Source organism: Dicentrarchus labrax, unplaced genomic scaffold (assembly GCF_905237075.1).
Source record: "Dicentrarchus labrax unplaced genomic scaffold, dlabrax2021, whole genome shotgun sequence".
Lineage (NCBI taxonomy): Eukaryota > Metazoa > Chordata > Actinopteri > Moronidae > Dicentrarchus > Dicentrarchus labrax.
Window position 1 is genome coordinate 15,841,723 of NW_026136706.1, and position 128,084 is coordinate 15,969,806.

Genomic DNA, 128,084 nt, shown 5'->3' on the forward strand with positions numbered 1-128,084 from the left:
CTCACAACAATTTGATTGTGATTTGACCCAGAAACACAACTTTCTCATTCTTTGTTTAAACTTTATTTCCTCCCTCCCTCCCACTCTCTTGTAAGCCATTAAGCTGTTGAAGATATGCTGACGATTTCTGCGGGGTAGGAAGGTTGTTACATAAGGAAATGTTCCTCTAATGCACTGCTGACCCAGCACCGACATAAAGACCCATTAAGAGAACAGCAATGTTTTGCTCTCATGATCTGATTGTGAACTCTCATGGCTATGATTTCCATCTCAGTCTCTCATATGACACCCTTTGCTTGAGATGAATAAATAGCAGTTATCCAGATCTACACTTCATATTTCTTAGCCAAAGCAAATGCCATAATAAAGAGATGCACTTTAAGTGACGCACAGCACTAAAAGGCTTCGAATTAATGTAAAAGTCTGCTGATCCACCAACTACATCCTTAAGTAAAGCTGAAAATCATAAAGTTACATAATGTTATATAACCGGAAACTACAGCACGATGACGATAGTGAGAGCCAGGATGTTATTATGGTCCAAGAATAGAGAGGACTGATCTCAGAACTAGCTTTCAGTAGAACTACATGCCATTAAACTTGTGAAGTGACCACAATCAATTTGAATCTTGTCATGCATTGTAGGTCTTCACACTGTGACAAGAGTGCCTTATTTTCTATCCATTTAAATTAAGCAAATAACACCTAAAGTAAAAACTGGATATAAGAGGACAATGTGAATCACAGACACAGAAAGGGTGCATGCTTTCAGGCACCACTACCCGGGAAATACCACATATGCATAAGATGCAGCTCAAATCGTTGCCTTTTCTGCTGGGCTTGCAAGAAACCTGGGACAAATTACACCATATTTTACCGGGACAAATAGATTACCTGCATGTGGCTGGAACAGTCTGTGCTCTGACAGTGATGTATGGTAGGCTGCTATCACGGTTCGCTATTCACACAGCAAGGTCAGAAAATACACAAGACGCTCTCTTTACAATGCATAGGCACAATATAGTGAGAGGTTATAATCACAGCTGCATAAACTAGGGATTTATCCTAGTCTGTGATATATGTAAATATATTGCAATGGTTAAATCTGTCTCTAAAAAAAATCAGTCTGCTCTCTAAACCAGTCCTGATAGATGCATGCATTGTACAGTCGCCCTTAACAGTAACAGCATAGTCTGGAAATGTCATAAACACAGAGCTGAACATAACAGTGATTCAGTGCTTCAGTGACGTTGAAGCAAATCAGTGCTGTCACGCTTCACGCTCACCATGAGCAACACAACCTTTACAGAGAACCTTTAAAATGTGTATTATTTTACAAGTGGAAGAAAGAAATGAAATAAAGCAGTGTCTGAACTGGACCAGAAAAGGTGCCAGTGCTATATTTTAGCTCAACCCTAAACACAACATGACCTTTTCCTTTTTAAAAAGTACATTTTCTGGGCTGTTTTCTTTTAGGCATGCTCACCAGAGGTGGCGTTAAACGTGTGGATAAAAATCAGAAGTGCCGGTAATGTTAAATTCATCCCCCACTGCTCCCCAAAAACACAACAGTCCTGAAGATAATCGTCTAAAATATAGGGATCACTTCACATAGTTTTATTGTGAAATAATGGATGTATCACACCCAAAACTAACCTCACATCTACAGGCAGTCAAGTACAAATGCTCCCATTAATTTGGCCTTGGGAAACTATTTGGTTACCACAAAGGCATCTGCTTTGGAATCACCTATTTGATAAAGAACGACTGTATTATATGGAATGACAAATGGTTGTGAAGAATAATTAAAAGGCTTGAGTGGCTCTTTATCTCTGTGTGGTTCTGCAAAGAGCAGTTTCCCCCAACAACAGTCTGAATACCAGTGTTTAGAGCATGATGAATGACTCATTGTGCCTGAGCTATTTTGGCAACAGGGTGATGATAACAGGGTAGGATGATTTAGTTAATGCCTGAAATATTCAGTCAGTCTTTAGGTGTTTTAACAGAATAGCAAAGGAATGCTATAGAAGTCTAAAGAGATTGGGGTCATTTGCTTTTACAGCTGCAAAGCATTTCACATGTATTCTTAAAGAAATAGTTCAACATTTTGAATCAGAGTCTGAATCTCATAACTGTGTGTAATGCTGTGTTTATGTCATATTGGACGGATGGTAATATCCCCATCTTTACAGCTTCCAAGCATTCATTGTTGAGCAACTCAAGATGGTTGTATGATGTATGAGTTTTAGTGGTGTAAGGGTTAAAAATTGGCTACTATGCATTGACAATATAGCACTATATCCATTAAATTTAGGTATAATAACCTTCAAACTGTGAGGCATCGACGTTTGTTTCATTTTTCAGGCACTTGTGCAGAGTCAGATATATATCCAAACGTTCAGAGTTTCCCAGTCTTATGATTTAGATACTATTTACAAATTGAGATTGGAATCAATATTCTCATCTCACTATCAGAAGTAGTCCTAAAATGTAGAACTGTTCCTTAAACATAAAGATCTGAGGGAGTCATAAAAAAAATGTACTTGATAAAATCTCCCACTAGGTGCCTGAGACTTTCTGTGCTCAGATACAGCTCATGTCACCACCCCCGACATCTTCTTAATATTACCAATAAATACAAATATCAATAAAACAACTACTGAAGTTGAACTAACTTCAGAAACACATTCTTCAGAAAACTGAAGAAAATAAAAGATTTTCATGTTATTGACTGCTTCATGTTATCCAGATACCAGCAAATAAGCATGTGAAGGTACTAATGCTTTATAAAAGCTCCCTGTGTGAGCATCTAGCATGGAGAGTGCAGAACATCAAACGCTGGTCTCATAACCATCGATGGATAGAGCAGCTATATCTGCTATGTATTTTTTTCACTCTTATATAACTGTACCTTACTCCTCCGCATCCCCCAGAGAGAATAAGTCCCTGCAGCTCCCTGAAGGACAGCGAGGTTTCATGATCAGTTCTTACGCAATCAATTTCCCTCTCAATAACAGGAACCAGGTCAGAGGTCCTTAATGCACAAAGGAACATTTACACTTTCTAAAAACATCAAGATTATTAGCTATGTGTGCAGCAGGGACCTCGTCCACATACATTTTGTGTAATTTTGTTTTGATAAAGCTTTATTTTACAGGTCTGTAAAATCATTTCTTATGATGTTTTATGGAAATGTTCATGTCATTTGGCACTATATATTTTATAGATAAAATAGAGACCAATTAATTAATTCAAATGAATTACAAAGCTAGAGAGACCAAAAGGCCAGCATTAATTTCAACATGTATGCAGAATGAAGCTTCCAATAATAAATCAAAGATGAATAATTATTTACTTGAGTTTAAATGTAGCAGTTCTTGGAAGGACTGAACTGTTTTTAAACTCAACACAACTAAAATAACATCCTCGGACCCCTTTGTCTTTATCTGCCCTACAATTAGAGAACCAGATTACATCGATCTTTCCAGGAAACCACCAAGAATTCATTAGGACATTATAAAGAAATAACCGACTCATATTTTCATTGTTCAGGCTTAGTCCCAATTAATAGAAATGCTAGAGAATAAAATAAAATTTTAAACAACAGTGTTCTTCTGACATTGCATCAGTTTGGGAAAGACTCTTTCCTGTATTAACATAACAATGCCTCTATACCAAATACAAATGAAGCCAACATGGAAGTAACACAAGTTCCTCGTATGGGGTTTGTATACCGGTTTAAATTATATCGAGGCTTAAAGTTAATCCTAATTAAGGGCATGACCACATGAGGCTGTTTTCACTAACCAGGATTCATTCAGTCCACCTGAGCTCAACCAACACATCGCGTCTTTGTCTGGTTTTGGATTAGCCGGTGTGGAGCCAAGACTGCCAAGATGGCAACAGCCAAAGCCGACCGCACTGAGCTTCACAACAGCTCTTCAGAAACCTACGGTTGACGCCACCGCAACCATGAACATTCTAAATTATACAGTCTATTCTCTGTACACAAAGCAAGACAAATAGAAAAAAATGCATAGAGAAATTATTCTGTGGGTGGCGTGGTGTGGAAGAACTTGACTGGCCTCTCAGAGAGCCTTGACGTCAACCTTGTCAGACACCTTTGGGCTGAATCCGATGACGGTGACTGTGAGGCCAGACCTTATCACCCAACAGAACTAGACCTGTTCCAAGTGAAGGCTGTTGTATCACCACATTAAAACCCGGTTTTACAACAACATGCATGCTTTGTTTGAGTGTCCACATCATTTTAGCCTTATAGTGTATTAATAAACACTGGGAGTGGAGGATGTGAAGTACAAGGTTGTGTCTTTAAACAGCGATATAATCATTAGGAAACAATTTTTCCCAGTTCTGAACGGCTGCTCCCTCACCAGCTTCCCGTGAACAGTCAGATGTGTTCAAAGAATCAAACAGCATGCATGCAAGCCCAATTATGCGCTTGCTACGGTACATAAAAGACATGTAAAAACGTATCTTTCAGCACAGAAATGTACTGCTCTGTAGCTTTATTTTCCAGGGTTTGTGGACAGGTGGCCCAGCGTCACATTTTTGGCAGCAGGGCTCGACTTTAATCTGCCCTGTGTCTGCTCTGGCTGAAGAGGACACAAACCTGTGGAGCGCTGACCATATTGTATGTTATTATGTTTCACTTGCTATAGAAGAACAACATCTGTTTTGAGTCCCAGGTTCCCATGAGAACAATGTTTCTGAGCCGGTGGACTTCTTTTATACACTGCTGGTTGTCTTACCAGCTGAAATTAGCTGACTGGTCCCATGAGGAGGCAACGTTAATAGATATTTTAGGGGTGCTGATGTATGAATAATTTGATTAGCTGAGCAACAGAGTGAATGCTTTATGTAAAAAATAAAATGCATCTCACGTGTAAATAACACTAGGAGTAAGCACTGAGAGAAAGAAATGAGACGTAATATATAATGTTATGAGAGTTATACTCTGTACTCTGCAGCCCAAATCATCCCTAGAAATATTCTGGGCTCATCTCATGAAAATGCCTGACAGTTTTAGAAACAGCAGCGTGAACATTTCTGCAGTGAAAGATGAGTAAGTTAAGGACAGAGGTAGACAGCTAAGTAAAAATAACTTCTATTCTTATACACCAGACTCCCCAAACAATCTTTGAGTACTAATGACTCAGGTAATTGGTTGAGACCAAATACTTCTTTGTGTAACAGGTTGGGTTTGAGCTCCAAATTTATTTATTTATTCAGTTTCACTATGTTGTCAAAAAAAAAAAAGACTGAGAATCCATAGCCAGGCAGTGGTGGGTAAACTACTGAGATCCTATACACAAGTAAAAGTACAACAACTCCCATAAAAAATGACAATTTGTTAAAAAATACCTGGTTAATAAATTACTTTATTAAAGTACAAGTACAGCAGAAAATAATAAAATCCCAACAGACTACTAATTACAAGATGAGTTCATGTCATTATCGTAACAAATTATTTGATTATTTTGAAAGATTAACATTACACATGAAAAATGAACACAGCTAACATTATCTAGCTCGCTACATTTGTACCTACAGTATGTGCAACTTACTTTCATGTGAAGGTAAGAAGAAGAGTTTTTAAAAGCAGAGATCTCAATGTTTAGCGTGAGGCACAGCAACAGTCCATCATGTTGTCTTTTTTAGATTTGGCTATAAAAAGTGTTCAGGTGTGGTCAGAGGTTGTCGCCTGTTTTTCTTCAAGGCAGCTGAAACTTGGCCTCTCCAGTAGAGGTGGTCCTCGTTTGCTCCCCCCTACACTCAATCCCTGCAGTAAGAGCAGACTATTTGAAACGCAAGTATAAATGCAAATGTGGTGATGTAGATTACTCAAAAATATACATAAATGCATATATATAAAAAGAAAGAAAAGAAAGAAAGTACAGTTTAAAAAAGCATATCTTGCAATCTGTTACTACCCCCCCCTAAACTAGAGTATTGGATATATTGAAATGTTGATGTGATAATGGTGCTGGATGAAAGTCATTGGATTATTCAATTAAATATTAATTCTGAAGGGAACATGCATTGTGTGTACAAAAATTTCCTTTCACCTTTCACCAAAATAGTGAATCTGCTTCTGGCAGCAGAAGAAAAGACTTCAAAGTCAGACATTGAGATACATCATTGAGGAAAAACAAATGTCTGTCCAAATGTTAGTAAAACACTGTACCGCACTGCACTGTACCAATGACAGCTGAAATCAGAACAGTTTCATACTTCATCCTGAAATGCAGACAGCTTTGTGTTAGGTTCACACCCCAGATCGAGCTCACAACAGTCACCTTTCTTCCAGCTGTAAGCCTGTATGTGTGACTCTTATTATCGTTTGTCACTTTCTGGTTTTTTACACCTTTCAAAGAAATGCAGATTGGAAAAGTTGTGAAAATGATTTAATTAAATGTTATTTATAGCAAATCCCTCTCAACCCAGCATGTGTCTTTTCACATATAGAGAACTGTGACTCAAAAAACAATGAAAATCAGACTGTGTCTCAGTTTGAGCTCAGCTTTTTAATTTCTATCTGTAATAATAGCGCTGCACACACTCATTTATTTGAGCCCTGAGATCACTTAAAAATATGTCAGATGTGGCAACGCACACAAGCAGTTAGACAGTCAACCCCAAGGTCAAACTCATTTCTGACTCCATCAGTGTTCACGGAGCGCCTTCCTGCACCTTTGACCCATCATACTTGCCGTAGTTTGTGTACAGTTTTCTGTGCAATGAAGGATTATTACTGACAATATGGGCACGCTCAAGTCTTGTTTTACCTCCAAATAAGGGTGTTTTTGTCTATTTGTGTATTTAATAAGTGGTTTAAATCAGTAGTTGCTCAAGTCGCTAAAGAAAGAAAGAAATAATAATAGGAAGCATGTTAAAATGTGTGCATTATACTAAAGTATATAACAACAATATATAAAAATAGAAAATAAGACATGTAAAAATATACATACTACAATATATACGATATATTATAACTAATAATGATGATAACTGACCCATGAATAAGTATGCTAATGAAAAGAATATAAATAATCATAATGTAATGTAAATTTATTTTAAAAAATAGATCATATATCTAAACTGTTGTCTTGTTTAAAACCAAATTGTCTGACCGCCCATGTTTCTGTTTTATTGTTGTTTTACTGTCGGACATTTTAACAGTGTTGCTGTGTTCACAGATCTCAACATTTAACTTTCAGAGTAAAAATATGAAAGTAAGACCCAATTTGTAATTACCTGGAATTATCCTTTTTTAAAAAAAGCCTATTCATTAGCAGAGGCACCAAAGTCATCTGTATTTCTGCAGAATTGTGGTATCATGGCAGCTGGCAAAGGCAAAATGATTGGCATTGGTTGTTGCATAATCAACAAACCAGCAGTTAGGAATAAATGTATATGTTTTTTTTATCTGTCCAATCTGGTCCAATCCAACGTGTTTGGCTCCAGGCAGTTTTCAAATCAGCTGGCCATGAATATCAAATCATTCAAAATTATCCAGAAGAGAGCGACTGGTGGACATCTGGTAAACCGGTGTGTGTGGTTGATACTCTCCCCGTGCAGCCTGCTTGTTAGCATATCAAAGACAAGACAGAAAGACACAGAAAACCAGAAATAATCATTTGAACTCTAAAAATAAACACTTTCACTTTAAATAATATCCTGAACAAGACATTACACAAGCGGTGGGCTAATGAACGTAATCTGCCAAGATTTTCAAACAAAGTTGCTCTTTGTTTTTAACCTCCAAGGTTGAACTCCCCGCAGCCGCCACGATTATCCAACCTCATTTATGAGTCTCCTGAACTCTGAGAATACATAACACACACAGTGCAAAAGAAAGGGAAAAGTTTGCTGCAGAGGTAATTCAGCTGCAAAGAACACCCTGAACCATTCTCCATGCTCTGAATTTATTTCAAAGCGATGTGAGATTGTAAGTTTCTACGTAACCGCTTCCTGCGCCGTTAAGCAAGGACAATCTCGCTCATTGACGACATGCTGCCTCGCTTGCCTCTGGCTGGTTGTCTGTTTTCAGAGAGCTGCATTTTCCTCCAGAGGCCTGTCCCTGCAAGAATCAGAGATCATTTACCATCCTTTGTGTCCATCATATGAGTAAACAACTTGCGCAGTAACTCATGATGGATCAGCGTTAACGTTCAGTAAAGGTCTTACTATTAAATAATCAAGTTTGACCCCAACTATCTGTAACATCAAAGCTCTGTACAATACCTCTTTTAGTTTAATAAATGGATACTCTGTTGCCATTGTTACATAATTTCCCAAAATAACTTTACTTATGCTTCAAGAGCTAGTCTGTACTCCTAACCTGATCGCAGCGTCTTCTCCCCATTGAGGTGAAGGCAAAAAAACATGAATTAATGTTCCTCTGTGTCAATACAATGCGTGTTCTGTTGTACAAAAAACAACCACAAATAAAAAGCACTTTTCTTTTTTACTTCTGTATCATGTGAACTGACATATAAATGGCTCTCCAGACTTCCAGAGCAGTGATGTGGAAACCATTTTTCATTTTGATTATAGGGGCCTCCCCTCTGATTGTCCTCATGATGAACAGAACAGACCGACGCTGATCGCTATCTGATTTTTTACCAGCCAGTCAGAAAGCTCAGGAGATAAACTGATTATTAATGGATGGAATGAATAATAATAACAACAACTGTCTTGCATGCAAAATAAAGATCCAACATTTGCCTTTTCCCAGAAACATTTTCCTGCTGTGTGTTGTGTTCAGGCCATACCATGTACCGGAGAGCTGTGGCATACAAAGCACGGCTCACTGAACAGGAAGTCTTTACGAGGCCTGGCTCATGAGGTGGATAGAGTGATTGTGGATAAAGTCGCCCTAATTCCCTATTATTGCTTCCCTGACTGGGAAATAGTGGAGAACTGCAATTTTAGATTTGACCCACTATAGAAGGACTTTAGGTTTGTTTGCACAGAGACATAAATGTAATAAAAGGGGTGAAAATATCACCACATGGAGCGATCAATATTTGTCATGGCTTACATGTACCAGAGCTGCATGTTTACCCAAGGACAGCCCAGAAAGTGTGAGGATAACTGGACCAGTTGTAAACAGGAAGTTGGACATACTATGAATGGTAAAATATGACAATATTAAAAGGTTTTTTTTGTTAGATTTAGGAGATATCTGTCTGTTTCTGTCTCAACGCCAAATACAATGGAGGTGAAAGGGATTTCATTTCTGGTGCTCATAGTTGAAAATTACATTAAAAACATTGAAAGTGGTGTTTCATTCCTGGTTTCTTTGTCTGGATAACTGAAAAATCGACAAAATACACCATTCATAGTTTTATTATTTCTTTCTTAGAAAGCAATTTAGATGAAAACTGCATGAAATTACAGGCCTGTAGCAATGAATGTTTAAACTAAACCCCTTTCCTATGTTACTTACTATATCAAAGATAATCTTGCCTCAAGGTAAGGTGCCACCCTATGCCATCCTACAATGATCTGTTATGGACACATTTTAGACTGATAAGCCTAAGTTAAATGAAAATGTGAAAGCATGTGTTTGGATAAATGTCTGAAGATTTCAAAATAATACAATGTATTGCTTTACTGACCACAGTAATGTTCAATCTTGCCTATCTAAACTGTGGCTTACAAAACACAGTCTCACTAAATGCTTTAGTATCTTTTCTTGAGCTTTTTAATTGCAGACAATGTTCCTCAGCAGATGGAATTGCCCAATTGTTACAGATTTGTAGATGCTCCAAATATCCTGTTACTCAAGAGAGTTTTCTGAATAGTCTTACTCTGAAAACTGTTTTTGTGGATTATAGAGAATAACTGGGTCATGTTATCTAGAAAGAGAGACTGTAGTTATGTTTTTTAAACATAATTATTCAATGCTGTGAATGCCACACAGTCATTTAAATTCCTTCCATTGTATTACTGTGGAGGTATACATCTCAGACAGAAACAAATGTGAGATGTGTGGTTGTGGATTCTGGATAAAGATGATAACAGCAGTGTGAGGTTAGACAAGAGATCTTTTAGAAATCAATCAGAGACGATATCTGACTTCAAAGCAATTAAAAAATTCCTGAAAGCCTGTCTCAGAGCAGAAACAGTAATTAGCCATCACTTCATTTAATGGGCGAATGTTAAAACAGTGATTAGCTTGTCTTTGTTGTCTTGATTAATTCATTCACTGGAGTAAAAGCAAGCAGCTGCAAGTCTGCTAATCAGTGGCAACAATCATCACAAAACGGCAACCTTCACGACTGTCTGGTGTGAAAGAAAGATATTATAGTGCAGATATTAAATCCAAACTATCGATCATGATTTCAGGACAACAACATGCCCAAAAATCTGACAGATCTGAGAATTCTTAAATGGTTTATTAGGAAAACTGTGATTCAATATAATTTTCCACAAGCCAGTAATGGTGTCTTTGTTGCTTTCAAATTTGAATCTTCTGCTTAGTGCCAAGAATTGGATTGTACTTTACATACGCTGCATGTCCCACACAGATGGACAATGCAATAAAATATTCAAAATTCACCAAGTCAATCAAATTCTATTCAACACTAAACCCTGACACTGAAAGAAGGGAATGAAAATGGAAGATGTGAAAGAAGTTAAAGAAGATGACTCATGCTACATCTAATAAACTGATTGGTTTTGCTGGACATTTTTCTGAGAATCAATCCTCGTACGCAAACTCCTCTAAATCACTTGAAACACTTTAAAGGGTTTAGAGAGATTTCTTTGTTGTAGTTTAAAGAGATGTCATCTTATGATGTCATTTAAAACAAAGGACCCGTTTGTGTCACATGTTTGCAGACAATCGGAGGATCCCACACACACAACTGTTGGGTTTCTGTGACTGCCAGCATCTAAACAATCATGTTCAATTATCATTTATAAAAGGTGGCATCTTGAAGGTTATTTTGCATGTAAAATGTTATCAATAAACAGATGCAAATGGCCCATGATCACCAATTTGTGTTTGTAAATAACAAGGTCTTTTTCCTCTTTATACTTGGTGATCTAATTAACAAAGACAATAGACACAGTTGCTCTCATCAGCATGACAATATTATGACAGTGGATCAATGAAGGCACTCTACATCCCCCGTGTCCAAAATATCATCAAGCTGATTCCCAACAAGATTCATGTGAGACCATAAATATCAATAAAAGAAATTAATCAGAAACATATCATATGATGTTTTCTGCCAGGTTCTTTTATACCACCAGAGTTTTCCTGTGAGAGAAAACATTTTGACACGTCAACAACCAGTGTAATTCATTAAACACTGATAATGGCTTCATTCTATTTAGGTCACCACTTTCATGGTCCCTGCTAATGTGCATGCGAACACAGAAGCATTTAAATAAAACGGAGCCATCGTTAATGCTATTAGTAACACCTTCGTATAATGACAAGTCAAAATGTCTTCAGTGTCGAATATAATGTAAGGGTCCAAAATCTCAGTTTACAGCTCACTAGAGAGTAAACTATTAGTATCTCTTGAATGAGAAGTGAGTGTTTTTGGAAATGGTTAAAGATAATGTGATGATAAGTATTGTATGTTAACAGAATATGTAATTGATTTTCTTAAAGGACGGGTGGGTAGGAATGGTAACATCCAAGTATAAAGGAGGAACTATGGTGGCTGTGAAACTCACAAAACACGCAGGGCCTATCTAGAACCAGTGTTTGGTTTGTCCCTCTGGGCTACTGTAGAAACATGGCAGTTCAACATGGCGGACTCTGGAAGAGAACCCGCTCCCTCTTATATGATACAAACGGCTCATTCTAAGGTAACGAAAACACAATGATTCTTATTTTCAAGTGATTTAATGAAAAAATACGTATGAATATTATATTATATTTCTGCCTCCTAAATGTTACACACTGGACCTTTAAAGAATGATTTTCATCATTGTCACCAAATATCATGAAAAGACCAACACCAACAATGTCTGTGAATATTGAGAGAGACTTCAGATAAATAGTCCAAAAACTTTATTGAATGACTAACATTTTGAGTTTGACTTCCTGTCAGTGGCCCTTGCATAAAATGCAGATTTCTCACACATATACAGTAAAGTTTCATTTAAAACAGGCATTTTAAACAGTCAGCCAGTGAAGGTGCTGCTATTGTGCATATTGTCTGTGAAAAGCCTATTGGTATAACCGGTGACACCTGTGTTTAACCTACTATTTCATGTCAAAATGCCTGCTGTGCCCTCAGTGGAGCTCTATGGCACAGATGAAAATGAGCTATAATAGATTTTAAATGCACAATGAATACTTAGTATAGGTACAAATAATTGTTGATTTTATCTTCTTGTGGGATTTGTTAAAAATAATAAAAAATATAAAACATCACCAGACTTTAAAGTGACTGATTATGTCAACAGTGGATGCTAATTGAATGACAACTGAAGACAACTGAATATAACGCTCCTGAAATCACGACTGTCCCTGTTTGGATTCACAGCTCTGTAAACAGCTGGCGCAGCAGAGCCGAGCAGTTTATGTCGTCTCTGTAGGCCTGTCAGACAGACGCGATTCTCGTTTCACCTCCGTAATACAGTTTATGAGCATGAGAATCATAAGACAGACTTCAATACGGCCAATAAAAGCTGTGACCTCACAGTCCCTAGTGTCATCTGATAAACCGCAGTAATCCTGCTCTCCTTCATGTGTGATGAGAAGTGCCCTCATTAGCTCGGCGCTGCTCTTAAACATTTGATAGTTAAATCATGGGTTAGCAGCCTCTTCTGTAATCCCATTAACTTCATCAAGCTCAGCCCAGACTTAACCGTTAGGGCTGAGTCTCGCTGAGACAGAACTAATTCTGTCAAATTGTGCGCATCTTGAACATATTTTCAAAGTCCACATAAGGATTTTTCAAATCCACATCAGGGCAAGGCTGCTTTTAAACCCATTTAGTAGATTTATGGAAATCCCATTAAAGGGTGACTGAATTGAGTTAGTGCTGTAGAAATTGGAAGATACAGCTGTTGTGACAAAAATGGACTTGGCTCATTTTTTATGGCTTATGATGAATATAAAAAAGCAGTAGCACAATTATAGACTGTAGAGATAGACGCCCGTTCATCTGACTCATTATGGCTATTGATGGAAAGAGAAAGATTTATTGACATCATAAAATACAATTCAGTGGAAAATAAAACAGCAGAGTGTGTTGATTTAATTCAGAGTGACAGTAGAAAATGGCCACTTTGCATACTGTCTCTCTTTGACTCACGTGTGAAACTCTCACCTACAGTACATCCTACAAGGTCATTTCAGTGGAGCTCGCTCCTGAAGCATAACGGAGAGTCAAACAACTGCCTCATACTTCCACACAGAAAATGGGGACAAGCATCATTTAGAAGTAAATGGGTTTCCTTTAGTTGTGTCTTCAATAAATCTGTATTTTTATTGAAATGTGCAAAGCAGGGCGGAAAATGGGTGTTCAACCTTGAGTTTGGCGTCCAGCAGTAACAGTACATAGCGTGTTGTTGCTTTGATAATGAATGAACAAAAGGATGGAGCAGCAGCAGCAGCAGGGTTGTTTGCAGATGTTTTTTAAAGCTGCTTACTTTGTACATCACATTAAATCAGAAACCAAAACCTTCCCCCACTCCATACGATGTCCGAAAACAATTAGTTGCATGAATATAGAGCAGGATTTATGAAACACTTCCTGGTAATGGATTTGTTACATTCTGAATTCAACACAAAGACCTAATGTCATTGGGTTTACATGAGAATAAACCCAACGATATTTCTGACACCTTTACAACATAATGGACAAATAATAGGAGACTCATCAGACAAGTTTAAGCTTGGCTGCTTTCAACAACATAAACATAATAAAACATATATAAACATATACATAAAAAAAACACGTTAATCAGAGAGGCTTATGTAAGAGGAATCTATCTAACTGGTCACATATCAATTAATTTATTAAGTAGCTGTGAATTAACATTCATTAACTGATCGATTAAGTGTGAACCAATCACAAATAGTTGGAGTGACTTGATCATTTGTTAGCGGTGAGCAACATGAATTCATGATACATCCTGCATTCATTTATACATTAAATCATCTTGAGTCATACACTATTTAAGCATTACTTGTACCCTTATTATAAAATGTTACCAAATGAACTTTATTGATCACACACAGGGAAATTGAAGCATCCTAGTAGCACAGTACAAGAACAGATGCACAATATAGATTAGTAACAAAAAAAACTGAATTGCTATATTCATCATAAACAACTACTATATAAAGTATTCAAATGACTAAATACATCAAACATAAATAGCAACTATGAAGTATATTGAGACAAATATAGTGAGGAGACAAGGAAGTTGTAACAGAAAATATATATCGAAATTGCACTTGAGGGAATGAACAGTGGGTCGAATGTCATCATTAAATAGAGTTATTGCACCGTTCATCAAGGGTGTGTCACATAATGCAGGAGGCCAACAGTTGAATAGTATCATTAACTTACAGTCATGTAGTTATTTTGGTCCAATTTAGCCAAACATATGCTCTTTTACATCAAACTCGGAGAAATATAAGCATCCTATAATGTAAAATCAGGAAAATCTTCTCCTGCTTCAGCTCTTTATACTTAATTCGGACAACAAACTCAAATGGGTGAAAATAAATAATCTATCATAATAACCACCGACCATAAGAGTGTTCTCAGAGCCAGCTCAATAAAGCTCAGAGTACAATATGGCCCACCATGAAATGATCGACGGTGTAATGAAGGAGCTAATGAGGGGGATCAAGATCGCTGCAGAGCCAATAAATCAACACAACTGTGCCTACAGTGATACAGGAGCAATAAGTAACACTGGTCAGTGTGCAGGGAGCCGATGGGGGAGGGGTGGTGGTGGTGTTGCTGGGGAGGAAGTGAAGGGGGGGCAGACATGGGGGTCGACACCGCAAGTCAATGTCAAGAGCACATTGATGATGTTTTATGGCTTCTGAAAGAGCACAGCTTCATTTTACGTGCAGAATACGAGGCGAGGACTCATTCTTAAACGTGATGGTAAACTAATTCTGTAAAAACTTTAGATTGAATGTACATAATTATGGTAATTATTGCAATTAATAAGAATTCCTGTTGACACCTCTCTAGATGAAATCAATCCTCAGATCCCTGCTGAAGTGTCTGACAATCAATAAGGCTTTGCGCTGATCAGCACTTGAAGATTCCCTTGTGTAAGCATGTTGAAGCGAAAAGGTCAATCAACACTTCACTTAGGAGGCACCTTCGACAGCACATTTTAAAATCATTTAGAAATAAATTGTCCTCAAGCTGAGATCAGAAGACAGTTCCAGTGCTGTTGTCATCTGTGAATCGATGTTTATGAATTATGAAACAGAAACAAACATCAAGACAGTTTTGCCTTCAAATAATGAACAAAGAAAGTGAAATGACAGTGGAGAAGACAGCCGCTTTGGTGATTTTACTTGAGCACAAAAAAAAGATGCTAACGTGGATAGTTTAAGATAAGGCTGTAGATATTCTAGTTTTCTTACTGACATCAAATCAACAATGACTCTCGGTACTTTCTGAATGACCTGTTTGTGTCCCGCAGCCCATTTCTTCCTCCTGAAAATGTAAATGTTTAAAATTACAACCATAAAGTATGATTTCAATAATTTCCTAAAACAGCAGGGCATTGTAGATTTTAGCAAATGTTACTCAAACAGGAGTAAACTGTATATTTTTACCTGTGGATTAATACTGAAATGCAGTGGACTTCCATAAGGGATACAAGATGAATCGAAGGGTTCACAGGATGATTTTGTGGTCAGAAATATGGAAAAACATTTAATTCTGCTAGTTTTAAAATAATATATTTTTAAAAAATTTCTTGCCAAATACTGTTTCACATCTTCAAGCACCTAAAATGTATTCAAATAAAACATTTTGAGAATGTTAATTAATTATCCTCAATTCAAATTCATGTTCATAAAAAACAGTTTTTCATGAAGTGGTGAGGATAAATGCAGCAGCCTCACAGCCTCAGGAAAGAGGATGTTCTTAAGTTTCGTGCTACGGCTGTGGAAGCTTGTGTACCTCTTCCCAGATGGCAGCAGGGTGAACAGGCTGTGGCTGGGGCTGTCTTTTAGTCTCCTTTGGGCTCTGTGCAGGAACCTAAGTAATATCACTGACGCTGGGTAGTACCAATGATCTTCTGGGTGGTTTAATCATCACTTTTGATTCTGAATGCAGACTGGTGAGGGTCCAGGCTTGCAAGGATGTTTATGTGCTGGAGAACCAGTTTCTCAAAGCCGTAGCTATAACTGTATTCACTCACCAAAATAACGTCCCTCAATCTTCTATTCTTGATAAAAAAAGAGATAGGTTCCCACCAAATACCTCATTAAGAGATATAACCAAGCAGCAGACAGACATGTATCCCTCTTCCAGGATCAGATATAAGACATACAGCCCATAAAGGAAGAACATAACATCTCTGAAATGTCAGCTGGAGTCAGTACATGTCGTGTTCAGGAAGTTGTCAATCATTTTTAAAGTCACTTACCCAGAGGCCACTGTACGGATGAGAGGGAAGGGATGATCCTTTATTTTAGTTGTGGTGAAAAACGAGGCAGTGTTTTGCAGACAACATACAGTAGGCTTAATGTGACAGCTGAGGCAAGAAGAATGACTTTCTTTGGGTCAGGGGTCGAAAAACAGGATCTATAAACAGTTATTAAGTGGTGGAAAGTGAGGAAGTATATGACCTCAAGTGATGTACATGCATCGTTTTAATTTATGTTACTTTATTCTACACATCAGACGAAAGAATTATACTTTTTATTCTGCTGCATCTAACTAACAACTGTGAAAATACAGAATGAAATTATGTGACGAGCTTGTTCAGTGATCCATTGCTTCAGATTAGATGTAGGTTAATACATAATAATTGCTACTTGCTAGTATTTAGATCCTTTACTTCTATCAAGGATCTTGATAATTCTTCCACTACCACAGCAAACAACAAAAGCTACCAGAAAAGACTATCCCTAATTCTTCTTCCTGGTTTGACCATAAAGTGAAGTCTTGTATCATCAGCATACATGTAACACCTCCTTCACCTGCAAATATATCTGAAAGAGACACAAGAAGGACCAGAACGATGCTAAATGACCATAAAAATGCGCAAAATGGCCACAAAGAGATGTAAAACAACTATAACGATGCAAACTGACTGCAAATAATGAAAAAAATTCCAAACAACTACAATTTCTAGTGTCTTTAGTGGCTACTATGTAAGAGGGGTATGGTTCCTTTTAGATGTCTGTGTCCAGGGGCACATTGTTTCATAATCCGTCCACAGAGAGTGGAGTGGACCACCATTAAATATTGATAACAAAATAAGCACATTCACATGGGAGACAGACTTTGGTGATGGAGTAAGATCTGCTCATACAGTAACAGACCCACTGCCATGAATAGACCTTCATGCATGCTAATGTCTGCAGAGACTAATGGAGGAGACATCTTGGTGCCTTCAGACGCACAGGAGAGTGCCGGTGCCCAGGGGAGGGATTGGCAGAGTCGAGCTCACTCGATGCTCGTGCACATGCCCACTGGGGATTTGCCTCCACCAATGTAGTGCACCCTGCAATAGCTGAGCTGATACACCCCTATAATACTATTAAAAAGATGCACATCGCTGGTGGCAGAGCCAGTTGCCCTCTAATCAAGAGTAAAAGCAAACAGACTCAGTATGATAGTATGTGGAGGTTGCCAAATGAACATAATGAGTGGTTATCAGTATTTGTAGAAAGAACATGTTATATCTCATCAAGAGTTCAATTAAATGCCCAGACCATGTATGAAAGAAATATTTTATTCCTCACATTTGAATAACAATAGAGGCCATCTTTGCTGGGTGCTGCAGGCAGCTTGTATTGTGTCCCATGTTTGGTTTGGGACACAACCAGTATATTTACATAATCTGAATTAAATGTAAATCAAGCTGTTTCATCTGTGTCTCCATGGATTCGAGGGGTTAAAGCGTGTGCTCGAAAACAGCACCCCTCAGCAGGGGGAAAGACCTTTCATTGTTGAGAAATCTGGAGTTTAAGGCCTGGAGCATCTTCTTTTCAGCAAACCTCTGCGTTTTTTTAAAAATTTACCCCTGATGGCCCCTGAAGGAAAGAGGATAGCCAGTTTGTATTTATGATACAATTCACGTAAATGAGGCTGTTTGGCCTTAATCCTTGCCTAATTAAGTGCCAGTCTGCTGAGGCAGACTGCTAAGGGCCAAAGCGTAATACCTGTCGAATTATGGGAACAGCTGGAGCAGCCTGCCTGTCAGCAGATCAGCTCCACATTATTATCCTGCTCATTTATCAGGAGGGTAAAACAGAGAGACTCCCAACTAGTACGTTGGCCGTCTTTATTTCTGTTGCCATTCTTTCCCAATTAGGCTCTGCCGTATGTGATGGCTACACATCCATGTGTGGCTCATAATTTTGTGAAATATGGAGACTGTTGCTGGGTGTTTGAAGTGGAAAAAGCAACTTAATTGATGATGCTGTTTTATTTCACAATGTGTGGACCACAGAGGACACTGCTGTCTGTCTGAAAGCTTCAGCTGCAGTAGCCAGAAAACGGTGATACCTCTAAATGCCATGCATTCATTAATGAAAACCTCATCAAATTAACATTGAAATCATCATGGAGTGAATAATGAATAACGCAGAGCTGTTTGCCAAGGGGGAATTTAATTAATCAAACAATCAAAATTAATAGTCTGCATGTGGAGGTGAAAAAGAATAGAAAAATATCTGTGATGCTCCCCTTTTTCTCTCCCCCTTTGATTTAACTTCAAAGATGAGGAGCCCTTCTGTAGCATCGGTGGCTTTGTAAATATGCAGCATAAAGCCAAATGTGTTGTTATTCACGAATGCTGTGACCTACATAGTAACATTTACAATTCGCCCCTCTGTGATCAGCAGCTAATCAAGGCTGCCCTAGTTAAACACTGCTAGGGAGCGTCGGTGTGTTGGCAGGCAAAATTCGGTCTCTGCAAAACATAAAGAAAAACACTGAACAACTGAATGACAGCAAAGAGATTATTTTCGAATCATGATTGATGATGACACCTTATAGAAAACAGTCTCCAATTGAAATTATACAAGTTGAATAATTAAAACTCTGAATTTGTGTTTTTTTTTTTTTTGTTTGTTTGTTGAATACGTCTTCAGTTTGAGCATCTTGTTTGTTTTCAATAACAAAGAAGTACCCTCAACTATAATCTGAATATTGTTACCATTAAAAGTAGACACATCTATTAAGTCTTGTATTTGACGCATTGGTTTGGATGTATCGCCACCTGCTGGACACTCAGAGCTGGTGCTGGTGGATTAATCAGAGAAACATTTGGGTTGTGAGTTATAGGGATCATCCTGTGCTCATTTTAACATTTGTTATCATACAGTATTCATATTATCTCTTTCAGTCTATTACTGCAAAAGGGAAAACGTGCAATAAATGCAGGTTTCATGCAAGTTCAGTCAATAAATTGATGAACATTTCAATAGTTACCTCTTAGTGACAATATTGTTGTTTCATCTAACCCTAAATAATCCCATGTTGCAATCTTTTGAGTCTTTTTATGTGTTGTATACCCGTTTCCAGCTGTATGTGAGGAGTTCATATTCTGTCCACGTCAGCATCACCTAGGTTACTCCATTTCAGCTGTGTTTTGTGTACAGTACGCTGAAAGGCAAATGGCAGCTCAGTGTTGGCTCAGTAAAGCAAGTTTATTTGTATAGTGGCTTTCAACAGCAAGACATTTTCATAAGAGCTTTACATTACAAGAATAAAACCACCTGGAGTCAAAATCTTAAAGATATACAAGGCAATATGAAAAGAAACACACATATATGACTTTAAAATAATATAAATAAGTAAAAAAAAAAAAAACATACCGTACATTGCTATTATAGAGCAGTGCAAGATAACAATAGATTATCTTAAACTTAATATAGTAAAGGCAGCAGAAAACAAAAAACTAGTCAGGATGGAGCTCATATTCACTGCACATTGCATATAGAGTATATATTTTTCATTTGTAGTTTTCTATTTTCTATTATATTTTATAATATTCTTATTTGTGATACTATTGTATGTACACTGTACTTTTTTTATTGTGGTATTTTCCTAAATGCTGCTGTGTGTAATTTGAATTTCTCCTACTGGGGATTAATAAAGGTATATCTTATCTTATCTTATCTTATCTTATTTTAATTACTTTATGTACAATAACAAAGCATCATATTTAATCAGTTGATTATCTATTTTCAATTGGAAATCTTAATATGCAAATATAGTGGATATGAAATCTGAATATATAATATATATATAAAATATGAACTAAGGTTACATACTAGTACCTCATAATTGTACTCATAGCAAATACATAAATTAAAAGTAAATTTAACTACATTTATAATATTTCTGTACTTTTGGGTAAACCTTTTAAAGCAGGACTTTGTCTTTAAATAGGTAGATTTTTATATTGTGGTTGTTTTACTTAAGTAAAGATCTGAGAAGACAAACACTAAAATCACTAAATCTGTCTCAGAAGACTTTCCCTAGCATCTTCCATGAGTTCCCTTTAGTTGTGGTAAAGTATTTTATAAAGTTATGGAGAAACTAATATTTCATCACAAACATGGCCAACTCTAGAGCTTCCACAAGGTGGCAGAATACACCACAAGAAATATTTTTGTGCAGCAGCTGTAGTCTTCAGCACCTCAGATCAATTCAATATAATACACAATATACAGGTTTATGTGAAAGCTACAGTGAGACACTGACCTCTTGTAATAGCTGGTTAAGCATTGAGGACTAGGCTCGTCCACTACAGACATCATCTTATTGTTAGACATAAAGTACGGCCATTTATTTGTCTGAACGATTTAAATATTTAGTTTCTTTCCATCAAGGGCTGCAACTAACTTTAATTTCCTAAATTAATTGTTTGGTCCATAAAATGTAAAAAAAAATGTGAAAAATGTCAATTTCAACAATCTCTGTTCCCCAAAGCCCAAGGTAACGTCCTCAAATGTTCTGTATTTGTCCACAACCCAAATATATTCAGTTTACTGTCACAGAGGACTGAAGAAACCAGAAAACATTCACATTTGAGAAGCTGAAATCAGAGAATTTGGACAATCTTCTTAAAAAATTACTCAAAACGATTAATTAATTATCAAAATAATTAATTTAATAGTTGACAACTAATCAATTAATAGTTGCAGCTCTTTTTCCATTTATAGCTCATTCTTTTGAAATCAGACTGAAGAATTAAATAGAAGCAAAACCAGATTTTAAAGAGATATTAAAAGGTTTATTACAACAACTTATCAATTCAAACTTTATACAGAACTTTCACAAGTTACAAGTACACTTTCAACACAGTATCACACCCCCCCTTTTTTTTAGCAGTTAAGCCGAGGTCAAAGAAATAACCAAAGCTTCCATAAACTCAGAGCCACAACTCAAGTTGAAACAACTTGTTTAATGATATTTATCTGACTGAGACATTATCGAATAAACAGTTAAATTCTCGCGGAGAATTATTATCTCATGCAGATAATACATAACAGTAAAATTTAAAAAAAAATCATACTTTAATAAAACAATGTGTTAGCTTCTCGTAAAACTACACAGTAGTAAGCCAGTACAGACTAAGAGAAAAAGGCAAATTGACTTAATGGTGTGATTTGCTTCCTACTATTATTTCAATGATGAAATGCTCACAATTCTTACAAGCAGTAGTAGTGTTACTCTAATATATATGATGCGATTCCAGTTCACATCTGAATGCTTTAATCTTACATGACAATGTATCGAGTCCGGGAGAGGCCTATCCTAATGATTGAAACATTGTTCAGATCAGTTTACAACATTAATGTGATCAACAGGGCTCAGCTACTGAATCCAGACTATTCTATAAAAAAAAAACAAAGTACATAACACCTAGAAAGATCACATACAATGTATCATCGATGTTATTTACAATGTTTTCTAAAAACGTCCTCTAGAATTGCAATCATGAAAACAGCATAATGTCCTTAAGTGTTCTGCGTTAGACACTGAAGCCATAAACAGTCACTTATAAAGCAAAGACAGTATACAAAGCAAGGTTTTTCAAAACTGAGAAACTATGTTCATGAGACCCTTAATCTGAGAGAACAGCGATCAACTAAAGCTAATCTGCATTAAAAATGTACAGATGTAATTTATACAAAAACATTAATGGCACTGAGTCAACATCACCATGACTGAGTAATGGAAAAAGGTACTGCAATCCTACAATCACTGCTTCAGGAACAATCAGACTACAGGTGGAATGTTAATGAAATAACAAACATTTCTAACCAGCTCACCTCCTTAAGACTATTTCTTTACTTTTGTTTTTCATTTTTTATTTTGTACAAACATTCAAACTGCACGATGCAACTACAGCTGATCTCACAGAAAAGTTGTCAAATTTAAAAATCTGATTCAGCCATTTACATTTGTGTAATGTGTTATTCAAATCTACTTCTAAAAAGCTGCCAGTACTTAACATGTGGACTGTTTAAAATCCCCCCCCCCAAAAAAAAAAACGTGCAGTCATGTGAAAAACTACAGACACCCCCATGAAACGTTTTTTGACATATGGACCCATTAATATTTGGTCCTCGCTGAAACTTTATAGATAAGAGGAGACTTAATTGAACAAAAGAAAATAATTTATTCCACAATAAAGATATTATTTTCATCTTGGTTTGGTTTCAGTAACTCGTATTGCCTCATTTGGCAGAAACAACTTCATGTCAACGTTTCCAATAATTGTCTACCAGCCTTTGATGGTGACTGGGAGTAATATTTGCCCACTCTTCCATGCAGAACTTTCAACTGAGGTCTTTCTTGTATGTACAGCTCGTTTCAAATCACCGACAGCATTTCAATCTGATTCAGGTCTGGACTTCGCCTAGGCCATTCCATCTTTTGTGGATTTACTGGTGTGCTTTGGATCATTATCCCGTTGGAAGGTCCACTTCTTCACTTTTAACTTCCTAACAGATGGCCTCACATTCTCCTCAAGCACTCTCTGGTATGACGGTGATGATCATAAGTCGATCAGGTCCCGAGGCAGCAAAAGCAGCCCCAAAACTATCACATTGCCACAACCATGCTTTACAGTAGCTATGAGGTTCCTCTGGTCAAATGCGGTCTTTGATTTTTTGCCAAACAACTGTATCTTTGACATTGTTCCAGAAATCCTGGTGCTTGCTTAGATAATCATTGGCAAACTTTAGCCTTGCCTTGATGTGCTTTGCAGACAGCAAAGGGTTTTCTCCTGGCACACCATCCCATCCCAATCCATGCACTGTTCAAATTAAGCTCAAATATCTCCATGTCTAAACACATTTATTTGGGGCGCACTTACTTTTTCACGTGACTGTAAACCCGTCATCTCTCAAAATGTGCAAAATGGAAAAAGCAAATTATTAAAAAAAAGTCACTGCTCTCTATGTAACATCATCATAAAGATAGTGCTTATAAAAACACATGAAAACAAACCAGCAAGCTAATTAGAAATGAGCCACAACACACTTTGGTATGGTCTCTAACAATTCACTGATCAACCTTCAGGCTGCCTTCAAATAAAAAAATATATAAGATTAATAAATAAAGTCACACAAATACAAAAACATCTCAGAACCACGTGTTTTACATCTTACACCTAAAGTGCCTGTTCTTTTGTCTTCATCAATTCCAGAGAAAACGTTGCATTTTCAAAAGCATTGCCTACGCAGGACAAAATGGACCAATCATAAACAAACAAAATCAAGAATAAATTAAAAACAGTGCGGTCCAAACTGAAGCTGAGATAGAATCCCTTTCCTCTGTTTGTCAGAGGGATTGAGGAGGCGACAGCACTCCAGTGTTGACGCTTAAACGCACAGTTTGAGACGATCAACTCCCTGAAGGCTGAGACTGGGTGGCGCCCCTCCGCGGCTGGCTCTCCTCTGTGCTCTGGTTTGAAGTGGTGGTGGTGGCGGAAGCGCTGGACGGGGCGGAGGCGGCCGGGGTCGCGGAGGAGGAGCTGACCCCGTTGGAGGTGCTGATGGAGCTGTGCTGGATGGCCTCGTTCTGGGGGCTGCCGGGGACTGACATCTCCTCGCAGCTCTCGTCTTTATCAGAGACTGTCGGGAAAAGAAGAGAGAATAAGAAGCTCCTCTCATTACAGTGTTTTGGATTTTCCTACGCCGCCGTTTCCCGCCGTCTTAATTATTAGCATTTACCTGATGTGATCCAGAAAGGCTCGGGAAAGCTTTGTCATGTAGGCCTAATCAGATGTAAAACAGCTATTTGCATGTGGTGTATGCAAACTGTTTCATTAATCCCCATAATGCTACTTCTGCACCCCTTCCTTTAATTAAAGCTCCAATGTCAATTTAAACCCACATCATAAGGGTACATTACATTCTGGGGCATGTGGCAGTGTTTCCCACCCCTAACTGCATTCTCATTTGTTTTTTGTTACCTTGCCAACTACTGCAGCGACAGATGATTACAGCACCTGATTTTAATGATGCTCACACTGGAGAGTAGGGAAGACTTGGAGTCGAAATGCCACCAGCTGTTAGGCAGTTGCATTGAATTAATTGGATCCTGATGGAAAAAAAAAAGACTCTACTCTCATGCTCTGTTTCGTAAAGGAATAAGGAGCACAGTGATAATTAATATTGTTAATGATTTGAAGTCACTTGTTATGGCACTTTCTAATTAATGACTGGGTTTCGTATTTGAGAATGTAAAATACAGATTCCACAGCAAGAAGAAGCAATTAATGCGCAATACAAATGTCTTCACATTAGAGGCCTCGTCTGCCTTTCTGACTGGACTTTGACCGCGTGATTTAGTGCAAGTGAATGTCAAAGTGCTATAAACTGCCTTGCTGTTTTACTATGCAGAAGGTCAACCTCCGAATAAATCAGCTTGGTGGTTTTGTTCCATGTTCAAGTGAACATTATTACTCCTAACGACATTAAGGGGTGGCTTGCTGATATATCATAATACTCAGAAATTCTGGTTCCCTGGGTGGCCAGAGCTTCTTTCTGCTCTCTTGATTTCTGAAGTGGGGTTCGCTGTAAGCAGATGGACAGCTTGGTGTGCCAAGTGAAAGCATGTCCTGGCTTGTTTGTGGGGCAGTCTGGGTAATTTCCTCCCACCTGCCATGGCTACGCCTGGGCAGGACGATGAAGGGTATTACCAGGTCTGGAGGGCAGCGTAGCCTTACGGGATGTGTAACACTCACAAACTGGAGGGCTTGATGAGGCCTTTACATGAGCCACAGATCAGTCAGAATTAAATAATGTGCTTTACTAATTAGGCAAGATAGATTATTTGATGGTGATTCCCAACCAGGGGTACTCGTGCTCCAGGGTGTGCTTATGCAGTTGCCAGAGGGTACGTGGAAAGATTGTGGTGTGGCTTAACTAATTTTAAGAAATTACAATTTAATTAAAAAATATTGAGTTAGCCTCAAATTACGTGTTGAGATTGAAAGTGCGTGAAAAAACTGTTTGCAAGCAAGCAGAGATGTCTAATCGGGTTAGCTAAAAATAATGAACAGTTCAAATAGATTAACGGCTGAAATAGCTACAACGTTTTGGATCGTTTTAGCTATTTCACTTCTTAAGTAGTTGACTAGTGGATACAATTTGATATGAAATGTTAGAAGTAATGTTAGGCTGAATGGTTGAACTATCTAGTTTCTACCACCCTAAATGTCAGTAGCATGAACGCAAACTTGTCCAAACGGATCCAAACACTGACAGTTCAATTGTCTTAGATATTGTAACAATATCCACTTTTCTATAATCCATAGTGTTGGGCAACATCTAGTTTAAAATCAATTGTAATAAACACATTTAGAACATGATGGGTGACGTTGATTAAGGGGCACTTGAGCTCATCTGACAGGGCTGTGGGCGGAAATCAGACAAAGAGGGTTGGGAACCACGGGATCATTTAATCCTGCTCAATAGAGTGAAAACATCAAATTGTGATTATTTTGATAGATATAGTGATTGTGATATGATTCACAATTAGTGTCAAAATGATCATTTTTGCATCACAACTTTAATTTTCACTGAAAAAAAACCCCAACAATTAAAATTATGATGATATTACGTTCATAAAGAATGGCAGCTTCTGCGATTTTCAATTAATTGTGCAGCCCTATACCAGACATTTATTGTCTCTCTCACATTAGTTGGCTTTCCTTCTTGGCTTGTCTAAACTCTACCCCACCTGTCATCATGAGCCAAACTGACGAACTAGGGTATTTGGATGAGGTTATATTTTCCCAAACAGGGTAAAAAGTGCTCCAAATGTCATCCTTCAGAAAGGTCTGGAAACACAGGACAGACGTCCTCAGCAAACACATGAGAAAGATGACCCAATTCATCTGTGGATTTTGCTACAATAAAAAAACCAAAACAATCCAGACGATACCAAATGAGACCTGGCTCTGACAGCCCACTCTAGCCTGGAAACCATCAGTCCCATAATACGCATGACGTGTGTCAGTGGGATGGTTAGCAATAAGGGATGCATAATGAACAGCCTAGCTTGCTGGACACCCCACAACGAGAATGCTCTGCAGTCTTGTCAAGCTTGCTGCTTTAATGGACTCATTTCAGAGGCAATCATTGTCAATACAAGTCAGTGGAGGCGTTTAAAGCACAGTGGAAAAGTGGCTTGGAGCACACTTGTTCTCGTTGCATACTGGCTAGTCTGCGAGGAAAGGTGAGTTATGACCAGAGAGTCAGAATGACAGAGCCCCAGTCTCAGGAAATGAAGAAATATTGGTGATATAATTCTAAACGAGACCATGTGATTGAACAAGAGCTGGCACGGAGATGACACCATACAGGCTGACATCAGGAAATTTAAATGAAGAAGCTGAAAACTGCAGAATATTCTCTTATACTCAGAATTCATAAAGATGATCATTGTAGGTAAGCTAAAAGAATTCAAAGTTACATTTTAATTACCACATGTAGGTGTTACAAAAGAGAGAGATCATACTTTCTCATCCATTTCTTGACAACCAAGCATTTGGTTTTTGTTCCTGCAGACATTCAGCTTGATCTGACAAATGTTTATTTAGGTGTCAAATGAGGAGAAAAAACCACTTTCTTGCAGGTAACACCTGTGGCCTCCTGAAAGGACTTGGACAATGCCGCTAGCGAGAATCTGTCTGAAACAACAAAGCCCATAAATATCTAAAGTTTTGCAGAGTTTTTTCTAAAACAAAAAGAAGAAGTGATCTAATATGTCAATAGCTCTTTCTGTTTGGCCTTAAGTAAGACATGTCCTTCTAGTGGTTTGCTGGAGCTCATTTTAGCAGCGTTTCACTGGAAGCCTCGGGCTGAGAATAATGGAGCATTACTCACTGTGATAGCCAGATTTCTTCTGCATGGCGGTTACAGGGCAATCTTTATGAGCCAGAAGAAGCTGCTTCAGCTGAGCCACTTCGTTTCTCAGCAGGGTGACTTCACTCTTTGGGAGAGAGAAGACACAACAGCACTCAATAAAATGGTCACTCTGGAGCACACAGTACGCCAGACTACAACATGAAGACAAACAGACCACATGTGGATAAAGTTCAAATCTGTAAAAAAAAAATATATATATTTTCCGAAACCATTTAGAGGTCAGATTTCAGATAATTAAAATATAACTAAGTTTAAAGATCCCCTCCAGACATAGGTCATATGTACAAATAATGCTTGGAACAATAATGCGCATCTGATATGTTTTTCCTGCCAGAAAGTATAATTTCCACATTCAAATCCTTAAATCCTACTCCTTCAGCCTCATTAAAAATTCCCAAATCTATGAATATGCAAGTTTTCCTGTTGGACACAAGATATCTCCCACTTCACTGTAAAGTCCATTCTCAGTGTTTGTGCACTGGTGGCTACAGGTTTCTACATCACACTTGTAGAAGTTGAATACTGGACTAGAGTTGACTTCCAAACTATTTGTGATGTTACAAAGCATGCTCTTAAGCCCCACCCCTTAAATCAGATGTTCAGTGAGCACAGAGAAACTTTCCACTTTCAGCAGATGAATGTGAAAACTTCTAGTGTCATTCTGCACAGTGAAGCTCAAACATCTGACTGTAGGAACAAGAAGAAAAACATAATTTTAAGTGAAGGAGGACTTTAAGCGTATGTTTGAACTAGAGTCTGACTGATACTGATATTTGAGACTTCCAAAAAACAATGCATCAGCCGTTAGTAATTTGTTCTTTTACATAAAGACACAATGTATGGAACACAACATTTTCAATTAGGATTAGAATTTAGTTTTTTTAATAATTGTGATATGTATTGAGCGGGGTATTTTAAAGTTTGAAAATTGTGTTAGTGCTCTCTGGTGGACAAACTGTATGTATGCATCACTGTAACGATGACACTGTTTCTTAACTGTTTCACATCTTAAGCTTTTCACTACGGTTGTTGTTACACTTTGGCCCATACTGATGTATCTGCAAAAAGAAAATATCAGCAGATGCATGGGCCTGTCCTATTGGTCCAGCTCTAGTCGGAACCCAAGAAAGGGAGCTAGAATAAAGCTTCTGAGGTCTGAATGGGATATTAAGAGAAATAAGAAATACAGATATATACACTAAATGCTGACTTCAGTATATACTGTACACCAAACTGCAGGTCAAACGTGGCTTTGGCCCTTCTTTATATAAATAGCCATACCTTTTATTCACCACAGGATCTTAATGCCAATTATTAATGGGTTCACAGGGTTTAAATTCTCAAGACCTCCTCTGTACAGTAAGTACAAGACCACTAAATTACTGCACATGAACTCATATTTTCCCCCACGAGAAACAGCAAACACAGGGAAAAGTAACACAACACAATGAATGAATTCAGAATAAAGTGTGATGCACTTCTTCATTTATGTTTTTCCTGCACAATAATTATGGGCCTTCACTGGCTACCGACCAGCACATTTGTCAGAGGTGAGCTGCTCGGATTGTCAGTGCAACTTTGTAGATGCTGCTGAGATTTACACACTCGTGTCGTTACAGCTCCCAGGGGAGCTGAGGATTTCTGCATGTCGTAAAAGGGAGCCACATTACGCTGAAGGTGACTTTAACTGGATTTAGAGCGGCCAGGGGCCCCGCGGAACACCCAATGGCAGATTTAAGCTCCTTCTCTTCTCCTTTAAAGGACTATGGGCGGCTTAATCTATTAGTCTAAAAGCAGCCAATTTATTTGATTCCATCTGTTTAGTCTTGCTAGTGTTGGCAGGGCTGAGCTATTGTAAGACAGATTTAAACACAGCTGGAAGGAGCGTGTGTATCACATGTAGCCAATGCCATATTCACTGCGTTTCCACCATGACTGCTGCCAGTTGCACCCAATATAAAAACCGGCGTTCCTTTAAAACTCTCCCTTTAATCCATAGAGAAGCACACAGGACAGACTTGTACACAAAAGTTTGAAATATCAACATCCAATACAAAAAGCAAACAACAGCTTAGCAGTGAATACAACGTGGTTGGTTGATTTTCATTAGACTAGACTAGAGGATGAAGTAAAAACCATGACAGTAATACCGCCACTGACGCTCCAGCTACAGCAACATCAAACTGCATCACACCTGGAATTTCAAACTAAACTGGACTTTTGAGAGTTAAACTTGTTTCTAACTTTGTGAATTAATCGAAATTGAGCAAATGGGCCTTGGGTAATGCTGGGAGCCCTGTGAGCTGCCTGGTCTGACACCTCATTAAAAAGCCAGTTAAGGATGATGTTAAAATAATTGTGCATCATTAGAGGCAGTTTCACTGATCAGCTGGGCCATGTCAGCATGGGGGTTTTAACAAAAACTGCACAGCTGATTAATGCCTTCATATAAAGCGCCCTTTTATTCTCTGCCACATGTTGTTCCCTTCTTTGTAGTTAACAGTGAATCGATCTGTTTATAACCCCATTCGCACACCTTTCCTCCCCCCTTTTTATCTACCTACATTTAAATAAAAGTGCACCCATGACAAGTGGTGATAACTTGTTTTTGAACCAAATATTAACGACATGAACCCATTTCTTTTGCACTGCTGTCTGTCCCCTCCTCCACCCTCCACATCTTATTCTGATTTCATAGAAAAATGAGACAGTGAGCAAATAAACACCACATCTCATTTAATTGTCTGGAACACCGATGTGCCGCACCCCCGGCTCACACTTATCAACAGAGACAGCAGATACATGAACTGTTTCGAACTTGTCAGCATCAGATCCTAATTGCTTCCAGCAAAATGAAGGTTCAAAAAGACACCTTTCCCTAGGAGATTTTTGAGGCCATTCAGTAAACTGCTGAGACAGAAGCGAAGACACGCTTGTGCGCGGCTGACATCTGGAGGATACATCTTTATTGACAGGGACATATCGATGTAAAGGGCTCACACACCGCTGCTGTCACACGGCAGGTCTTCTTAATCGGCTTTAATGACTTCATCACCGCAGAAGGAAAAAGTCTGTGTACATGCGCTTACACCAACAGCACACGAAGATAAACAGACACAGGCATGCATGCATGCATGCATACACACACTGACGCACTGATGCACAAGAGCACAAAAACAAAGACAGATGAAGCAGCTTTTGTTACATGCAGTAACTGAAGGGAAGACGTAAAGAGCACCTGTAGTTGTCCGTTCATGGAGCTGAGGTCCTCAGACTTCTTTTCCAGAGACTGGACCCACACTTTCCTCTTCTGCCTACAGCGAGAGGCTGCAGCCCGGTTACGCTCTAGGAACTTGCGTCGCTTCTCGTCGGGGTCTTCGCTTGTGGTTCTGCGCCGCCGACCCCCTGTGCTTGGAGGGTTTTGCGCAGGGGGCACTGGGGAAGCCTGAAACACAATAATAATACAAAACAATAACTAGCAGAACAAAACCACCACCACATCTGTAATGTCCTGCAGCACTGAATACTGCACAGTGAATAACTGTACCGGTAAAATAAAAATACTGGAGTTAAAATTTAGTTGCCTTTACATGCAGATCAAGAAAGTAATTTCACCAAGTAACCAATCGGACATGTCAGTTTACACACAGAAATATGTAACATTATCAAATCCAGCTTCAGGTCATCTTAACATCATGTATTATATTATTGCTGCAGTGCTTACAAAAGGCTTTATAATAAGGCAGGAATAATTGTCAGACGTAGATGAAAGCACATCGATCTACAGATTCAGGTTGGGTATTGTTTGTATGTTTGATGCTACTGCTAAAATACCTATACCTGTGTGTTTGTATGAAATACTAAACATTTCTCTACAAACATAATTTCAAAACTGGCAAGATTTTTATTTAAATGAGAAACTATCTGATCAAAAAATTGGTCCTACTCCTACTTTACATACTGTCTGCACTTGTGAGACACATTTAAATTGAATGATGACTCTAAAAATGTATTCTTTGACCATGATAACATGGTCTGATAAGGAACAAACTGGATTATTATGCTTCATGTGCACACACCAACAGATTGCAGATACAAACTGTTGTGAAGTTGTGAATACGTACAGGTGTCTCTGTGGTGGAGGTGGCTGGCTGCTGAAGGGAATGGGGAGAAGGTTCCTCAGTCGTGGGCAGGTGTGGAGTCGGAGCAGGACTTAGGACCGTGGGCGGGGCTGGAGTTGGAGTCGGAGGCGGAGCAGGAGAAGCGGGAGCGGCGGTGTGGGTTACAGCACTGCTCTGGACTTCTCCACCATCTCCATTGGTTACCTGAGGAAGCTGCTGGCTTAATGTGGCTTTCAGTTTCTGGGAAGAGAATTTGGCACAGAGGAAAACAATTATTAATTGCAAAGAAATGGTTGGTAAACTATATTCAGTTATGTAAACACAGTAAAAAGGAGGTCATGTGGACAGTAGATATTTCTGCTATATTATCCTTCATCATTCAAGGTAACACTTTTGAAGTAGAATATCAAAGTTTATTTTCACTGGTTGTTAAGGCATGTTTTACTCTACATTAACAACATACCTATATTTAACTATGTATTTTGAGCAACAGATTAGCTATTAAGGTTATTATAATTACCTGCAAATGCAAGTATTCATTAAATTTTAATGATATTAATCTAACACAAACACATTAATTAGACTACAACAAACTAAGCATGAGGCCTAAATGTTTTCCTGTATTTCTAAAAGAAATTCCACGTCCGGCAAAAATCAAAGCGCTGGTCTACTCAGCCTACATCGAACACATTCAGCAGTCTATAAAGACCTACTGTGTTGAAAACAAAAGAAATTTCAAAACAAACCTCAACAGCTGATAAATATGTGTGCATAAAGAAGTTATATAAGTATTTTGATATTCCATTTCACATGATTTTAAACATTAGTCAAGAATAACTGACATGAAGAAGTACTGAAATAGTAAAGACAATAATTCTAAAAACGAGGCTAAAATGAACTCTAATCTAATATAAGCATGTAACACAACTCACATTTATTTAACATATGTTTAGGTTGCAAAATTATCTGGATACCAAAGGTGATGCACATCCACAGCACATAATGTCAGCCAAACAATCAAAAAATTTACTTTTTTGAGCATTGACAAAGACACACACACACACACACACACACACACAGAAACTATTTCTCTGCAGATTGGCGTCCATGATTCACAGACTATCAAAACACTGAGCAAACAAGGTGAAAGTGAATGAGCCTTTCGAAGCAATAACAAAGTGAGAGGGAATACATTTACATGAGAAAACAGAGGACCACATTATTCTAACAACTACCTTTGCCAGACCAATCTATCTACCAAATTAGTTTATCGTGTAATACCCTTCCAGAAGCTCTTCTGGCAGAAACAAGATATTATTCTCTTGGAATGGCCCATAGAAAGAGGGAAAAGCCAGTCAGATTCATATTTCATCTCTGCCATGGAAACCTCATCAGTGTAATAACCCTCCATCTCATGGGTGTTATTCAACCATCTGCTACTATATTACTTATCTTTATTTTGCAACTAATTAACAGCATAATCTTCTAAATTCAGCAAGTTAATTATCATTATTGTGGTCTTTGCAGCATCATCAGTCCTTGTAAAGTGCCGTCTCTGCGCCCCCTGAGAGCCGGGTGGGGGCGGGGAGCAGGCAGGTTGAGCGGGGGTCTGTTTTCTTGACGCGGGCTCATTAGGTGTTTGCTGATGAGCTGAGTGCAGTGGGAGGTGCCGGGAGTAAGAGGGGGGATGCAGGTCAGGCAGGATTCTGCTGAACAAAAGGTTCCATGCAGGGTGAGGCCGACTTAATGTGCCTCGCTGAGCGTGTGCCAGGATGCCCCCAGCTGGCTTTCGCTGGTAGCCCCCCTCTGGTTGGCCCCGGTGACGGCGTGCTGAGCACAACGCTGTCTCCACGTTTGTCATCTCCGTACCCCATGATCCTCGACAACCCCCTCTCCCTCCACCTCGCCAGTCAGGATCAATCCTTCCCTCCCAACACACACACACACACACCTCCTCTCCGCAGTTTATCTGTTAATTTCCACAGGCGGAGCATGCTGTGAACACTTACAGGTTCTGTGATCCGTGCTTCATCACATTGCCACTGATCTCCCACACAACACTTCATATCCCTGCCCTTCAACTATCACTTTTTATACAGGTTACAACACTGCTACGATTGTCTTCTCCCAACAGAGAAACATAAGGAATATTTCAGTTTACTTTAAGTAGCTGGAGACGGATGCCAATTATGATTATTTTCATTATCAGTTAATCTGTAGATTATTTTTCTCAATAAACTGATTCATCGTTTCGTCTATAAAATGTAAAAAAGTTTACTATCATCTATGGCATGAAAGCAGTGAATCTTTGCATTTTTATGGGTATCAACCATTTGATTCATTGTAATGGTTTATTGTCACTGTTTTGTGAAGCGCTTTGGGCTGCAGGAATAGTGCTAATATTATAAATTTTAATTATTACTACTTAGAGATGGTAGAACCAGCAATTGTTTAGTATTTTGCTTGAAATCTATTTAATTAAACGATATAATAATTATAAAAAATATTATGCGTTATGTCAACTGACTAATCAATTAATGAAATAAATATTAAATGGTAGAATCCTGATGGACAGTCCATCGATTGAGGGGGGGGGGCATTAATTAAAAATCTAACACAGTTTTTGGAATAATCCACGCCCCACCTTTCACTATCGCCCTCATCTGGTCAATGGAAGTAACTGCTCTCTTCCCGTCAAGCATACTCATTACTTTGGTTATTATCTTTCTCAGATGGGAAATAACAGACTGAACATGGAAATAACATTTGATGTAAAAGAAAATATAATTAATACCAGCTTTGCTTCTGATTGGACGGGCTGTGGCTGCGGCTGCGGCTGCGGCTGCGGCTGCGGCTGCGGCGAGGGAGGTCCTGGGATCCCGGGGACATTAGGCACTACGGTGACAGGTCTGACAAGCTGACGGCAGAGACACAGAGACAGATCAGCACAGAGAAAATTAGTCTTCGGCAGTAAAAAGGCAGGCAGCGCTCCCCCGTAACACAAACACACACACACACACACACACACACACACACACACAGCCACGGCAGGCTCTCAGAGTTTCCTCATATCTCAGCCTCATTACGTTGGATGGCCTGTTATTTTGTGGAGGCAGCGCCACATGGAGATGCAGTGTGCACGCTAATGAACCTCTGCCTGCCTGCGTGAGAGCATATGGACAGGGAAGCTGAAGAGAGGATGGAGAGACACGAGTCGGAAGGCCAGAGCCAGGCCTCCTCTCGCAGACGCTGACAATGAGACAGAGGCAGGTGGGGAGAGCTGGAGAGGGATAGAAAGATAGGGGGGAGAGGAGGGGTGATCGAGTGTGAGGGAGGCCCACTGGTGGCTCATGTTCTCCATCTACTTCTGCCCTCCTTTACTTGTCAGCGGCTTTCCCAATCCCCACAGACTGGGAAGATAGAGGTTTTTTCCCTGCTGTGCCGCTATCAGGAGATAATCATCTGCTGCTCAGTGTTCCACACAGACAATCAGGACTACAGTGAACAACAAGACAAGCTTCCACATGGGGGAGTTAAAAAAAAAATACTACAAGACCTTCATTTACAACATATTTCCTACATGAGACAGTGTCATGGGTTGCAGTTATAATTGGTTTGCGAAACACATTAGTACTATCATCTATCTGCTCTGCCAGAAATCAAGAGCGTTGATTCTAATTGTACAAGGACAAATAGCAGTGAAGTATCCTGGACTGGAGCCTGCTGTGCCTCAGCCAAATCCCTTGTCTTTGCGACAGTGACACACAGTTGTACTCTGTAGTCCATTATTTCACTCAACCTCTACAGCTCTGCACTGACTGCCAAATCTGAGGTGCCAAAGCTGTAAATAGCCCCTCTGTCCAAGTAGAGTAAAGTAAATATGTGGTATTAATGTATCTGAATGTCACTTTAAAAGGACTTCAATTTTACTGATGTGAATTATTGTCCGTACAACGTTTCAAATTTAAAATGTGAGTAACAAACAGTAAACTTGTGCCCAGCAAAGCATAAAGTAATTTGACCCAGTCCAGTGATTTTGTTATTCCACTCACTGGACTAAAATAGTACTCTAAAATTACTTGGCTTGAGAAAACAAATGCTTTGGTTCATTAGTCGGTTCATCCTTGTTCTTGTAAACGGTGGTCGACAAAATCATCTCACTTCAAGGTTCGTTTAGTGGTTGTTCTCGAGCATTGGGACATGATTGAGAGTTCCAGAACAGCTACTAAATGGACCTTGAGGGTGATTTTTTTGTCGACGGCTCTTTTCAAGGTCAAGAATGAACTCTGGAGCTCAACTTTTAAGCCAATATGAATGAGAAGTCCTCGCTCAGAAAAGATATACCGAGTTCAATGAGAACTGGACAAACTCTATCTGCTGATGAAGATTATTAAAGCTATTAAAAGGGGTGAGATTGTTTTGTTTCTTAATTTTTTTGTCAGTGACATCCCTATTTGTTCAGTGAGTAAAGGTCACCGCATGATTAAATGATCAGAAATATCAAAATTCTGCTTTAACTCTGACACACTGAAACACAAGGTGAACATGACGTTACCGGCAGAGCACTCACAGGGATTGCAGTTGGAATATGTACACTTGAGCTTGTAATAGATGCAGGTATAGCGACTGGCATGGTCTGGCCGTTAGGCAGCTGTAAGAGCACGGGGAAGGTGCCAGACACCGGGCTGAAGGGAGGGAGAGAGAAAAGAAAACCAGATTAGAAAAACAACAAAGAACTTTGTGATTAACACACAACACAGAATCTGTCACAAACTAAAGACAAGAGTGGCTACTAATATACCAACATAATGTCATAATCAGGCAACGACTTAAGGAAATAAAGTGGAACTAAAACAAAATCCAACTTAAAAAACCTTAAAACAGGTTCAAGCAATATTAATAAAAGGAACACGTTGTCACATTAGACCCCTAAGTGCCATCAGTCTTGCCCAGATATGGACTTTTAGGTTGGTAGAGCACATGGGATAGTCAAACATTCATTTAAATAATGGATATTTTTACCTATGTGAAACCTGTCTTAAAGCTGCACTCCTTACAATCGGTCTCAATTTGAAGCAATTTGATTTTACAACCAAAAAATGTATAAATTAATAATAAATCATCTGAATTGCTGAGGTATGAGCCCAGGGACACAGATTTAGAGAATATCGTAATCTTTATCCGTGTGTTACTGCAAATATAATTGTTCGGACAGCTCTCTAACAAGTCTAATTTGCCTCACTTTGACCTATGAAACTTACAGCAGCTGTGGCTCCGTCTCGCAAGCAATTGATGATTAAAATGTATATTTGACATGTATTCCCATTCGTCTGCCTCACTCTGACTAGCTTGTGCTTCACTGTACAGTACTCCAACCTACAATGTTTGTTCAATGACTCTGAAGCTCAAACATGAGCAGTTATCTACCTTGCCACATGCCAGTAACATTAAAGCACCTCATTGTTGTAACAAAGATAAAAATGTATTACAATATTTACTTTACTTCATGTTTTACAAGTAGAAGGTCCGATGAAGTTTTACACTTGCCTCACTCATGGAAGTTGTATTTGTTGAATTTAACAATAATCACATCTAAATGTATCTTTGTTAACATAACAAGAGCTTCAGGACACTATACAATACTGGATAAGGGCTTAATAGAGTGCGTAGGATTTAAAAGCCTGTGCTGAACATACACTGAGGCAGGAATTATTATGTGGTTGTTGGAGCTATGAGTCCATATTTGAGCAATGCTGATGTTGTTCTTGAAGACGGTACTTATGAGGTCTACAGGCAAAAACAAAAATTCCTGCAGTGCAAATAAATCAAAAACAAAACAAGCACATGCCTCATGAAATATGAGCTCACAGAGACAAAACTGCACAAATATAAATAAAAAAATAAAATAAAAAATAAAAAAAGATGACTTAATACTATGAAACTATGATTTTTAAAAATGGACATTTTGAGTTACTTACACTATAGGCCTATTAGTGGATGGGACTTGGGTAATAACAGAGCTAGATGTTGGTGATGGGAGAGCTTGCTGTATTACAACATTAGCCTCTGAGGTTGCTAGAAGTACATTGGGAACTTGGAGGGATGCAGGATGGACTATAGTGGATGTTGGCAGTGAGGCTGGCTGCAAAGATAAGTCCTGAAAACATCATACAAGACCTTAGCTGCAGTGTTTAATGAACACCAGATTCTTAAGAAAATTACTTCTTATGATAAAAATGATGCCCAAATTTCACCATATTCATCTCAAGATTAGGAATAAAACAAACGGAGAAAAAAAATTAGTCATCTAATATCTCTCCTGAGTTTCTCTAGATAATAATTACGTGCAGTACTGTTAGTATACTTTCACAAAATTAGACACAAATATCCTCTTAGAAAGTTGAGACAAAGTCAGACTGAAACAAGCAAATAATGTGATAATTTACTAGATTCAAATTCATACCAGTAAAAGAGTACATTACCAAAAACAGAAGCAGAACATCTTTCATTTACTCGTCATGACAACCTTATAAACTCTGTTTTTAGCAAAAAACACCAGAAACAGCTCATTCAAAGGCTTTACCTTGTCATCATTCGTAGTAGATTCGGGGTGAGGCAGAGGGCTGTCTCGATGCGCCTCCATAGGTGTGGGTTCCTCAATTTTGTTGCGTATGATAGGCGTTGCAAGAGGTGACAAATCCAAAGGTAACTACAGAAATATAGGAATAAATCAGATTTTTTTTTTTATTGCTCCGTCAACAAAACAGACCAGAAATAGAAATTTAAACTATGCAACAAACAGAAGTTAGTTAATCCACTGACTAAAAGTTTGACAACAAGAAAAACAACCTTTTTAATGTCATCTTCAGTTGCCTTTTTAAAGTCGTGGTCAAACGGACTTGCAAGTTCATTGAAGAGTCCCACCTCCTCACAGTTCTTCAAAAAGCGGGTAGGCGTAGGCGTTTGGTCTGCAGTGGAGGAAACATCTCAGTACACAGACTGTAATGTAAAGTATCAAATACTGTACATCCAAATATCTCAACTCCAAGAATACTCACCAGCAATGATGACACTGTCAGTCCTTGCTGGGCCAAACTTCAGTGTCATCTCATGTTTGTGTTTGTGGACAGCCAAGTGATCCTCATTTGTAAATCTCTATGTAAGATAAAAATAAAACAGACTGGACAATGAGGCAGGATCAGTTTGGAGATGGTCTGGAGCATCTGTCCATACTTTAAGCTTTTAAGTGCAACAAGTAATTTTTAAGTTCAGTTAAGTTTTAACAAACATTATGTCTTCTATTAAACATCTGTGATTATTCAGATTAAGCATTAAAGATGAATTGCTGCATCTTATAAATCTTTTAATATAAATGTGTGCTCCACTTGCTTCTAATATTTCATCAACATTTATATATTAATGAGGATATTAATCAGTTCCTACAAAAGCTGATTTTAATCTTCATGAATTTTAGATTTTAAATTGAGGTCCAGAAGTGGTGCACTCAGTTTATACAAACTTAATATGGTGAGTTTTTCAACAGGATGATACCAGCCAGTTTAAGACTCACAACCTCTGAAAGTGATGCCCTTCAGGCCAAGATACATGTAGGCATACATGACTGAACAAATACAACAATGCGGTGCACTGTGGAGAAACAGTTTTGAAGGGAATAAAACAACTACAACAAACACATAAGAGCTGTTGAATTAGTTTAACAAGGTGAATTGTGCAAATTTACTGAAATTATTTCCATAATTCTTTTATGCCTCTCCCTCAGATTATTTAAAATCTTAGCAATGCACCTGACCAAGTTGGAGGACCAATAGCAAGCAACTTCCCCCGGGCTCCATATCACCCTCAGAGGCTCTAAAAGCCCCAGGTTCACTGTACTTCACTTGCTTTTTGATAATTTGATTACATTACACGTGAATTTGTTTGTGAAACTGCACAACTTAAGTTCAAAATCAACTGAGTCTGCCATTGTTACATAATCTTGTTCATCATCTAGAGGGGCCCTTTTCTAAAAATGTAGCTCGAACACCTTTATTATTTTAGCTCAAGTTAGGTTCAGTGTGTAACATTTAGGAGGAGCTATTGCCAGAAATTAAAAATAATATTCATAGGTATGTTTTCATTAGTGTATAATCATCTGAAAATAAGAATCGTTGTGTTTGTGTTATCTTAGAACGAGCCATTTTATCTACAGATGCCATGGGTCACCTTTAATGGAGTCTCAATGTTTCTACAGTAACCCACCAAACACTGGCTGTAGATACAGACTTTTGCATTTTTCAAGAATAACACGGTCACCATAGTTCCTCCTACACACTCCCCAGCCGGTTCTCATTCCCAGGTCGTCCAATACAGACGCGAACAATGTTCAGTTAGTTGCAATCTGCTACATCACCGCTAGATGCCACTAAATCCTACACACTGTACTTTAAGTCGTGTCTCATTAATTCAACAATTACCAAACGTGACCAAAACAGTGCCACACAGACAAACTTTAGGACAGGTAGTATTGCAGTATAAAAGCAGCGATTGGTCTCTGTACAAAATATAATGAAGCTGCTATCTATAGCGGGCTATGTGCACTGTACATGATGGGAACTCGCAGGTCTTTGCCCAGGGTGATTGGAAATAGTGGCACTAAGTGACATTGATGATAAGAGAGATGACTTACCTGTCCACACCCAGGAGCAGTACATTGGAAAGGTTTATCATCACTCATATTAAGGGATTCCTGTTGTGTCACCCTGAAATAAAAACAAGAAAAAGCACAAGCAGGAGTTATATATGAGAACTAAAGATGTGCCTTTATGTGTGTACCAAGGGTTAAGTGATAGTAAAAAATAAATAAATAAAAAAGAAGCCCATTCAAGATGTAGAATAAACATTAATGTATTTAAACACACAGAGCTGATAGAGAGCTATAGAGGTGAAACTCCTGATAAAAGACACGTAGAAATATGGACAAAGCATATCGATGATGGGCGGCTGCTTTGGTTGTTTACACCTCAGTGTCACCATGAAAGACGATAAATTCTCGGTCCATTTATTTTGGTCCAAAATACGCCGGCTACAGCAGCACACCCCGAGCTGACACTGCTACCGCTTCATGTGCTGTGAACACAACTAACATATCACCACGAAAAGGCGTCACACACAAGCTACAGTGCGTTAATACAGAGATTATCTGTTCCAGTCGCTTCCATGGAGCCTGAGCCCTGCGTTAACATACTACCGTCGCCATATTTGGACCTAAATATGACTGTAAACAGAGGAGATGTCAACGTTTATTTCGAGGTCGTTGAGTTGTACCGGAGAACAAGTCCCTCGCAGTGACAGAAATTATGTCTCTTTAGCAGCCGCTTTGTACCCCATTCGCTATCAGTTTATGTGGTCACTTACCCCCTCAGCCACAACCCTTGATTTCCAAAATCCCACGTCTGTGTCGAAGTATCGCGAGAGTAGCGCGTGGGGCTCTTCCGTAAACGTCACACTCGCACGGGACCCTGTTTTGCATTTTACTGCATTTTTTTTCTTTGATCCTCAAGTAGTTTTTGGACAGGTATACACGATATCCTCCTCCATGTATGTTTTATGTATGTATAAAATATATTCTGCGCTCTTTGGTTTCAGACGATACATTTCTGAACACAATGTGTCTTTCTGAAATGTCCATTCTCCGTTCATATCTTATGGAGGCTTCAAGTTCAACACCACTCTTATGTAAGTTGCATACTCCTTGGTAGTTCAGTTTTAGTGCACCTCAAGTATCTGTTGGTGATCTGTGTTAACTTTTAATGTTAGTAGTAGTTCAGCTAACCTTCAATTATACTATTATGGATAGATGATTTGTCTTTTATAATCAGAAGGTTATTCAGGGCAATTAAACTGCAGCGTTGGATACATGTTTGCTTTCAATTTCATACTCAACTGTCAGCTACACAAGTTTCTTATGTTTGGTATTCTGTTTTTGATCCTTTCTGTCTATAAAAATGTATAAAGGCTCTCACTAGTTGAATTACTTTGCAGACAAAAAATAAGTAAAGATCAGCAGATCCCGACTCTCAAAGAAGCTGGAACCAATAAATCTTCAGCATTTGATTTTACAATAACTCATTTAAACTGATTTGTTTCAGCTTGAACTAAATTCAGTCCAATCCAAGCAGGCTGTGTGACAGAAAGGTCCAATCAATACAGAAACAACCCAGCAGGGACTCATGACACTGAAAAAAGTCAAAATCCATTATATAGCTCAATTAAATCATCTAGATTTATTTAATTGCCATTTACAAAAGCAAGCACTCACTTGCTGCCTAATTACAGTACCATTTAACTTCAGCTGAACCAAAAATCCATTAAGGTGGACCCCAAAAAGCTTGCATGTGATGTTCTGGAAAAAAAACAAGGCTGATTTATGGTAGATCTAAGCAGCTGCTTCACAGGAAAGTTGACATTCACGAAAGCCGACTGCTTTCTGCTGTGTTAACATGATACTCCAGACATAAAAGTTACTGCCATTGTTAAATAGTCAAATACATGTATTTTAATCACGTAATTTCTTACATTTGTACAATACATGTTTTTCTTATTTCGACAGTGTCTGAAGGACTTGAAAATGTACATTTCCATGACACCAACACGGAACAATTTTGGTAGCCACAATAAAATATGTAGTCACATCTGTAATGAAAGTGTTGTATGACAGCAGAGTTTTACATAGCAAACAGGATAAGGAAAGCAACCATCAAACAGAACAGTCCCATGGCTTCAGACAGGGCAAATCCCAGGATGGCATATGAGAACAGCTGCTGCTTCAGAGATGGGTTCCTGCAAACAAGAACAAACTGTCAATGCAGTCTACAAAAAATAAAAACACCACAAGAAACCTGTTAATTCAAGTAAATGTATGGAATTATTATCTGGATGGAAAGTGGTGAAAACAAACCTAGCATAGCCGATGATCAGACTGCCAAACACTGTCCCAATACCAGCTCCGGATCCAGCTACTCCGACCGTGGCAGCTCCGGCTCCGATAAACTTGGCAGCGGTGTCAATGTCCCTGCTGATAGCACTGGTCTGGAAGCCCCTCAGTGCGACCTGAGTGAGAGGGCTCTGTGGCATCACAGCAACATTGCTCTGAAGAAACAAACCAAAAAAAAGACAGAAACTGTAAACTTTCACCTTTAAAACCAATGACATGACACACTGAATAGTAATGCAACCATTAGTGATGATTGAACTGATTAAACAAACAAAAAAAATCTAATTTTCATGATCATTTTTAATGATTTTGTCAAGTATCAAAACCAGATAGTGATTGAACAATTCGTTCTTTGGCTGTTGGTGAGACTAATTTGAAACACTGTGCTTTTGACATTTATGACACTCATTTAGCATTTTATAGAGGAAATGACAGGAACCAATAAGTCCAAAACATGTTGTACATAATTAAAAGAAGTGTTAGAACAAGAGTTGCAGTCCCAGTAGAAAGTCTGTATTTCTTCTTCTTACCTCTGTTTTGATCTCAGGCCTGGACAGGACAGAGGCAGAGAGGGGTCTGTAAAGAGCCCGGGAACCAGCACGGACCTGCAGCAACAGGACGATTTGTTACAAAAAACACACAAACACACATTAAGACACGAAGCCTATTGTTAATGCTCGTCTGCAGGCACACGAGCAGGTGGAAGGCACCTTGAATGTCACTCAAGTGTCATTCACTGCAGTACACAGACTATACGACCTGTGGCCTTCACTGATCTGCAAGTACAGTCTGTGCTGTCTGAAAGTCACTCAGTAAAGAGTTTTTTTTGTTAACCTGACAAACTGAAATTAACATCGATAGGAGGCTACTAACAAATCCTGCTATTATAGTTTCTACTGGTGAGCCTGCTAGTGCAGCTAGAAACAGAAATATGACCTTGGATAATGAATAGTAACCCAAGCTGCATGTATTTGGGAGCTAACTATGCCCAAATGGACAAGGTAATTATTTGAGCATCGACTGCACAGGCCTGTGTTTGGGTTTCCAGGTGAAATCTTGCATTAAAGTCGGCTAACAAGGGCTCATAATGACCTTAGCTCACAAACATGGATTGAAAAATGTCCCCTGGAGGAGTAAAGCAAATGCACAGTGGCGGTTTACTGAAGATAAATTACATGCACCTTATTCATGAACATTAGAGCTACACTGCTACCATAGAAGAAGTCTATCATTCTGTGCTTTAGCATTAGCTCACTAGCCTGGTGGCCTAGACTGCAAATACCCTTGCCAGCCAGATACAGTCAAGTTCAACCAGAGGCCCACCGGACTCATCGGAGACATTACAAGAGCAAAACTCACATTCACAGCACGGAAACACACAGAAGACAGCAAACTCACCAGTGCCGGCGTGGAGACGAACTTTGCACAGGCGTACATTTTCTAATTTAGGTAGTTTTAACCGGTTCGGTCAAATCTGGTTGAAGCCCGGGTCTCTCTGAGGGGGGGGAAGACCGGAGAGAAGTAAGGTCAAACGACTGTAAAAAAGCTCCACAGAGAAAATAAAGGCATTCATATGTACATTCACATCCATTCTGCATGCTGTCCTCACTTGTGCGCCGCAAAGTGAAGCTACGAGAGAGGATGAGAGGGGATTTGTAAAGATACGCTTCTCATTCAAACTGCCATTACACACTTACCGACTGCAGAGGTCGAACCACAGTGGAAGAGTGCGCCTGCGCGGAGTGATGTATGTAGAGGCCCCGGATGAAGACAATGAAAGGTCATTTCACAGAAACTTTATTTAACATGATCACAGCAGCAATGTTCATTCACAAAACCAACGGATCTTTGTTTACTCTCTCTGTTTACTGATGGATGCACCTTAAATGTGTCAATACAGTTAAGACGGATGATAACTTATTTATCATTTATTTATTTATTTATCTATTAATTCTAATTAGTTGTATTGATGGAAATGTGCCCTTCCTGTTGGTCTCGCTCTGTTGACCTGAAAAAGTGTAAGTAAAATGGAATGTAAGATATTTTAATTTAAGATAAGATTAGATAAGAATTCATGTTGAACTGATGCTTTTGATAAAATAAGTTAGCCGTGTGCGTATTTACCTTTTAGTCATTAGCATGTACAGGGTTTAACCAGTTTGACTTGGAATTGACCTTTTTCACAACAAATATTTTGACATAATAAACACAGGTGTTGCCAATGATACTAATTAATTAATTAATTAAGTTTCTGTTCCATTTAGTGCAGCAGTCATCCAGTGAGCCAACATGCACGATAGCAGCGACCTCATTCTGTTTGACCTGAATGAAACAGAACCTTAATTAGTATCATTGGTAACACCCTGTGTTTACCCTACTCTTTCCTGTCAAAATGGCTGCTGTGAAAAAGGTCAATTGTCTGGAGGTTATTTTTTTCTCTGCTCGTAGTATTGACACTGACAGATCTTATGAGAAATCTTCTGATATGAACTGAGACTCAACTAATTATTAGATCATGAAAATCTAGGCCGCCATTTGGGACACAGAATAGGGAAGTCGGAAAGTATTGACATATTGTCCAAGGATACCATAAAATCCTAGAATATTTCCATTTGTGGGAATGGTCTAGCCATAAACAACACGGAGTCTTTGGTCAGTCAGTGTAATTAAACACCATATACAATAACTTCAACGTACAGCTGGAGCAAGCCAGTGCAGACTATATGAATGTGATACTATCAGAAAGCATTGAATGAGATCATTTTCCAACTTTAAAGCCACATAAAAGGGAAACTAAAGAGGAAAAATGGGATTTTAATGTGTTATTTGATTTCTGTAAAGCTCAATTCACAATAATAATATGGAGTTAATTTCTTTATTTCTTTATTTTATTTAAAATATTCTGGGGTGAATGTAAAGTCACACAACTCACGACTTCTGGGCGAGCTCTTGATAGTTCAATTGCATTTGTCTCTGTATGTATGGATGAGTGATAATGGTACAAATATAGAACCTTTTATTAAACCATATATTTATCCTAAAATGTCTAATTATTAAAATGTTATTGTAAACATTTCTGTAGGTAAGAAGGGGTAAAGTTAGGTACAAACATATGTTCCTGCACGGTAACAGTAGACCTTGGCTAAACTGTGGGAACGACTTCGGTTCGTGGGTGTAGCATTGCTGCAGGTCGAACCAGGAAATAGTGGCCACTTAGATGAGGTTTGCGTGATCCTACGAAAGACCATGTGCTTCCCGTTCCTGTATATTTGCACGTCCCTGTGTGCAGGTGTCACAGTGACACCTTTTTTAAGTGGATAAAAATGTAGCTGGAAAAAGAGAAATCCATTTCAAATGATAAGTAATTAGCATGACACCAGCACAGAGAGCTTAAAACATCTAAAAGACTCTCTTTTTGTCAAATGTTCTACATCCCGTGGCTGCAGGAAAATCAGAATTTCAACTAGTGTTTCAAAATTAGTTTTTCCCCTCATACCAAAACCTGCCTGCCGCAGTCCACTACTATCACCTGTTGTGGTGTGAATTTAACACTCTGCCCAGAGGGACTGATGGCTCAGGGCCCTGTCTGTGCATCTCACAGGCTGATGGTGGAGCTGTAGGCTACCAGCACCGGGCGGATTTGTAATCGTGATGAATGACTCCACAGCAGCTGGTCTGTGATGGAAAGGTAATGAGCACAGGGAGTCTGCCTTTGCTGCACACTGGTTTAAAGGCAGGAAATATCCCAGTGACTCCTCAGGTATGATCTCTTCAGTTTTACAGCGAACATGAAGCCAGAGATTCCTGACCTCACTGAGTAGAAACAGTCAGTAGATCATGCATGTACCAGAGATGCTGCAGAAGACAAATATATTCTACCCTACTCTGTTATGCTCTATTCTATTTTGTTCTGTTCTATCATCTTCTGGTCTATTCTTTTCTATCCTGTTGTATTCTATTGGATCATATTCTTTTCTATTATGTTTTATTCTATCCTTTTTCAGTTCTATTCTATTTTGTTTTATCATGTTCTGTTCTACTCTATTGTGTTTGTTTCTAGTCTATTCTATTTATCCTGTTGTATTCTATTGGATCATATTCTGTTCTATTCCATTTTATTCTGTTCTGTTCTATTCTATTTTGTTTATCATGTTCTGTTCTACTTCATTCATTTCTAGTCTATTTTGTTCTGTTCTTCTCTAGTTTATTCTATTTTCTTCTGCTCTTTTTTCTATTATCTTTTATTCTATTCATTTTTGTTCCAGTCCATTCTGTTTTGTTGTGCTATTCTTTTCTGTTTTTTTCTATTCTCTATTGTTCTGTAGTTCATTTTGTTCTATTCTGTTAGCAGAGTTTGAGCCACATGTTTATTTTGAGCTATTTCCACCTTGCTGTAGCTGTAGTGTACCAAGCAGTTCCTCCATCTCACATAATTGGATTTATTATCATGTGTTAAACCAAACGTCTGTATCATAACACCAGAAACAAACATTATCTGGTAAAGCTATGTCTTGTGTAGAATAATTATTGTATCATGAAGCCTGAAATCTGTTATGACATCATTATATGTGAAGTCGGAGACTGAGAGTAGCTTGAACATACAAACAAGAACCAGGTCATTTCCGTACAGGTCCAGCAGAGGGTGCAATAGGGTCTAATGTGACCATAGCCTTTGTTGCCGGGGTCATGGTAACTGCACAAAAGAGATGAGAAACATAGACTTTGCACAACAACATTGTTCTAGATTCCACGGCAGATGAATCAGAACGGAATATTTTCTGTTCTTGATATACACCTAAATAATGATCCCATAGATAAAATTGCAGTGATACTGTACCTGGTGTGGTCTGCACCTCTTAATCTCCCTGTTAATTATCTAAGAGCATAAAGAGAGAGAGCTTCGAAAGAAAAACTATCATCTGACAGATTTTTTATTTCACACTGCTGATACTGTATTTCTGTTAATACAAATGTAAATTGTAAGAATATATTGTAGGCCCGAGTGTAATGCAGCCACTTATAGGTCAGAGCCGACCGTATGATAAAACATGAAGATTTACAATATATTAATTGCAAGACGGCACATATCAAAGTGGCCGTTAACTACCTGAGGTCAGTGTCATACTGTCTAATTAACCGGGCAGCGGCTGTGTGGTCCTACATGGCTGTGGAAGGTGGAGAGAGCAGCCGATCTCACGCACCCCCCACCACCCTGTACCCACCTTTTACTTCCTCCCATTCAGAGGCACGCACGCACTCGCTGTCTGAGTTGCATAGAACACTGAGACATTCCATTTGCATGCCTGCCCCATCAAGCTGGATGCACTCAGACTGGTAATAAAAGGCATTGACCCCCTTAACCTTTATGAATTACAATTTGTGCCTGCAGCACGTCCTGTCAGAGGCCTCAGAAAAGCAGGCACCTCAGCCAGGGTGTGTGCGTGTTGTTTTGCAGTTGTTAAGGAGAGGGGAAAAGGTTTTTACAGCTCCTCGTCGGAGCTCCTGACAAGCAGGGAGGAGGCGGTCTGACAGGAGAAGCAGGGTAGGGAGGGACTGCAGCGCTGCTGATGGCTCCATGCTAATCTCCATTTCTGGATGCTGCACGAAACTACTGAGGCTCCTTTCTATGTCAAGACCAAGGATACAGAGCCTATAGGGCTACAGTTCATCTGCATTCTCCCGTACATCACTTAAGGCAGTTGCTTCTCTTAAAAGTATTAACCAAAGCCAATAATAGATACACCAATTAGCCTCTTATGGGAACATCTGACTGGGATTTCACTGTAAGTTGTCTGTATTAAATCTGATTGTGGGGACAAAAAGAAAACAGGTAAAGAAGTCTAACTATAACTAAACCATAAGAACTAAAACAGAAAATTATATAATCCAAATCCTTTTTTTACCTAATAATGCTGCAGCCTAGACTGGTATTATCTTTATGCACATCTGCATGTCAGACTTAGTTAAGCTTTATTCATTCAGGATGTCTCATTGAGAGAGACCTGAGGACAAATTACATACATACAATATCACAACACACACACTGATTACACCAACTTCCCTTTTTGCTCTTCGTTCCAGTACGATGCATAGCACTGAAAAACAGGATTTTCCAGTTTTTGAGAAATATGGGGATTTTGGTTCCAGTTACATTTCACTTCATAAATGGTTAACACATAACCTCCCGTTCCTTGAAAGACATAGTGGTAGATGAGATAACTGGGGTCCTGGTGGGAGTTAAAGGTTTAAGCCCCAACATTAATAAATACCACAGTAGAATCAGAGTTCAGGTGATAGTAGACTCTGTGGGGTTTGGTGTAGAGAGACATTAACAGGTTCATTAACTGGTACTTTGAACTCCTTGTTCTTATTATAAAGTTCCCAGAAATGTCAAGAACACTAGGCTCAGAAACTTGTCAGTGAAATTTTTATTTCTTTCTAATACGGCACACAAGCAAAGATTAGTCGTTATGGTAGTGGGTTTTGAAAGGAAACTTATTATTTGCTGATATATAATAAGTAATAGCATTGATTCAAATGTTATTTATTAAACTTTAAGGTCTGTATTAGTAGAACAATTCCAGATTTTTTGAGGCTCAGAGGCAGCATGTCGCAGGAAAAGTTGAGTCAGTTTAGATTATAATTAAAAGATGGCAAGAAAATAGCCAGTAAATCTAAAAAATATGATGGTGCCATTTCTCCTGGGTGGCACAGTTTTTAATAATTATATCAGTGATGATCATACGCCATGATAACAGTGTTATCCCCTGAGCAAACTGGAGAACAGGTGTAAAATCAGGTGGAAACTGAATCCAGGTCACTTGCTTTAAAGACCTGCACAGAATCCACAGCTCTACAAAGAACTGGCTTGTGAAATCTTTGATGAAAAACAAGATTCTTTAACCTGTGTGGGTCACACAGAGAACCTGAGAACCCTTTACACTGAGGGTGTAGACAGCCTTCAAGCATCTGGTCCAATAATCCACAGTAGGAGCAGACAGATCTCTGATACCGCTGGAAATCATCCCACAGAAATGCACCATACGTTCTTTATCTCTGAAAGATTTAAAGGACATTAGCATTCGCAAAATTGATTTTTCAACAAATCCATAATAACACTGATCTTTGTGCTGCTGGTGAGCAGAGCAGTTGGAAGTGGTCTAAGAAATGCTGAGGCTTGCAGTATCATTAGTCTTTATCCTGACTTTTTAGCTAAGTCTGTAACACCTCTATATCCACTGGATGCCCTATGCTTACGAATGTTCAACTCAACAGAGCAATTTTGTTAAATAATTCCTTAACAGCAGCAGTATAATGCCAATCCTGTCTGGATTTTAAATACAGTTTTAAAACTGAATGGCCGTTCTCACAAACACTAGTGTGAACTGAGCTTTATTCCTCTTTCCTTCCTCTGTTTAACATCAGGAAATTCAGGCAGTGACTGTGTGAACAGGAGCGTGGCTGACAGGGGCAGCCGTGCGATGATTGGTTTACGGATCTGTGCTTTTTCTAGTGACTTCAAGGTCACTAAGATTTACAATCAAATGGCTTATGACACTTTAGTAAAAAGCCACCCAAAGCTGATGACAGGAAAAGAAAACGAGCCGGGCCACTTTAGAGGGATCTGCTTGACCTCATACCGTGGTCCATTACTAGGATGTACTGTTGTCTCTTTTTATTATAACACCTAACAAAGACGTGCATGCTAGTTTTAGCAGACAGAAGGTTGTTAAGGACGGCATATGGAGGGTGGATTTGATAGACAGACAGTATATGGTGCACACAGTATAGTAGATTAGAAGAAGGGTGTGTTTCAAGCTCCAGTCAAACTGCAGTTACAGACTACTACACAAAAGAGCAATTAAATATGATTTAAAGGCCAATCTGTAATGGCTGTGTGCTGCCCCCTATTGAAAAATTATTGCCCTACTACTTACTGTTATAGAAGGTGATTTAGTGCGGCGTTCTGTCTAGTTTGGTTTATTTCAGTTGTAGCTCTGAAATATAATGCTTGAGCTTTTGATTTAAATATGTGTTAAACACCTACATTTGGAGGCTGTCAAAGCTTTGCTCTTTTGTTGAACAAAACAAATCTATGTTTTAAAAAAGTAATGATGGGTTCATAATATTCAACCCGCAGCTTATTTTCCATCAACATCTCACTCTAATGTGAATGCCCCCCAAAAAAAATCCCTATACAAGCAAGAAATAAACACATGCTTTGTTTCAATCATTAACCAAATTACATTACCAACAGTGGGTGTTAAACTTGCTACACATAAGCTGATATTCCAGGCATGTTTACTTGGCACTCATATGGAACGCTGTTGATTTTTATGGGACGCATATGGCTGCATTTTATTGTGCTCAATTAAATTGCTTTAAACTAGGATTAACTTTTTGGAGCGGCAATCCATTATATAATGTCTCCTTACTTAAAGCTGTTCACTGCGCAGCTGCTGCAAATGTCTCTCCTAAGCACTGCTCGCGGATTGGGGTGTCAAATATGAGGCTGTCACAACAATATTTAGTGAAAGGGCCCTTCCTGCTTTTAATGGCCTGACCTACATCCCAGTTCAGAGAGCTAATAAAGGCAGTCTGGTGTAGGTCCTGGAGCTGCACAATGTCACTCACAGATCCCCAACTCAGCAAGATCCGGAATGCTCAATTAGTTGCTTTTATAGGCTCCATTAATATGCATTAACTCTCTTTCCAATGTACGAGCACAGACAAGCAGTCGCTACTCGCAGCATATCAGCCAGGTAACAGATTTGTCTTAACCTTTTCTAAAACAATGAATTTTGGCATCATAAAAACCTGTTGTAGAAATAAAAAAAAGGGAGCAGATCAGAAATACAATTAACTTTATGTTAAACTACACTGCTGGAATATAAGTATAAAGTACTTCAGTATAAATTAGATGCAAATGTACTTTACTTGAGTATTTAAGCCACTTAATACTTCTGCTCCACTGCATTTCAGAGGGAAATGTTGTGGAGCTAAAACAATTAATCGATTATTCGATCGATCAGAAAATTAATCAGCGACTATTGTTTCCACCAAACATGTTAAACCTTTACTGGTTCCAGCTTCTAAAATATGACTATTTGATGCTTTTATGTGTCATATCTGATAATAGACTGAATATAAATGGGTTTAGTACTTTTGGTCAAATAAAACAACAACATGAAAATATGTCAACTTTGAAATTGTGATGGGCGGTTTCACTTTTTCTGCCATTTTATAGACCAAACAATTAATCTAATAATCATTAAGATAATCAGCAGATAATTAGTTTCAGTCCTAAAATATTGACTTTTGACTCCTGTACATTTATTTGACGAGTTATAGTAACTAGTTACTTTGCAGATTAAAGTTTTACATGCAAAACAAGGTGATTTCTAATTACGTTTCCACAGATTAAACTACCCTGCCTACTATATATAACAGTAAAATGTTACGTACACAATAATGCATCAGTCACATTCATATAATATTTAAAACTATCAAACACTCACAGAGGCCAATTTTCTTCATTGAGTACTTTTGATACTGTAAGTACATTCTGATATAATAGCCTAAATATGTAGTTTTACTTGAGTAATATTTTCAGTGCAGCACTCTTACTTGTATTGGAGTGTTTTTACATTGTGCCGTTGCTGATTTGACTTAAGTAAAAGGACAAACTATGTGTTTCAGTATGCATACCTATAGATCAAAACAATACAACCCTACGGTCATAGGAAACCATAACATTTACATATAATCCCTCAGCCTCCCTCAGCTCCACTCTTGAACCAAGACAACAGAAACCTACACAATCTGGTACCACTCCTCCCACACAATAAACCGATCTGGCACACAGCAAGCTGAATCAATCATGGCACTTTATTATCCTGTCACTAGTCTGCTTCCTGCAAGTGTGTTTACCCTGTCCATGGCCTGCTATTGTGGCTGTTCAGTGTACATTAAGACAGACATAATTGAGATTGTGGGCGGCCGAAAGTGCAGGGCTCAACCTGTTGTCGTTAATCTGTCATATTGCCAAGAGTCACAGCAGCAGTGACCTATAGGAAGCTCCACCTTGGAGGCACGGTTGATGGCGCTTTGTTGTTCATGGCAGAGGGCCTCACCTATTTTAAGTTTATTGGTTTGCCACCAACGGAGAACCCAAAGAAAGCGTAATCTATTGCTCAACCTCTGACTTCAATTTCTTTGCTCTGCTCCTAATCCATGTTAGGTCCTTTATGATTACGAGTGACTCTCTTAAAACTCATCACCTCCGCATTATGTGCTGGTATTCATGATTTGAGTGATTAGGGATGAGACTAGGTTTCATATTCTAAAGTGTTATGATGAAAAATAAGTTAAAAAAAACTCAACAGAGCGCACAGCCATGCCCGGCATAATGAAAGCTTAATGCTGCTCTTTGTAATATACTAAATTATACAGGCAATCAATTTGAATTAATTGGTAACCCTTCAGATAGCAGCAGATTCTTTTTAAATTAGATTACTGATGGCTGTGCTGAAAATTTGCCTTCACTTTGTATAAATTAAAGCTCTGGAAAAGCATTTACAAAATAACAAGATATAAATGAATGCAATCGTACTGTTGGAAAAGGTGCTTTTTACAATCACACAACATATTAGAAATAATAGCTAAATCTTGCCTCAGCGGCCTGTTATTAATTACCTGGCAAATAGGACCTGTCTGTTTTCAAACTGAGTTATAGTGGTGGTGAGAGATCACCAAAGAAAATTAAACAGCAATCAAAGTACATTTCTATCATCATAATTCTGATTGTCAGGATCACCTTTCCCAGGATGGCTCACAGCAGCACAACAAATCCTAGTTTTCATTAAGTGGCTCAATTTGCTGCCGTTTATATTTTATATTTATGTTGTATTACAACAGTGTCATACTTGTGTGCTGAATTCTTATTTCTGGTATGTGACATGAAATTATTAGACATGGAAACATGAGGATGCTGCCTTGAAACTGAATGTAACTGATAGCTGGAGAAGACACATCTTCTAAAGAGTAATCTGTAGCATTCTCTGTGCAAAGCACCACAATATGTTTACGTCACACTAACACAGAAACAGCAGCAATAACACTGAGCCTCTGCAAGGTTTTTATCACATCATGCATGCCTTGATTTTGCGCTGGGAAAAAAAAATCACAAAGCAATCGCTTAAATCTCAAAGAGGATGTAAGTATCTGGCTCTGTGTCTTCAGAATGTGGCTTCTTTTATAGCGTGGGGTTATATCAGCCTGGAGACCCATAAGTTATGAAATGTCAGGATCCTATGCATTCTAATTGAGTGTGGAACAGTTAATGGCTGTGGAAATTCAGCCACTTGACGTCTTATTCCCCTGTGTGCCGTTTCACAGCCAAGCCCATGAGCCTCAATTAAATGACAAAATGGGCCCATTCCTGAAAATAACAACAATAAAAACACGAGCCTATATGGCAATAATATCAGGTCTCACCTTGAATCAACAATGGTCACAGCTTGCAAATGGCTAAACGGAGACACTGTGATTAGAGCAGAGATGGGGGGCTGCTATGTGAGATATTTCTTAGCAGCTTAACGGGGGATGTACTGCAGTAGGGCTGCAACTAACGATCATTTTCATTATCGATTAATCGTTTGGGCCATAAAATTTCAGAAAATAGTTTAAAAAAAAAAAAAAACCCATAACAATTTCTGTTTTTGTATGATCAACAGTCCAAAACCCCAAAATATTCAGTTCAATATCAAAGAAGACAAAGAAAACCAGCTATTATATTTAAAAAAAAACCAATCAATTATTGGCATTCTTGCATAAACATCAAGTAATCGATTATGAAAACAGTTGCTGTCAGTCCACCAATAGTTACAGGTCTGGTATATGTGGTAAACAACATGTCAAAACATGTTTTAGAATCAACGAGAAAAGGATTTACTTACTTAAACTTCAAGCTGTCACACAGCAGGTCAAACTTGGCCTGTCCACTGCACCCACAGGACTAGCAGAAGTTTTTCTCAGACTCAGGCCTACTTTTTCTACCAAACTAGATCATGTCCTAAAATATATCCCCCCAAAACTTAGAGTTACCTATGTGTTACTGAGTGAAACTTTTAAAATCCAGAATCAATAACGCCTAAACCTTTTCCCATTTTCAGCAGATGTCTGCAATCTATAAATACACATGGAGCATGTCCTATTAAATCCTGTGATATGGTGAGGGGCTAAATATTGACCCAATCTTGATTGGAGTAGATTTTTTTCACACCCTTGCTTATTGTTTTTATGACTCTTTGACTTTAACCCCTTTACTGCTTCACTGATTTCATGCAACAAACAATAGCTTTTCAATAATTCAATTTATAGCTTGCCATAAATGGAATTCAAAGGACAATGCTGTTGCAAATGAACACGGACGATGCTTTTGGCTCCGGCAGAACCTCGTTTACCAGAGGAAAGAGAGAATATTTATTTTACGGTTGCCTCACATTCCCATTAAAACGAGGAAGCTACATTTCCAAGTGCGGGGTGTACATGTAATATACAGAGTTAAAAGAGACAGATGGTGGAGTGAAACTCTCATGTGGTAGCGCTGTGCAATGGTACCACTGCAGCCAGTGCCAATGCAGAAATCCTCCCAACACCATCCAAGGCCAGATTACATCTATTAATACATGTTCATGTGCATCTATCATGTGCCTGTTCACATACATGTTCATGTGGGCAGTCTGATCCTGATACACATGTGGCCACATCTCGTTCATCATTTATTGTTAACGCCAAAACGCAGAGAAGTGATATGTGGGAATGGATCTAAGGCACAAGCAGAGAAATGAATTACCCTCCTATTTATTTATCCAGGCCTTTCTGTCAATCACAACAATAATCAGAACTAACTCATTCAAATTTTGAGAAAATGAAGGATGCATTCCTTCCAATTTTCAATTTGGAAGTGGCAACTATGGCCATGATGAATGTCTGAATAGTCCATCTTCTTCCTCTCATTTCTCCTAACCTTTCCTGACAGCTTAGATATTGCCTACCTGGTAATTTGCTCTACAATAATTGTTACTGTGAGATTTCCCCCAGCTTTTAACAAGGATTCTTAACACCCTCTGTAGGTGACAAAATGCAATTACAAACACAAGTGCCCCATCGTGACTGGTCATCAGCAGCTGCCACCTCCATTCCCCAGCCCCAACTTGTTCCATTAATGGAAAAAAAACAAAAGACATGCAGACAGATTCAGTAAACATTTGCTGCAAATAAAACTTTAATTAAAAGATATGAAGCTGTTTTATTGATTAACAACATCAGTGATTAAAGTGTACGGCTGACATTTTTTTCCAGGCTTGCTGTTATGTTCCCTCTCAGAGATCATTTATTTGTTGCGCGGCCCTGTTTATTGATAAGTGTGTTTGATGAATGCAGATGCGGCTGTTTGGAGAGTGGGCTTGCTGATGGAGCGATCATATTGTGTGAAACACCAGGCTCAGGCAAGAACAGCTGTTGCGGCTCCATCCACTGGGACGCCATGTTTCACCACCACCCCGAGTGCACATGCAGGCGCGCTGCTGTAAAGCTGCAACCAACATATTCACAGCGTCCTAACAACTCTATGAATTTTATGACACATCACCGGAGCTCTCTCATCTCTGTCCAGCACTAAAACCTTAATTATTGGACTAATTGCTATCGCTATATTCATCTCTCTGGTAATCCTTTGGTGATTACATTTTGTGTTCAATACCAGGCTTATCCTTTAATTAAAAGGATTATTAACCTTTAAAATAGAGCCATGTGGGATTAAACTCTTAAATGTTAGTGTCAAAAGCATTTTTCTACAAAACAAGCTGAGAAAGAGGTGCATCATTTGAGTCATAATCAGGAGACTGTGGGCTGCACTACAGTACATGTTAGCCTCTTTAAGGACCTGACTTACAACAGCAATAAGCCATCATCCATACCTCCTTCCAATTAAAGTCTACAGAATGCTGACACATTACGCCTGGTGGGCTAACAATCACTGCAAATAGACGGATAATGATACAGTTCTGACCAGAGAGAATCCAAACATGGTGAGAACAAGGTGAAACGGTCAATGAGTCAATGGTAAAAAAAGAGAAAGAAATAAAACAGAGATCTTTGCCATGCCAAGTCTTCAAGGCCTTTCTCCTCTAGAGCAGGTGAGTTCAAAGTTCAAAGTGGAGTGTGATGGAAAATCATTGGAGATTCTTCAAAAATAAGAGTGCGTTTTCAGACAATGACGGGGGGTGGATTGATGTGGTTTGAGGACAAATCATTGATCTACACAAGGCCTCTTTATGTACACCTGTGTGAGAAACTGTAAGGAGGAACACGGGCTCTGATTAGTACATGAATAACATGAATATAAAGGATGTTAAGTTGACACCGCCGGTGTCACGGGTGGTTGCTGTGGTCGCCCAATGCAGCATCATTTTGTCTGATCAATATCTGCCCTCATCAATAATGTAACAGAACTATTTGGCACCAATGAGGCGAACATGAACCATGAGCAAGAGAGCATGATGCTGAACCTCCCTGAAGCTGAGTCAAGCAGTTAGAATCAAGAACTGTTTGCCCATGCCAAAGCCACGCTGCATTATCCAGAGCAAGTCTTCATTTGAATGTCCTAATTAGTTAATTAGTTGGTGGTTAAGGATGATATGAGCATCTCATCAATCTCTCTATCTCTAAAAATAAACACCCTGGGACGGCGGTGGTGAGTCATTAGAATACTGATGACTGTGGGAAGTGTCTGTGAGGATTAGAGGTCTGCTTCTGACACTCCATATTTCCACAAACCACCCGGCTCCATAAAGAAGACTAAAGAGCCATTGCTGGGAGCATTGTATGGATGACAAACCAAGCATGACATAATGAGTTTACAGAAAGTCTGAGGAGCTCAATTAATGTTTTTTCATGCGTAGCTTTTGGGAACCATTTACTTGTTTATCACTGATGGAGGGAAAATGAGAATTAGACATGAGAATGAAAGTTGTTTTCATACTCACAAATGATTAAAACAAGTTTATTTTAAGAAAGTAGTGTGTTGCGACTTTTAAAATTTCAAAAGAGCTTTTTATTAAAGTGGCAGTTTTTCCCCCGCCAGCTTCCTTAAGCTGTCATGTGGACTTCTAACAATTAATTTAGGCAAAGTTACAGCAGTGCAGACAGAGAGTTTGTTCTTTATTCCTGCAGTGGAATATATGACGGAGAGTAGGGAAAGAGAGGGGAGAAGAGGAGGAAAGAATAGGTTAAAAATAGTTAGCATATGGCAGCATATGATTGAGTTTCCAGGGCTCTGAAAATTCACTCTAATTATTCAACGGTATCCCTCTGTCATCCTTCCCTATATGCATTCCTTTGCGTGGAAGTACAAGTGACTCCAACTAATATACATAATTCTGCTACTTAATTGGCACGGATCGGGTGAAAGTGGGCTAGGAAAACTCCTTAGAGACTAATAGGGGCACATATCATTGGCTCCATCAGAACAGTAGTCCCATAGGTGATAGAAGTCAGCAAATATTTCATGAGCTGTACTATCAAAGTACCTCACCTCTGGAGTCCTGTGCACTATCCTGCGAAGAACACTACCGAAACAGTTCTGCTGTCAGGTGTATTTATAGCAGGCGGGCCGATGACTGATGCTAATGCCATGGAAATTATGCAGTGCACTATTGCTGTCATAACAATATGTTAGACTTAAACAGGAAGGTTAACTAAACTAGTCATTTAAGTTATAAGTGGGCCACTGGCGTTTGTCTGCGTCCACAGATATGGATTAAGCTTAGTGTTGCAGTAACGCCAGTTGGTTTTCATAGACATGGTCCTCGATTTAGCCTAGTGTGGATTTAAATAATTTGGTGTTACAGGGTAAGATTTGTTCAAGGGCTAAATGGGGAGTTACGTGAAAGTGCCACTGAGAAAGAGTCAAAGGTTAACCTTGCACCAGAAGGTAGACAAAATAACTGAAACTGTCCGTAACATAGATTAACAGTAACAGAAAAACTTCACTGATTACTGACAGAGATGTATAGCAAATTTAAAAGTACCTATTTAAAACAACAAAGCTACAAACTAAAGAATTACAACGAAAGTAAAGATTTAAAGATCTTTGTGACACTATTGCCTCAATATGTACGTGTTGTGTGTATCTTAAAGCTGGTCTATCTGACGGCTGCAATTCAGAAGCTAATTGTGTTCAAAACTCACATTCAACAACCTCACAACCATAAATATTGTCTGATTTTCCTGTTTGTGAACCTGTTAACTGAAGAATGCAAACACTTTCAAACAGTTAAACACTTGGGTGGATCTGTGATGGTGAGAGCAGCCATTTTGCGGCCGTCATTAGCACTGATAATTAGCTCAGTATGGCTTCATAATAGACGGGGAATATGAGGATATTGATGAGGACAAGGTGCCCCCTGGGGTGTCAGCGCTGTTCACTCAAGATGCTTCCATATGAGATTAAAACATTAACTAACATAGTAAAGAGTGATTTCAGAACAACCAGGATGAACAGTTCTGTAGCCCACAGCAAATGTTGTGTTTACTACGTGTGTGCAACACGATGGTAAAAAAGTTCTCGGTTAATATTTGGTCTTATTTGTGTGAGTGATATCTGTGTGTCCTTGCCTCCAGCGTTCAATATAGTCCTCTACCAGTATTAGCTACAAGCTAACTCTTTAGCATGTAAGTGCTCTGATGTGGGTAGTATTGGGGGACTCTTAGGAATAACAGGACATTCACAGATTTTATAAAGTGAATGTAATGATGTCAAGAACGCTAATGTTAGTATTTAGCGAACCATATTTATTGAATAATAAAACAAAAAGGGCCTACGGTTAAGAAAAGTTAATTAAGTTTTATTCATTATTTGTTGTACATGCTACACAAAAACCCCTCCATCTTGACAGCTGAAATAGTCTGAATATACCTGTATATTTCCTAATTTTAACAAACAAATAAATGTGTGTGTAAGACAATTAAGATTGTCAGGACAAAGAAAATAATATTTAATTAATAGTGAATATTTAGTTAATATTTAAACTTCTTATCTTATCTGCCATACTTGTAAGACTATAATTTTGAACTACTTCTAGGAGCATTTAACTTTCCGGGGTGCATTTTGAGGTTAGTCAGTATCTCCCCCACAGTGTATGCTAAAGTGCTATCACAAGAATGCATGGGTGGTTTCATGAACCAACCAATCTACCAACAATTCTGTGTATTCCTAAAGGACAAGACCCTTTAACCTTTCTAAAATGAATGTAGACTGCCACAAAAATCTAAATGATTGGTCCCTTCCTCCTCTGATTGTACATGCTAATCAGTGCAGTCAGCAGCCTTTTGGTTGAAACTAAAACCTTCAGAAACACAACATTAAATAGTAAAACAGCAACCACAATAAAAGGTTCACACTATATCAAAACAAATTGTGGCCACTAAAGGAATCAATTTTTGACATTTCACCTCTATCTATAGAGAGTTCACTGACCCTGGCTTTTAAATTTACAGCTCTGTACAGCCTCAATCAAAGTGTTTGTCAGCAACGCATTTTGTCGAAAGTTTTAGTGTAACACATTGCAGATCATGACATGTATGGATTTAACGGGCCCTTGAGCCACCCTTATATATCTCACATTGTTCACGCAGGATAAATATCTTAGCTCTCAGTGTAATAACACGGGAGGAGATTTGTGGATGAGACCCCCATTTCTAATCTTAGATCTATTAAAGTGCTTCTGAATGAATCATCAAAGCTATTGATGTCACTATGGGCTTGTTAGCTGGATCCCGGAGTCAATAACAATTTCTGATGGGGTTTGTAGGAAGAGTCACAAACAGTAACTTTTTATGAACGATTGTCTATTTAAATATATATATATATATATATATATAGTGGAGCATATGCTACATGTATTTACATTTTGTTTCTCAAGAAGTAAAAAACACTTCATCTTTGTTCAGCATCCTTTTGTGTTTCTGTAGAGTCGAGCACTTCACAGCACTAGGTTTAGATGGCATGTCAGCAGTCAAGAAAGAGATAAGATACCAGCAAAGAGCTTGAAAACAGCAAGTATAATCCCAAATCTTTTTTTTTTTCCCAGGTAAAAACACTACGACACCAACAAGGTTCCTTTTAAGAATCCAAAAGGAGAGAACTACTCAAGCTGAGGATTCCCTCTAAGCAGCAGAGATGACTTTCTCCATCGCGATGAGAGGCTGTTCGGTTAGCCCGGGGAGAGGGATCATGAGTACAATATTGACTTTAAATTACAGCAATAGCTGCTGCTCATGCTGTCTCAAGACCATGCTGCGGATCAAACACAAAGATCAGGCCAGGATTAGGAGAAAGCCACTGACAAGCGCCGAGCCGCCTCTCTGCTGCGGCAGCACGCGTACTCACACAGCACCACCCAAATCTCACACTAAGCTCTCCCCCGCCTCTCAACATGTAACACACAGACCTTACAGTCAGCTCATTTGGATTTCAAAGCCAAAATTGATTACAAACAAAATTATCTAAACACAAGGGGTAAAGGCGGCTGGTTTTGTGTGTTTGTGTGTTTGTGTGTGTGTGTGTGTGTGTGTGTGTAGACTAAACCTATTCTGAGGACAGGACGGCAGCATTTCCTCCCTGATGGTGAAGACTCTCACGTTTTTGCTTACAGGATACAGCCGTGGTCTTGCAACGCCTTGTAACTGGGCTTTTATTTTCCTTTTCCTGGCAGTTAAACACAAATAACAGCATGGGTGATGTGCTGGGAGTCATTGTCTGTGTTCAGGGAGGAGTGCAGGATATGACTGGTGTGATAAATGATCACGCCTTGTGCTTGGCGTGACAAAGGAACTGCGGCACAATCTGCATGTGCTCCATCCTTTTGCCATCATTAGGTGTAATTGGGACTCATGGCGAGGCGTGTTCTTTTTTCTGCTGTGGAAGTTATCGGGAAATGAAGCTGCAACTCCTAATAGGACAAGCTGCAGAAGGGAGACACGTCCAGGCCACTGCTAGAGCACTAAAAGTATGTCCCGATATCACAGCGTCACTGGCCTAAATGGAAGCTCAACAGATATGTGCTTGTGTCAAATCTCCTCAACTCTAATGTCAGACCAACTCTATTGTCATGTCAAACTACCCTTTTTGATGTTGACCTTCAAGGGTGTACACACACAGGCTGTTATTGGCACCTGTCTGAAGGAAGGCGGAGCATGTTCCTCCACTCTAAACACAGTACTTGTGCAAAACAACAAAAACATAACACCCAGTCAGGCACTGATTACACTGCCGCTCATTAGCTATAATGGGAATGCATGTAGAATTTACAGCATTGTGTAACGAGGTTAAAAACAGACTCATGAATCCTAGTATTCATACAACCTTTTTTCCCACAGCGTTATTATTCATCATTAAGACATGAGTATACAAACAACACAGCTGAGTATATACAGTAAGTTGGGACTAAACTGGCAGAGTAATAATAAATGTGGAGAGGTAAATGAGCATGCTAGTTGCCCCTGTTTGTCAACCAAAATACGCCAAACAACCCCCCACCCCCTCCCCTCCACACGCACTCCTTTAAACGCAGTAAGTTCTAGCAGCAGCAGAAACACAAAGTCTTTGTTTCATGACCTCAGTCTGTATATCCTTTCCCCTCCTTCGAATCAAAGCCCCCACACCATCTTTAGCATTTAGAATTAATTGCACAGTTATCCTCAAATTAATTCCTAACTGTTTTACAACACACAGAGAGAAAAGGGCAAACCAATTATTATTCTGTTTTCACCTTACAGAGGGGGATATTATGCAAATGATCTTCTCTACATGAGAAGGAAAAGGGGCTTTATTTTCCTCGGCAGATGCTGCCTAGACAGTCTAGCGTTCTGTGGGGGACAGGAAGTGGGGATGCTGTGAAGATCTGATCGCTCCACCTGGCTTCCTACTGACTCCATATCCAAGCAATAATAGAAAACACACTGATTAATTATTTATTTCAAAGTATCATTTTTTTTTTCTTCTATATTTCATGCTGGACAACTAAGGTTAAAAGGAATGTTCCAAGTGCTGTCTGGAAGTATTTTACAACTTCTGCACTTACGAGCTAGAGGTGTTTCTTGATGGAAGACAAAGTCCCTTGGCTATGCAGACCTGCAAAATGTTTTATTTGCTACTTTCCCAGGAAGAGAATACACACTAAGAGCGAGCAGCGAGCCTGTGAGCCAGACATCAAGATGTGGCTGACAGGATGGCGATGCTGGGTTTCAGAGTGGACAGGGGGCATCTCACCTCCCTCGGCTGCTCCGCACTTCTGACCACAGCGAGTGTTTATTAATCTGAGACCTTGAGACCTTGGAGAAGTTGCTAAATGAAAACTAAAACACAAACACGCAAGCGTTTCCAACTTCTTAACAGTCGAGAGCCATGATGCTTTGCAACGAGCTGATTTAAAACCAGCTTCTTCATCTTCCAAGGTGGAACAAACAAAAGCTTTAATGAGCTGTAATGATGAGTTAAGGTCAAAGCGCTTATCATCTTTACAAATCAGGAGAAGATGTGCTCATGGAAATAAGCTCCCATGAGTATCCATCATCACCTCAAAAAACTGCATGCAGTGGCACAGCTCCAGGTGCTTGAGCAAATTGGGCTTTCGATGTGGAATGGATCAAACGCCGGCTCAATATTCATTATTCTCTCTGACTGTGATCTGCTGCAGTTCTGTGAGTGGGTGAGGGTAATTGTGTACCTCATTGTGTGCGCGTTTGGAACAAACTTAATCATGATGTCAGGCTGTTAATAAAAGGTTATTAAAGGAACAAAGATCCAGGTTTTACATATGTTAGGCAGGGGAGGTCTCGGGAACTCCTGTCTCTGAGGTAAACACGGGCCTTCATGACAAATGATGCTCATGCTGAGATCAGATAGTTAACAAGAGATCCCCTTATTAACCAGGTCTGCATAGATAATTGGCACTTGAGCCTCACATTTTGAATCTGGCCTGAGCAGTGTCATTTATCAAGAGCCCGAGCAGGCTGTCAGGGCTCCATAATAAGCTGCAGTAACTGATGAATCAAGATTAAGCAGATAGATTGAGAATGAAGGAGGAGAAAATGGGCCACAGCCACATTGCAGTGGGCTTAGCTTGATATTCATAACATTAAAGCGGTATTATTCCTTATAGGGAGGGACCTATCCTGCATTAGAAACTGCAGTTGTAAAAGCCCGACAGCATCATGATGAAGAGTCTCAATGTAGATTGCAACACTTTGCTCTAATCTGCATATGCTGTATGTAAGCTGTTTGACCTGCAGAGGGAGAATTTGTGAATTGTTGGTTTGGTAAAACATTTTGTGAGCCATCTTCAGGTATTCTTAAGAGCTTTCAAAACATATGATAATGTGATTAACCGTTTGGTCAATCACCAGAAAGTTGATCGGCAACTAATTCTAATCAATTAATGCATTAAACATTCCCTGGTTTTAGCTTTTAAAGTCTTTAGATGTTCTGCTTTTCCTTGTGATATATGAAAGTACAAGCAACTTCAATAGGTCACCTTAGGCTCTGAGAAATTATAATAGGCATTTCTCAATTTTCTGAAATTGTTTAGACAAAACTGTTAGTAAAAAAAAAATCAAGAAAATAACTGGCAGAGGAATCGCTAATTAAATTATTCATTAGCTGCAGCCATGAGTCACCATTGCTTACATTTGCCAAACATATATGACTCATACAAAGCAGCAATGGATCTCATTGTTGCCTTGGGTTCAGTAATAACTATTGTTCACAGCTTGAGCAAATTGTTGTTGTTATACAATATAATTGGCATTAGCTAAACAATGCAGGAGCACATTATGCCTATTACTGCTGTACAACTATATCAATCAAAATAATTACAGCAGACACAACTTCCTCATCAGAGTAACATAATTCGGTGCATTCATCCCAGTTTCCACTGGTTGGTCAATGGTGCTGCCTTCCGAGGCTTTTAATGTGAAATAAATGTGTATGTGTGTGCATGTGTATGTGTGTGTTCGCCTCTTTTTTTTTTTTATCTCACTGGTATATAAGTGTAGATAATTACAGATGATGGGCCGGTGATCAGCTGCAGGTATGGGAGCCACCTCAGGCCTCGCCCAGCCTTGCACCTCCAGCACTCCCCTGCTCTGTCAGGCATGTTTGGCAGCGTCTCCTTTCCCTAAGTCTCCAGCTGTCCAGTGGGGTGCGCCAAGTCACAGCAGGAGCGCCTGCCTCTCCATCTATGGCCCATCTCTTTCTAGGAGTGTGAGATGTGTGTGTGTGTGTGTGTGTGTGTGTGTGTGTGTGTGTGTGTGTGTGTGTGTGTGTGTGTGTGTGGGGAGGGGGGGGTGGGGGTGAGGGGGGGTGGGGGGTGGGGGTGGAGGGGGTCGTCTCTGTACTCGCATTACTCACTAGCAGACGGAGCACGCTGCCAGCACCCAGCATGTCCGCCCACACGCCCCTGCCCTGCCGGTTAGACCTCACGGTTGGAGGAGATGATGGAGAGAATCTGGGATCCAGGAGGGGGGTGGATCCAGAGGAATCTGAGAGACAGAGAAAGACAGACAGAAGCCCAGAAGCTTACCTCCATCCCACAGGCCGATCCTCGGACAGCCCGACCTGATATGGTAGTCTGAAGTCTCCTTGTTGGGGTTCTTTGGGGGGAAGCAGGAGGGGGTGTTTCTGTGTAATGACAGCTAAATAATTTGTCTGCTTTTGTATTATCACCTCCCCTTAATACTGCACTATGAATTCTAGAGACATTTTTCGAAAGTAGCTTCATGTTGACTTTGATGTGGACAATTTCAGTATCACTGAAGAATATATATTTGGCAGCCCGACTGACTTTACAAGTGTAAGTAATGGTACATATGTACAAAACAAAGTATTTGGACCTTAGAAATGAATGGCAGAAAATGTTTATGAAGCACTACTTTGTGCTTGATATCTGTGCAACATTAATAAGAAATAAATACAAAATTTACATCATTTTTTTTTTTAAATATAGCAATTAGTAAGTTAGGAATGTAGATTGGTGAAGAATATTATTAAAAACTGCTTAAAAAACAATTAAATACAGCAATCAGATAATGTTCATCATGAACATTGGGACAAATTCTCAACAACAAATCCTCATCCAAACATAAGTAACTATGGCTCATTACTAACAGCCAGCATTACTTTCATGTGCCCACAGGGGGCTCTAGTGTACCACACATTTTACTGCCTAGACTCTGTTAGTGGCTGCTCAGAGACCAAGGCGCTGATTGTGTTGAGGGTAGACCTTTTGAACTGCTGTGCTGTACGATTGATATAAACATTAACCAAGCTTATATACAAATCGGAATCTAAGCATGCTGTAATAGTGCAAATTAAATACAAAACAGGCTAAAAAAAATAGTTAAAACAAAACTAGAGATATACTCACAATGTAATGCAGCACTGCATCAAAGTGGTACAAGAAGCTGAAAGCCTGAGTGAATACACACACCTTATCTTGATCCGGATATTTCTGACTATATGTATGTGTGTGTATGTGTGTGTCTGCATGAAATTCCAAGGTGGTGAACAGTACTTGATGAGCTAGCTCTGGAGACCTCTGAATTTTAATGATGTTGGAGATGATATTGTGTGTCCTTCAGCTTGTTATACTGACACAAGCACTCCATAAATCATCATACCTAGCTATCGTAAAATCAATACCAAACTGCTACCTCAGCGCTAACCCGTAATAAGTTTTTCAGCCATCTAACAGCTTAAACTTTGCTGTAATGCTGTTCGACCTATAGGTTAAGATCAGAGCATGCTTAATTTGTTTTGTAATAGAGACTTTCTAATCCTTAATGAAGCGCCTATTAGGGAGGCTTTTGTTGGCACATTGGTGATCAGTTGGTGGAACAGCCACTGCAATTAAGTTTGAATCTTTGTCCTGGAGCAAAAAAAGGAAAAAGAAAATAAAAAAGGGGGCGAAAAAAAAAAAAAAAAAAAGGAAAGCTTGAACGGTCAATAAATGTTAATCCAGTCAGAACTCGTCTGTGCCTTTGAACAGGACTCACGCTGGGTTTTTTTCACATGCACTTGTTTCATCCTTCCCTAAGAGAGGCCATCCCTTAAGGATACTGCCACTGATCCTGAGACCAGACTACCACTCACTAATAAGAGCCCATGTGTAAGCAATATTGTCCACATTAAACACATTATTACCAGGCTTTGTGTAAAACATAAGCCGTAAATACATTCACAGAAATTGCTCTTTAAAAAAAGGAAGAATGCAGTTTTTCCATAAGAATGGAGAATGGCACTGCTTTTAGGTTAATCGTGAGGAAGTTAAAATAAATCAAAAGGTACCATTAGTTTGTTTTATGGCAGGCAGATGTGAGAATTCATTGCAACTTTTATTCTTGTCTTCTTTTTGCGCTAAAATGATCTCTGTATGCTTTATCCAAAGACCAAACAAGATGCAAATAACAAAAGAAAACTGAAAATGACAAGCCTCATGTATCCTTGTTGTTTTTTCTTCTTCTTCTTTTTTTTTTTTTTTAGAATGATAGCTATAACTGGGGCAGCATTTCTGAGACACACAACATATGTAAAAGCCTTTGCACAAGAGAGAAGCCATTGCCACAATTTCTGAAGCGTAAACAGCTTATGAAAGTCAAATGGATATGTGGCATAATCTGACACGGCGAGTCGCTGCTTCAAAAACATCCCTAACAAACCACGATGCCAGACAACAGCGACAATAGTTGCATGTTTTTAAACGCTCCACAGGTGATGGAGCTATAAGATCAGCCACTCACAAGTCAACAAATGAAATTAGTCATGTATTTAACATGAGAACATCGTTCCTTTTTGTGTCTCTCTTAGATAAAAAGTGCTAATGAGCAGGATTAGACCAAATACTGTATATTTCATGAGTGCCAGCTTTCAGTTTACACTCTGGTGGATGCAGTATTTACAAAAAAACATAAAAGGCAAACATGGGTCACAACTCCAAGATTTAAGGTTCTAAAAAATGAAGTATTAAAGTGGCACCACGATCAGCTTGTAACTCATGTTTTTTGGCAAGGGGAACACCCACATACCAATAGTTTTAGGGGACACTGACATTGGCTGTGATTTACACGCAGTAAGAGGTGGTGACCAATTGTCAGAGGTCTTGCTGGCTGACCCTGAAACATCTGTGTTTAGGGTCTGTTGCTGATTACACAGCAGACAAGGCAGCTAAGGGACAATATAACCCTGCCAATAGTGCGGCCTGAAAATGTTAGCAGCAACGTATGATAAGGTTTTTTTTTTTAATCTAATATTGTGTCAATACAGGCAAGTATTTAAGGGTGCAATAATAAGTAAGAAATTATAAAAGAAGGGTTGAGAGCTACGTTGTGCTGTCTCGTGTTGGATCTGTGTTTTGTCTTGTCAAAAATTGTTTGTTCAGGATGAATTCTTACTGATGAATCTTTATGCCTGAAGGTGAACTTCTATGTTAACACTTTTCTGATGCAGACAGAGGTATAAATCACTCAGCCAGCACTGTCACAGTAAGTTTCCTGACTTAAGGGGAAAATGAGCCTTTAAACAGAATTGTATGCAACATTTTATTGTTGTTGGTTACATGTGGATTTGTTTCTAAGAGTTTGAAGTGATAGATAAGGAGAGAAATCTGTAATGTTCTCAATTAAAAACATTTTCCAATTTATAATTTTAGTGGAATTCTTTATTTATTTTATTTCAGTTTGAGTTTATTAAACACAATACAATACAATAATTACAAATTTTGTAATACAATTATTAATTATCAAACTCAGCCTAATGATGTTATAAGTATTTACTAATTGACATTTTTTATTTTATAATGAAAATATATAAAGCTGTTTCAGAGTTGTAATTCACATAGAGATGTTTTTGAGATTTGAAGTCATGTCATTTCCCTGTTAACCCACTTTACTGTTTACTTACACAGGATGTTCCCTTGGTCCCTGTCACTCAAAATCAGATATATAATGATATGTTTATTTATTTCTTTTCCTTCAGGAATAATTACATTTTTAATTATTTCTCTGAACTGCTGATCCACCATCCACCATGTGTCTGTAAACACAACACTGTAGTTAGAAATTGTTTTTTAATGTCAAGTGAAAATTAAACTCTGCCAAGGTAATTATATTCAAATAAAGAAATGATTGAACGTACATCTGGATATTATATACATATATATATATATGTATATACTATTATTACAGACTATTTGAGTTTTTTGTTTTAATCAGATTATAATACAAATATCTTTATCATTAATATTTATATCTTTTGAACTCTGTGGTGACATTTGTTTATTCTCACACATCTAAGATAACCATTACAAAGCTCAAAGGAAGGACAACTATACCTTATTTCCTTAAGATACATTTCCCCTTTAAGAAAGGGATTTATGGTTTAGGTTTCTACTTTATTGAGCAGACATAAAAATCAAGAGCATTTGTTGCACTGATATACTCCCAACATTGATTGTCAATATGATCAATACAAGTCTTTAGGTGCAATTTACAGTAGGTTCTTTAACACCAGTGTTGTTTCTTGGCGACATTCATGAACTTACAAAAGATGTTGACATGGTGACTTTGCAGAGAAGTCTTTTATTTGAATACAGGGGTAAATTGGAGCAGCCTGGTACAGTATCTTGCATGTCTGTCACAGGCCTCCCATGTGGCTCTGATAGGGCTGTTAGGGACTGGCCAGGCCAAACCGGGGCAGGGAGCTACGGTACGGGGAGGGGAGGATTTATATTTAAGGCCAGAGTTGGGATCCGTCAGTGTGGGCGGGTTGGGTCATCTTCAGCATGACCTGCCACCTCTGATGGAGCTTTGAAAAGTGCAATCTGACCCTAAATGCTGAGCAGTCGTCCCTCTCTGTCACAAGCCTGCGTCATCTGAATTAAGACCACATACAGTAGTGTGTTTGTCCTCTATTTGTAATCTCAATAATGTCAGTTTATATGAAGAAAAAAAAAAACAAGAATAACTATGAAATTTGAAGGACAAAATTCTAATTATAAAAGCAGCAAAATAAAACCACACCCTTATCTGCGTGACAAATACAGCGATGCCTCTCAATTAAACGAACACTGCAACAGCCACCACTTTGAGACACATAGATGTAGTTTTTCACAATTGTATGATCTGCCAGAAAGTCCAGTCTCGCCCTTTGTTGAGCATCTACAGAGGAAGAAACACAGATAATAAAGGTCTCTTTATGATGAGGCTCCTGCACACAGAGCCACAAAAAACTTAAGAAAAAAGATCTATCAAGAGGTGGGAATTACATTGCCCTGTGCTGGGGTGGGAAAAATGAAGCAGGCATTTGTGAGCTAGCTGGCAACATAACCTTCAGAAACATCCTATTTTTCATTAGAGTTGTGTCAGACAGCTATGCCTTTAATAACATTCATCCCCGTACCAAGGAGAGGATAACTCAAGCTTTAGGCACATAATGAATGGGGAGAATAGGCCCTGGCGCTGTTAAGAACAGGAGGGCTTGCCAAACAGGCAGAGCTGCACTGCTGCACTCATGGCAAGCCCTTCACTGCACGGCATCCTCCTGTTATAACGCCATGCAAATGAACAGTCAGATGCTTCCTGAGGTGGCTCTCTAATGTGGCCTTGTTAATTACTGTCATTAGAGCAGGGGCTCGGAGAGAGGACTAACAAGCCACCATCCTCATGATCTCTGCATTTGAAAGTCATCTTCGGCGATAAAAACATGTCAGAACCCCAGTAAGAAAATTGCAAATTGCCAAATTTGCTGACAGAGTGAAAAAATTTCTGCTGACTCCAAGAAGCCTGCCAGTGATGGATGCATTCTTGACACAGTCTTGGTGTTTAGACTTAAGAAATAATGAGTATCAATGTCCCAGCCGTGGAATATGCAAAGATGAAAGAGCGCTGTGTGGGTTTAATTAAGGGAGGCAGAGGCAGGAGCGGCTTTCAAACAGAGTGACCCAACATGATCAGGTTCTTATTGCTGTCATTTTTGTGCTGAAATATGGCCAGTAAGGTACAGGGAGTGCTTTAATAGGACCGACATAATGTTGTAGCAAGCGAGCTGGAGGCAGCTAGTGCATTGTAAATGTAGCCCAGAGATATCTCTGTGCAATACGTCTTGGTTTCAGAAACACGGGTTAACATGTAGAACATCACATTCAAAAGAGGCGAGAGTGAGGCTCTCTGAATCGGGGCAGTTTTGTTTTAAGAACAGTAGAATTGGTTTTCACTGCATCATTACAACCACGGGGGGTGAGAGCACTCATTGTTTCCACAGTCAAGTAAAGTATTTTGTTTTACAAATGCTCTCCGGCGGTTAACACTCCCTGCATTGGGTGGTGAGGGGGGTGTTTCTCATACTTCAGAGAGCAAACCAAAATATCCACTATTATGTCTGTGCTGCATCAAATCCCTGGTGTGGCCTTGAATTTAGTTTCTTCCCAAAAAAACGGAGGGTGATACGGTCAATATATTCAACACACGAGGCCACGTCCAGGCTAATATAGAAGACTTTTCTTCCCTCCTCTCTTTCTCTTTCTTTGTTTCACTTTCTCGCTCTCATTCCCTGCTCTGTTTTTCAAACGTCTGTGCTGTTGAGGACAAATCAAAGGCTCTATTTTACTAATGTAACACTGAGCAGACTGTGAGGTGGCTGTGGGGATAATGAGGGACTGCAGAGATGTGAAACAGACAGGCTGAAATGGATAATTAGGACAGAAAGTTTCTGCGATGCCAATGACACTCTACAGGAAATAGGATCATTAAGTTCTATATAAAATCTCTCTATGTACAGTGTATGTATATAAAATTGCTCGTCCTCTTCATCCTTTTCATTACAACTTTTCATTTCATTACAACCAAGCTCTGTTTAACTTAAGGTGCAGCCCTTACCTCTGTTTTAGAGAAATGTCAGAATGTAGGCACTTTAACTATCTTTATAACTACCTGTGAAATATATTTTGCATAATTACTGCTGTGACCTGCCGGAGAAATACATGAACACTTCTTGTCCTTTCGCACGACTGCCCACTTACAGTTATTCTGCAAATCCAACAGTCCTGTTTTGAAATGGAGGGTATGGCAGATAAAAGTTGTGGCGTTGGATTATTAGGACCACGTGTGAATGAAAAGGACACCCTCACAGGTCTGTAGTGCTCAGGAGTATTTCACACTGTATCAGAGGCAAACTGGATAATGAGCTGCAATAGCTGTTAAAAGGCATTTGAGGGAGATATCATGCTATGCTGCTCTATTATGATTAGATTTCTCCTTGACAATATGAAAAGATCAAATCAATATCTACTGAGGTTTTGATGATCCACAAGCCACCCCCATCCAGTTCCCCCCTCCCCAGACTCTATTGAGAGAGCATGATCTGACATCACCACAGTAACATCAGGCTTTTCTCTGCTACTGTGAAAATATGTAACTTCGATTAGTGAAACGCTGAACAAAATGACCTGTGTTTTGGATTCGCTCCCAAATGTTGCTGTTTGGGTACTGATGACAGGACCTATTGTGTTTCACTTTAAAGCAATTCAATTAGGAGTCATTAGTCCTCTGAGTGATTACCAGTGGCCTATCGATAGAGAGGAAGGACACACTAATTAAAGGGCATTTAAATGTTTCTCGGCACAGAGTAATGGGGAGAAACACAGCATTTAAAATGCAGTTTGGAGGAAAATATCCTTGCACAGCAAATGACCGACATAACATGTTCACTTTGCTCTCTGCAAATTCCCTTTATAGACGCATATACGGGAATGGATCCCAGAGGAATACTAAAACATGGCCATACAACAGTCACCAAGAAGCTACCAGCCCTGCTAAAACGCAGGTAAATATTCAGATGTTATGGTTTTCCACTTTAGAAAAAATTAAAAAAGACAGATAAATAGCTAAACTGATATAAAATCATGGCAGGTATTTATGGAACATATGTGAAATTGAATATAAGCATTTCACTAAAAGCAAGGAGTGGATTATCTTTCATTTTTAATTGACTGTCAGTGTTGTGCATCTTTGAATTCATTGTATCAGAGATGGATAGGTACTTTCACTGCCTATCATGAAGTTAATAACATTCTTAGATGAATGGTAGTGATTATGTTGAAGGAAAGTGACTTACTCTAAATCCACTTCCCTTTTCTGTAATAGGTTGCTGCTTTTTTTTTAATGCAATCACACTATATACTGTGGAAATCATCAGAAGTGAAATTAAAGATATTCTGTATATAAACAAGATTGATATAGAAAGGCTGATTGTTTAAATGGATACTAAAACTAGCTCATCTTAACCTGAAAAATATACACACAAATGAAATAATACAGCATTTACACAGGTCACAAAATCATATTTCATTCCAACATGTATTTCTGGAGACTCATCATCCATAGCACAAGGACACCACACCACTACAGCTTTGTGTTAACATAGTGAGAGAGATATTGATTAAAGTATGATAAGAAGAAGCTCCAGTCCCAGGGCACAGCCTTTACAGCTATGATTAAATATGCTGCACCGAGGTAGGACCTATATCTCAAGACAGAAGCTTGTGCATCTATATGCAGAAAATTATCTTTATTATTTATAGAAAATTTTCCACTTATACAGAATCTTTTGATATTGGCACAGATATAGTCCATCACTCAGAATAATACCATGTCTCGTTTTACACCACTACAGCTGTCATTGGCTTTTTATTATTTGGCCAATAAGGTACAAGATGACAAGAAACAAAACCCTGAAAGGCATCTTACAAAAACTGTACTGGTAGATAATATATAGTATGGTCAATATAACATGGTAACGAGACAATTAAAGGTTAAAGTTGTTGTAACAGTGGTTTCTTTACAGAATGGTTATTATTGTGGATGTCATGCACAATTTAAGCGACTTAAAATTAACCAGTACTATATTACAGGTGGGGAACCTCTATAAGGTGAGTAGTTATGGACAACAAATCTCAGTGATCAGAGATGTTTTCAGACAAGCTGCAAAAAACAACAAAAATCGAATAACTTCACTAACAGAGGGGTGCCACAATTACATTAGGTTATAGAAATAAAATATATTTTACTATCTAAATATTAGTGAATGGCAGTCGTCCCTTCTTTGATCAAAATACAAACATTTGCAAATGTAAACAAAACTTTAAACTCGAGTTGTCAGACTGTTGCATGAAGTTCATTCAGTCATTATGTAAACACAGTGAGGAGGGAAACTGTAGTTCAACAGGGGGCGCCACACGTGATGATATAATGACAAGAACAATTCATACATACTTACACAAATACATACTTTGAACTAAAGGATTAAAGGTTAAGGTCTTACAATCATAGTAATAAAAATGTTTTGTTCTGTGTTCTGTTCAGTAAAACATTAAAATAAAATAAAGTTTTCAATAGTTAAATTTATAGATCCTTTTCTAAACATTGTTAGCTGTTAAAGATATAAAAGTAGGTTCATAGCCAACAATCAACTTTTATATTATATAATACTGTCTGGACATTATTTGTTTTCCACTTCCAGGCGATAAATCCCTATTGTGACAAGCAGTAAAATATTTATATTTTTGTCCCACAAAAGCGATCAGATTTTCTTTTCACATTTTAAAAATATACAAAACTTCCCGGTGGTCTGAAAAATCCAACATAAAATCATGTGAAATAATTTTGAGCAGTGAAGCGTCAGTTCACAGCTTCACAATATTGCCCTTTATGTGCAGTAGTGTGTACATAACTCAAATGCATGAAACTGCACCAATAATCTTTGACATTTTATTATATATATTATTTGTATATTTATATATATGTGTAACCAAACATCAAATTTTCAGGTAAAAATGACAATTATCAGTAATGATCTACACATGCTACCTAAAATATTGGGTTTAAACATGGTGAGATCCGACTGGGCAAACAGGTGGATGAGACTTCACCACTTCCTTTAGTTTAAAGAGGACCATTGTGTATTCTGCTTTGTACTTCCATCCCTATCTTCTCAGCCCATTATTTCTTCTATAAGTGCAATTTGTCCTTGGACATAAATGTCATTTAACTTAAAATCTTAAAATCTGCTGTAATCTAAATAAAGTAACTATGTTCAACTGTCAATAACTGCGTCAAAGAGAGTCTCCAGATTTTTGCATCCAGATAGGAGGCCTTTTTGTTTTTGTTTAAAACTCATAATCATTTTCTTTAAAAACTGGATGATCCAATGTTGCATGCCAACTGCATGTCTCGGTTTTAGCCACGCAGCCGAAATAACTGTGAGAAATGTCCCCTTGGTCTGACTTTTATTCCTCACCTTATTCCCAATGTCATTCATTTGCCACTGAAGGTAACAAGCCTTTTCCACTCGGTGCTCTGTAACGGCAGACCTTTAATAGCCATTTCCCGGTGTGGCGAGGGGAGAGAGGGGGAACATGTTTATTTGTGTGTCTGCACATGCCTCTCCAGCGATTCTCTCTGCTCCACTCACCCAGCTGCTGGCTGGAGGAGTGATTCATGGGCCTGACAGATGCCTGGTGCAGCTGGATCTGTCCTTGATCATCCCAAAAGCCTGGACAGCACTGTCATTCACCATTGCCCAAATTATCTCTGTATTGACTGCAGAACCCTCTGTGACAGCGCCGTAATGGCTAATTACCCAGGATGCTTTGGGTACTTTTAAACCCCAGAGTGTTCTCTTGCTGTCTTGCCATGCGGCTGCTGCTGTTACCGCGTGTCGCTGTGAGGGCCACCGTTTTCTCAAGCCCCACCTGAGCACCACAGCCTAAGGAACCCAGAGCAAAACGTCAGCAGAAAAAAAGCCATAATATCCTCATTTTCAGAATTTATACCAAAGTAACAAAACACTTCTCCTGTGGTCTCGGTGTTTGGCGACATCTCATGACATCTCATAGGAGTTATACGTGCACATAAATGATCATTTACGGTTTGTCTGTTTCTCTATCCTTCCCTGCATGTCAGGGGAATCACAATGTGCAAAAACCCACACACAGTTAATTATCAAAATCCGTCTAATGATGTTAGAAAAATTGGCTAATTGAAATCCTTTTCAGTTTGTAACTATAAAACCGTATTTTACCATGAAAACATGTTTTAAGGGGGGAAAATCTACTCAAACAGCTGTCAAAAGTTTTACATTTCAGTCACCATAAGCACACTCATCTACAATTCTAAAGCTGCAATGTTATCTTAGACTTTGAGATGCATTTCAGGAGGAAGGTGACAGAGGGAGGTGAAAGGAAATGAACGGAGAGACAGAAAGAGAGAAGGAGAAGGTGAGGGAATAGAGGGTACAAAATCCCATCCTGACTGTTAGAGAAGATGATGAGGTCCCCTGAGAATGGACAGAGCAGAGAGGGAGCAGCTTTTCTTCACAAAGACTCCAGTAATTTGCCACATCCTGTCCGCACACCCGGCATGGAAGCCACTCTGTCCTTAATTACCAGGATAACAAACCCATCCCCTCCCGACTCCTCATGGCGCCGTTCTCCTCATGCTACTTTCCCCCTCAGCCAAACATCGCCGCCGCCGCCACCCAGGCTTCCTACGCTCCCCCTTCCCATCAGTGTCGGGGTAGAAATGGATGGCCTGTGCTGCTGTCTGCAGACAGTGGAAGGATGGACACCAAATAAAGTGATAAAAGCTGAGAGAATGGCCCTGCCTCGGTTAGCAGCTCTGATCTTGATGGACAGGGGCACTATAATGACACGGAGGCCTCACCTGGGTAAGCTAGCAGTTCTGACAGCCCTGTTAGCCATATACACAGGGGATACCCTTTACACAAGCCCCCTACCACTGATGGTCTCCAGCTAATGACACAATTACTGGTAAAATATGTTGATTACGCCACCATAACAATTAATTATTACATATTTTTTCTTAAATTCTCTTCAGGGTAAGAATCCATTATCTGTCTAATCTATAACGTCCAGTTCCCAGAATTTAAGCTTAGTAAACATTATAATGTACATCGTAAGACACTGCAAACCTTGTGGCTTGTAATGACATCGCTGTCACGAGACAACCAGGGTATAGGGGCCGTGGCCTTTTCGTCTGGTCGGCGTCTGTCATCTCCAAGATGGCGCTGTCTGCCTCAGCTTTATTTGCATTGGCTTTTTGCATACGTCTGCGTTGCTGCATGCATCCTGACTCCACAGATTCACAACAAAGGGGAAGAGCCAGGAGTGACCCGGCGGTCCTGGCTCATCGCAGCAGATACAGATACATTCAGCTCAGAGGGAATGACGAGGCTGCATTAGTGCAGTGTTTGTATGCCTGTTTTCAGTGAGCAGGCAGTGGGAGGGTCTGATATTCCTGGGGGTGAAGGGGTTAGAGGGGTGTGTGTGTCTGTGTTACCAGTCACCTGCTGCTAAATCCTATTAGCGAGGCCTGGGGGTTAAACCAACCATCACCATTAAAGGCCTGTCAGGGGAAAGCCCACAAATAATAGGGCTGATCGCTACAACTCACAAATAATAAGGTGCTTTGATAGAGGATAATCAATTAGTGATAATAGGAAGAGGCTTGACATTCTGGAGGAGCCTCAGAAAGGGAAAAATAGTGACATAAAGACAAAAACAAAAATTTGAGATAAAAGAGAATTTAGGTTTAGGACTAAACCTTATTTTTAGGGAAGCACCAGTAAATCAATGAAAAATAACATTTCATTTTATTTCATTTTACTTTATTTTGATTTGTGATTTTAAAAATTGACAGGTTGTGATACTAGAGCTATAATAAATACTGAATGTGTTTTTAAACTGTTTAAAACAGTAACACAATGTCATGATCTGTAAAACATGTCCTCTAATCTTTACACGTAGCTCTTTAGCTGTTAATGATAATGTATTCGTTATTGATAAGGTGAAAGGTTAAGACTGGGTTATAAAGGTAACTAAGGGTCACATGTTTGCTCAACTGAAGTGGCAAAACTTTGGATGCTGACGACCTAATGTTACCTTTGCTCAGTAATACTGCAACAATGTTTCACATTATATTGCTCATCACAGTAACTCGTCACAGCTGTATTCAGACTTTGAACAAACAGTAGAGGTGTCTGTCATGACTTTTCAGGTTACCCAAGGACGAAACAGTGCTCAGTTTTAGGCCTTATTGCCTGAAGGAAAAATAAGTACAAGTGGAAGTCATAAAGCAGATATTGTTATTCAGGGATTAGAGTGTCAGCCAAAACATTTCCATATGTTTTCTAAAGCGAGGAAAACGAGGTGAGAAAAAATTGGCAAAGCAAGTGTTAAATGAGATGAGAAGTGACAGTTTACATCTCCAGCCACAATTAACACGTTGATGGCGTTTTTCGCCGGGCCCCTCACAGTGATAATGCCTGTTGTCAAATCTGTTTAGCACGCCAAATCTCCTGGAGCCTTCAGCTAGGCAGCAAGCTTTTGACAGATTGAAGGTTCAGAGATAGGCTATCATGACAGATGGAAGCTGGCATCGATGTTCAGCTCTCGCCAATCACAGGGGACCTGCCCCCCTTATTCTGCGGGGCGCAGCTCCGCAACCTTCCCCCCTCTGATGGGAGCAGGGGATGGCATTGTTAAGCAGTGCATCTGTGAGACTCAGTCTCCTCTGATGGAAGCATAAGGCAAAGAGCTCTCAAGCAAAAGACGGCCACTGCTGTAAGCGCATTTCAGATATGATGGGAGGCTAGCTCAAGGGAATTGTGGAAGAGAAAAAGTTTGAAACATTTTGAGGAGCAGAGGAAGGACCCAGGAGAGAAAAGAGCGACTGCAGCAAGCCTCAGCTATTCAGTAATGCCATCATTAAATTTGATTATTACCTAAATGCTAGCAAATGCTCTGCACAGTCACAGCACAGTGGAGTTTGACAGAAACGTTTACTTGATCAGTCTTTACATCTGATTAGCGGAATGACATTTTTCGTCTGACCAACAGAATCTCACCTGTTAAATACCCAATACTGAGAAGGGAAAATCAATTTAGATAGCCTTGGCTTGTGTATAAAGTCCTCCTTAGAACTCATACTACAGTATGATTACCCTTAATGAGATCCACCTGAAACACTAGCACAGGAGAAACTCATTAAACTGAGCTTGTTCTAATCAGACAGGCTTATATGGATTTTGCAGACATCAGAAATTGTTCTGAAAAAGAAAAATACACCAGGGTCTCTGAAACAGAAGAAGGGATCCGATAATTAAGTGTCTGCCATGCGCTGATGATATCACGAGTGTTAATGATCACTATAATGACAGTTCACGCTGCACCCAGTTGATTTACAATACACCTACTGTGAAGCACCACTGCGACAAACACTGCAGCAAACACACCCAAGCGAAAACAGTTTAGTATAGACTAAAAAGACATAAGTTACCCCCAATAGGCACTTTTAGGGAAAGGAATTAAATGCTTACTTGCACAATAAAATTCCTGCAGGTAGATAAACTTTGAGATGCAGCGTTGTTGGTTTACTTGCTGGCAGACAGCCCTCTAAGTTGTTTGGTCTCTCCCTCCCTGTTTAGGCGAACACATTGTTGATTCAGACCCATCATGTTGAGGCTTGAGGTCACCCTGTCTCAGGCTTGGCTAGTTAGCAGCAGCCCACCTGATGGCCCAGAGGAAATCACAGCAGCCGCACTCACAGGAGAGGGCCTGACAGCCAGGCCCCGCACCAGAGAGAGGGGTCCAGCCAGGGGGGTGGAGAGGAGGGTCAGCATGGGGGGGAGGGAGGCAGGAAGGAGAGAGGGTTCTGGAAAGGAACGGGGGGGGAGGAGGGTCCTTCAAACACAGGGAGGGATGAGAGACGGCTAAAGAGGGCGCAATGGCGAGCGGTGTTGTGATCGTGGCTGCATTAAGTGAGAAAGTCTAGAAAAGGAAACGCAGAGAGGCCTCAATGATGAAAGAGGGATGTAAGAAAAGAAACAGGGCTGATAAAGGGAGTGACGCTAACTTACTGGGAGGTAGGACTAGAAGAGAAAAAGAGACATGAGAAATGAGGCCGTTCCTGGGTTAAGTTGTACAAAAAAGAGGGATAAGAGGAAGGTCCAGTCAGTGTAAAAGAGTGATGAGGATCCTCATTCACAAAGATGGATGCTTGATATTTGGGGGGGGTTCAGTGGTATATATGGATCTATGCATGGGGTTGGTCTAGTGGTCTCGTTGTCTAGTTTTTCCAACACCTAACAGCAGTTTCTGTTCAAGCAGAAGCAAAACTGCGCTGTGTAAATGAAGTGAGGCATCAGTGTAAGTTATCCTGGGGCAGTGATGCTGCTCTCGCAGAGAAAACGTTGGCTGTAAAATGCTGTGATGAACAGCAGACATTTCCAGTTCACAAGTCTCCCAGTCTCTCCTGAGAGTCTGCTTCATCCCTATTATAGCCAATAATAGCCCATTGTAGTCATATGCTCTTTCTCTTCACTGTGACTGAATGAGGACACATTATTTACTGAGAGGAGACAACAGCTAATACGCCGCTGCAGAAAACTGCTGACGGGAAGAGGGCAAAAATCATAGGTTTTCCCTCCTAGAGGACGTTACACTTCTTTATATTTATATTTGTTGTTTAATAACATCCCACAATCTGCCAATACACCTCTAGACAACCTCCACAGTCGCTCTCACTGCAGGTTCAACCACAAGGTAGTAAACTGAGGATATAGAAATCAATGTTTTATTTACACTTTTTACAATAAGAGTTCATCTTGTGTGGAGGTCATTTTGTGTGTTATATTAGATGAAAAGAGTAAAAAGAAAACGGTGAGCATAGATCGTTGGACACAAAAGTTACATAATGTAAAATGGTCATATTGTATATTCACATTAAGAGTTGAATATTACAACATTTTGAAGCTAAATAATGCAAAATTATGCTTACAAGATTTCAAATTTCACGTTTCACAATATGTTCCATGTGTAGTCACAGTTTTAATTTATGATTACACTTTGTACAGATCATGAGCAATGTGCAAATTAAAATGTAAAAAATTAACTAATTAAATGAGTCCTTTAATACTCGTTATAATGTAATCTCAATGGATAAAGGCTCTCTATTCTGGAGCATTTCAGCAGGGCAATAACTGCAAAATGCACATCAAAACCTCACTGTATCCATGTACCATTGAACACGGTTTCTTTAGGTTTCCATTTTGTGCTTATGTCCAAAGGCATCTGGAGACAAATGCCTCACCACAAAGTCATACACCATTAATGCAGTCAGTGGTGCTGTAGCCTCAGAATCTTATTATCTTAGTTGGTTCAGCCTCATTAGCTGTTCTATGCATATTAATGGATGGGAAATGGAAAACTATACCCCATTTAAGAACAAAACATGCTCAAAGTACTCGCTGCTTTGAGGTTATAGGACATAACTCACTCTGCAAATTGCTATCATCGGGCTCCTGGCAGAACCCTGCTGTTTTCTTTACCCAAAAGCCCCTGGTTCCCTCGCAGAGACAGAGTTTCATTAACCTGCACTGCATTCAGATGCCATTATGGCTCTAATTATGGCACATGCTCTTGTGAGGAACTGCCTGGGTTCTCGAAGACTTTTATGTCCAGCTGTCCTGTCGCCAAGGCCAGGGTCGTCCCCGCAGCTGCCGGGGTTCCAGATAGGGAAGATGTGCTAATCTCAGATGCATTGAAGCTGGCTTTGTAGACTTATGCAGGCTTATCTATCATGGCCACGACTGCATTAGACATAAGACCTTAAGTTTGCAGGCACTGAAGTAGAAAGGAGAGCAAATTAAATTCTTCTCATCTACCTCCTCAGCTGTATCCAGATTGCATCAGTCAAAAAGAAAAAAACTCTTGAGGATAATACTAGGACCTAACAGTGCAGAGGTAAGTCTTGCTTGTTCTTCAGAATAGAAAGAAAATGCTGTTAGCTTTTGTAGCAGTCTGCACTTAATGACTAGAAAAGCAAGATAATGACAGTGTGTTTGCCATTCTAGATTCAGCACATCTGCCAACAGACCGATGGAGACCTTAGCTTGGGAAACAAATAAAACCTCTGTCCAGTGTCTCATTATCCATGAAAGTATCTCCTCGGCTTCCTCTGTCTAATCAAAGAGAAAGGAAACACAGGAACAAGCTGAAAAATTCCAGTATGAGGGAGATTGAAACAGTTCCCTCAGCGTTGAGCATTGCTCACTCACAGCAGATAGTGAAGGTAAGAAGATCCTTTGGCAGGTGCTGCAGGCTGTCAGAGCTGTAGATGAGCTCTGCTGCTGGATAACATCTTGCCAAATGCTCGAAACTTGTCAGTTAACAGTCTGCCAGAAAAAGGTGGACAGCTACTAACCTCTCGGAGAAAAAACAAAGACCAACAGTAAGTTCCAAGCCAAGAAAAGAAAAGTTTAGAGTTCCCTGAGTGCAATTACCAGTATTGTCACACGGATAAAGGTAAGCCACTTTGAAATGCAATGTGTTTTTTATGCAAATACTGCAATGAGAGTTCATTTCAGATGTTGCCTGTCACTTGAACAAAACAAGAGAGCCAAAACAACTCCTACCTGGTAAGATTCTGTTCTTTCTGGTCAGTGTTTGGAAAACACATTTATTAAAGTTCTGAGTTTTTAAAGAATGTGTCAAAGGTCTTAAGATTCATTTAACAGATGCTACTTATAATGTCCTCATTTAATCATGTTACATATGACATCTAAAGTAAGTGTGTTTACACAGTCACAAGCCAGGACATGTGAAGACATTTGAGCATACAAAATGTAATTTATACATACATGTAACTTTATACTTTTATTTTTCTTTAAACTTTAAACACTTTAAACTTTTCTTTCTGCTAACTACTAAAACAATTCACATTTTCAAAACACTAGCATGGTGTGAATTATAATTAATATGAAAAGTACACTACTACAATATACAACATGTACATGAGTATTATGGACAGAAAAGTTATTTTATATATTAAAAGCAAGACTGGCTCCCGTTAACAATGCCAACAAGACTAATAAACCTACTGACAAACAGACCTTTATTTTAGATATAATGGTCAAATGAGAAACACACAAAAAGCTAATTTGCTTATTTTAGTGCTATCTTTAATCAAAAATATAAATGTATTTCATCTTTCTCATATGGTTTAAAATACTAATAAAGTGAAAGGTTTCTTATACAACAAACACCGTGCAGACCACTCTGAGAATCAACACCTGTAGAGCTTCAGGATACTTTCAGCTCATTGTTTCGGTTTGCAGAACCAAATCTCTGCAGGTTCAGCTGCTTGCTTTAGCCAACTATACACTACAAGCCCAGCATGAAGAGCAAAATCCTATAAATGGCTGGTGAAGAAATGTCTATCAAAGAGAAGAGAGACAGATATTTTTCTCAGGAGTTGGTGGACTAAACCAGAGAATACTAGACTGGCACTTGACAGGTAACAAGAAAGAAAGGGATGTCCATGCTGTTCTGTTTCTGTTGGATGTCTAATTAGGCAATTGTTTGCGATCAATTTAGCCATAAGACCTTGATAAGTCGATGTGGTATGATGGCAGAGTGCTGTGAGCGGGAGTCTTTCCATCCTCTGCAGAAAATGTTGACAGAGGTGAAGAATGTTTAAGATTTGCAGAATCTTTCTTGCAAGATCATCTTGAAGACCCCCCTGTGACATTTTAAGACATATAAAAATACTCTGACTACTACTTTGAATGATAATTTGTGTTTCACATTTTGATTTTTACAATTACCTTGTTAAAAATATAAAAATTACATCTATCTCTTGTGTCTCATTGAACATTTAGAAGTGATTGTAGGTTTCAAGCGGTGTAACTTCTCACTTGGCTGCAGTTACAGGTGTGCTACAGTACAGGAACCTGTGACACCACTGTTGGGTCAGTGACACTGGGTGAGGTGAAACAGACTTTAAACTTTCCACGAACACTGCTCGACCTCATGTTAGTCTTTAAACACTTTGGTTACAGTTAATGTTACAGTTTTGTTATTCAAAAGGCACAAAAGCATTTCGCCCCTGAAAAGCTGATGCACAATTCTCCTGATGTGAGACATTAAAGCTTACAGGGAAACGCTAAAACACACATGTAAATAATAGCAGGGCATTGGAAATATCTTATAGGCTACTGGACCATTATCTCAATGTTTTTGAGTATCCATATAGTGAACTGAAGATTTTATGTTCTACCTGATGTATCTACCAATGTAAATCAGTGGAATTATGTTACAATGAGCTTATACAAGGTGGGAAGATGTTCAATTTGGAGTCATCAGCTAACAGTTTAAATTAGAAAGCTTAAAGTCACAATAAAAATGTGACTGTTGGGGCACCACAGTGACTCATGTATGTGCATCCCAAGACCGAGTCCTTTCTCACTTCAGTTGTTTCTGTCAAATAAAGGCAAAAGGCAAAAAGCCCCCATATATACCGGTATATATAAGAAAGGTCTACGTTGCACCTGCAGTATACAGATTCTCCTGGGACAAGCTCAACAACCCTTAAAGATGCTAAACAGCACTTTTTATTTGAGAGTACAGGTAGGTTTAGTTTTTTTTTTTAGTATCTCTAACATCCAGCTGAAACAGTCCCATGAGATCTCAAAGGTGACCTCATCTGTAAAGGAGAAGTATAATCACTAATTCCTCTCAGGTAAGTTCAACTCTGTCTCTGAATTTGTTTTCATTGAAACAGTTGGTCAATTTATCAACCCTATCTATTATCATAATCAGTAAATGGCCTGCAACATTTAGAGAGTTAAAATACAAAGGAAAATACAGAAAAAAACATGGTTTTGAGCTGTAAATATGTGGCTTTTATCTGTCATACAGTTTTACTAATTGGTTAATATTTGTTTTTTGATGAATTATTCATATTAAAGTATTAAGTAATGCCAATATGTCACTTTAAGCTCTGATAACTTATGATTAGTACTGATTGTTTTGTCGGTTTAAAGACAAAATAATGAATAGATAATTGATAATGGAAATAATCTTTATTAACATCCATACTTTGAGTATATATTGCCACACAAATCATATACCACTAATTTGCTGTGTTTCCATGAACTACAGCAATGAATCTGACTTATTGAACTATTTTAATACGGCCACAAGAGTGAAGACCTCAAAGGCTTTACATACAGAAAATATGTAAAGCCGAGGTGTTATTGATCCCGCGACATGAGCAGTATGAGCAATCTGTAAATCACTTCAGCTGACACTCCAGATTTCTGAAGATTTAAGCAGAGTTTTAGAGATCAGTAATAGTAGAAGGATGTCTTTCTTTTCATTTCCTTTCCTAATAGAAACAACCATTTGAGTTAATGTGACCTCATGATTGAAAACACAGTTGAAGTGCACACTTGCACAACACTATTTCCAATAAACACTTTTCCTAAATAATCTAAATAATTTTGCTTTAATTATAACCGCCATAACAATGAGCCACAGTGAGATAAATAAATAACTTCACTGTCCTCCCTGGAATTGTGCTGATGCGGAGGCCTGCCTAGGCATTATAAACCTAATTAGCAGAAGATTACTATGCAGTGTGCAAGGCTGTGGTCCAGAAAGACATCATTAGGTCTTCTGATGGGGATATGCCTTCAGCACATTGATTCTTTTTCGCTCCAAGAACAATGCAGATTGCAGACTTTATAATTGGGCTTTCAGGTCACTTGTGACTTCACTTCCACCATGTGTGGCTGGTGATCTCCATTCAAACAAAAGAAGCCGATAACAAAAAGACATTCCCGCTGAGCTCAAGAAATGAAGAGGATGTTCATGGATTATGAGATGCACCAACGAGACTTGGATAAATTATGTGAGCAATACATACTGTAGTAGTACACAACAGTTCTACTAAAAGAAAAGCCTTTAGATTCAATCAGATATTCTGGGGGAAATAACGTTAATTTGGCATAATGGATCTTACAATAATGGATCTCAATGACACCTGTCAGCAAACCTCCTAATGCATTTAACAGTTCCTGTTCTTAACGATGGTTAAAAGTCCAGCAGGTCCTAAAGTATGGAGAGACTAGCAGCGGAACTACACGGGGGCAGAGTGTGTCCATTATACCGTGTCCATTATAATCACCTGAAGCTGCTACAGTTAGCACAGAAGCTGCACGCACCCGTGTGTTTTTCTCTTCATCCCCCTTTCTCTCACTTCAACTAGAAATTTTCATAGGCAACAAATTACTCATAAAAAAACACCTGCTTTTAACTCCACAGTTTTTGTATGGTCAGTGATTTTAGCTAGAGCTGCAACAATAAGTTAATTCATCCATTAACTGTCAACTATTTTGATAATCGATAATAATTGTTTTGAGTCGTTTTTTAAGAACAAATGTCCAAATTCTCTAATTTCAGCTTCTCAAATGTGAATATTTTCTAGTTTCTTATGTCCTCTATGACAGTAAAGTATATCTTTGGGTTGTACTCAAAACAAGATATTTCAGGATGTCACCTTGGGGAACATGGGGATCATTTTCTTATATATTTTTGTACCAAATAACTCACATCAAGAAACTAATTTCCACATTACCTATATTCCTACATTATTATATGATGATTTTGAAGTTTAAACAAACTATATATGTAGGAACAAGGTCAGAAACTATACATTAACATGTGAACTTATGCTGAATGTGAGCCGCAACACTCCACTCTGCTAATGAATCCAGTGGACATTGAGGACATTAGTCTAGAGCAACGATAAGTTGATTAATTCATAAGTCAATCAACAGAAAATTACATGCAATTATAATTAAAAATAGATAATGATAATAATTGTTAGCTGCAGCCTAACATTGGACATCAAAGTGTCCTGAGATAACTTCTGTTATGAATTGGCGGTATACAAATAAAATTGAATTGAATTGAATTGAAAGAGTAACTCTTTAAACACTAATATGCCACTAAGGGGACAGGCGAGGAAAATGATTCAACTATCCCTAAATTGACAATTTACTAGTGTTTCCGGAACGTGAAAGGTCCTGTGTGTAACATTTAGGAGGATCAATTGGCAGAAATGGAATATAATATTCATAGGTATGTTTTGTGTATAATCATGCTGAATGTTGGCTGTGATGAAACCAACAAAACCACAACAAACTACATCACCTCCAAAAAGCTCTGATGTAATCCTGAGGTCACCACACTGGACACTTTTGACTCCTCAACTGCACCAGGTTATTATGTCCATAGAAATTGGCCAAGCATAATACCCACAAAGAAAGTGAGTTCCTGTTGAAAGAAACTGCTCTCACTCAACTTATACAAGGAGATGGCTTTCAGCAATGACCCTTAAACCATGGATTCCCACAATACCTCACAAAAGACATACACAGAGATGGTCACATGATGGAGGTCATGTATACTGTAAGTCCTGTATATGAGCTCTTCTCAAGTCCACAACGCATGTAGACTTGATGGGAAAACTCACATTACACCAGCACAATCCTTGTGAGAGTAAAAATCTGGACCCTTGTTCCACAACAAGGTAAATCCACATTACTTCCAAATCTAAAGCTTGGTAAATTTTCCAGTGGAAAAAGCCAGAAGTACTGTCCTGGTAGCCCAACAATATCCTTCTGCATCTCGGTATAAATGTAATACCCACCAGGTGCCCTACTACTGCAGATCCTTGTGGTTGAGTTTGAGAGTTCCTAAAAGTGTTTCTTCCACAATGCAACAGTATGTCCAGTTGAAGCTAGCAGTTCTTGCTGAGAACAGCCGGCCTCCCTTTCCATCTGATGGTTTACAATAGCCCATGAAAAGTCCTGTGCCATGGCTTTCCCTAACTTCTCCCACACCAAGTTCTTGCTTACTAAAACCCACAAAGCCTCTTTCTTCAGCTTGAGAACTGTTGGTCCTTGTAGGTTGGCACCGACCACCTTATGCCCACAACTCAAAGCAGTTGTTTTGCAATGGAGGCTTTGAACAAGGGTAATTTAAATTCCATGTACCGACTCCATCCAGGCCGTTTCTCCCAATCACGGCCCTCTAGGTTTCTCCATTGTTACCCACATGAGCGTTGAAGTCCCTCAGCAAACCTATGGGGTCCCCATGTGGTGACCACTCCAGGTGCGTATGACACCAATCCTGTGTTAGAACGAGATAATCATCCTGTTTTGATTTATGCTCTCTGCTGTAGGTTAATCAGACACTTTTTTGAATCAAATTGTAACTGGGCCCAGAAAAATACAAAAGCAAGACATTTTTTTTTACACCAGATGCATAATATTTTAACCTTTAGAATGAATGTCAGGATAACATAATAACACCTACATTTACACTTCTGAGGCTTTAAGGCTACAAGAGTAAAAAAAACATAAATATTCTAATGCTTTTTTCTGTCTCCTGCTTGAGTTGCGTTTTGTTTGCTTACTTTGCATTCCTCTACGTGTGTTCATAAGAGAGCTTATTTTAATCAGCTTTGCTTGCTGCCTTCCTATCTGGACTCGCCCGTCGTATGCCTGTCTCCTGCACCTCGTTCTCTCTGGCTTGTATCAGAGCACTACAGCCCATTTGAGGTATGATAATCAGCTGATTAGCCAGCGAAGTCCTTTTCCCAGAGGCTCCTTTGTGTGCAAAATCCTCACACTCATTTGACATGTGGACATCATCAAGCTGATGAAATGCAATTGTAATGAACAAGTGAGGCATAGCATCTGCAGTGGGACCCTGAACGAAAAGGACCCTTCCCTCCTGACATGCTAATGCTGAAAGCTGCTCTCTGCCTGTACTCCCGGTGGGTCCCTCATGGAAATGTGAAGAGATGCATATTCAAACCAGCGCCTTCTGAGGGGGCTAGATGTACGGAAGAGAGAGATGGGAGAAAAAACCCTGTGTGGACTTGGCCAAATGTTAATTCTGAGACAGATTATATTGCATCACGCACAGTAATGATCTGACAGTTCATTTGTGAGGAGAGTTCAGGATCTGAGGTTTAATGCTTGGGTGGACGCAGGTGCTGAGCCCCAGCTCCTCAGAGCTGTCAGAGGAAGGCAGGGGGCTGCTGTCAAATTATCCCAGTTAAAAAGGCTGAGGCGCCTGCAAATATGAAAGACATTTAAGAAATTAATGCATTCGTATTCAACACATATTGCAACAGTGTTTCATTAGAGGTGCTCTAGTCATATTAAAACTGACATCTGACCTTTCACATTTCTCCGAGGCACTCAGGAACATTCTTATTACATACATGCTAAAGTCAAAGAGAAGGTAATTGTGATAACTAGCAATAATTAAACAAACTGACATTTTTGCACCATCATTTTCCTTATTATTTCAGTTCTTTAGCATTGCAGAGCAGAATGATAATAAAAGCTGTATTTCTGTGAGCGAGTTTATTTAAGAGAAGATATGAATCGTGAAAAACCTAGGGGCTATGTGACTATCACATGCTGCCTAAGTATACTATCATTTCATCTCTTAGTTGTTTTGCGTTATCAGGGAGACTTATTGTATTACCAGTGCTGCTTTGTTACTGCATAATCTTGCTGTGATTATGATAAGCATGCATAATGGAGACAAATTCCATACAATTTCCCTGATCAACATTTTCTGCTTTCATGCATAAAACATTCATCATAAACAGTTACAAGGAGGGAAGTCATGGAGACTATCAAAATCAGGATTTCATAAATTACAGCGAGACAATTTCTCAACACCCTCCCTCCAGCTGTGGTGTCACACAGCAGCTTGCAAAGTTTATCTGAGTAAAGCACGACTTTTTACAACAGACTAAATATTTAGGATATTTACAAGTGAAGAGCTGTGCTTTAAAATGCAAGTACAGTCGGTAGAGGTCAAGCCAGATAAACAGACTGATGATGCCATACATATTGTTCTATATGGATAGATGTAGGTCATTACACCTATGGCCTCCAGCTGAGCTGCTTTGTGATGACAGGACCTTTCGGCTTGGACCTCAGAGACAGAGCAAATGGGCAGTCAGCAGGCCCCCTGCTTTCTGAGCCTTTTGGGTCGCTGAGGTGTCAGGGGCTGAGAAGGTCACAGACCCTGAAATCTAGCCTCACACACCTCAACACTATCCCTAACCCGGTGCAAGCACAACTAGACCCTAGGCTCTGAGGTGGGCTCCCTCCCACCAGGTGTTCGGGATGGCATACATGTCTTCAGGGTATGGAGTGCCGCTGGCCGCCCAGGACTACACATGGTGCTGAGGGTCAAACATGGAGCCATGCTGGACCAGCTGTCGCTTTGCTGTTCGCCCCAGCTCTGAGCCAGGCCCGCTGGAGAGGGCCAGATGCGCACACTAAGTCACTCTTCTACAGCTTACAGCAACATGGGTCTCACTATCTGACCCCAGTGCTTTGTGCATTATTTTGCCAAGATCATTGCGTAAAGTAGGCAACACTATCATGGACCAAGAAAAATCAAACTTTGGTTCTCTGCGCAACAGCACAGAAAGTGTGCTAACAGTTCCTTAGTATTCCCCCAATAATTGGCAGGGTCACTGTTCTGTGTTCCCATTCAGCATACAAGGGCGTCCATTAATTTGAAAAGGCTAAGCTACCATGCTCACACATGTACGCACACAGATCACAGACTCCGCACTGCTTTGGAAGCAGCAGCACTCCATCTTCTGTCTAACGGCAGCTAAAAGCATGAAAGCAGCAGTGAGATTTCATTTGGCTAACTGACTGAAGGCACTGAGGGAGTAAAGCTCGCTGGAGAGATTTATACACCCAGCCTGATGTCTCCTGCTCCCTATAATAGAACAAAAGCTTGTTGTCTCTTCCAATTACAGATGTCAAAACGCTTATTTTGAGGGTTGTGATCTTTTCCCTTTTAATCTGCAAAGATAAAAGGTCTCAGCTTCATTAGCATGTGTTCTCTCCCCCCAGACTCAGATTCCCTGCAAGCAGCCAGCTCAGCCTTACAGCCTATTACCCACTCTTGGGGCCATTAAGGTCTAACATTAATGATGTGTAATTAGCATATGATGACAAATAATAACAATGCACTCCCATTCGATGTAATGGGGGGTAGGATAATAACATGGAATCCCACTGTTTCAACCCTACATAAAGCTCACAATATCTATGTTTTATTGCCCACTCCGTTGTTCAAAGGTATAATGGAGTGGGATGTAGTATGTGTGCATAAATTATTCAAATTAATATGTTTATCAAGAAATATCACAATTACAATACATCAATAAGTCAAAGTGCTTAATCTGCACAAAGCCGTAGTTTAATCATGCTCAATGACAATGCAAGTAAATATAATTTTTTTCCCTGAGATAGAGATTTGCTGTTTGTGTCAAAAACATATGAGAATATTGTGACCTACCTCTATTACATTGTAACCTTAAAGTCTAATATGCACATAGAAATCTTGACTCAATTAATCAAATGGGGCAAATGGGCGAATGATGAGGCTTCTTTAGCTCTCTCCACATCCTACCTATATCCCTAATTTATAAATTTTATACATAAATCTATTAAAGTTAATGGCAGCGAGAACTCAAGTTAAATGGAGGGGTATTAGTAGACAAGTGATATGCTTAGAACAGAGGCAAAGCAATCAGAAGTGACAGACCGTCTTCAAACGGCTCTTCTCATCCATTAAACAGGCTGCCTGTTTGTGTCAGCTGTGGGTCTGGAAGAAAACCATACAATTAAAGAGACCCCGCATGTTTACGCACACACATTCATATGCAGCTCCAACATGGAGCATCTTGTATTGTGTTTTGTGTAATGCAGCCAACACTACTTTTTTTTTTTTTTTCACATCTGTCACAAAACAACCCATCACCAATTATACTGAAGCACAAACACGGCCGTTTTCAAAAAATTGTTGGTTACCTCCTGTAAAGAGGATGGTGGGGCATCTCAGAATCAAACTAATCAAAGCACCTCAAAAGTAGAATCTGAATGAATATATTGACAATCACAAAAGTGAGGTGCTGTTGAAATAAACAAGTGTGAGATGTTGTGAGACATCCTACTGTCTTTGTGTTTTAAATGTGGGTAGTAAAATTGGGTTCAGAAAAATTGGTATCCTTTTCTCAGCCATTTAAAACTTCCAAGAAGGGGCTTTCTACAAAATTGTTACCTATTCCTTTCGTAGATTACTTGAAAAACATTACAGTGCGAATAACACGTATTTGTAATGTCCTGTAAGGTCTATCCAATGAAATATCTAATTGAAAAGGATTAAACATAAAAATGTATAAGTACATGATAGAAAATGTGCAAATAGAAAACCATACATCTGCTGTTTCAAATTGAATTTGCTCTGTGGAAACACAGACATTCTCTGTTTTCAAGCGAGCAACGCAGGGTTATTTGAAACCCTGTTTACACCACCCAGATCTGAAATTGACTTGCTAATGTTAACTTTTATTCCGTTGCCATGGGTTACCATGTCGTGTGATTTGACACCGAGCTACAGACACTGCTGATTAGTAGCATCCAGTTCTGTCCATCTCTGTGCATCACTGAACCATCTGGTCATTTATTCACTAATAAGCCCCTAATGGCCCAAATATTCAGCGGCCTGTCATTGTGACATGGCAGAAAATGCCTACATCTTTCAACTCGCCTTGACATGTTGCTTGTTTCACATCAAAACTCGTCATTTACAGGAGAGAAACTCAGAGGGGTAAAAACTTGACCTAATCTGCAGTGTTAACACTGAGGCAGGGAGCTTTGTTATCTGCTAGACTGACTGAAAGGATGTTAATGCATTCATCCTTCCCCACTTCAAGATCTTCTTTTCTGCCACAGGGAAGAAGGATATGAGCGCTGTCAATAGGAATTTGATTATGCACACATTGATTCTACGCTCAAAAATGAAAGATTATGCACAGCCCAGACTGTGAGATGCTGTGAGAGAATGCAACATGCGGCTCGTGGTTCTGCAATGTGTTCACGTCCAACCTGTCATTTGTCACCCAAAACATTGACTTTTTGCCATAAATATTTCCAGATGAACAAAGCCAGCTGGGATTGTAATTGGTGACATGCAACCATAAATTTAACCTTTCCTGGGACACTGGTGGCAACCAATTAACTAGCCATTGAATAGAAAATATCCTCAATTATCTATCTCATTATAGCTATGTTGGTCTGCATGTACAAGGAACAGAGAGAAAAAGAAAATGAGCAACAAAAACAAGTTTCCATTGATTTTTTTTTCTTCTCCTGTTGACTTTTTATATTTACATTTAAGAGCGTATAGTAGATAGAAATCAATGTCTAATTTATTACAGTCATCGCAAGATGAATAAATATGTTCATTCATCATTATGCTGATCACTTGTCTGATGTGTGAGAAAACATGAAGCCGAAGCGTTGTAAAAGAATAAACACTTTTATACCAAATTCTAAATGAAATCCTGAAACAGCCCTTTTCTCTATCATTGGTCTGATTGGAGTGTGAATGAGCTTCATGTTGACCGACTGGTTGCAGAACCTCTCTGTCAACTTAACTAGCAGCCCAGGATGGTGTGAATGTATACTTAACTCCCTGTCACTTAGCAAGGCATGCACCCTGAGTCTCCATCAAGACAAGCTAAGTAAGATGGAAGACGAGCAGGCTTTGGCTGGAAAGGAGACGGGAAATGCCACCTTTGGTGAACTCGCCTGGAACCAAAATCTCTCAGACTCATTTGAATGTTGTGCTAAGGGTGAGAGGATACAGAGCGTGTGTCTTTTACACACTTAATATAATTTCTATTGTAGAAATGTTAGGGTATGGCTGTTTGAGGGATTTACTTCGTACTTGAACCATTCACAGGAAAATCCCTATTCTAGCTCATCTTTTCCCTTTTTAAATCTCCTACCATGCATTGGCATTGCAAACTACACCACAAGCAGAGGAAATCAAATCATCTATGTCTTAAACCATCAGGCTTCATACAAAATAAAGTTGAAACCAAAGGCATTTGATACAGGAAAGCGAGGGGAAAATGTTTTATGTATGCAGTACAGATCCGGGACTGAATTCAAAGCAGAGTATATATTCTGTGTCCACTTTTTTAGCACTTCTAATTAGCCAAAGTATTCAAATATAAACAGTCAAGCCTGTCGGATGCCACTGCAGATCTGTGGCCTAATTTATGTAAATTTGTTCCATTATATAGGCTGCTGAGAGTATCATTAAGGTTTGGCTTGGTTTTGGGGCTCTTTTAAGGCAAAACCTAAAATAAAGCACAGCCAGCTCATCTCATTTGCTCCGTGTGTTGGATGTGTATTCTAATGAACGGCTTACAACAATGCGACCTGCCAGTGCAAATAATTAACCTTAAGTAAAACCAATTACATACTTTTCTGCCATCGCAAACGCCTCCAAAAGCAATCATGTATAGCTTTCTGCAGGAATGTTTTGCTCATAAAGAAACTAAGTAGAGGATTCTGGGCTATTCTGTAGCAACAAATGAACACTGAGAAGTCTCTTTATGCTCAGAGAGATATCTAAAGAGGAAGAAGATAAACAACAATTATACTGCTCTCCCTGTCAGCACAGCATGCCTCGGGTCAGTCCATTAGAGATCACTGTTTGGTGCACTCTTGTGCTGGAATAAGAAGTGCACCCGTTTGCGGCCAGGCTTTTGACTGGCAGTTGGGACCTGGAGACTGTGTGTGTGTGTTGTGAGCTGCCTGCGAATGCAGGAGGTGTGTGGGGGGGGAGATATCCAGACATAAACTTCCGCTGTCAGCATGGGCAATCATGGCACTTCATTGTCCAGCAGCATCATTACAATATGGTTATCATCTGAGCTTGAGTCTGACACCTTCTCCAGGACCTCTCCAATCACCCCCCATAGTAGGCTTCAGTACCAGGCAGTCAGGGCAAATCTCTGCTTTGTGCTTGTCTGCCTTAATAGACTGGATGTCACTTCTGCCTGTGGAATGTGCCCGGTCTTCAGCTGTCAGTCAGAGGCGCGGGTGTCAGGCCGGAGCGTGGCTGGAGCCGTCTGGATTAGAGGGTAGTTACCATAGCTGTCAGATTACTGACAGCCTGACACCCCCTCTCCCAACTTCCTCTTATTGTTTCTTTGTTTCTCTCAAACATCCTCCAGATGGGAGAATTACCAACCAGGAGAGAGAGAGAAGAGAGAGATGGAGAGTGAGGGAGAGAGGGGGGTGAGAAAGATACAAAAGCCGAGGCGGGTTTTAAAAGTTCTATGCCACGTTAGCTTTGTGATGAAGTAAAGCATGCTTGGTAGATTCCCATAGAGAGAGAAAGAAGCGAAGAGAGAGGATGAAAGAGAGAGCATTACACCTATTCCCACCTCTCCTTGTTATCTTTGGTATTCATGTCAAGATAGGTGATTGTGTTGGTCATTAGTGTTCCTATACCCAACAGAGTGTCTTAGTTAGTACCTTTGAGTAAAGCTCCATCTTCGCTGAATGTTCACCTCTATGACTGTACCTGTCTCATTCATCTGGAGAAATGTTGGAAATGTTCTTTAATTTCCCAGTCTTTTTAAGACAAATGAACTTGCTTAATATAGAGATGTAGACAGGCATGATAAGAAAAATCACTTAGAAACGATATTGAATTATGGAATCATCCATGGTTTCTGGAAGTATTTTAATGATTGAAGAAATGGTGGGTATGCTACGGGTCAGCACTTGTCTTTACATTTTTCATCTCTCTCATTTCAGTGACCCTGTATGGGTGACACTGGCATTCTGCCATTTTTAAATGAGCACTGGGCTAACAGCAGACTCTACATTAGAGAGAGAGGTGGAGACCACAGACATGGAAATCCACATCCCATTGTCTGTTCAGCTTTCCATTTGAAAGACAGCATGAAAGGCAGATACATTTTTATATTAAATTGCATTTAATTTGATCAAGCTGAGCAAACATTTAGAAAAAGCTTCATGGCAAGACGTATGTAAAACAATCTCGATATTAAAATGATGGATTCTTTACCTGCTACAATTTCCAACAGCCCCGAGCAGCCAACTTCAGAAAAAAATTACACGGGTGTAAAATGAAAGGAAATGAGGTGTTATGTTTGTAAAATACACTGATACACCACTTCAGCCCCTGGCCGTCCGATTCTACCATAAAAATAACCAAAGGCAGATTACAGTTTGCCCTGACCTCCAATCTCCTCTAACAAGCCGGGCTACTAAAATCAGCTGCACCGTCATGTACGGGTAAAGATAATGAGGGCGGCTGCCTGAGGAGAGACCGAATGCAAAACAATTATAGTTAGTTACAGGAGCACAGGTTAATATTCTCTCATGTCCCTCTTCTCACGCATTCCCTTTTGTCCTACATCAATCTTAATGAAAGTTATGAGACCTGTCCGCAATGATAAGCAGCCACTCAGGCGTACTCTGTGTCAAGGTTCCCACATTATGCCTCCCCTTCAGCCTATGTTTTGCATAGCCTAAAGCATCTATTAAAATCCCCTTGTAAAATTCATAAAACAAAAATGTGGTGGGTCAAGTCTAGAGGGAGCCAAAGTAAGCTGCTTATTAGCAGGGAGTCGAAAACACAGATCCAATTACAGATCCTGAACAAGGAGCACTAAGAATCAGCATTGGGGAATAAGTATTTTCCTTTTCTCTCCCCTTCAATTGGCCTAGGTACAGAGGAGAGAGAGGGAGGTATCAGAGAGCAGGATCCACGAATGGTAATTACAGTGGGAGTGTTTAGTGCATGAAGCTAGAGTTGGAGCCATTCAAGTACAAACTCATGTAAATCTTCACTTTCCTTCAGATAGTAAATTGGTCGGGTTTAAGAGGAATCCCAGAAGGAGAGGAGGAGAGGGGCTGCACCGAGAAGAGCCATGAGCTCCAGAGATATGTAAAGAATCTCTGTCTGGAATTTAAAGGGCTACAAATTAGACCAGACATTAGCCTTTTTCTTTTACAGAGCCAGCAGAATGTGAATGAAACAGAATAAATAACTATAAGACGGCTTTTCCCCCCTTCTTATAAGATGACATTAATCCTTTCATGTGCAATGACAGCTTACAGGGTCTGACCCTCTCCCCAGACAGCCATATAAAGCCAGGAGATTTCTTAAGATCCCACCAAGAACATGCTTCTGTTAATAAGAGGTCCTGATAGAGGTCTCCACCCCACATTTAATACTCCAGTTTACATCAACTTACCCTGCTCAACATGCTCAACAGATGGCTCTTATTAAACCAATCAACAATATTGTGAGATTTAATTCCATTTAGACGTTTACTTTTAATTTGAATGGTTCCATATCTGTAACAAGCGGACAGCACTTTTACACTTTTTTTCCTTCCTGGGTAGTGAAGGCTGAAGTGTCTCTCAAGCGTACAAAAGCGTGAGCATTTGAGCCCTTTGAAAGAAAAAAGATCAAAGGCGGCAAGTCCTCCTGCTGCTGCTGGGTTTAAGCTGTAACCAGCACAGACCCTGCTCTCCACATCTCGGATAGCGCATAGTGGTGGGTGGCGAGCTGACTGATTGCCAGGAGTGTAGTGTCAGCATCACTCTCTCCACAGAGGTCCATGGTGGGGGACAGTGTTCAGCCAGTCCATGTGGACCCTCACACCAAAACCATCAGCTCTGCGGAGAGAGCATGGCAGCCAGCATCTCCCATAATGACCTCAGTGGGTAATGTGCTACACTAATATCTAGACAGGGTAATTCATTTGCACAAATGGACAATCCATCAAATTTTTTTTGCAGACAATGAATTCTGCACCGAGCTGAATGGATTCCATATTTAGTTTTCAATACACTCCTGAAAAATAATTGGGTATTTTCAAATAGAAATCAATAGGAATACACTGTAATTTCTATAAGTGATATTTAGTAAGATGCCATGTTAATGCATTTCCTGAATTAAATAGCTTCATTTGAAGGTAGGTGCAAAATCTTATATAAATTATTATAAATGGGAAAGATTCATTTGTACAGAAATTAACATGCAATTCACTGGAAACACAAGCGGTAAGTTGTAATTGTGTGAGTAATTAGTCAATGGTTATAGGTACAATATACTGTAGTCACCACAGAAGTTCCTAGAAAATATCAGAGGGTAGAAGGATGCTAATAGTGAAAGTATTTGCATGGCTCAGTGGACTATTAGGGGACATACCATGTGCTTTGTGATGTTGTGGTTTCAGGTCTGGCTTGTGGCCTATGTTGTGTGTCATCCCTCCTTATATACTTTTATTCTACGATAAAATGACATAAATTACATTATCTCAGTTTCCATACTGTGTTATATTCATTACAACTGGACACATTGGAGTTATGTCAGGGGCTAAACTAAGCGCAGGGTCCTCACATCTTTAAATAAATGTTAACACAGTGGTATGAGTTAACAGACATTCCTGCACAATTACCAGCCAGTGTTACACCGCTGACATTATCAGGAGGGAACCTACATTACAAATGGTCCTCCTTTTGAAAAGTGGCCACTTTATATTCCATCACCTTAGATTTTTTTCCCCCCCCGCCGCCTCTTATTTCCCCTCTTTCCAATCAATTTCATCTGCTGCCAATGGACTGATACAAACACAATTTCTATTTACGCAACAAGATCAGACACAAAACAAATAAAATCTGCAAGATATGCAGTCCAAAACAACATCTGCTAGTCAGTGTATGCAGATTAATTGAAAGTCTTTGTGCTGTCATTTCAGTTGAGTGCAGTTTGACTAACATCTTAACCTACTTAGTGCAATTAGTGCTTCATTAGAGAGGCTAACTAACTATTGCTTCTCTCCATAATGATGTGCAAGAGTGTAGACATAAAAGTACATAATCAATGGTTTCCAATTACTCCACAAGTGCAACCACTATTTCAAATAAACTGGATAATAATATAGAGCCATTACAAAGTCTAAGGTAGCAGAACCATTTAATTGCAGTGCAGTTCTTCTCAGCTCCAAGATTTTTTCACACTAATGAAGTGTCATACAAAAAAAGGCTGTATTGATTTTTTCACCACACAGCCTCCACCACAAATATGTAATTATCCTTTTTATATCTGGCAGGGGATTAAAGTAATCTATAGTATCTAGCCTTTGCGCTTCCCTGACAGGGTTGTGTGGGGCTTTTACCCTTTTCAAAATATGCAGCTTTTTGATGAATGAACTTTAGACAAAATGCTGTTCTGTTCTATATTGTTTTGTCTAAAAACCTGTATTCTGAAGACATCATGCAGCATGTACAGCTGCCTGAGCTTTCAGTACACAATCATGGCATTTCAAGCCCTGTCATCTATGAGCCAGGCAGTTAGAGCTAACCATCAGCTAACACACACACATACAGACATAGACAGATAAGCTCCACAATCAAACACACAAAAATAGAAACAGCTGCACGCTTTCACACACTCACACAATTTATTTGGAGATCTCTGTGAAGCAGTGAGCTCAATAGAATTCATCACAGCTGGTTAATAAGGTTAATTTAATCCAATAATGTGTCCATGAAAATCACTACTTCCTCTGGAGCACCACACAAAAGCTCCCTGCTGTTCCCTGTCAAACACACAACACATCCACACTCATCCTCAGGCTTCACATAATAACAGCCCAGTCCATTTAAACTTTAGACCAGCTACTCTTCTCCTCACTCTCTCTCTCTCTCTCTCTCTCTTTCTCTCCCTCTCTGTCTGTCTTTGTGTCTCCAGACCTGAGATGGACGAGCAACCTTAAGACTACCCCACGCTGGGCTGCCCTTCACGATAATAAAAAGCCATTACCTTGACCGCTGACACGAGGCCAAGTGTGAGGGTCAGAGTGATATTTATTGATGAAACTCTGAGCTCCCAATCTGCTGCACTCAGTGCGCATCATACAGCTGTCAGCACAGACAGGGATCAGGCAGCATGATGGCCCTCGACATGGCCCATCTATAATTTATGAACTACACAGAAAACAACCAGGAGACAACAGAGAAGCCCCGGCTGCCCAGGGATTACCCTCCAGCCCAGCTAAAGAGATCTGAACGAGAACCATCTAAGGGCCACTGTGGGCCACGTTGATATGGGGCAGCAGGTAAGCACAATAGCTGGTGTTCCATATTCAGAGGGGCCTCACCGGGATCCATCTCTCTGGAGGACACTGTTGTGAATAATATAATAGACAGTGTTTACAGTGGGGATGTAAAGTGAGTGCGCTGGTGCATCACACACCCCAGCACACTTCAGCTGAGCCCTGTAAATGAGCTAACAGAGGGCCAGAAGATGTAAAGTTTCACACTTTACTCTTCAAAAAGCTTCGGGACAGCCCAGTGGCAAAGGTAGTCAAAGATTACCAACACAAGGTGAAGACTTTTTGTTATTTTTGGTATTATTATTAACATTGCTAATATTTCTTAAATTGTAACATTTAAGGGGTCAGATGAAGGGCTACAACTGACAGTTTTGTTCATTTTCAATTAATCTGCCAATTATTTGCTGGATTGAGTATTTGACATAAAATGAGTGAAAAAAGTCACAATTTCCTCATCTTCACACAGTCCAAAACCCAAAGATGTAAAAACACAGAAAAACAGGAGAGCCTCACAATTGTCAAGATGGAACCAGAGAATGATAACTGATTGAGTATCAAAATAGTTGTTGATTCATTTTCTATTGATTACCGTTCATACTCCAGTTACATGTTTGCTAACATGTACCCGCGGACAGGAGGATTTTAGCTATTAGCAAAACAAACACTAGTAGTACTATCACTAGTTTTTTGGGGGTTTTTTTCAAACTATGGTTGGTCACAAAACATTAATATGTAAAATTTGAAAAAAAAATCTAAATAACACCAGCCGGCTTGATAAAATGTTTTGCTTCAGTTAGACCATCATTTTTCTGTTAATTATTACTTCTGGTCTTAACAAGACAAACATAGGTTACAGTAGATACGTATGATTTTTTTTCTAACTCATCTTAGAAATTATTTTTTTCCCACTGGTTTATTTCAGTATTGTTATTCTTTTTTTCTTCTCATTTTAAAACCCACTTGACAGTTCTTTGTGGAAAAACTTTAATTGCAAATACACGTCTGGCCCATTTTTTAACACAAGGGTATTCTGTCTCCATTCTTGAATTCCCACCCAGATCAAACGCAATCCTTCATCGGCCAATTTCCCTGACACTTTCTTTTTATCCTCTGAATTCATCTTTACATGCTGCCGACAGACATATATTGTTTCTGATCAATAAATAACCATATAATTGAATACTGCTGCATCCCAAATGAAGCCCTCATTTACCAAGCTTCAGTAAACAGACTAGATTCTTTGCCTATCTAACGCTGACATTTCAGAATTCAAACACATTCAGGGCAGTGTCAGTGCACAGAGCTTCTGTATCCCACTTAGGCTCTCTTTTCAATATGGAACTATCTCCACCCAATAAATTATTCCGGGCATCTCCAAAGTCATTACACATTTATTTTGATCTCGCATCATAATTCACAGCTTGGCGCACAATGCATTTTCTCAAAATGCATGGTAATTCCTTGGTGCAGAGCAAAGTTATGATTCATTTATACTGGAGTGACAGCATAATGCAGAGACGTCAAAATCCATTAAACTGTTCAATGTCTTGGGGTTTATTTTTAGATCCAATTGAGATTTAACTGATGGTGAAAAATATACAGTCAGGTGTGTTTACCTCACCTTTAGAGAGAATGTGTTATGGTTCCAATTAATTTGTTATTCCTGTCACTAAAGGCATTGTCTATGTCAAAACTGTCACCGCGCTTTGGGCTTTGTTTTCTGGAGAATGGCATTTAATTTCACCGTATACTTTCATAACTATACTCATTTAAAAGGTGTGCATTTTATTTAGAGCCACTTAAACTAAATACATGCTGATTTGATTGCTCATCACAATGGCAGATTGCAAAATTGCTGGCTGTTGCCTTGACCACTGAGCTAGTTAAATGATCATTCGCAGTTTAAAAGACATTCAATTATCTTATGGGCTCCTCCAGAGATGGATGGTTTTGCAGTCTGAGTGGATGCTAAATTGCATTACTGTGGACATAATGCTATCATTTAATATTGTTACCTTTGTGAACACCATCCAATATAAAACACTGTATAGGCCTATGCTGTGCTGTGGCACTGCACAGCCTCATTTTCCAATACATGTACATACATGTACAATACATGTTAGGAACATCCAAAAAGTAAATATCTGGAATATTTGTCAGAATATTCGGTTTATTGTAATTGTTAGTAGTATATGGTGTAGTATATGCTGTATTTTTAATATCTATTATTCTTAATAGATTAATCTACTAAATAAGTAAGAAATTTTAAAAATGCATTAATGTTAACTTTGTCCAAACCTGTCAGTACAAATTAAATTGAGTAGTGATTGTAAACTCCACAGTGCTTTGGTTCCTTTGTATGAAAGCCCACAAGTGAACTGAGTATGGCTAGCTGCTCACTGTCTGAGATGGGGAAAGGCAGGCAGGAGGGATTTTTTTTTCCTTTCTTCTACAAGGATTTTTTTGTGTGCAGTTATGGTCCATCATTATTAAATGTCTCTTGTTGGATGGGAGAGGCGCTTTATCAAAAACAGCCATTCATCAGGCGCTGTGCAAGACAGCTCACATCTGACCTCTGCGGCAATAATGCCGCATCAAGTAGGCCAACTACCTAGTTTAGCGGCAGAGCAGGGAGCAGGGGCCGGCTCCAAGATTAAGTGCGCTGTTTCAGGTTTTCATTCCCAGGGGCTCTGCTGGCTGATGTTGTATTGATTGCAAAAGTTTACCAGTAAGTATCACAAACAACAATAGCCAGGTCAACGATCGGTGATGCCTGAACCGCTATTCCCCGGCGGGGGGCTACACGTTCAGGGCTAAAGCACTGCCATCATCATAGCTGTGTGCTGGGTGCAGAGAGGTTCTCTCCTGAGCTGGGGGAAGAGAAGTGCACTGGCTGTTCCTACTGACATTTAGGAAAGCGATATGTCAGTGTGAAATGAGTGAGCGCGAGATAATTATAAGCCTTTGCATTATAAAAGGCTGCATCGACAAACTGTCGGATTGGCCTTCCACAGAGCCAACCGGCCCTGTTAGGTACTCCTGCATGGGCTACTCCTTATCCCTTTAATGGTTTGGTAATTTTTTTTTAACATCCACTGTAAAGACCTCTGTCTTTCGACACACATATGTGACAGATCCAAGCTAGGGGAAATGGTTCGCAGCACAGTACAGCCTATTTCCAAACAACTCACTTCCAATGTTTATGATAGCATGTCCAAGAAAGGAAGTGTTACCAATAAGCAATATTTTCTCGAAGGAAACTGCAGCGGTACACTCTACCGTAAGTGAAAGGGCTGAGCAGTAAAGAACACGATTCACCCTAAGGCCATCTCCGGCAGGCTGAATGATGGTGCATCCTTGGCCCTGCATGGAGGACAGCACACAACCCTCCATCACAGTGCCACCGGACCATTACCCAGGGACTGCAACGGCCAGCCGCAGCAAGCAGGCCTCCTCCACTGCCCCATGAAGCTAATCATGTGATTTGATGCAATGACAGAGTAATGACACAGATTGGTGGTGTGTTCAGCTTCCCCCTGCTGGAGACTACAGAGGAGGTGGTGAACACACAAGGCTGCCTGAGCCAGAGCAAGAGCCTCAGATACCACATTACAGAGCAAGTTACAGAAGATATCCAAGTACTCTCACAAGTGAAATCAAGATTAATGGTGCTGCTGAGGGATTCTTTTATGTCCTTGAGTAACTATATTTCACTTAATGAGGGACATTAGCCGTAATAAAACTACTCAGAAGTACAAGCCGTTAATTAATGCCTCCACATTACCAGTGAATGAGAATAACTGAGTTGTAGGACCCATTGGACCAAATATTAAAGGTGCAATCTGTGGGCTCATAATTTCCACTACTCTGTGCCAATTCATCATTTCAGATACATCCCGGTACTACATTTCTAAACCAGTATTGTGAAACTTGTACTGCTCATCGTCCCTAGATGAAGGCGGAAGCCTTCAACAAGGTTTTAAATTACTGTATTTGTTTACCTGTTATTATTATGTATGGTAGCAGTGAACATAATTACTGCCAGGCTGCTTTTAAGATACTGAGGAATGATAATCTAAACAGTTCAATTAAATACAACTCCTTCTTTTACTCTTGTGTAGTATTATTGTGTGTGTTCCTGCATCAGGCGTTCTAAAAAATTACTTCCAGATCTTCGCCTTGCTCAACACCACAGAAATACATCTCACTAACCTCCCTCTAAGAGCACCTTTATCTAGGCTATAATCCTGGCTGTAATGTGCCCTCGTTAGGAGAGCACTGCTGGCCCACACCAGTAGCAACACGGGGAAGGCCTCAGGCACCACTGGAATTAATTACAGACAAAAGCGATGGTGTTTGCAATTGTCATGCCAAATTTATCACTAGCCACTTAATGTGCCTCATCTGAACTGATCCACACCAGCTAGAATTGCCCCGGGGCATCTATTCTTCCTCTTCCAGGGGTGGGGTTGTGGTAGTAAGGGAGCATGTCTGTGTGTCTGTGTACAAGGCAGCCTGCATCTGCTGGGGGCCTGCCTAAGTCCTGGGCTGGAGGCGTTCTGTGCTAACAATGCCCCCAGCAAATACAGAGTGTAGAAATCTATAACAAATGTTAACACCCCTCCCCACCCCCTCGTTCTCTACCCACCCAGCTACGTCTCCAGAGGGAGGTTCAAAGCCAATCTTGACATCTTTAATTCTGTCATTTTTGTGATGATAATCCTTGATGTGCTTGGATGTGGTGTCAGTAGTCATTTGTTCCACGCCAAAGTACATCTCTACACAGGCTTGAGGCACACAAAAATCCTTAGCTCAATAAAGAAATTGTGCTATATTTTATCAATAGATACAAACTTACTTAAATACTTAAAAGCAGGACTGCAAGTGATGACTATTTTCTCAATTAATCCACCCATAAAATATCCCAAAAAATGTCCATGTCAATTTTAAAGGGTCTCATTCTGTCGGCTCAACAATCCAAAATTCAGAAATATTTAAATTACTATTATTAATGACTGAGAAAACCAGCAAATATTTCCATTTAAGAATCTGGAACTTGTAGATTTTTGTCATTTTTGATTCAAAAATGGCTTAAATAAGTAAATTAAATTAATTAATAATTAATTAAATCAGTAATGAAAATTGTTGTGAGTTAATTTTCTGTTAATCAACTAACTGATTACCTGACTAATCATTTCAGTGCAACATGGAAGTTTTATAATGTCTGCCATTTAAGCACATTATAAAGATGAGTTGCAACACTTTTATCACTCAAAGTGAAATACAGTTCGCATCATTTAGCTTTTGTCTTTAATCCTGTCATTTATGTGGCTGTTTATATCAAAAGGACAAAGGCTGTCCCAAATGCACACTTACACATAAGCCACCATTATCTTTCTGCTTGTGCAGCTGAAAACCTAATACCTTAGTTCAATAATAATGCAGAGGGGACAGCTCATTGGTAGCCCGGTACAACAGAATAATAGCTCCAGAGGAGTCATGCCTCTCTAAAACAAATATGCAGGTGCTTCAGTTCAACTGAGGAAAAATGCAGCAAAATATTGTATCCACAAGTGCATAATGTCTCATCAACACCGATCGGTTATCAATTAAAGCAAAACCATCTCATTATATTAATGAATGGCCTCAGCTAGTAATAGGCTGTCTTATTGATGTTTGAACAAGGTAAGCACAAACCCCCTTACACAGCACTGAGATCTACAGTATCAGCAGCTGAGAACAGATTTGCAAGGAAGAAGACAACAAAAAAAGCAAAGAGAAACTGAAGGACACAACAGGCTACTCTCAGAGGGACTGCATTTTTTCCAGCAATTGTCATGCAAGCCTTGTTGTAAGTAATAATGTGGCCTTTAATGACGGAATGATGGACCTGCCAAACACTGCCTCTGCCATATACTGTCTGCATGTCCCCGCCGTCCGCTTCTCACATAGCCATCTGGGACATATTAGCATATCCTCGTCAATTCACAGGCCATTTTAACATAATCCATATTTGTTGGGTAAAGTCCAACAGCAAGCCTCCCGTACAGCGGTCATATGATGCTATGACACACTTCAAGAGCCTGGCCCACATAAAGCATGCTTGGGCAGCTAAGCAATTCAGAAATGCAAAATAGCAGGGCATACCGTTCCCTACCTTGTACCTAGAGGGACAAATCCCTTTTGGCCAGACATCTCCAGACTGTTACCTTGGTATTTCTCCACAACAGTACTTGTGATTTTTATTCTAAGTGTTCAGGAAAGAGGAGAAAAAGAACAAAAAGGAGTCTGCTGTCATGGCTGGCAGTGAGTGTGTAGAATACATTGAGTTGCTGAGGCATGTCAAAGTATGTATGCTTCACCTATCAGGGAATAATGCCATATTTTGATACACATTTGCTTGGTAAATATTCTTATGCTTTAAAAGACGGGTGGACTGCAGAAGCTTAAAATAACCTTAAACATATCTGTCATTTATTGTCATTGTCATTTTTCATTTTGTCATTTTTCCCCCTATACTGTCACTGCGCTGCTGTGTGAATGTAATATGGCTTATTATTGCATTATCTACTGCATACATATTTATGTATGTATTCACCTGGACATACATTAACAAACTGCTAATTTAAATGGTGTGAGATAAATACATTCATGGTAAATAAGATGACTGCGATATTCTTTACCCCAGAAGGCACATGGATAATAATAATAATGACTTAGTGAGTCATCCCTTAAGAGTAGGACAATCACTATTTCAGAGAAGGGAAATGCATCTCTAATGTCCTGACATTTATTGATACCGTAATGTAAGTGTAGATTTTATTGAGTACAGTCTGGAAACAGTTTAAGAGAAAATAAACCTCAATTTGAATCAATCAGCAAATCCAATCAGAGGACCTAGAAATAAAAAATAATTATCTGAGTAATATTAATGCTCCATATTTGTGCGTTTCATTGACGTAATTCTTTGAAGTTCTCTGCAGGAAAGACATTCAGCAGAATTCCTTCACCCACTTGAAAGCAATACCTGTCATGAACCATCATCACAAAAGCCTTCTGAGATATAATCTCAGAGAACTTTTAACCCAGGAATTTCAAACCCTCCTGTCAAAGAGAAAGCAGAGATCTTGGGATCATGACACTCAGTCAGCAGCAGTCACACAGCTCTGGGCCGGGTGCTTCTCAAGTGCTGGACTGTCTGGCAGCCAGCAGGGCCAAAGCCTGAATTTCACATGGCTTCGTTAAATACAAGTCCAATGGAATCTACCCACTGTACAGACGCGAACTTGCAACTATGTAGGAATACATCAAGGCTTGCTGCATGCTATTTTTCATCAGATTAAAAAAAAATACTGCTGGGAGGTAAACAGAGTGGAGCAAATTGTAAACATCAAGGCTATAAATATTTCAGCCGTTGTCAGTTGTCAGACCCACCTAGTGTTCAGGCCAGAGACATCTAGTTATGGCTGAATTCTAACAGAGGTTGACTTATGATAATGAGATTCACTCACAGCACGATCTACCGTATGTATACAGGACGCCGCCTTCATTTCAGTAAGTTGAGGAAGTTTCTGGTTTAGTTGCTTCCTACCTTCAAAGAAGAAAATCTGTTACGCATGACGTTTTTTTTTATGAAAAATTACACAAAGCAAACACACCCCTCCTGAATCACAGACCAATTTGATTTGTGCTCCAGAGAGGTCACTGAGGGATCCTGCAGTTCACACATCCCCCCTGACCAAAACCCCCTCCCAATGAGGCTGTGAGCGGGACGCTTCTCCGAGGGATGTCATGCTGCATGTCATCAGCCTGGTTAAATTGCACTGCCAGTGGGTAAGCAGCAGGGGTCACATGAGGCTCAGTGTGGACTGCAACATGTAACGCATGGCAGACCACAGTCTGAAGGCTGGCCAGTAATGACTCAAAAACATCCCGATAAAGATTGAGGGGCAGCTGTTTTCATCTAAAACAACATGTCTCGGACATAGACGTGTACACGCAATGGATAAAAGGCCATGTTAAGCTCTGCAGCAAAACCTGAAAAGGCGCAGTAAGGATTTGGTTATTTGCACTACAGAAATCAATATGTCAATACTGTATCAATAGAATCCATCTATAATAGGGCAATTGTTTGGGGGGGATGGTCTTCAAGTGTAGATGATTCTCATTTTCCGATTGTAATTATGAACCATTAAACAAACCAGCGTATCAAGTTAAAGGAAAATGTGTGTTTTGGGAGCGAGTCCAAGCATTTGCCCTTGTAAACACAAAGCCCACATGTGACTGGGAGAGGCCTCAGTTGGGCAGACAGCAGAGGGAGTTAACAAAGCTAATTAGGGGAGGCTGACATGTTAAAGTGAGCTGCGGCTTGGGAGTCAGCTCTATCACATATGTTTCCTTTGTGGCGGGTGAAGAGGGTCCTTTGTTTGTGAATTGATGGCGTTTCGCTCTGCCGTCCCTTTGGGTAGAGGCACTGACCTGCGGAGGCCCCGACAGTGAGAGGAGGCTCTTTCTCTGTCTCCCCAATGCCTGCTGCTCCAGCTGTCCCACTCCCTCCCAAACCTAAACCTTCCCAGAGCCGTGGATGCACAGTGAGATGGGCAACACCTGTAAAAGAGCGAGTACCCCCTCAGCCCAGGCACCTCAAAGCAGCCTGCCCACCTGCTACTGAGCTCTCTGGGCCCTGCAGCTTAAACGCTCATTTTGTGCCTCTCAGCACGGGACTTATTGATATAAATAGCTGTGCACAAAGTGCACACTCTGTTTTCTCTTGGTCTGATGCAGTAGGTGTGTATGTGATTATATTCAATGGCAGCCTCTTTCAGGTGGGGATGAAATATGAGCAGTTTGGACACTGGGTAAATGACAATCTCTGCTAGATTCACTGAAAATGATTATAGCACAATTGACATATATCGAAATGGACAACATGATTCTGGCACCCGTCTTAAACAAGGATTCAATATCTAATATGTAGACACAATATACTCTGTATTAAACATTACAGATACTGCGATAGATTTAATGATGACCTTACCATTTGTCTTGATATAGCTTGTCCTTCCTCAGTGGTGAAACGTAAGGTATGTCCTTGAACAAGACACTCTGTGGTTATAATGAAAAAGGCAAAGTATTAAGTCCACATAGTGCAATCCTTTGACATATTATTATGTGTTAATTATGACTAAATACATAAATAGCCTATTTACAATTAACTCAATCAGGTTTACTTTGTATTTGAATAAGATAAGAACAAAACAGCAGAACAAATCTCATTGTACAGCATCTCAAAGCACAGGCTTTAAAGTGTTAACTTGCCCTTTGGGGCCACAAACAAAGTTTGGAAAAAGTCAGTCTCTTTCATTCACCTTAGCCTGCATGGCAACAGATTAATCCTCACCCATTAAGATGACAAGACAATTTGTGGAGTAGTTGAGTGTAAATAAATACGTTGAGGAGGAGATAATACATTAGGCTGCTGACCGGGCTATTCCATTACAGCAGCACATTTGTTTCCATACACGGAAGAAGCCATTCAGCGGATGGCGTCTTTCCTTCATGAGGTGAAAGTGGAATCTTGCCTCTGAGAGGAAAATAAGGACATCAGGACTCCCCGACATTAACTTTCATCACAAAAGTCATCTCACCCACCAGGAATAGAGGCTCTTTCCAGCTCGCTCATAAAAAGGAAAAGATATAATACACAGCCTTCAGTTTAAGAGGTAACAATAGTTTTGTCTCCATTAGGTGTTATAAAACAACAGCAACAAGAGGTGCATCTGGTGCCTCGCTATTTCAGAAACATGGCTGTAAAACGCTACCCTGCAATGATTCTCCAGCAACACAAAACAATCCTAAAAACTTAAAATTTTAGATGTTTTATATGCATCTTAAGATTTACAAGCCTTTTCTTTGCCACTCCAGGTGGTAGTTCTGCTGGAAGAAAAGAGGCAGTACAAGCCAAGTGGCTGCATTGATTTTGCAGTAATTGATCTGATGGTTCCTTGTGATAATTGACAATTATCCCTGATTACCAGACAGGGGTTTAAAATCAGTCTAAGAAAATGACCGGCATTATGGGATGTTGTACAAAGACTGAACAAAGATAAATCAATACACCTCAGAAAACTGCTTAGAAAACAAGACAAAAGAGTGTCACACAAGACCACATGCTGCTCTGCCTCTAACAATCCCTGACATACAGTTCACTACAACATATACCACTCTCCATGCTACACATATACTAATACTAATACTACACAGAGCTAAAATGAACACAATAATCATTTAAGAGCGGTAAATTAGCTAACATAATTAGTTGCAAATTGGAACAGTTTCTGCACGTGTGTGTGTGTGTGTGTGTGTGTGCATGCTGCAAACCTGCACACGTCTGCATCTTTGTGTGTGTGCACCCATATTAAGGACGTGTTCATGTGCGGCTAAATGTCTATATATCTCTGTTACTATGTGTCTGACCTCAGCTGATTGGTCCCCTTGATTTAACCAGACAGATGCAACTCATTGCAGCTTAATAAATATAGGGGCCCAGGGGATCTCCGCTAAACAGTTCTATTAAGTTGGAAACATGTCAGCCAATATAAAAGCAGCCTGACCCCGGGAAAGGTCAACTGTGACACGCATGTTTACTCAGGAAAACAACCCGAGGCTGGAAGGTCTTGTTTTATCGGATGTCTTCAAAAGAGAGAGAGAGAGTGTCTGGCTGCCCAATTGTTGGTTTTTACGTGATTTTGGGTCTTTGAACCCACAGAGGAAAGCGGCGTGTTGTCACTGAGCTTTTTTCTGCACAGGTAAAATGACAGATACACAAGGTTACATTGTGTATTTCTCAAGCCCAGAAAAAGTACAGATAGATAGATAGATAGATAGATAGATAGATAGATAGATAGATAGATAGATAGATAGATAGATAGATAGATAGATAGATAGATAGATAGAAATAGTAGACAACTCCCATTATAGTTTACCATTTCTTTAGATGTCTTGTGTTGTTTAACTAACAATCTAAAACACAAAGATATTCAGTTTACTATCATATGTGACGAATAAAAGCAAATCCTGACACTAAATAATGTGAAAATGTTTGGTATTTTTGCCTGAAAAATGACTTAATCAATTATTAACTAGTTACAATAAATTTTTTGTTGATCATCTCATTGATTAAAGGGTTAGTCCAGCGATTTAGGAGCGTACTTTAATAATTAACAAAAGTATAGTCAAAATCTAGGCAGCAGTATTCAGATTTTAGTCCCTCCTATGTTGTATGCAAGTTCCAAAAACACTGGATCTGACACTTCCCATAATGCATCTCAAATCAGTGGAGTGGCCCTTTTAAGATAGATGAGGGAGGGGGGGACCACAAAAGGGACGTGGCAGTCAGTCACGCTACCTGTGACATGAGTGTAGAACGGACTTGGCTGCACTGAAACAACCTTCCTCGTCATTTTTTGGCGCTTGAAGAGGCGTCGGGCAAGAAGCCACCCCACCCCGCCTCCCACCACCCCCCCCCCACTCCTGCTGCGACAACACACTGAACCCTGTCGCTCAGGAACGGCAGAGGTGAGAGGGCCCTGCTTCTTTTCTTCACTAATCTGCCTCTACAATGTTTAATCAGCACATCAAAACATTGAGGGAGAGGAATTTCCGTGCTTGGTGAGCATATTAGGGATGCAGTCACAGCGTTAACTAGCATTGATGAACTGTTTGCTTATGCAGTAATAATTAACTTCCATTACATTACTTTGTGTGATTACTTTCTTAATTGCCTGAATTATGCATCAATTTAATATCTAATAACCAGTCTCAGACATTAGACACTGTTCAGACACAAATTGCATGTAGTTTCCGAGCTTTAATTAAACACACTAGAATAAATGAAACGATGTAGGATGGATGTCTTGCAGTGATTTCCTGGGTGCTTAAATATGCTATTTATTATAAAAGCATATAAAATTCACTTTCTCCTCAGGAAAGCAAACCACAAGATGCCAATTATAGTATGCAAGTTGCTTTGCCATGGCTTTTTCAGAATCTAGACTAATAAATTTGTTGAGTGGGACTCATTGTTATATTATGCAAATACATTACTATGCCATTTTTTAAGTTTCAAATTTTGTGTGCAGAGCAAAACATGTCCCCAAAGATGATTTTAATTATATAGCAGAATGGGCTCTTGTTTTGCATTGTTATTGTCCTCTAGTACGGAACCGGTGAGCTGGGACAATAAATGAGAGTCTATGCAGATATTCAAATTATTTTACATATCACTTAAATGCAACATATCTCGTACATATTCCCTGCATGAAATATGGTCTTGTGCTTACTGGTTGAAGCTAGAAATGAATGACCTAATCAGAAATATAAAAACACTATAAAGGTATTACAGCCATAGAGCAATTATAGGAATGTTATTTTAGATGTGTCGTGGGTCGGTGCATCAGTGTGAAGAAAAGCCTTCTGCCCAAGCTAAATGACTTTGCTCATCTCTTGCAATGCAATGCAAAAATAAACATTTTAGAATTAGGCCCATCTTTCTCAATTGTACCCTTCGTGGTACCTGATTTAAATTTGATTTACAGGTAGTAAAGCAACTCTATGTCATATGAACAGAATATAATTAAAAAGCCAACCCATGGAAGCACAGGTCATTCAATGAATTGATATTAACTTTTAGTCCTCTTGTATCATCATTTTACCCTCACTCAAAAACTGACATATCCACTTAAAGAGAAAAATGAACCCTATTTTCCTCATCAGCAGTAGTTTGGCAAACATGCATGTAACAGAAAAGCAGCACACACACACACTCACACGTCTTGTTGAAACAGCAGCTGGAAAAGCCTTTAAAATTCTGCGATAAAAAAATTATTTTACATGTATTACTGAACATTATATAGGAATTTAAATGATGGCAAATCAACGCAAAAGACACTATGTGGGAATCATCACCTATGCCTGAAATAAAAATCTATTTAGCTGATCTAAACTCATGCAAATCCTTGTGACTGGTGTTAGGTCTGGCAGCATCGTTAGTCTGCTTTTTAAATGATCTCTAGAGCTGGTGAGCTGCTGGCAATGCAAGGTTAGACAGAAAATGATGGCAGCATGCGGATGCTTCACAGACCTCATGATAGTTTCCGTCTGTCATTATTTACGTCTGACTAGTCGCGTCATGTCAGCTACCTAGAGAGACACTTTTAATGTGAGCCCCCCTCTGTTCTCCTATTGCTTTTCACAAGCAGTGTAGTATACCATTATTTCTTTGCTTCAGTACCTTTAGGTGAAGCTCGCCCTCCCATCAGCTAGAATCAAAGACAGATCCTCTGCTTGATATTATACATGCCCGTGTTCTTACAGAGCTGGCACAGAAGCTACATACCTCAATGAGAAAGGCAATTCTGTATCTCATTTGACTAATTCAATAAAAATGGGAGGGAAAAAAAAAGAAACTTGGGTGATGCGGTGCTTGGGGATTTTAAATCTGGATCTCAAAAGATTTTGGAGGGCACAGCTGCAGCGGCAGTTCCATAATGAATATCTGAAATGTCTCATAGTTAACTTTACACTGTATGCTGCTGTATAATCTGTAGTCATTAGCTAACACAGTATGTTCTCTTCAACAGCAGAGTACACAACAGGACGTTATGGGTTATTAGGACTGATCAACTGATGAAACACTGGAAGCAAAGCCAAAAGGCCTATCTTATGAGTTCTCTCTCACAACATACAAATTTATTTCACAACAGTTACCCTCAAGCTCGATAAGACGGCCATTTATCACAGCACTACCCATGAATCAAGTCACATTGTAAAATCAATCATTGATTCACCTTATTCCCTTGTTTTTCCATCTGAGCCACATAATGATCATTAAACTGACCACAGCATGTCCAAAAAATGGATTTATAATACACAGAGCTCAGCCTGAAACATCACAAGAATGGTATCATGAGGAAAAGATGACACAGATATAGCATACAAAGAAGAACATTAATTTTCTGTATCTTACGACTGTAACACTACTTCCTGCAGCTTTAAGTACAGTGCACTTGGGCTGTGGTGCCAGAAACCATGGGCCCAAGACCTCTTGGCTTGAGTCCATCTCTACGCTTTGTGCACGTGATCCCAGCCTAGATGAGCATGCTGTAATGGGGCTGCTTAGCCCCATCATGACCCAATGAGTGCCGGCTGTGGAGTGGATGTGCTTGGTGTGTGTGTGTGTGTGTGTGTGTGTCCCAGCAGGGAGACAGTGCCTTATGAAGGTCACAACTGCAGCAGTCTGGGGCTCTCTAAGTGAACCCTGGAGAGGATAACAAGCCACATCTAACGCTCTCTCTTTGTGCTCTCACAGCCACTAATCCACCTGAGAGAAGTACAAGCTAAAACACAGTTAGCACAAAGCAAAGCAAAATTCTATCTCCGGACGGTACGAAAAACATACATCCAGTTCCTCGTGACAATGCCGTTTCCTATTACTTCGGAGAAATTATTAACTCGGCATCTAAGACATCAGTCTTGCCCCAAAATGAGAAATGTGGTGTTTTGCAAAGCAATTCTTGTATAGCCTGTATACAAAAATGGAAAAATGAAGAATACCATTTGCCTCATGGGAATTTCAGTTCAACCACAGTGTGTGACAGCATTGCCCTGTGTTATGGCCGCCTAATGGACAATGTAGCATTAATTCAGCTTCAGATGAACAGGCAGGACAGCAGAATCAAAAATGAGGAGGGGGCCCTAGGTGTATGAATTATGCATATTACATTACCATAACCCTACAATACACTGTGCGACAAAACAATGCAGTGAAAATTGGGCTTCGACTGAGATATTGAACAATTTCCTACATGGTTCTTGCCTACCTTAGAAGTGAAATTGTATTAAGCTTCCTCAATAACAGCCAAACCCATATGAGATTTGTATGTTAACATCTAGTCCAGTGAACAAAACACTATGTAAACAAGTCAGGGATAATTGAAAAGAAAGTCTCCTGACTGCTTTCCCAGGGACCTATCATTCAGGTAGATGGGAATTTGGTTAAATGGCAGGAGAGAAATTACTTTTTTCATCGATTTTCCTTTAGACATCAAAGGCAGACAAATGAAAAGGAGCAATTTACTTTGTCGAGCTGTGAAATGGTTTTCAAGCAAAACATGTCAGAAACTATTATTTGCAATCATGTTGCTCTTATTAATCCTGAGGAAAAATGGATAAATGAAAACGCACAAAGGGATTTACTGGGCTACAATTCATTTTCAGTTTGTATTAGGCCACAAACAGTGGTGAGACACAGTCACACATAGTAAATAAAATGCAGAATTAAGTGTAACTTTTAAACAATGTTTTTAATGTTATTTTCTGTGATAATTTTAAGTGATTAAAAAAAATATGCTCACTATACAATAGAAACCATCCCTCCATTTTACCGGCAGGAGATTGAGACTGTAGCTTTTTAGAAGGAACACAGAACAACTATCACACAACATGCAAGATTTTAAACTATAGCAACTTCATTTTTCATGTTGTTGAAATCACAACGTAGTCCTATAAGCTTGCAAAAAACTACACAACTACAACTTTGCTTTTCATTTCCAATAATTTAATGTTGAGACTACATCTCTGACTTAGATGACTCCTGTAAAGGAGACAGCCTTTAGCTGCTGCACACATTTTCAGTGTGCTGTGTAAAACAGCATGTGGTATTGGTAACTGCTTCTGTTCAAGCCTTGTAATCATTACCTGGCATCTTATTGCCTCTGTGGCTTTTAAAGCTCTTGTCTCACCCCCAGAAAACAGGGAGTTATAGCTGATCTTTTATTAAAACTTTAGGAGAGCGTCCCCCTCCGGAGGGGGCGGAGGAGGAGTGGGACAAATTAGTGTTGACAGTAGACACTTAAAGCAGGAAAATCACAGGCCCACTGGGAGGCAGGAGCCACATGGGGCTCCCCGCCTGTGTAAAGAACACTCCAGATTTCACTTGAGATGCAGTCGCCTTTTAACAGGGCAGGGGGAATGTCAACAGACCCTCTTGAATGAACCAATAAAGCCACTAAAAGGAGAGGATTAACCAGCTGATATCAGGGACAGCGGTTTGTTTTGAATGCCGCCCCCTCTTTCTGGAACAAGGCCTAAAACACATTGGGCGGAACATTTACTTTGCTGAGCATGCTGTTACACTGCCAAAATTGTGTAGTTAATTGCGTTAATACTTGATTGTGATCACAGCCAAGTTAACCATGTAATTCTTTTCTGACTTTACTTCTATTGGACTGGATGGAGTATGAAAATATTACTTTGTATTAATTTCTAAGTGACACAAATAGACCTCAACTTTTGACATTTTCCTCTGAACTCTTCTGTATGGTAGTTGCTCTATTATTGCCTTTACTGCCCATTTATCAGAGAGCGCTGCTGTTCGTAAGTGAGGCTACACAACATGAAACAGTAATTACAAGACATCAGGGGCTCTCAATCTCCTCTTAATTTCCCAACAGCTGTGATGAAAAGCCTTTAGTCCAATTAATGTGTCAAAATATGACCCAACAATGTCATGGCCTTCTCACAACCCCATAAACATCAAATAAAAGACAAGGCTTAAAAATAGATGTATTTGAACCACAATGACAGCGTTTTAATTTTCTATAAAGCACCAAACAAACACGCAAAATTGCCCAGTTAGTTGTTTTTCATTTAACAACCGCAGCTAAACGAGGCAGGTTAAGAAGGGAAGCTGTGTTAGTGACATTTGATACGAGGATAAATATATCTCAGAGAGGTGTGAGGTTTTAAAGTTAAGGTCTGTAAATGGAGAGTCTGATGTATGGGCTGCAACATGAGAGGACTGTGATAAATATAGGTTGGGCTCTGCTTAAAAATCACTAGATTTCATCATTTCACCATTCACAACAAGACTCACAATGCACAAAACATGTTTAACAGCGAGCTTCGTCTTTATAGAGAATATGTTTGATGTAAGTAATCAAATCATTAAACATTATGAATTAAATCAGATTAAATCAGATTCTCTTCTGTGTCTCTTTATAGGCAATCCACATGAGGCAAATGATCTGTGATTTTTTTTCATTAATGAAACTTGATGCTATCATTAGCAGTTAATTCACTGGTTAATATCCAAGCTACAGAACTTTCTGTCATGCACCAAGAACTTGCAAACACATGATCCTGTGCATGTCAGCAATGGAGAACCGGCTTGTTCTTCTTTTCAAGTCTGCTCACAACACAACTTGAATTTATTTAACATTAGCTTACTGAGATGAGTCCATGCGCTTCCATACATAATTAGCTTAGATGCACACTGCTATGATATGTAATTTGAGTCTTATAGGATACAATATATCAAGCATTGGTAGGTTATGTGGCAATTTGAATCTGCATAACCTTTAATAAACACTTTAATTACGCTCCGTTAATGTGACCTACTGTTGCTACCGTGGTTCCCATGTTAAAACAAATCACCTTTTTATGTGTCAAGAAGACAACTACAATATTCAGAGGACTGGAGGTAGTATAAAATAATAGCTGAACAAATGTCAGGTGTTATATAGTCCAAGTGCTGATCTGTATGCCAAAGTAAAACCGAATATAGTTCAAGTGATAAAAAAAATATGGGATATTTGAAATAGGGCAAAGCACAATTAGTATTTCTGAGCATCTATCCCCTTCACTGGAAACTTGTTCCCTACTATGTCAACTAAAGCAATGCAAGATGAATTTAGGCATTTGAAATGTGCATCTGATTTATTATGGAGAAGGTGAGGGTAAAACATTGAGGGATTTCCCTTTAATCAGATCTCTTAGGAGTCCATGTAGTGGACCAATACCCCAATGAGTTCCCTTTTAAAAAGCCGGGAATATTAGATTGGCTGCACGCTGCCTCAGTTTTAGCTTCAATCAGAGGGAATTGGGGAGGATTTTGTTAAATCTAAGAGCCTTTCACATGTCTGAAAAGTTCATTTCTCTTCATCTATTAACTCTGAATAAAAACCTACCATCTCTTATCCATTTGTCCATTTAGAAACCCTCAAGCTCGTGAGCTGTAGATCTGAGCCCAAATTTTGAGCTTACGGATGACCAATCACAGAGGTGCGTGCCTCAGAGCTGAACCACAAATGGGTCCTTCACAGCATTGTAAATCAGGACCTCAAAGAGTATTATTTAGCCTCAAGCAAAGAGTGCTTGTTTATCAGATGGTGCCTGGTTCTAGGATAAAAACCTCCCCATAAATCTGGGTACCTTTTATGTGGTCATGGAGACTGGCTGGCTCATTCTGAGTTTAGGGCTCTGAAGAATGCAGAGGTAAGCATGGCATTCATGTCAAAGAGCGCACATTGTATGATGAGTACCTGAGGACTAGTTCTAATGGATGTGGTTTAGGAGATGTTCTAACATATTCTAATTGGCCTATCTGGTAATGCACTCTCAGTGAAACCTGTGTCTCCATGTAGCACTGCCGTAACTTCGCCATTTGATTCAAGTGCAGACAAACAAACCATAAACCACAAATCAGTGACAAATCATAACACTTAAAGGGTGAATTCAAGGTGAATCTTTGGCTTGGCTAAAGGCTTTGCATTCATGATTTAGTGTGTGTTGTCACCATACAAGTTCAATAAGCATTGTCAATTTTTCACAAGAAGTGTCAGTGGGTGCCGTGCTACATCCGACAGTGTGCTACATGTAAGTTATCACGACTGCGGCGCTCCAGCGGGTAATTTTCTGAACATTTTATTTTGTTGTCTGATATATTGCCGCTCAGATATGGCAACGCTAAACCCCAGATGATAAATCAAACGTGCAGTGGCTGCCTCTGATAACTCAATAAGCACCTGGACTCCTCCTAACATGTCACACCTGCACTTCTACGTATACCACTCTCATTCTCGGGCCTCACTGGGGGGCTCAATACACCTGCCAAGTGCATTTCAGAAGCCTAGCAGCTGGGAGAGAAACATCATGCATGCTTAATTAGGAGGTTCAGGAACCATGGGAAGTGGCTGGCAATTTTTTAATACACAGTATATATTCCTGGCTATATGAAAAAGCATTCATTCATATAGCATCAGCAGGTAAAATAAAAGCGTGATTTCATTTATGTAAGTAATTTATAAACAGGATTTAATGGCTGAAAAATTATAAATGATCACAAATTCAAAATGCCTTTGTTAAAATAGATGCAATATGCTTTTCTCAGCACAGAGTCTATTGTAAGATGGAAATTGTTCCTACAGTATTTTAAACAAAGAATATGAAAAATGAAAGCTTAGTCTACTTTCTCACTGCAGAGTATTAAATACACTTGATTTAATGAGCATATTTAACAAGAGAATACCGAGGGGAGACATTGTTGATCAATATTATTGTATACTTTCTGTCCAATCAATTTAGTGTCTCCTTAGTGGCTATTACCAAGTGTAATAAATAGGGGGTTTGTTTAAGAAAATAATAATATACTGATTCACAAACCCCAGAGGCATTTATTAAATTGCATGACGAAATGTTCGATGTCATATACAGACAACACACAAAAAGGCCATTCAATGGATAGATTGTGTACTCCCAGACTGTCAACAAATATTTAAGCCAAATATTGAACCCTCCAGTTGAATTTAAAGGACTTTTCAGCAAATGTATGATCAAGTATAATAAATGTTTATAATCCAAACAGCTCTTTATGAATTGCTTATTCCAATTTAAAAAATGAATGTCCATGTTCCTGCCCTTCCGAACCACAGTAGGTGGTTGACAATTGAAATGATGCCTGCTTTCTAGTTGCTTGATACGTCTAGAGCAAAAAAACAAACCAGTAAGTTTGTGGCCCGCAAAAACTATTCTGAATTCAGAGAGAAATGTTTCCTTGAGCTAAGATGTGATGCGCTGTGGAAAACAACTTACTACAGTTGTGTTATGGCCACATGCACAGAGGCAGCAGTGTCTAAAAAGGCATTTCAGACAGGAGGTTACATTTCCAATGAATTTTTTAGTGTTTTATGGGGCCAATCTTCTCGCCAGTCTGAGAGTATTAAGGTGCGACTCTTATCAACACTACACAAGCTATATGTTTATCACAGACTTTGAGTCATACGCCCAATTCTGATATGAGGTCCAGCATTGCTACAGAGGCTATAAACCCTATAAGGGAGTAAGGAGAGGAGAAGCAGTATGATAACTCAGAGCGTCCTGCTGTAATTATGGTATTCATGAAAAGATGAAATAGAGTGCAGACTAAATCTGTAGCTCCAGGCAAAATCAACAGCTTGGCATTACGCCGTGACCCCTGCCTATCTTGAGGATACAGCAAACATACCAAAACTTTGCTGCTTTTTTCATCAGTCAAGAGTGAGGGAATGAAGTGCATCGATTGCTTGTGATTATTAACTAGACTGAGATAAGCCCTCTCCTTATTATGCAGATTACTGAGGCTCCCCGCTCCAGCATATTGTACAGATGCAAGGGAGCAGCTGCTCTTACAGATGGTGGGTACACGGATCTATCATTATGCCTCCATTGTCTCCACTTCAATTGTTTGGGGGACAACAGAACTGCATCAAAGAGGAATCCGACTGCAATGAATTAAGAAAGAGAAACGAAAACCATCAACTAAATTTATACACCGGAGGCCGTGGAATGGAGAGGAGCGTAAAGCTGAAGCTATTTCATATATACAACCATGGAGTCGCCCAGTCATGTATACTGTACCCAAATCTGTTGGATGCAGCACTGTGCACCAAACATATGTTGTTTTTTTTATCAACAAACAGATATTAATTCAGGATGCAGATATTAAGTCAAATAAGAAAAAGCAAACACTTAAAGCAAAAAGTCGACAACCAAATAAATAAATGAATAAATAAATAAACTTAAATGCTTTGAAAAATATGGCTGCTTTGCTCATTTTTCCCCCTTTTTCCTATTTTTCTTCTCCAAACATCAACTTAAATTTTGATTTTATGTGGATCCCTCCTTCTTAGTATAAATTAAAGAATCAGTCATCATCATGACACTTATTTTGCTTTCAAATACCACACTGTTGACGGCTTCAGAATTTAAAATATTAAATCGTCCCACAAAGCCAAGAACAGTGAGGGAAGAATATGCAGACAGCATCAATTTTGCCCTTAAGGGGAACCTCTGGTTGTCCATTTGACTCGCCACACCTCCTGCTGTGCACTGCTGAGATCAGGACACTAGTAGCTCCTCTGATCAAACATGACATTACACTAGAGGGAATTACATGCTCAGATTATAACAGAGAAGGTCACACCGAGTTGTAAGTCATGACAGCAGTCTCACACTATTCTGCAGATAGCGAGGGGTAATATTACTTTAAGAATTAATGCGGTGACATTAAACTGAGCACAATACAAGTTTCCGACCCTCGTCAGGCAGGCTGGGAATTTAAGGTTAGACAGAAATAACCCTATAATATACAGGAAGTATTTACACATCAGAACATTGTTATTCATTTTTTTAAAACATTGTGGGTGACAAAGACAAACAATAATGATAGACTACATACTTTAGGGTAGCATAAGCTACATGTAAACATAAAAAGTACAGTAGGTAAACCAAGTTACAGAATTGCCTTGTGCTAAAGTCACTGGAAAAAACTAATCTTAGTCTAGAACTAGTCATGGTGTTTTTGATTCATTGTTATTTACTGGGGAGGAAGAGGGAAACTTACAGTGTTGCATTAAACAGTGTACACACTGAAAATAATATTCAAAATATGTTTTAGATGATGTGTTAATAATGTTCACAAACTTAACAATGCTACTGAATTGTACTGTTTAGGGAGCGGACTGAACAATAAGGTCCATGACTAGGTCGAGCCTTCGTTACTCCATCTTTTCCCTGCACCAATGTCAGTATGGAAAATTAAGCTCAGTGGAGCAGCCATAGAAGGCAACTCAGTTCAACAAGATAACTGGATTTCATTTTTATTTTATGTCGTATACTAATATCAAGGACGGATCTTGGATGTTGATCATTTTTGTCTTTGAGTGCATTTATTCCGTATAACAGCAGCCATTGATTACAAAGATAGTGCTCCTTCAACAACAAACGCAATATGCCCGCTAGCCTCCATACAGTATGCAGTAATTCCCACATGGCACAGAGAAATAACATTACTTGCTCCAAATAGAAAATCAATTCCTTAGCAGAATATTTTCTGTTTGCAAAAGCAGCTCTCTTCAGATGACCTCAGTATAAATTAATAAATCTCCTTTCGTACTATATTTATTCAGCATTGAAGTAGAATTCATGGAATAAATACAACTTGCAATTCAGTGCCACCAAATACAGTTTGCATGTGGGTAGAAACACCAAAGGGGTGTCGGAAAATAAGTAGCTATATCCCAGCAGGTCAAACAGCTATATTTCTACATTAATTCCTTAACTCGTATCTGCTGTATTCAAATATATAACAGTTTTCCTTTCTGCAGTCATGTGTCATGGGTGGATAGATTGAGCTCCTGTCAGTGCACAAAGCTCCCCTCAGAAGTCCACACTGCCTCGTCTGTTGTTAGGACCTGGTCCACATGGGGCCAGATTTGATTGGAAAGCCCAGAGGGAGGAGTTCCACCAGTCACAGGGGCATTGTTAGTGCCTCAAAAATGGCCAGAGAAGAATGACTGATTATGCAACCACAGCTAGGGTTACTAATAGGAATTCTATTTGAATTTCTAACATAACAGATGTTTGCTGGGCACCTCCATGGAGTGCGCATACACAGTTATGCTAATTTGCCAGTGTTTCCCTTCAAGTTAGCTCAGAGTCATTAGAGCACACAGCTAGCTTGGATCCCTCTGTCAAACTAATAATTGGCCATTATTGATATTAATTAACATTTTTGCTCTCTATGTCCTTTTTGACCCGCTATCTGTTAGTAAATCCAGTTACGGAGTCCTATTAGGGCAATAAAATCCACAGGACTCTATAGTAGTTGCGAGCCATTTATCAGAAAGAGAACATAAAGCCAATTAGGAATGGGTGCAGACAGTTGTCTTCATTCTCCACTGACTACTTCTTGATCTCCATTATAAATTGCTAATAGGGCAGATACTGGTTACCAAAAGGGAGAAGGAGTGGGGGGTTACCATTGCTCACTCCCACCCGTGATGACAGGTGAAAAGGACCAGCAGTATTCTTGCTTGATGAGGCTACACCACCTTCATCAGCTGCTGTTTTTTTTTCTTTCTCCAGTCTTTCTTGTTGAGGGGCGTCATGGTGCACCTTCCTCTCTACTGCTGGTCAATCATGTTAATTGGCCTAAAAGTAGAATATTACGGAAAGGCATTAAATTGTTAATCGTTCATCCTCCAAAAGTAATTGCTTTGGTCTCTCTAGTATTATGATGCAATGAGCATCGGATACACTGTACGCCATAGCTTTATGGGCTCAGATCAAGAAATCCTAATAGGTGTATATTGACTGGTTTATTTTCCACAAAACACCAAAGGGACCGGTGGTTGCAAGAAAATATATCAAAAAGGCTATCAACAATGGTTGGGTCTTCTGTGTAAAATCAATAGTGAGCCATAGATGGCTTGAGTTTTCACAGTTCTCTCTCGTCACTTAAAGAGACTGTAGGCTATATGATGCCTGGCAGGACCCATGAGATTTGTGTAATGTAGCAACCACGCTATATGTTTGAAAGGACACACATTAGTTATAACCTAATCTGTTTTGCCTTTGGTGAAAACACTGTTGGCTGTTGTTTTGAACTTGTTAACAGGTTATTGCTGCACTAACCTGACGCTTTGGGAATGAATGTTTTAGTTCTCTAGAACAAAAGACCTCAGTAGCATAACGGATCATGTGTTGTTGTTGAAGCAGGTACTCTAACATAACCTATGTGAATAACAACTTATGTTCCTGCTCCCTGAATCCAGATGCTACCGTGGGTTTATGACAAGAGGTATAGCGGTCCCTTAAATGAGCAGTATTTAATAGCCTGGATTCAAGTGTAAAGGCTTTCTCCCCTGTGCATTACTCCAAGAACCTAATTACAAGTTTCATCATCAATCATGAGCATTATTTATTCAGTGAAATGAATTTCTAATTAATAACTGATGAGCATTATGGCCTCGAAGACTGTAAAGCAATTAATTATGGTTGGCAACAGGGAATATCCCTGTAAAGGACTATCTGGTGCACAGTCACAGCACAGTGGTGCCAACAGGCTAATGTCCACAAAGAAGAGGCGCTGGATTGTTGTGGTACCTAGGCTTTATTGAGATAATTACTTTCATGAATGTTGTCTGGGGGCTGTCATACTGTTGGCGATGTAATAAACACTGAAAAACTGTATTTAAAATTTGGTAAATGCTGTTTTGAACTGACATCTTCTAGACTCTGTGCTACCTCCCTCTATCCTCACAGATGTTTTGTTTTTGTTTTTGATTTTTCTCAGAACGCAAGAGGGCCCAGAGGGCATTTTTTATGTAAGATACTCTATAAGCACTCCATAATGTCCAGACTCTTAAGACTTTTTATGGTGACCATCACACTTTAAAACATCAAGGGCACAATCATTATTGCCATTTCTGAAGAAATTTCTACTTGAAGATGGGTGGATTGGCTGCTATGCATATTCAGTCCTATCATAAAGCTACAATACAAAGTTAATGATGAATTTGTGAATTAGAGACTGAAATGAAATTACATTGATTCATAAATTAATAAAACTATGTACAGCCTCACTTAATGTTGATATACAATACGTACAATTAAACCTACTGTACATAGAAAGTTACTTTTGCTTGCTGCTAATCTTTAGCTAATCTTTCTTTTAAACTGTGCAATAGGTCTAATCTAAATATTATGTCCATGTTATAATTTTATATGAATACATTATAAATATTGCCATCAGGATGAAGTAAAGGGCAGAGATGATTTACATCATACCTATTATATTTTATGTAAATACTATACATTTATTACTACTAATTCATAACAAGAACTGATGCAATAGTCTTTATCCTTTAGTCGTTAAGTTTTTAAAGTATTTTGAAGTCAAGTATAACATTGTGACAAATTGTGAGCTTGGAAATCTAAGTCTGAGATTTGCTTTTTGTTAATTAAAACGGCTTCTTAATTCTTGCTTAAAAGTAAAAGTTTGGACGTTAAATAATTAAAAGAATAGACTACATAACCGTTTTGCTTGCTTAATCTGCCAATATCCATCACTGCGCTATGCTATGTCATTCCACACTCACAAAATGTCCAATAAAATGTTTGTGATAGAATGCTTTGCTGTATCTAACCATAATTCATATTTTTCCGGATTACATAATCTCTGTGTTAACTGGCTTTTAGCGGTGTTACAAAACCGGGTTCACAAAAGAAAAGTATATAACAGCAAGAAAGAGCTTCATAATTATACAAGAGCTGTATAGATCCTGTATGTCGTGACAAGAGATTCGAAAGTCAGCAGTGATTCCGCTGGCCTGACCTCGTTCAGGAGGGTTTTACGAAGATTGTGTCACCTGATGGCAAATGGCGCTCTTGTTTAAGAAAAAACATTATTACAAAACCCTACAATTAAATCAGTTATTCTTTTAGGTATTATGTACACAGAAAATAGACTATGTGTACTGTCATTTGCAAGTTATGATATCTCTATTGGTGATATTTGTAATGCATGTTATCACATTTCCCACAACCACGTAAATCCCGTAAACAAAATATCTGACATTTGTTCAATAACTGCAATTTTGCCTAATTCATATATACAGTAAGTACGTAGAGGCATAAAAGGCGTACATCTTCACATCACTGTTATTGTGCTGTGTGAACCTAATTCTTTTCAAGGTTCATTTGAGTTATAATATCTTTGCAATAACCATTGGTCAAACACAGATGGGTTAAAATGAAGGTACATTAGTGGGCATCTTTATCCAGACATTACAATAAAACAGACACATTATGTTAAAGACAGAGAAAGTTGAAATGATGATAAAGAACCATGACAGGCTGTAATTCTTTCATTTAGAAAATCGAAATCAGCGAAGCAGCTCCTTAATTTATCTGCTGTTTCAATTCAGCACAAATTTTATTTTGCACATTTGTGGCAGTTTTCTTTTTGTGCATATATTCATCTCATACACAACTGTATCTGCACAAAACAGAGATGGATTGAGTCATGCATGGCCGTTTGAGCCATCCAGAGTAAACGTAATAAATGTGCACGACTATAATGCTGAATTGCAGCAGCGTCTTAATGTGTGTGACTGCTTCCTTGTGGGTTGAAAGAGAATACAGGACTTGTGCAGGTCTTTTAATTAACTATAAAGTTACTTGTTGTGAGTACATGACATGTGTGCATGTGTTATATGGCTTATGTCAGGTTACATGTCATTGAGAGTGAGACATAATCCCATTTAAACAGCTCAGATTTTAGACAGTTCAGTGTGTTCATTTGGGGCATGCCTCTGTACTGCTTTATTCAACGCCTCATCGTTTCTTTTCTCTTTTAGTTTTGCATAGAACAACACAAAAAACCTGAATTGGTTAACATGTCCATTGGGAATTTCTTTCATTATTTCATAAATTTTCTTTACACATGCTTTTTTTTTCAGGGTCACAGGGTGCTGGAGCCTATGCCAGAATGCCTTTCTGGCTCTTTGTCCAAACAGTCTATAGACTATAATACTAAAACTATTCCGAAGAGTATACGTTACACAGCAAATTATATATTGTACTATTTAAGGACGCAAGTTGGGATTTTTATATGAAATCTATAATCTAAAACATGCCCTATAGTAACTATACATTATGTTGTTGCTACTCAACAACGACTTTCTATTTTTTTTTATTATATGAGATTATTGTGTAGATTAATTAATTCATTGTTTGGTATATAAAATAAAATAGTAAAAAAGTCCAAGTCCAAGGTGATGCCTTTAATTGTTGTATTATGTCAGTCCAGAACCTAAAGATATTCTGTTTAGTAGCCTGATATAAGAAGAGAGAAAAGCAGGAAATCTCCATATTTACGAGGCTGAAACCAGCATTTTCTGCCATTTTTGCAGACTCAGCCTTGATACATGGGGCGCCAGCTGAGCTATAGGGTGCCACTGAAAAATTACTTTAACGATAAATCAATTATCAAACTACTTGGCAGTTATTTTTCTGTTGATCAACTAATCAATTAGTCGACCAACCATGGCATCTCTAATGATATCAGTAGAATATTAAAAAAAACTGTGAGTCTGGGAATGCTATCTGGAGGATTTGTAGATGATAGCGTATAGAAAGAGGAATATTCATAATACACCCACATCTGGATTTCCACACCGAGTTGTGTAGACCAGCGTAAACGGGAGTAAGACCTGAGTGAACACACTGCGCTAGTTATCCACTAGTTTACCGGCATTGAACCAGAGACCTAAGTCTTCCTATCATCATGCTGCTAATGTGTCCACTGTGTGTAAAGTTATGCTCACACAATTCACAGTCAATGCAAATTAAGCCATATGTCCATTTAACAATAGTTTGTGTGGGGCGCCCTGATAGCGCCCGATGTACGAAGGCTGAGTCCTTAGTGCAGCACCCATGGATTCAAATCTGCCTCAGTTGTTCTCTTCACAACAAGTTAAGACACACTGGAAGATTTAAGTTAAAGACTCTGAGTCCAGGCATCATTACAAGATGTAGTTTGTTTACACATAACTGATTTCTCACATGAAAAATATTCTTTTAAATCTCTTATATTGCCAGTAAAACAAATAGAAGTACATTTGGTTTAACTTCAGATGCCATAAAACTTGTAGGGAGGGTCAGCTTAATACACTTGGACTTTCTGTCATGTGTCTCTGTAGTACTAGACACTACTTTTATCGTCACATGATTACATTTTGTTGTTACATTGTTTTTATGTGTATGAATTAATCATTTGGTCTTGTTTTTATGTTTTCAAATCAGCTTGCCTCAAATTGCCACCCAGGGGATGGACAAAGTATGTGAATTGAACTGGGAACTGAATGAAACACACAAGAGTGAGAGCAAAAGCAAACCAGCAGAAATAAACAAAACAAAATAACATTTATTTAGTCCACATTTTATTGTTGTTATTTTTTAACACAGCTAAAACTAGCAGCAACACTGATGTTAACGGGCACCATTAGATTTAATCTGTTGTACACAGCTTAAAACTGTGTTGTATAGAGTGACACAGCGCCGAAAATACCAAACATGTTAGATACTGAGAGGACTTAGCTCCATAGTTCTCAGGAAGAGTGGGGTGCTCGGCCAAATCAGGCACTTT

General features: G+C 39.3%; 2 protein-coding genes across 6 annotated transcripts; both read right to left on the bottom strand.

Moving 5' to 3' along the window:
• Nucleotides 1-21,437: 21,437 nt before the first annotated feature.
• On the bottom strand, nt 21,438-108,407 carry atf2 (activating transcription factor 2). Of its 4 annotated transcripts, XM_051403800.1 has the most exons (13): nt 41,149-41,231; nt 40,421-40,493; nt 38,793-38,889; nt 38,584-38,702; nt 38,318-38,443; nt 37,713-37,891; nt 36,305-36,419; nt 34,587-34,651; nt 34,529-34,556; nt 31,738-31,974; nt 30,852-31,058; nt 27,572-27,677; nt 21,438-24,310 (listed from the first exon to the last, which is right to left on the bottom strand). In XM_051403800.1, the coding sequence occupies exons 2-13, from the start codon at nt 40,466-40,468 to the stop codon at nt 24,081-24,083; spliced, it is 1,557 nt and encodes a 518-aa protein (XP_051259760.1). In that variant the 5' UTR covers nt 40,469-40,493; nt 41,149-41,231; the 3' UTR covers nt 21,438-24,080. The 4 variants fall into 4 exon arrangements, with proteins under 4 accessions (XP_051259760.1, XP_051259759.1, XP_051259757.1 ...); XM_051403799.1 differs by lacking the exon at nt 41,149-41,231 and adding an exon at nt 108,404-108,407 and having other exon boundaries at nt 34,529-34,651; XM_051403797.1 differs by having other exon boundaries at nt 34,529-34,651.
• On the bottom strand, nt 41,999-44,505 carry atp5mc3a (ATP synthase membrane subunit c locus 3a). Of its 2 annotated transcripts, none has more exons than XM_051403802.1 (5): nt 44,425-44,505; nt 44,126-44,222; nt 43,258-43,332; nt 42,692-42,882; nt 41,999-42,573 (listed from the first exon to the last, which is right to left on the bottom strand). In XM_051403802.1, exons 2-5 carry the CDS (start codon nt 44,162-44,164, stop codon nt 42,459-42,461), a joined length of 420 nt encoding a protein of 139 aa, XP_051259762.1. In that variant the 5' UTR covers nt 44,165-44,222; nt 44,425-44,505; the 3' UTR covers nt 41,999-42,458. The 2 variants fall into 2 exon arrangements, with proteins under 2 accessions (XP_051259762.1, XP_051259761.1); XM_051403801.1 differs by having other exon boundaries at nt 44,337-44,442.
• Nucleotides 108,408-128,084: the final 19,677 nt, after the last annotated feature.

Bases quoted from the DNA above. Each gene is read 5' to 3' on its own strand.
- atf2 (XM_051403799.1), bottom strand. From the start codon at position 40,468: ATGAGTGATGATAAACCTTTCCAATGTACTGCTCCTGGGTGTGGACAG. The intron at 36,420-37,712 runs GTAAGTAACTCA...CCCTCCCTTCAG, and splicing joins TCCACTAATAGGCCTATAGT to CCCGGTGTCTGGCACCTTCC. The intron at 27,678-30,851 runs GTGCTCTTTACG...TCTCTCCCAAAG, and splicing joins CCATGAACGGACAACTACAG to AGTGAAGTCACCCTGCTGAG.
- atp5mc3a (XM_051403802.1), bottom strand. From the start codon at position 44,164: ATGTACGCCTGTGCAAAGTTCGTCTCCACGCCGGCACTG. The intron at 43,333-44,125 runs GTGAGTTTGCTG...CTGTTGCTGCAG, and splicing joins TCGTCTCCACGCCGGCACTG to GTCCGTGCTGGTTCCCGGGC. The intron at 42,574-42,691 runs GTTTGTTTTCAC...TCTTGTTTGCAG, and splicing joins CTGATCATCGGCTATGCTAG to GAACCCATCTCTGAAGCAGC.